The sequence below is a fragment of the Xiphophorus couchianus genome, chromosome 22, assembly GCF_001444195.1.
Source record: "Xiphophorus couchianus chromosome 22, X_couchianus-1.0, whole genome shotgun sequence".
In the NCBI taxonomy this organism is placed as follows: domain Eukaryota; kingdom Metazoa; phylum Chordata; class Actinopteri; order Cyprinodontiformes; family Poeciliidae; genus Xiphophorus; species Xiphophorus couchianus.
This window is the reverse complement of record NC_040249.1, coordinates 26,421,696-26,543,696: the sequence shown is the minus strand read 5'-3', so window position 1 is coordinate 26,543,696 and position 122,001 is coordinate 26,421,696. Positions and strand designations below refer to the sequence as shown.

The window sequence follows — 122,001 nt, the reverse complement described above, 5'->3', positions numbered from 1 at the left end:
TTGTGTAGCTGAATGCATTTCTTTATATATTATTTTCTCTGTGTTTGTTTTGTTCAATTATATGCTCGGATGTTTTTTCATAAATATGTGCTTTTACTCCTTCTTGTTCTCTTTGTGTTCAACTGTTCATTATATGGCCATTTTTTAAAAACTCTATTCTTTATATTAAACCACACTTTGCAAATGATTTTGCCCTTTTCCCTTCTTGTGTTTGGGTGCTTTCTCATTTAAGTATATGACACATGTCCAATATGAATAATTTCTTTGCCTCTCATTTCTCAGGTTCAGCTGTCTCCAGTTTAAGATCTCTTTGCAATTTTATTACTAATGCTTGTTAAAAAGTAATTTAAAAAATATTATAAGGATGTGTCTAGGTTAAATCTACAGCAATATCGGATTCATTTTCAACCAATCTATTGTTATTTTCCTACTTAGCAATGTATTTTTCCTCTTTTACTATTTCACTGTAACACCAGGAACTCTATCTGTCTTTCTTTTATGCTGAAGGTGAAGCTATCCCAGCAGAGCTTCTCGTCTGTCTGCTTTCCTCTGGCTTCACGCTGATTTAGAAGAGAATCCCTCAAACACAGGAAGCCGGTTGGTTGCACACAGAGAGATTAGGGCTGGGTCTCTCCTCAGTGAGCGTGGATACAGTGATGATGACACACAATTCCTGCCTGAACTGTCCAACCGACATCAGCCCGCGCGCTGGTGTTTACACAAAGCACCTCAGTGGGCAGACAGGTGAGACGAGGGCAGACGCCAGCCTGGATCCACATGGACGTGTGCACATTGGCCTAAAATGTTCACACTGCTAAGGTGTGGCAGATGAGCAGAATCAGGAGGGATGTTGTGTCAGGACAGTTGAGACACGGAAGAGCTTTAGGAGAAAAATAAATAAGGATTTTTTGCTACAATAATTTCCAGAACTGATTACTATCTTAATAGTGAACAAGTAAAAAATCAGTACAGTTTGGCAGGTGAGTCAGTTGTACTAGAAACTGTCATTTCTGCAAACCTCACTCAGTTTGTTGATGTAGTTCAATCACGGCTCTGCGTCTTTATCTCAAGCCATTCTGCACCTGCACCAATAGTCATAAATCCTTTAAGCGCGCTACATGCTGTCATGCTCTGAATGCTTTCTAACAAAGCAAAAGCAAAAGGCAGGATGTCAGTTAATTACCGCCATAGTACAGTGAAAGGTCCAAACAGAGAAAGACAATCTGTTGCCTGAACAGACTTTACCAAGACATGCAAATAAAAGACGGAGGAACCAGTTGGGCAGGCTGCGGGAAAGCAACAAAGCTGAGGGAGAAAATGCAGAGAACTTTTCATTCAATGTATTTTATTTAGTAGACAAACACAAAGTAGTTTGTAAATGTAAAGTAAAAGAACATCTGAAAAGTGTGGCATGTATTTATATATTTATAATTAACAGCCCAAGCTTTCAACGACTTGCTGAGCATTGTCCAATCCATCATCTGAACATGGAAAGAGTATGCTACAATATACACTTTGTGTTGTGGATACCAAACACTTCACTTTAACCTTGATACCCCATTCAAGACTGAGGTGGAGGTTTCCCTTCCTTAAGGTCAGAGACCCAAAACGTTTAATCAGTGTCACAATTAATGATTTAGACACAGGGAACTGCAATTTCAGTCCTCAAAAAACACTATTCTGTTTCTTTTAGATGTTCACAGATGTTCTACGTACAGTCTGGCTGATTTTTGCACTAAAGAAATTAGCTAAAGTTTACACAATTTCCTCCTGCTTCACAATTAAGCACTTTTTGTGTTGTCTATGTCATAAAATCCAGTTCAAACACAATGTAGCTTGTGGTTGCAACATGACAAAATGGGGGAAAGTTCAATATTTATGAGATGTTAAAACGTGACTAATGCTTAGTAAATTAGTGTCAAAAAAGATACCAGAAACCAAACGCGAACATTCAGCAGATAATAAATGTAAACTCTGTTCCTTGTGTTGATGTGATTAGTGTTATCTTATGTCTGGGATGTTTGTTTTGCCCACAGAACAGGTGACATTTATTAATCCAATATTTCACCGCAACAGCCTCGAGTGGAGGCAGTTAGATCAGGGGTTCATCGGAGTTCAAAGCTGGTATCAACGTTAATTCAAGTATTTACCGCCACCTCGTGGATGTTTGGTATCATTGCATCCACTGCATTAATGATTTAGACACTGAATGTTTTGATATTTTTTTAAAGATTGGGTCATTCTGAGTAATATCTAAGAAGATGTTAGTTTGTAATATTTATTAGGTAGAAATTGCATCTTCAAGTTGTCCACTTTGCTTTTTTTTGTGAATTGTTGCAGCAGGTTGTTGGGATAACAGAAAGAAAACAAAGACGTCACTGTTTCTTTGAAACCACACTGCTGAAATGTCAAAAGTGAATCCAAAACAGATACACAAGGTTTGTCGTATGACCCTTTAAATTGTTTGCACAAAATTCAAAAACACAGCAAAGAAAAAAAACACAACAAATGAAAAGCACCACAAAGGTATTTTACACCTTTATTTTAAACCCAGTCTCTCAAACACAACTACCCACAGGGAGCCAATAATGCTTTAAAACTTGCAGCCACTCGTCACCAAAGTCCTAATATAAATATCAACATTTAATAAAAATGTCTAATTGCAAGTCATGTTAAGAACATTTAAGTGTTACACTTCTTGTAGAAAAAAAGTAGCTTTCAAAATCCAGTGTCGGCACAAAGGGAGTCAGTTTTTCAGTTCATTATTACACCCATATTAACCTTATGCAGGTCCCCCCCCCCCCCCCTTTGACAAGACATTTGTTTGCCTCGGTTGAAGCAAACTTCATTATTATAAAAATGTAAAAAAGTTAACACTGCTCAATAAGTCATAAAAACCTTAATGAAAAACCACAAGTGCTCAGTTTGTTCTTCAGAGGACCTTCAATTGTAACAGAACAGGATCTGCAGCTGCACAGCATCTGAAAACATCCCCAACGAGTTTAAATAGTTTATCAAAAATTACTACATTTGTTTAATTCATCTACATAGTTGGTTCAACTGAAATACTGAAATAAACTTTTAAAGGGGCAGTTTTGTGGGGCTTTTTTGTGAGATTGAAGGGTTTCTCAAACATGCATTAAATAATCAAGGCAACACTCCTGGTATGTTTTTGATGAGAGAATAACATTATAACACAATGTAAAGCTAAAAAAAAAAAAAAAGTAAATTTCAATGGTATTCTAATTTACTGAGATGCACCTGCAGCATCATCCATAACAAATCCCTGAATCAGGAGATCCAAACAGTGCAATAATATAGCTACATTTACAGGACTATATGCCTGTATAACAAATGATAAAAAGTCAGACATGATTATTAAATATAAAACCGTTAAATGTGTTCTTCGTTTGATTTACACCTCTCATTAATTATTATAGCGACTACTTTCCTTCAGTAAAATGATAATTCAGCAGAATTCTCAACACAGCTCACCCCAATTATTCCAACAAGACCATTGGAATAAAAGTAGGCAACACATTTTAAAGTCTGCTCTTCCTATGGCAGCAAGGATGCTAAAACCCAGCACCCTAGTTAAGTTTTTCCATTCAGTTAAGTAAAAACGCTGGCGTCGGGTAACCAAACAGCTGGAAGTCGCCGTGGTATCGTGCATAAAGACGCCTGATGTCCCGCTTGCTGATCCCTGAGAAGTAGTGCTCCACCTTGGTCTTGTTGTAGCGTGTGATGCCCGGAGGAATGGCCGGGTACGACACCAGCTGGTGGATGCCGGCCGCTCTCAGGATGAACGCCGCGTCGTGCTCCAGGGTCTCGTGGTGCCCGACCACGCTGTAGTTTATCTCGCACGGTGCGCACAGCTCCGCGTACGTCACCCAGTGGATGATGTGCTCCCCGAACTGCCGGTCCATCCGCCGGCGGCCCTCGGCATCTCCCAGATAACGGACAAAGTCCTCAAAGTGCAGGCCAGAGGCGGCCAAGTCGCTCTCGCGGTGGTTCCTGCGGTATTTGCGTATGATGGCCGGCGCGATGTCGTGCTTGTACCAGGGCTCGAAGCGGGGGTTCTTCACAAACTTGTCCTTGAACGCAGAAATGAGGCGTTCGAAGGGATCTCTCACGATGAAGAACTTAAAGTAAGAGTTTAATCTGGTGAAGTACACAGCAAGGATTAACAAGCTAATTTGAAAAAGTCCCACGAGAAATAAAGTGTGCACATAACCGAAACTTAAAATGCAGGAAAACATTCAGAGGACAATGCAGGTTTAGTCACTATTGTGTCATAGTTGGAGAATTCCAACTATTTATGACCGTCTTCACCTGCCTTGCGTGGATTTTATATATATCCTTCTCCTGTCTGATACATTTGTGAAATTAAATCCTCTTGATTCTTTATAATCTCTCCACAAACTATGACTTTCACAGAAAGATGCAAATGTGAGTATTCCAGGTAGGAATAATCAATTGATTAATCAGATTAATTGATTCTTGACATAATCATCAACTAATTCAGTAATCAATCAATCGATGACTGCAAAATATAGACTAAAAGAGAAAGGTCATTTGCTGAAAAAACCCCCAACATTATCAGAGCAATAATTAGACCCAAACTATACAAAATATATAAACATTTTGGATTTAAGATAAAATCACCTTCATTTGTAAAGATTTTACCCAAAACATTTACATAGTTTTAGCTTCACCCAGTTCACATTCACTGAAGTCATTGCATTGTAGGTAAGAAAATGTCTGTATTTTTTATTTAAAAAGTGAATTTAATCATCTTTTTTATTTTAATGCATTTCTAATATTATATAAAAAGGCGTAAGCAGTTCATTGAAAAATCTATAAAATGTGAGAATTTATTAAAACAATCAATTGTTTTAATAAACAATCGTTAGTTGCAGCCCTAATTTCAAACAATTTAACAGAGGCATGTAAGATTTCCTGAAATTTTATCCATTGCACTTGCAGGGAAGAAAATTGTCTGCTGTACGCAATTTACACACAATAAACAAAACCAACCTTTGCGTTATTTCCTGCGGGGAGAATGACGATAGGCGGGGCAGGCCGTTTTTGTCGTGGTCGTGAACGAGGTTTTCTGGGATTTCTTCCACGCTGGGAAAACCTCCTGCAGCAGCAAGACAAAGCAGAAACGTTCTAAGCTTGAAGCTGCTTTAAAGTACAGCTTTATCCTTGTAAATTCCCACTGTAACTCCAGTGAATGTGCATCAGTCCATCCCGTACTCACCATTGAGCACAATGAGCACCTTCTTCCACTGTGTGTTCCCCACTTTAGGCGTCTGACAGAACAAGATTTGGCGCTTGTCGCAGACAAAGATGCGGTCGAGGACGAACTTGCTGATCGAGACGTGAGTTAAATTGCTCAGGCTGCTGTTCTTACACACGGCTGAAAGATGCTCGATTCGGCTCTCAGAGATCGCCTGCCAATCTGACACGGTGGCCGCAACTGAGGGCTGAGACAATCACACAAGAACTGCCATGGCTGATGGACTGAATTTCACAACAACTTTTCTTGTGAATAGAAAAGAGGTTTAAAAAAATAAAATAAATAAATAAGTTATATCTGAAATAAATTGCTCACCTGATGTGATGGCGTTTGATTTTGCTCTAATGCGCTCAGCACAGATGCCAGTTTCACCACCTTTGTATCTCCCACAGTCCAACTTTGAGCAGGTCGCTTCTTATAACCTCGGAGAGCACAAACAAATGTTAATCTGACTTCTAAACATGCAGAATAAAATGAAATAAATCCTCTCTTTATCGTCCTGAAATATTTCTAACACCAAAGTGTGCCATCATAATCAAAAAACAGCCCAAACATCAGTATTGAAAGAAAATATATATTGGAGTCTTATCACTACAGTTTTGTATTTTAACACAAAAAGTAGCTGAAAGAAAGAGGCAAATAGATTCAAAAATGTTCATATATTGAAAGAAAGGTGGATTAAGATACAAGTAGCCTTAAAATTTATAAAGTAGCACAGAGAAGATTAAAAAGTACAATAAGAACAACAATATATATCCAAAAGTTTTAAGAGTTTAAAAAATTTGCTTGAAAAACAAAGGTAGAATGAACAAAATGTTTTACATCTAATATTTCCTTTAACAATCTTCAGGTTTAATTACAGTAACAATTCTCTGTGACCTATAAGCTTCTGCAATGTCTCCTGATAGTTTTCCATCCAGTGTTTTGTGATTTTTTTCCCACCAAGATATAGTATCGATGACCGGTCTCTTACCTTCAATAGTTTTAAAGCTGATGAATTTACTGACAAACATGAGGACGAGCAGGACCCAGCCACAAGCCCCGAGGAGCAGCCACTGGTGCCGCATGATGTGTACATCAGCCCACGGCCATGGAAAGCAGAAGTTCGCACCTGGACAGGTTTACAACAGAATGAGACGCCTAAAACATGACGCCATCATGTGAAAGGCGATTCAAGGAAGTGTCGATGCGAAAATCACTGAGAAGTACAAATTTCTATAAAATATTAGCATTTGTAGCTCCAGTAGTTTATATAAAAATGCTTTAATTGGCTAGCTAAGTATCTTGCCAGTTAGCAAGCCACGCCTGCTCGTCTCTGATAATCCCGCAGATCTTAGTTTATCTCTGCGAGGTTCATAAAAGGTGACAAAGTAGATAGTGAGCCAGTAAAGCATTTCCTCTTACCTTTATGTTGACTTACAGAGAGCGGACAGCTAAGTTAAATAAAGAGTAAACATTAGCCATTGCTATCGAAGCTAATGTGTTTTTCACGCCATCCGATCCAAGTGCGGGCAAAATGAACAGCTCCTCCCAGCGATGGGACCGCGTCACTGCACCCTAGATTTGGCGTCTGTTTTTCCTTCCAAATGCTCAAGACTTGCATGAATGTGTTCATCTGAGAAGCTGTAGACATGATGTCGATAGATGGATAAATACTCAATGAACTTAAATTAATTTTTAGAAGGCTTAGAAACATTTTCGTTTTGTAGGCTGGGGACTGACCATTGATTTCCAAACAGGATCAGTTTTTATTTCCAGCTTCTCACTTGAAAATGTAAACTTTTGATTAAAGATATAATTAAATATTTATGTATATTTATATATACACACATTTGTATTTTTCTATTTTCATATCTATATTTCAGTCTAGCTTGTATGTTTTCTCTACACCTTACTATAATTCTTTTTCATTTGTTACTCTTGTTCTGTCCACTTTCTGTCATGACGGCATAAATTTCCCACTTGTGGAACAAAAAGGATCATTCTGTCTTTAAAAGTCAGAATGCCGCCTTTTCTCTCAGAATTATTTGATTAAAATCCAAATTCTGACTTTTTGTCTTCCAAATTTAATCAAAAATCTCAGTAACGTTTGGTTAAAACATAAACAAAATAAATGCCTGTTTTAGCTTTTTTTTTCACTGAACTGTGATGAAATTTGCCCAATAGTTGCCCATCATGCTCTCATTTGTATTGGCCTGACAAAACTCTGGTAAAATACATTTAAAATGTAACATGAGATTTGAGAAAGTTCAGTCAATAAACTTTCAGGTCATTTTTATAAAGAAATGCATCCGGACTTTTCACCATGTTCCTTATTATGGGAACAAATAAGTGACAAGAATGAGCTCAACAAAAAGACAAAGACAAGCTTCTTTGTATTTTTCATTTATTCCACAAATTTAATTTTCATCAACGTTGACAGTCTGCAGACCTGTTGAGAAATGAAGAAGAAACAAATCATTATTAAACCATCTGTGTTGCTTGTACGGACACTTCAGAGTCAGCGGCCTGAGGATTTTACCTTTGCATGTGGTGACAGGAACGTATGTGACCAGGGTGTAGAGTTTGTTGGCAGAGTCCTCATCCTCGTTACGTTTCCTGGAAAGCCGTACGCGCATCCTGTACGGCACGTTCCTGCTCAACACATCAGGAGAAGGCGACTCAACAGCTGCTTCAAGTGCCAAACAAGTTAGAATAAAACCTCACAGGTGTCGGTTGTTTGCACCTCTACGTCCCAAGTTCAGTTTTGTTGACAAATTGATTTTTCATCAAAACCAGCAGCCCAATTAAAATCAATCCCAAAAAATAAATATATAAAAAAAGAATAGAAACATTTCTACAGAACAATGTATAAATTCCAGAAAGCACAAAAACAATATTTGGAGATATAAAGGTAGTGGATTCAGATCAGTATTTATGTGGTATATATCATACCTACAACTGTCACCAACTTGAGTTAAAATTCATCCAATATTTTCCAATGATCCAACCACAAAAATAAATATGTACAGTCTTTAAGCAGATTACACACATTAGTGGAGAGAGAGCAGCCAAATTGAAATTATGATTTAGGTGTGATTTTATATTACATAAGGCGAGAGCCTCCTACAATAGTGAGATGCATTAAATGCACCATCATGTGTTTCAACAAAAAAAAAAAAAGTGGGAAATTCGAATAATGTTTTTCTTGATGTTAAGCATATTAATTTCCTTTTTGTTTATTAGTGGAACTCAAGACAGACTGACTGACCTGATCCCCTTGCTCCACACTGCCTTGTTGAGGCGAGTGTCGATGCGGACATCAGGAGTTCCCATCTCCTTCATGGCGAACTTGCGGATCTCGTTGATGGCACGGGGAGCCCTCTTCTTGAAACCCCTACATGAGACATTTCAGTCACGTTAACAGCAGAAAGGAGGACGAAATGAAATTCACACAGTCGGATTGTTTACACAACCATTTACAGTTTATCAGCAATCATTAAATATAACTTTTTGTTCTCTATGCACAATCAAGAATATTAAACAGTGATGAACCTCTGCATAAACACAGACAGAATAACACGTTTGATTTTCATTGAATTTCTAATCTCTAACAACAAAAATACTTAGAAGGAGTCAATACATTGAAGTATTTTTGACCTGTCCTAATGTTAAAAAACATACCAAATATGAACTTTAATTTACCTGGCTTGATAATAAAGATTTCACAAATGGCAAACTGCGCTTAAAACATTGTTTTTCTGCAATACTCACACTCCATGAATGCGCTTGTGGATATTGATGGTGTACTCTCTGGTCACCACCTCGTTGATGGCTGAACGCCCCTTCTTTTTCTCTCCTTTCTTGGTTGGGGCCATCTGGAGAACATTAATAATATATTACAGTACCGATTTAGTTGATTTTGGAACAAATGCTAAAACTACAAGGCGGCTTCAACCTCAACTAGCATCAATCTTACACAGAAAACTGCCGCGTTAGCATTAATTTGGCAAACCATAACATTATTAAAAATAATATATAAATTACAGTTTATATAAACTGAAGACGTAATAAAAAAATTATTTGATAAAGGACCAATTCTGTTTCTAAAACGGAGTAACCGTACTTAGATTAGCCACGCTAGCTGAAGCCACATCTCCCGATCCCCTGCTACATCTCATCGTTTTAACTACCAAATCATACGTTCAACTATCTAAAACACAATGTGGCATTTTATATTGTCCTTATATACATACTTATAACGCGAAAGAGTATTTATTTTGCTTTTAAAACACAGGATGGCGATGGATTGTAGATGGTTTTGATCCCGATAAACGTACTCACCTCGGCTCGTAGCTGAGGCGGAAGTCGGAAGGACGGACCAAAATGAGAGCGGAGTAGTTGAAGGAAATGGGTCCGTTGGAAATAAAATACACTAGAAACAGGTAGATGAATAGTGGTTCCCAATGCTTTAGCGTCAACTAGAAACATTTTTGGCAAATAATGACATTGATAAATACATATAAAAACATTTGAAACAACTACTTAAAGTTAATCAATTATAATTTACAAATTTAATAACTCGAAAACGAACAAGGACTTTTGCTGCTGGAACTTACCCGTTTCCCCGTGAAAGGATGAACGAGGCACTTATTTTTTCCAGAACCTTTATATTTCTGAGAAAAAATGTTCTGCTCTCCAGACAGACTTATATCATAACTATTTAGAATAACTTTAATGAAGCCCCCTGGAGTGGGTTTTCCCGAATTTTCTATTATATTATGGGTAGACCACTGCCAAACCTGTTTGAAAATCCTAACCCTAATCCATCACAAGGCTTTTATTGTTAATATAATAAAGGCAGAAAATCCAATAAAAATAATTATTTTTGTTTTCGTTGATTTAATCACAAGCAGTAAATCCTTGTAATCAAACATATTCAACTAAACAGAAAAAAAACAGTAATTATTAATCATTTTATTGAATCATACGGCAGGAAACAGTATTTTAACATTATTAAATAATTACATGATAAATTAACCAATCAGATACACCCATTTTTCAAAATTATATGGGGTCTGTTTTTCTTTTAAAAAAAAAAAAAAGAAAGAAAGCACCCCTGCCCTGATATAAAAACTGTCCAGGTTTTGGTTTTTAAATTGTTTTGTGAAAGAGTAATTAATAAATGTGTAGTAATGTGAAGATCAGCAGTTGTAATAATCTACGTGAGTGTAGCAAATTAATGTACAGACAAATTCAGGTTTAATTTGATAAATTCAGATAAAAAACAGGCTAATTGGTTCGCTCCAGAATCAAGATTAGGGTTTATTTAGTCTGAACAAACACATCCTGTTAATACAAAAATATTTATAGCTAGTCTTTCAGTCAAAAGAAACAAGTTAAAATGTTATTCAGACAGTAAATAAAGCAAATTGTTATATTTAATTTATAATGCTGCTAGATGTGCTTGTATGTTATCATTTGTCAAACCACAATTCCTGTTTCCGGTGTTTTATTTTGAAGGAACTCGCAGGAAGGAAGCGTATTTTTAAATTCACCAGCTTTATTATTAGCTGTAATTACCACTTGCAGCCACTAGAGAGGATAGACCCGCCGCTCAAAATGCGGTTCAAAATAAAACCAAAACCGTCTCAAGCCCATAAGCTGGACATTTTTTATATCAGGGCAGGAGAGCTTTTTATTCCGACCCTATTTATTATTTATTTTAATATTTTTACTGTGCATCTTTGTATTAACATGATGTTTCTGGACACAGAGGGTAAGTACATCTGTAATTAAGCAGTCATAAATATTTAAAACATTTTTATAGTGTAGAGAACAGAAATCATAACATGTAAATAACTGCCTTGTATTGACTTTAAAAAATGATAAAAACAATAAGCAGTACATTGTTCTTAAAGCCGAGCAGAGCACATGCTGCCATCTGGTGGACATAGAAGGTAACTACAAATGTAACTGACTGCTGTAGTAATCCTCATTTTAGTGAGCTAGCTGCTGACACGACCAACTTCTTAAATAACCTGAATGAAATTCCCAATCTCTCAAATTGACTGAAACATTTTCAAAGGCTTCAGGGCTTAAATTAAATTTAAACAAATGTGAAATGTTGCCTCTAAAAGACTGTCTTACAACTACCGCTTTTCATATTCCTATAAAATCCAATGTCAAATATCTTCCGAGAAAACCAAAGCTGTATACATTGTACGTTACTGATATTTTCATTAAAAATTCTTTTAGTTTTTTTTAAGTTATCAGAATGGGAGGAGGAGGTAGGAGAGGTGAGCAGAAAATAATGATTGGTTAAATGAAAGACTCACAAGGAAAAAGGAAGGAAGGGCTGAGGCCATGACCCAGAAGAACACAAGAAAAGGTGAGAAGGAAAGGAAGCATGGGAAGATTCCCAATAATATTGCAAGCGGTGAAAACATACCTATATAATTCCTGCTGTGCCAAACCACCATCACCATGAGTGAAATACAAACCAAGAAATAATCATCAGAATATAAAGAAATGGCTCCTACATATGGCAAGAGAAAATTTGGAAGGTTGGACTCGAGGAGTGAAGAAAAGTACAAAAGGGAGAAATCTAGTCAGGCACATATTTTAGCTCTTCAGACTTGTCCCAATTTAACCACAGCATAAGGATATTATTCTATATTTATTTTACAATAGAAAACAAGTCAGCACCACACCAAATATCATTACTTGTACACTTTGAAATTACACAGAAAAACCGCTTTCTGGCGTTCACGTGCGCAGTCCCAACACTACTACCAGATCTGTCCTCGTCTTCATGATGTCTGGTGTAACGCAATCCTGAAACAAAGGTGGTGCAAGGGTGAAGTCGCACTGAATCCAAGGCCTTCTGTGCCGATCCACTGTGCCAAGAGAGCCAGAGCACCGTTCACATCCTCACTGATTATTCGCTAAGCATCAGGCTTTTTCCTATAGGGAATTTCCTTTTCTGTGGGTAGACAAGGGAACTCAACATGGCAGTGTTTGCCTGTTAGTGCTTTGCACACTCTTCAGTTCGAGTCACTGCCAAGCCATTCATTTCAGCTATATTAAGCACATTATACTGTTTATACAGACTAACAGAATAGTTTGGCAGTGCTTTTTAGTAAGTTCATTCAAGTCTCTGCAGGATGTGGATTTTTACCCTCACCAAATCTGCTCATTTGTTATGAACATGAAATGTTCCATATTTTCACAACTGGACGGTCAGTTTTGTACAAAGCAAAGAAGCCGGAAGAAGAAAAAATCCCGAAGATCTAAACATTTTAATGCACATTTATAGCAACCAATGCAGAACATACAAAAAGAAATGAGTAACTTAAGCGTGTTAGTCGGGGGAAGATCTGTAAATTCAAAATCACTTTTAAAACAGCACAAAAACATGAATTAAACATGTTTAATACAGAGTACACTTCTTTGGGCTCATCAGCAGGGGGTCCTAGAGTATGTTCACATGGTCACGCCCTATTATTACTAAACAAGGTTCTTAAGTAAAGAAAAGTGATGGGGAGTACAGTTCAGATGAAGCCTTTTAATGTGTTTTACTCTCAGGACACGCAAACCTCTGGTTGAGCTGTGCTCAGCTTGCTGCTGCCCGTTTCAGCAGCCTCACCTGCCGGAACCGCCCCGCTCTCTGACCTCTCCGGGGCAGAGGTCTGACCCGCCATGGTCCTTCTGAAGAGACGGATGCTCATCTGGAGCAGCTCGTTGTCCACCACAGGTGTAGTGGGGTACTGCTTCGTTTGACCCTATTGAAAGGAAGATTTTTTTATTTTTTTTAAATTTTTTTTTACAAGCGCATTACATTTTATTACTTATGAGTTAAGGAGCATTTAGTTACCTTTTCGTTTTTCAACAACTGCCGGCGAATGGCAAAGTCCCTGCGAGCGCATAGCGCCTTACAGCAGGGTCCCAGGTTGCTCAGCAAACCGGCCCTCTCCACCCGTCTGTTCACGGCAGCCATGTTCAGCGCTCCCAGGTCATGCTCAAAGAGCTTGTCAGTGTCTGATATGAGAGAAACAAGAGCGCAATCGATTACAAAATCATTTAAAATCAGGAGCAAATCAATAAAATCGTTTGAAAGAATAAAATAAAAGGAATAGAATAAAAACATCTCTTTGCCCGGCTTTCTAAGCACAAGGCCAAATAGAGACTTAAAGAGGAGCAACAAAAGCAAATGAGGTGGATTAGCAGTGCTTGCTAACAACTGATGGCGTAATTCTAGACGGATTACTGCGGAGCATCTTCTCTGCTGCCCCGGAAACAGAATCAGGAGACTGTCTTCAGTCAGAGGCCTCCTGAGATTTGCTGCAAGACTGACAGCTTCTGGAGATCCTTCCTGCCCAAAGTATTACCATTCACAACCACGTTTTAAAGATACTTGGAAGATAAGTAACATCTTTTTAATAAAGTATTTTTGAATTTACTGAAAGCTTTCGTCTTTTTCCCCCCACTTTCTTTTCCCAATTCTAAGTTTATTTAGCTAAATAACGATCATATTTATAAAATGTTTACTTTATTCACCAATATACTTCATATGGAAAAATTTATGTTTGAGTTTATGCCATTATGGTGCAACGAGGAGGAGTCACGCTGCCTTGCTTTTAAACAGTTTGTAGTATTGCTTTTTTACTTCACAATTAATATTTACCTCATTTATGAGCTTTTTTCCCCAATATCACATAAATCTTAGAACTAGTATTTCTGAATTCAAAGCTTCAAAACTTAAAAGTGAATAAACATTTTCCAAAATCTGTAAGAACTATGAAATTGGATGCATATAGAAAAAAGCAAAACAGCAGCGTCATCAATCAATCATTTTCAGAAAATCAAAACACACCTTTGGGATCATCCAGCTCCGACTTGCACACTTCTTTGACTTGTTCTAAGAGTTCTGGGCCTGCGAGGCGCTTGGAAATGCCCGCCCTCAGCAGGACGGCGCCTGGCGTGAAGCGGAGCAGAGCAGCACCCGCCGCCCGCGGCTCCTGCTTCTGTTTGGGCATTAAGCTGGACCAGTCCACATCGATCACATCCAGGGGACCTGTGGACATGTGCGAGGTTAAATAGTTTTGCGAGATTACTTCAAAGAATGACTGCAGAAGGTAGAGAAAGTATTTCTGCCATACCTGTGATTTTCTCCTCCTCCTGCTGATCCTCCTTTTTCTGGCTGTCGGCCAGAATTTCGTCCAGCTCATCGTCGCTGATGGGTTCATACTCCTCTCCAACAGAAGCGATGGACTGCTCATCTTCTTTACCATCATCCTCTCCTAGGAAAAGTTAAAATTTAAATTCACATGAAGAAATGCAGGAGATGAGGAGACGTGGGGGTTTTTGTCTCGTCTTCTCACCGTCGATGCTTTCTGTCTTCTCCGGCTCACGCTGATCTCCAGCTGGATGGTGACTGTTGCTGGATTTCTCTGGCTCTGGAGAACTGAAGGCTTCTCTTGGGAGCAGAGGCTCGAAGTCGCTCCTCATAATGTCACCTCTCGCGTCTCCTCGCGCTGCAGCTCTCAGGTCGCCGTGCGGCGGCAGGTCCATCATCACCCTCTCCCGTTCTCGATCTGCACCTCGATCGCCCCGGACGTCTCGGTCACGCTCCCTCTCGCGCTCTCGCTCGTGCTGCTGGACGAGGCCCTCCGGGAGCAGCCGCTCGCGCTCCCGGATGTCCCTCTCGCCCCTCTCACCCCTTGGCAGCGGTTCCCAGCCGGGACGCATCAGCATGGGGTCGCGACCCCTGCTCGGCCAGTCCCTGGGTTCTGGCTCCCAGTCTCTCTGGGGCTGGACGGGCTGCTGGAGGTGCAGCGGCGGCGGCTGCTGCTGGTTCTGCTGGGGCCGGAAGTCCTTACGATCTCGCTCTCGCTCGAAAGGCTCCCGTTCTCGACTGTCATAGGAGCCAGCTCGCGACCTTGACCTGCCCTGCCTCTCAGAGTCCGGAGAGCTGCGTCTGGAGCTGTGGCTGCGGGAATCCTGACGGTCTGCAAAACAAGTCAGACTGTAAAAATTTAGGGCTGTTATGTCTTAATTACTGCTGTTCTTTCAGCAAATGGCCTATTTTTTGAGTCTGTATAGTCCAGCTAACAATTAACTCTTTACTAAATTAGTTGCTGATATTTCAACAATTGATTTATCACGATTAAAATGATTAATGGCTTCAAACAGGTTATGAATCCTGACCTGAAGAGGTGCTGCGGCTGGGCTCCCCTCTCCGCAGCTGATCGATTCTAGATTTCCTCTCGGCCCCAGGAGGATCGCCCACCATCGGCCGCTCTCTCTCTCTCTCCCGCTCTCTGTCCCGGTCTCTGGAGTTGGAGCCCTGCAGCCGGCCGCGGCACAAGCGGGGCCCCTGAGGGTCGTCCAGGTGGGCGGACTCGCTGGAAGGCGAGCGCGGGCGGCGGGACGACGCCCGGCTCTGGTTGCTGCCCATGCTGCTGCTGCGCACCGGCTCCGGCGGAGGTTTTCGCAGCAACGGCTGGGACATGAGCGGCTGCAGCGTCAGAGTCTGCAGCAGCATGGGGGGGTCCGGGGAGAGCAGCGGAGCGATGGGTGGCGCGCCACCCCGGTCCCGGTCTCGGCCCATCCTGTGTCCGGCAACCCTCCTCAGCGGTTCGGCAGGAGTCCTCTCAGCGGGAGGGGGTGGAGCTTGTGTGTCCGCCACTCCTCCTCTGTCTGACTCCTCCTCATCGGACCAATCGCTGAAATTGTTTGTTTTGGAAAGTGGGGAGCGCTCGGTGTTTGTGGTGGCGGCTCCGTGACGATCTGGCCTCATGGACGGCGGTGGCGTCCGGGGGCCTCTCTTCCTCTTGCTGGGCGCCGCCTGGACGGCCGTCTCCTCCTCTGACGCGTCAGACTCCCCGCCTGGCGACCGCTTCCTCTTCCTCTCATGTCCCTTCTTCTTGGCTCCTTTTCTCGGCGAATGTAAAGGCGGAGGAACGTCTGCAGACACGCTAGCTGGAGGTTCTGTGGGAGCAGGAGCGGCCCCTACAGGAATATCCTCTTCCTTACGCCCTTTTTTCACACCCTTCCTCTGCATTTTCGTCTTCTTTTTGCCTTCCTCGTGGGACTGGACGGTGGCGTCTTCGCTGCCGACGGGAGTCGCTGCAAGTGGAGGCGGTGGAGTTGACTCTCTTTGGTCTCGGCCTCGGCCGCGTGAGTCCGCCGTAGCATCAGGGAGGTACTCCCCCCGCCTCTCGCCTCCTCGGCCTCGATCTGCGCGCGTCTCCAGCTCGTCGTGGCAGCCGCGTGCGTCCCGCTTGTCCCTGGCTCCCCGGCGGTCCTCGTCTTTCCAGTAAGTGGCCTTTTCACTCGACGCAGCGCTTCGTGGCGGCGACCGGGACAAGCGGTCCTGAGGCCTCACCACCTGGCTCAGCAGACGGTGCTTATCCCCGCCTGCGCATAAAACACGTAGACGGGGGAAAATGCCAGAAAAAAACACCCTATTTTAGGGATGTAAACTACATATTTACAGACGGGTAGAAATGCTTTGGCATCCCTGATGAAGACATTTAAAAAGCCTGTAAATAAATACTTTTTTTTTTTAATGCAGCAACAAAAACTGACTCAAACATTTACAGCATCTCAATGTCACCCGGTCTCCATAGCAACCAACCAATGCCTCTCCACTGACGAGTTTTATGGAAGCAAAGCCTAAAATAAAACATAAATAAATAAATGTATTCTGTTTCTTAAGTTCTGCTGGGATTTCAGAGAAACGATAATGCCTATTTCTAGTGCTGAATTCGAGCTGGAAAGGAGAGACTGCTGGAAAAAAATGTGCACAGGTAACAGGGATGACCATAGTTATGTGTATCCATGGCAACATACTGGGAGTTTTTTTTTTTGTTTGTTTGTTTTTTTTACAGCTGGAAGCATCTTCAAAGGCTCACATAAAACTTGAATTACGACCCATTTAAAGAGAAGCAGCAAAAGCAAATGTAGAAAATAATCTCCAATAATTATGGCTCCTCTTAATATGTTGCTTTTGTACATGCTTTTTCTCCTTAACTGAATAAATTAACGATTACATTTTTCTGAGCGGGTTCATACCACTGCAGTAAAAGCTGCATTTATTTCAAGGCTTTTCATGCATTTCTACCAAGAACGCCAGCAAATGGTTGCGTCTGATTGGCCGATAAACAGAAATACACAAGCAAATCAAACAGGAGTGTGTCCTTTTCAAAAAAAAGATTTTCCCTACTGTCAGATGGAGGCAGACACACGGGGCTGGGGAGGAGGGGCTGTGGGTGGAGCTTGGCCGGCCCGCGGCCGGTCGGGCGCTCACTTTTGTCCTCGCCGCTATTGTAGCCGTCGCTGTCCGCCGGGCTGAAGTCCCGCGCCGCTCGCTTGGGCAAAGGCTGGGGGCTGGGGCTGCTCTCCACCCGGAGCCTTTTACGACTGCAGAGAGGCGACGAGAAAGAAAACAATCATGAGCCACAGCAGGCAAAAGGGACGCAACTTATTAAATATCAAAATTAGAAATGCATGAAAAAAAGCAGTACAATTTAATTAGGATTTATTTTTTAAACCATAATTATTTAAATGTATAATTCATCTGTATTATATTATTATTTAAAAGAACAAACAAACCGAATCCAAATATTTTTCATTCAGTCAAAGCTGAAATAATTATTTTTGGAATTTTTATTTTAGAAAATAATTTTATAGTCCCATGCTGCAGCATAACAAATGCTGAAGCCAAGAAAATATAATTTTTATCTTTTATAGTGTACTTTGTTAATGTAAAATTACAAAATTTTAATTTCCAAATGATATTATTTTTTAGGTATTTATCCCATTTTGCTTTTTAAATCACACGTCATATTCAAAATTAATATTCTTCTACTATGTAGAGGTATGCAACGCAAAAACACAAAATCTTACCGCGTATGTTTGATCTAATTTTACATGCAAATATCTTAGTAGACTTGAAAGAGGAAAAAAACTTGTTTTAATTTGAAAAAGTACCAGTTCCACTGGCAAATTATTTCACTTTTAACAAGACATTTTTTCCAGGTTTCAAGTAAAACAATCTGCCAGTGGAACAAACACTTTTGATTAATTTTAAGATTTTATTTATTTCAAACAAGATGTTGCTCAAAAGTTACTTGTAAGTAAGTTTTGTCATATTCCAAGTGTAGATAAAAATACTTGGCAAGATTTTGTGTTTTTAGACCATTAAACCCTCCTGCAGCATCATTCATTAAAATGTAATTATATTTATTAAAAATGAATGAATGGTTCTGTAGCTCGATGCTTTATTGTATTCATCAGTTTAAGCAGATTAAAGAGGAGACTGAGATGAAGACGTGCCTCATCTTCCGCTCGTCCCTGCTGTCCTCTCTCCTCTCCCGCCTCTCCTCCCTCCCTCTCTCTCGTTCCTCCCACTCTCGCTGCCTCTCCCGCTCCCTCTGTTCTCGCTCTCTTTCCCTCTCTTTCCTTTCCCTCTCTCTCTCCCGCTCCTCCCTCTCTCTCTCTCGTTCCTCCCTCTCCCTTTCCCGCTCCCTCTCTCGTTCCTCCCTCTCCCTTTCCCGCTCCCTCTCTCGCACTCTCTCCCTGGCCCGCTCCCTCTCTGCCTCTCTTTCTTTCTCCCTCTCCTTTTCTCTCTCCCTCTCTCGCTCCTTCTCTTTCTCCCTCTCTCGCTCCCTCTCGCGGGCCCTGTCATCCCGTCTGTCCTCCGCTCGGTCCGTCCTCCGCTCGTCCCTCTCTGACTCCTCAGATCTCCTCTGATATCTGTTTGGAGAACCTAAAATAAAAAGAGGGAGAAATCTAAATTTTCTAATCTAAATTTGTGCAAAAGGTCATGAAGAAAAAGAAGGTAAAAGGAAAGAATAAGATAAACGTAACACATTGAAATGTTATTACAGATAGGAAAAAAATATCTAATCAAAAGAGAAATTAAGAAATAACCACTTGAAATACATCAGATTTATTAATGAAATAGATAAAGTTCCCCATTATATTCTGATCTTTTATTAAATTCCTATATATAATAAGTGTAGGCTGAGTATGAATAGCAGATAATTGTTTCCAGACATTGTTCATATTTTCAAAGTTTCTCTCCAAAGCTGATGTTCCCCGCAGCTTTCACAGCGACACCCACCTCTGTCTCGGTTGTCCCGGTGATCCCTCTCTCCATGCCCCCCCCTCCGGTCGTAGGACGAGTCTCTAGCGTGGTCTCTGCGGTCGCTCTCGTAGCGGTCCCGATCCGAAGTCCTGTCCGAGCCTCTCTCGTTGCCGCTCCGCTCCGCGCTCCGGTCTCGGACCGTGCTGCTCCGCGACTCCCAGTTGTCATAGCCGCTGTCCAGTTGGGAGCTGCGGGAGTTTCTGTTGGAGCCTGGTGGAAGAAAAAAAAAAACGTAATTCAGTGTTTCTGGAGGTCCATTCATATCAGTCGATGTCAATAATTATTAATTACTTGCTTTAAATATCTGAAATAGTTCCAAAGTCAGCTTTTTAATATGAGTTTAAGATACTTTAAGGCATAAGAGGCATAATTTTGTATACATGAATTTAAGGATGTGTGGACATCCTGTAAATCCTGTGTGCGTTGAGGTGTAGGACCTTTATCAGAGGCTTCGTTGGCACGCCCCCTTCCTCTGCCGTTCCTCTCAGTTCTGTCCATCTTGCTCTCTGTCCTCCCTCCGTCGTCCCGTCCGTGACCTCGTCCATAAGCCCTGTCGTCCGGAGGCGGCTCCTCCTTCCTGTAGGCGTCACTCCGCTCCTTTTCCCTCCCACGCTCCTTCTCTCGTTCGCGGTCGCGGCGTTCCAGCGACTCCCGGCTGGAGCGAGTCTCCGCCTTAATCTCTCTGGAGTCCTTCAAATCCCTGCCGTCTCGGTTGTCACGGGAATCTCGGGTTGTTTCTCTCGCTCGCTCACGAGCGTCACGTCGCTCGCGGGCCTCTCTGGTCTCCCGATCATCTCGAACTTCGGAGTCGTAGTCGCGATCGTCGCGATCCTTCTCCCGTTTGCTGCGGCTCTCTGTTTATAGACGAGACACAGAAGTTTAAGAGCATTCAAGAGGAAATTCTAACTACAGCTGAATTCATCAGTGGAGTCTTGAGACATGCCACAAAAAGCAAAAGATACCGTCTCTGTGGTCGTGTCTGCGCTCCTGGATGGGCGGGGTCCGTTCTCGGTCGCCGCGACTTCGCTCTCTGCCCCTGGAGTGGTGGCGGGCGGGGCTGGACCTGTTGGACCGCCGGTGTGGGGAGGAGGCGTCGTGAGAGGCAGGAGGCGATCGGGAGCGACGAGAGTGGAGAGGCGAAGAAGCGGTGACCTGCACTGCGGAGCTCCGATGGTAGGAGGGGGAGGAGGAGCGGCGCCGGCGAGGGGAGGGGGAGAGACGATGGGCGGAGGAGCCTGACTGGGATGAGGAGGAGTGGTGGCGGGGGGAAGTGGGGCTGCGTTGGTGGCGCAGCGGGGAAGGAGACCTGCGGCGACAAAACCAATCCCTCATCACTCCTGTGTTTCACTAGTAGATCGGGTAAAGTAGGAAGAACACTATCCTATGGTAAAATTTAGCACTTTTCAAACATTTTTAATGTACAATTTCAAACTTCTCTATCACCACTTTGGAGATAAAAAAAATTTAAAGGAGCTAAATCACATATAATTTATTACTATTAATAATGATAGTATTTTATACGGATGCTCCGATCAGGTTTTTTGCTGCCGATTCTGATACTGATCATCCATGAGGCCGATCTCCGCCGATCAGTGATCTTTGCCGATCGCCTGGAATGGCTCATTTTTCGGTTTAGGTAAAAATAATGATAAAAATTAACCTGACTGGTCTGAGAAAGTTGCATAAAAATCTCCAAAAAAAAAATGTTCCTGCCAAATTATCTGGCATTTACCAAGTAGAAAAACTTTTGGTGATTCTAGTTGACCTAAAACAAGAGAAGTTTGGTCTGATTTACCTACAGAAAGTGACAAAAAATGTAGGTGTCTTTTAATTATCTTTAAATATCTGGTTTCAGCTGTACATAACGCTTTCCAAATTTAGACTTTTATTCAAACGATAGACTAAACTTCATAACAAAACAGTTTTAAGGTCTTCATACACATAATTCAAGTATTTTCAAGGATTTCCAGCAATCCTAAGGGACACTAAAAAGAGAACCTGGACAAACCTTTGAGGGGGGAAGGCTAGAGACGAGGCTTTATGGGACGCTTTGGGAGAAGCTGATTTCTTCCTAGCTGGAGGCGAAGAGTCTCTGGAGGGAGACGACACGCTGCCCGAATGCTCCTCTGACGTCAGCGCACGCTTGGCCTTGTGGGAACTCTCTGAACGATCCCTAGAAAAACGAAAGAAAGCAAAGTAATTACGGCAAAAATGACAATAAAAGAAATTTTGTTTAACAAATCTGGTAAATTGTGTGAATTTAAATGTGGGTTTACAAACATGTGAACCAGCTTTTTTGCATCAACTTGGATTGCACGGCATGTTAAAAACAAAAAATTGGGGTTGTTCTGGAAAATTAGAACAAAATCAAACAGCTTGGTCAATGTACAAAGCATTCGGTGGAGGCAGCATCATGTTTAGAAAGTTTAGAAGAAAAAACTTTAACAAAGTGTCATTTTTCTTCCATGTCATCTTTCTGCACCAATTTATGTTGGTATTTGACATAAAACAAGAAAATTAATATATGTTTTCATAAATTATAGACAAAGGAGAGAATAAGAAAACTTTGGTTGCAACAGCTGACCTGCGTTTCTCCTTCTTCTCTTTGTGTTTTTCCGTATCTCTGCCCCGATCTTTCCCTTCCTTCTGCTTCTCCTCGGTCTTCTCCTTGTTTTTGTGTTTGCCTTTATGCTTCTTCCCGACCACAGGAATGTCCAGCGGGACAGGGGGAGGAGGACTCGGCGTGCGGGGGCCTTTTTTCTTGCTGTGGCTCGCTTTTGTTGGTCTAACAAGACATAAAATACAAATTTATATAAAAACCATCGCTTTCTGCGACTTCAACTGAAGTTTAGTCACTGCAAGGAGGTCAAAACCATCTTCTCAAAAAGATTCCTCCACACCTGGTTGTTTCTGACACAGCTAATGCCAGTGCTAGCTTCTTCTCCTTCTTCCCAGACCCCACCCCTTTGACTCCACTCTTGTGTTTCGGGGAGCCGCTGGACTTTCTGGACACGGGCGACTCTTTGGAGCTCAGCAGCTCATCAGAGACCTGTTGGATGGAAAGGATCAAATCGAGAACCACAGTAACAGCCAAGCTGCGTCTGAATCTTTGAGCAATCTGGCGCCTCTTACCTTCGGCAAACCCGTGCTTCTGGTTTTGGCGGGGGCCTCGTCTTTCTTGATGACTATATCTTCTCTCTTGTCCAGGTTCTCCTGCTCCAGCTGCATCAGTTCTCGCTGAATTTTCTGCCGCTTCATCTCGAGGGATAACTCGTAGTCGTAGTCGCCGATATCAGAATCTGAACAACAAATGGGAGGAGATAAATGTTCAGTGCAAAGAAACACACCAGGCATAGCATTTTATGAGACATAAGAACATTCTGTATTATTATTATTATTGTTCTAATGCACCTTCACGATTAGTTTCCCACTCTGCAGGCTCTTCTTCACTGGCCGGGGTACGCTCCTTTGTGATCTTTATGTCCTCCTTCTCTCTGTGTCGCCCTCTAGAGGGATCTCTCTGCTATTAAAAGCAAAACTTACAAATCACTCAAAGTGTACGTCTATAAACCGTTCTATTTATTGTTTTTGATTAATCTGGGCTTAAAACAACATCTTAAGGGTTCCAATCTTGAGAGAAAGAGTCATTACTACTAGAAAAACACTCCGCAGCAGAACTTACTCTCACTGTGGGGGATGTGGGCTCGTCTAGGTCTCGCTTTAGGTTTTCCGGGTCAACATCTTGTCTTTTATTCTTCATCCTCTCCCGCAGGTCACCTGTGGGCCTCTCGGTTGTCCTGCTTGCACAAACAGATACGCTCAGCGTTTGGTTCGATGCGGGCAGAAAGAGGCACGAATCTGATCTGCATGCAGGTCTTACCGGCTGAAGGTGAATCCTTTGCTTCGTGGCTGAGTTCCATGTGTGTAGCGGCAAGTGTTGCCGTAACTGCAGGTACCTGTCTTCAGCCAATTTCTGCAGTGACTCTGAAAAGAGACGCACGGGTTAACCTGAGGACTTTCATGTCTTAAAATCCACATTTTTCCAGACTAAAATGAGAAAAGGTCCCATTCAAAGGCATACATACCATTTTTCCTTTTGTGTTTATAGCAGAAATTTCTATCCAGGTGATACGTTAAATATAAAACCACTAAAAACAACATATGGATAACCAGATTTATGGATGTAGGTGAAGCGAAAAAGTGAATGACACATACATCAGCAGCATTACTCCCCGTGCTGGGACCGAGTCTCTCAAACACGCTGGGCCGGCGAGAGGGGGCGGCGGGGTTGGTGGTGCTGCTGGTTGTGGCGCTGCTGCTGCTCCCGCTGTCCGAAATGGTTTTTGAATTCTCCACTGTCACCTTCCGCCTGATCTTGGACATTCTGCAGGACTGGGAAAGATTGCAGTATGGATAGATTGTTGGTTTGAGCCAATTTATATGTTGGACTCACATTTTTAGTCTCAATAAACGAATCAACTGTCAACATAATGCTCTTTGCAAAAAAATATCAGGTATAGATTAGGGATAAGATGCTTTGATGAATTACCAAAAACTCAGCAGTACATGCTCTACATCAGTCAAGATGGAAATCTATTCTATTTATGACCTTTATAGATATAAACTGTTGTATTAGTCTTGTGTTTTCACAAACAAGCAAAGAAAACAAAGAAAAACTGTCTCTGTACTATGTCACATTCATATCATATCATGTCTTCTTTGCTCCTGTGCCTAACCTGTCGCCATAATGGTCGCCAAGCTTTTACATACTTGATTAATACTTGAAAATAAGACAGACCTTTATATTTTTTAATAAATACATCTTATCGTCACTTTTATCGTTTTCATAGTAGTACCACAAAATATTGTGATAAAACCTTAGGGTCCGTATCGCCCACCCCAATGCATGACCATTTATTTAATTGTGGTACATATCATCACATTATTATTATTATTATTATTATTAGTACTGACCAAAGAAGTCGTAATTATGCATCCAACATAACGCAGCAACAAATCAAACAAAATACAATCATATGGCAAAAAAAGCAAGGTAATGTTTAAATCTTTCCTTGATTTACCTTCTGTAATCTAACGATTTGCGTAAATTTCTAATTTTTCTGACCGGTGGCTGAGTTTTTGTCTTAAGGCCGTTGATTTTATAACACTGCAAAAGACATTCCAGCAAATCTGGTTTTAAAATTTGCATAAGTCATGCCGATAAGAGTTAGTGAGGAAAACAGCAATGAATGAGCAACAAACGCATCAACACTGCTCTGCGGCTCAAACAAGTTAGAATTAATGCTGCAAAGCTCAAGGTTTTCTAGTCAGTTTTTATCTAAATATTTAGTCATAACACTGCACCATATTCTCATTTAATCTGTATGAGAATTCATTTTAAATACTAAGCGGTATCGAAGCTATAGCTTTTGACTACTTCATACGCAAATTGAGGCTAATGCTAACATTAGCATGGGCCCTGGAGCAATTTGCAGCAGAATACAGGCTAATAATGCGGATGAATAAACTAGGTCTCACCCAGGATATAGTTTTGGTGTCGCATCTACTTTAGACTAGTTAGCGGAATGAGCGCTTGTTAAAATAACAAGGCTTATTCTTTCAAATCAAAGGCGAAGGCTGCCCTGAGAGGCGACATGTTGGCGGAGAGTCGCTCACCGTTCTTCTTCTATGGTATTGTTAGGGGAACTTTGTAGGTAGCTGACTCAATACCGCCACTGGCGACTTCCTAACACGTTCACTCCTCTACGGAAGAGGATTGGAGCCTTTGGGGGGAAAACAGACTTAATCTAAGAATTCAGAGAAAAAAGAAAAGAGTAATTTCTAAGATTTAAGTCTGAACTCTTAGGAAAAAAATAGAAATTCTGACTTTAATCTAAAAATCCTGACTTTAATCTCAGAGTGACTGAAGCTATCCCTATAATTTGTGCACCTTTTTCAACAACCATTTTACCTTCCACTCAACTTACCATTTTTGTTTTGATGCAGCACTTCAGTTTTCTCTAAAGCAAATGAGTGTTGAACAACTGACAAGGCAGAAAACAAAACATGTTAATTAAAAATCCCTCAGAAAATTTCTCAAAATTTCTGAGAAATTCAATTTTACTCTATACAATAAATAAATGTAATTTATTGTTAAAAAATGTACAAATTATTTTTCTTAAAACTTTTCACGAAAAACAAGCTGCTGATCATCAGTGGCACCACTGAAGGGGGATCGGCAGACCCAACCCCCATAGGGTCATGTATGCATATAAAAGATAACACAATTACATTAAAAAGAGGAGAAGACAAACTTCAATGAGTTTCATTTATTTATTTACTTGCGACTGTGTCATATTTTTTATCCATTATTGTGAAATAGGTTTGAATTCGTCACGCCTGGCGACACTTCTTCCTATAGATATAAACATTTTCCAACGCTCTTGTATATTTTGGCTAATGTTGTGATGCTTCAGCGTAATCAGTGTCAGAAGGTGTAATTCAAAAACTGCTGAAAACATTTAAATTCACAACTCAAGCTGCAGGTCCAGCTTGACGGGAACCCGTTGCAGCTTGGGGTTTCTCCATGACCTTCAGAGCAATGGTCTTCACCGCGAGCAGAGCTTCATTGCAAGCGCCCTGAATGTCGGATGGCGGCAGCAGGAAGCCATATTTGCCACGGTCCTGGAGCTCAAACGTGAAGGAGTATTTAATGCCGAGATTATACGCCCAGTCATCAGAGCCACCGGGAGCCAGGTCTGCAGACAGAAAAGGTAAAGGTAATATGTGCCTTTAATAAGTCAAAGGTCAACAAATAAATATTCTTTACAAATGATCTGTGCTCCTGCTCCATATGTGTAGATGTTCTTGTAATATCTCTTGATGTTATCTGCAGCAGTTTTGACCATCTCGTACTATAAAAAAAAAGGAAAGAAAATCCATATGGTTTCAGGATTTTGGGAACTTTATGTTTCAGCCGAAATAAATCAATCAGACCAGTTCACTGTGATTCTCGGCTTCATCCTCGGTGCAGGAATATGGGATGATGAGCATCTGAGAGTAGGAGTGGATGCTCAGATAGATCTGAATAGATTCCTTGTGGCTGCGCAGGAAGTTGGCGACAGCCTGAGACTCTGGCTCCGATTCAGGGAAGGGGCCGCAGTAGATTTCAGTGCAAGGATCAGGAGAGGCTCCTGTCGCTAAGTGAAACAGATGATCACACTGAATAAATAATGCGTTCTTTTTTTTCTTTTACATTTGTAAAACATGAGAGGGATTTTAATTTTTCTGAACTTACTGCACCAGTTGGCGTCAAAGTTTCTGTTCAGGTCAACTCCGATGCAGGACGTACCCTTTTGGGGGGAACGGTTCTTCCTCCACATTCTGTTCTGAAGCAAAGAGAAAAAAAAACTATTTTTCGCACAAATTCTCAGGCATTCTCAAGTACAAAATTACCCCAGAGACACATGATGCAACTAAATCTTAAATCACAATAAATAAAGTGGAAAATTTAAGAAAGCAGAATGGCTATTTAGTAGAATGGTTCAAGGTAAAAGAAAACCTTGAACCATAAAAATGAATAAAGTTACAACAAAAACACTAAAAAAATGTTTATCAAAGGTTCAAAAAGAGGGCTAAATGGACATAGAATACAATTAAAAAAGGGTAAAGCAATAATGAAGAGACTATTAAAAATCAAAAAACATTGCTAAAGAGATCTAATTTGCTGTAACAAAAGACTCAAATGTACAAACTAAGAGCATGAGTTGTAAAACTCTGGAGGGGCTACAATGACCCAGTGCTCAGGTGGGTGAATCTGTTACACTAAAAATCTGAGCTTTATTGAAGTGTGGCAAGAATAAAAACTAAAAAAAACAAACAAGCCGTGTAGGAAACTAATCAAACAGTGCGTTTTCCAGATGTCCTTACTTTTGTCCAGGTGTATTTGTATCCGTCTGGGTTCATGACGGGCAGGACGTAGAAGTCCATGTTGTCCAGGATCTGAGTCATTTCAGCGTTCACGTTGTAAAATGACAGAGACTGTGAAGGAAAAGAGCAGCTGGCTTTTAGATCTCTGGAACAAAAACACTCGGGCAGGTTTTCGGGGGCGGGGGAATCCTAAATAAAGCGTGCTCACGTAGTGGACGAAAAACAAGCAGAAAGCAGGAGAGATCCACTCTCTGGCATGGATCCCACAGTCGATCCACATGGCTTTCTTGTTTGGTCTGTTGTTTAGAGACAGCTGAAACGCAGAAGTGCAACATTGGTTCCAGACGTCTCATACTCACTTCAAATTACAGAAATGGAACCGTCTGGCTCTTAAATGCACCCCTTTGTAAAGATGTGTTAAGAATTTTTTTAAAAAAAGGTTTAACTTCTATGGCAGTAGCATCATCTCACAATGAATTTTTTATTTAACTGTTAAATTGAGCACATTTAATAAGTAGCTTTTAACTAAATCTCCATGGGAACAGTTACTTCCACCCCTAAAACTCTCTCTGCATGAGAGACACACAAAATATAAAAGAAGAAGACTTAGTAAACTGAAAAAAAACAATGTGTTTTTAGTGGTTTGGTCATGTTTTTAACACAAGTACAGGTTTACCTTTAGAGCGTACAGTGGTCTTTTCTCATATGAAGAGCCAACAAGAATAGCTTTAACTTTGTCTGGATAGTCATGGGCTGTTCTGTTAATCCAGTCATAGATCTGCGACAAAACAGAATCTTTAAATTTTTCTATTAAAAGAAAAATAAAAACATTTGAGTTAGGATCTCCCGCAGAGTCTCACATCCTCTAAAGTGTGGTATCTGTAGTAAAACGTGGAGCCACTTCTTGGGTCACCGGAGTCGTTCCTCATCTGCATTTTAATGATCTCATCAGCATTGGGCAGCATCACTCTACAAAGAAGATTTCAACACGGTTAAATGTGGCACAAACAAGCAGCTCTAATTTACAATAGGAGCGACATACTCATGTGTAATATCGTGTCTCTGCAGCAGGTTCCTGACCGTCTTGGAGCTGTTCCCAGGAACGTAGAGGTGGACTTTTGTTAGCTCTTTGATATTGTGAGGTGAAACGGGCTGCCACAAACCTGTCTGAGAGAAAATGTGCAGCGTTATCGTCTACTGAAAGAAAATAACCTAAAGAGGCAAGTAAACGGTAGTAAAGATGAGAGCAGTCCTACCTGGTACTGGGTGGACACATTCTTCAAAATCTCCACTTGTTCTTGAGTGTTAGGGGTGATTGATAAAACTTGGCCACTGAAATAAATGTAAAAAACGCCATCAACTTAAAAAAAATGGATTTCACATTTACTCAAGTTATAGTTGTCTGATAATAACATTTGTTTGATGGTTTAAGACATTTAAGTGTGACAAAAATGCAAAAGCAGAATTAAATTGTAATACTTTGACAGGAATCTATATAACTCACCGTTGCTCTTTATGTTTACATAAGTACGTACCTGTCTGACAAAGTGTTATTTTCTATAGCTTATAGAAATGAAATGCATACATTTTCAAAACTGAGATCAACTAAAGCCATTTACCTTGTTTTTGTGCATTGTCCTGTCTGTAGAAGCAGGTCAAAATTTAAAAAAATAAACAACACCCAAAGAGTCGTCATGATGAATGTCCAAGCTCTGTCCAAACTGTGGGGGTAGGTACAAAATTATTGATTGAAGCTGTGTTTGTTCAAGTAAACTTTACCTTTGAGAAAACAACGAGCAGGGCAGAGATCAGTAGAAACAGTATTATTTAATGAGTTATTAACCAGTGTCATATAAAGCTGTGTAATTTGAATATATGGAAAATTATTCACACAGTTTTGAGTTTTCAACTCGGTTCACAATGAAGCGCTGACGCAGTGATACCCCCTCTCCTGTTGGTGGCGCCAGACAGTTAACTCAATGAGGGGAGCAGAGCAGAAGAGGCTGTGACGCACCGACCGGGCTGACGCAAAGATGTCGGCTCACGATCAGCTGGTGTTGTATTTGTGTGAAATAACGAGGTGAGATGCAAAGAAATAGCTAAAACCAGCGGATAAAAATAATTAGGAACATAAATATAAATTATACTGGTTCCTGCTTCACTTTGTGCAAAAAATGTAATGGGAAAAACAGTAAAATATTGATATTGTCTGTGTTTCTGCGCATCATTAAGTCTATTTAATTCATTCCAATTGTAAAAATATGCAAGCTTTTGTTAATTGTTTTGTTAATGCATTTATGAAATCTATCCTTTAAAATTGTAGTTTTATATCGGGAGTATCCCTCTTGTAAAGTTATGCCCAAAAACTCTGACAGTGTTACTGTGTTTTTTTAAATGGTGAAAGAATAGCCTTAAAAGATGAATACATTTTGAACTGAATTGAACAGAATCGTGTTGCCACCAGCGCAGAGCTTGCTCAATATTAGCTGCAGATGAGTGTACAGTCTTCAGTCTGATAAAAACATAAAACATTACAACATACAGCTGCGAAACATATTTCTATTTTTTATTTATGAAACTTTGGAGCGGATGGATATTTTCAGACCTTTTTGCGCCGATTTTGCGGATTTCTCTCTTCCTGTAAACCACTCTGCATCCAATGCAGTACAAACAAAGATGAGCCAAACACAAAGTGCATGTCTTTGTTTCAGGTTGCTGTGGAAGTTGATGCTCCCGCTGCTGCTTCTGTGCATGCTGCTGGTCGCTGTCCTGGTCCTACTGGTGCTGGCCGTCCGTCACTGGCTGCAGAGCACCAGGAATGCTCGCCGGGCGCGGGAAGGTCGTCCCACAGTGGCATTTTTCCACCCTTACTGCAACGCTGGTGGTGGGGGAGAGAGGGTGCTCTGGTGTGCTATCAGGGCTCTACAAAACAGGTAGCATTAACATTTTAAAGAAATAGTTGTTCAGTGGGATAAAATGTAAAGAAAATAGTGCTGAATTCTGTATTTTTATTTCATGAAAGTTGCCCTTAGCATTTAATGCAACCAGGCCGTTTGCAGGTACGTGGACATCAACTTTGTGGTGTACACTGGGGACCTGGGCGTGACCGGCCAGCAGATCCTGGAAGGAGCCCGTCAGCGCTTCAACATCGTGCTGCCGCGGCCGGTCCGGTTCGTCTTCCTGCAGCACCGGGTCCTGGTGGAGCCCGGTCTGTTTCCACAATTCACCCTGCTGGGACAGAGCGTGGGGTCCGTCTTTTTGGGATGGGAGGCCCTGACTGAACTGGTCCCAGACCTTTACATCGACTCCATGGGTTACGCCTTCACCCTGCCGCTGTTTCGCTACCTGGGAGGCTGCAGCGTTGGGAGCTACGTTCACTATCCCACCATCAGCACTGACATGTTGTCTGTGGTGAGGGAGAGGAACCCAAGGTAATGCCTATCTGCTTTTACCAAACTGATGCTGCTTGCTATGCACTAAGCTAACAAAGTGCGATTGTCTCAGGTTCAACAACCCAGACTTCATCTCAAACAGTCTATTCCTGAGCGCCTTTAAGTTGGTCTATTACTGCCTCTTCGCCGTTCTCTACGGGATGGCCGGCTCCTGCAGCGACGTCATCATGGTCAACTCCTCCTGGACCCTCGATCACATCTTGTCTCTGTGGCGCTCCCCAAACCGCACCAGCGTGGTGTACCCGCCCTGCGACGTCAGCGCCTTCCTGGACATCCCGCTGGAGGAGGACGGGGACAGGAAGTGCCACTCCATCATTTCCATCGGCCAGTTCAGGCCAGAGAAGGATCACCGGCTGCAGATCAGGGCCTTCAAGAAGGTTTTGGATAGAAGGAGGGAGGGGTTGAAGCTCGTTTTGATAGGCGGATGCAGGAACCAGGAAGATGAAGACAGAGTTCTCATGCTTCGGGGACTTTGCCAGGAGCTGGGCGTCGCAGACAGGGTGGAATTTAAACTAAACGTATCTTTTGAGGAGCTGAAGAGGCAGATGAGCGAAGCCACCATTGGGCTGCACACCATGTGGAACGAACACTTCGGAATAGGTAAAAAGAAAAATGTGATTACCGTCTTCAAAGTGATCATGCAAAATGTCAGCACGTCCTTAAAAGGCCTCAAATTTGTGTATCTAAAATGAATGCCTTAAAAGTGTTAAATTCATTTAAAATAATAATTTGGCTGTACGTCTGTTAATCACAAGTCTTATATTTTGTTGTGCCAGGACTCTTTAATCTTTACTGTTATGCCAAAATGTGAGTTGCACACATATCTTCACTGCATTTGAGGCAGTGGAGATTTGAGGCAGTTGTAACTACTGGTAACTAACTGCTAAAATATAGCTGGGTTTGTGCTGACTAGCACAAAGCTAGCTCGCTTTTTTATGTCCATTACTTGTAAGTGCAAATTCCTTGCCAGTTTTCTGGACGATGTTCGTTTTAGCCACTGTTGCCAAAATTTATTTACCTGCAATTTTTTTAATACATTTCTGTTGTGATACATATCTCAAATTCTGTTCGTGTTGTTAAAAAATTCTTAAATTTGAGTGGGTGCAACCTGCAGGAACCCTCTTGTAAACGTGCGCTTACCGTTTTCTCTTCTAGGTGTTGTGGAGTGCATGGCAGCAGGAAAGGTCATCGTGGCTCACAAGTCAGGGGGTCCGAAGCTGGACATTGTCAGACCTTTCGACGGAGGTCAAACCGGATTCCTGGCAGAAGATGAGGACAGTTACGCAGGAGCCATAGAGAAGATCCTGGCTCTGCCGCCTGACAGCCGCCTGCAGATCAGACACAACGCACGCCAGTCGGTGGCACGCTTCTCGGATCAGGAGTTTGAAGCCTGCTTCCTGGAAGCCATGGAGCCTCTGATGGGAACACTGGAGCGATGACCAGCTTTCGGGTTTTTTAAAATGTCCCAACTGAGGCATCTTCACCTTAATGCACTCGTGGCTTCATGCAGGACTGGTGTCAAACACGGTTAAATCACTTGTCTCATGTAGAAAACACGTCTTGAATTGAAACCATTTTGTTACAGTGAGGTATTTAGGTGCATAAGGAGCTGCAGTTTGATATTGGATGTTTTAGTCTGTAGTGTACATTTTGTAAAATTCTCAGCGGGAACAAATTACCCTTGATTTAAAACCTGGAAATAGAGGGTTCAAGTAACTGTTTACAAAAAATATTTCTGTCTATTTTAAATGTGAATAAAACAAAGATACCACGTGCATTAGGATTTTATATTCATGTATCAGTTTAAAAGGAGATGTTGAAGTGTAATAAATGCACTGGAATTAGCTTTAGTATGTTTAGTTTTCTTTTTGTGCCCTGTTTATTTTAAATTGAGTACATCGTAGAAAAAAAAAATCCAAGGTTTCTGTAAAACAATAAAGCAATTTACAGTTTTGTTGATTATAAAGTCTCTCTCTGAATGGTTTGTTCTTTCTGGAAAGAGGTTAATCTTTCACAAGATTATATACTTTTTACATTCTCCAGCCTTTGTTGGGACTCTGAACTTTCTTTCTAATCATATAACCCAGACACAGACTTAAAGAGGAACGGCAAAAGCAATTGAGGTGGATAAGCATTGCTTGGTGACACTGATGGTGTCATCCAGGACGTTACTAGGATATATTGTCTCGGCTTCCCGATTTGAACCATTAGCATGTCATCCAGCAACAGTCTTCAGTCGGAGGCCTCTACAGATTTGTTGCAAGATTGACTGTTACTGGAGATCTTTCCTGCCTACTGTCTTACCATCAGCAATTCTGGACATTTGGATAATATAACGTTTAATTTTGCTTTGGAAAAAATAAAGTATCCTGCAGAAACAACTGTTTTTTAAGGGTGCTTTCATATTTATTTTACAGAAATTAATATAATTACTACTGCGACAGACTGGCGACCAGTCCAGGGCGTACCCCGCCTCTCGCCCGGAACGTTAGCTGGAGATAGACACCGGCACCTCCCAACCCCACTAGGGACAACAGTGTACAGAAAATGGATGGATGGATAATATAATTACTAAACATAAATATGATAATCCTGCAAGTTAATTTAGATTCATTTGTAGACTATTTGAATTATCCCTATGCGGCAATAAGACAGAATCTAATAGTTCAAAACAGATATATAGCAGAAAACATTCCAAGTGTTGTTGAGCCAGAATTAATTAAAACTAATATTCATGACATTTATACTGAAGGAAAGAGAGTACTACAATTAGCTCCTCTGTTACTGCAAAAAATGAATAAAATTGATATTTTCTACCACATTTTTATTGTTGCTGAACTCCACACATCATGCAACTTTATCACATCATATTAAATTCAACTTTCAGGACTGTTTAGCTGGACTACAATAATAAGCCACCTCATCCACAGGTTGTAGAGTAAAATGTGACCACTAGAGGGCGGAGTAGGCCTGTATTTCCAGCCAACACCAAACTGCAAGAGATGCGAACAAATAAGGACTCTGAGACGGGGTTGAGGTCAGGTTTGAACATGTATATTGGGATTTTCAGTTTATATGCAAGAGGAAACATTGACTTCAACCTTCTTTGCATTTACTTCACACTTTACCACATTAATAGCTTACAAACTGCACTCTAGCAAACGTCCCCTCAAGGTGGTTTAAGATATGCCGACTCAGACAAATGAGAAGCATGTTGAAGAAGTCCTTCAGCGGAGGCAACCATCAAGGAAGCCGACACAAACTCCCTCTGCTTTAAATACCAGTTAAATTATGTGTCAATATTACTGATATGTCATCATGGCACAAAAGGACACGTGGGGAATGGGATACTTCATGGATAGCACAAGAACCCGGAAAATAAAAGTACTGCTGCAAGGCAAGGAAACCCCTTCATGCTCCGCTTTCTAGGCACTGCTGTCCTTGTGCGCTGTCGGCTTAAGCAGCAATGGCACCATGAACAAACAAGACGGGATTCAAAGCACATTCGGTCTAATGCAAGTCTGATGGTGGGTTATTAAATACACGGTGTAATGCTCTGTACATTAACCAGGCGAATCCTTCAGTGTGTACTAAGATGAGATTCCAGTTTGTATTCCTGATTTCAAAAGGCGCTGGGAACCAGTGGTGATGTGGGATGAGGTCCAAAAATCAAGCCAACACACAAGGAACTCACACAGATAAACAAACACAGGCCTCCACCTCCATTTAAACAGTCCCTCCCAATTTTGCATTAAATAATAATAATAAAAAGTGTTTTTTCCCCCAAGGTGTTTGTAATGAGGCTTCCTTTACATTTGCATTTTTGTAAAAAGATCAATGAATTTTGAACTGAGAAGGTTCTGCAGATACTACAGGTGCATCTCAGTGCATTAAAATAACATCCAAAAGCTTACTTCAGTAAGTTCAGAAAGTGAAATTACACAAAAAAATATATCAATTTTTGTTCATTTTGCTTATGGCTTAAAACCCAAAATATAGGTTGCAGAAATGTCAGATAAAAGCAATAAAAAGATTTTTAATTCAGAAATGTTAGCGTACCGCTAAGTAAGACTTCAATCTGTGATTGGGGGGCCCTTTTGCATGAGTCAAGGAAGTTAAGATTGATTTGATAATGACCACTAACTCATCTGCATTGTTGTCTCTGCTGTCTCATCTTCCTCTTGATAGAACTCCACAGAATCTCCACTGGGTTTTACGTCAAGTGAGTTCAGGTGGTGCCAAGTCCTATTTGAAATTAAAACCAACTTAGAGACGCATGAAGTACCCTAATCTCTCCTGGTAAACCACTGTGCTGATTTTGGATTTGATAAAACATAGCAGAACTCAACTTTCCTTTAAAAGTCTTTGGATAGAGCCAGCTCCTTTAGCATTTGTGGATTACCCGTGTGGAGATCCTCAGCATGTAGCATAATATTTCTGTATTAAAATCCTTCTCTTATTTGTCTTATGTAACATTCAAAACTGAATTTTTTCCAATTTTTTTTTTAGATTCATTAGTGTAGCAGAATCCCTTTCTTCCTGTGTATATTTGCCTCAATCCTACATGCCAATGTGACCAAACCTTTATCCGGTTCAGACAAAATTTGTTGGCCAGAATTAAAAAAACAAAAACAAAACAATGTTAAATTCATCAGTCTTTAAATTATTTCATACAAAAGAAAACATGGCAGCATTCCTTAATGATCAACTACTACACCAATATATGTAATCATGCATGCAGACAATGCATGTTTCCCTCTCATTCATACACACACACAGAGACAGACACTCAACCCAGGTCAACTCCAGCCTGTTATCACATGTGGTTCATGCAGTGATCAAAGCAGAAACATGTGGTCCCGATCCGTTTCTTTGTTTGTATCCAGTACGTGGCATAGCTTTATGGGAATAAAAAAAAAGGAAAGCAAACACATGATTTGGCTCAGACCTGGATCCTTCATACCTACCTGGTCCAGTCTTAACAGTCTTGGTACTGTTTTACAAAATGCACTGTTTGGATTCGGTGGTCGGATTTGGCTTTTTGTATATACAAGATCACCAATTCATCAGTGATCACAAGAGAATTTAAGAAGTTCAGGATTTCATATCAATTTAGCTAATAACGTCTGTTCAGCCAGCTGCGTTGTGTCCTGGTCTCAGAGTTCAACGTTATCCGGTAAGTTTGGTTGCATCCCCGCGTTTGGGCGGTGCGGGTGGTGGTCCTCTTCGCAGTGTTGCATAGCCTGAGATGTTTCCGGACATATAGCCGTCGTTTCCTCCATTGCTCTGCTTCCCCTGGTCCAGTAGCAGCTCCGGGGGCGGCGGAGGCAGCGCCATGTCATCCATGGTCCCCGCTGGGTCCAGTTTGCCGGGGAGGCCTGGACCCTGGCGACCCACCGACTTGCGTTTCAAAGTCTGGCTGAGATCCGCCAGGAAGTTGGGCTGACCTGAGCTACCCTTTGGAGATGTGGGTGGAGGTGGAGATATGCCAGGCGGTTCCGGGGTAGTGTTGCTTCGCCGCCCTAGGGTGGGCGGAGGAGTCTTTTTTAGGGAGTTCTTTGCCCATATTGAGTTGCTAACAAGGGAGACAGGCGGCGGAGGAGGGGGAGCTTGGGGTTGAGGGTTTACCACGGCTACCCTCGGGACATCATTGCCTGGAGGCGGTGGAGGAGGGAAAAGCTCAGAGACAGGGGGAGGAGGTGGAAAGTAGGCGCACTCGGGTGGAGGAGATGGAAAGTCACCACCTGCCTGTTTGGCCTGGCTTACTTTAGCTTGAAGCGCCAAAGGTAGGTTAGACAGGTTGAGCTTTCCTGGTTTAGGAGGTGCAGGAGGCCCATTTGAAGGGTCCTTTGAAGGAGATCCAATGGAGGAAGAAATGGGACATGGGGAAGATGGGGTGCTATTGCCCTGGGGAGCAAACTTGCTGAGCAAATTCCTCCTGGATTCCTCGTAAGAGGCTGATGAATTGGCCTTAATGCTGGAGTTCCTCTGAGGGGCTGGAGGGGGCTTCTTACCACCGAAACTGGAGGAGCCAGAGGGCGATCTCCTCAGTGGAGAGCCCATGTTTCCAGAGGGAAGTGGCGGGGGCGGTGGTGTTGGGCCAGTGATGGGTGCTGGAGGAGGAGGTGGCGGTGGCGGTGGTGGAGGTGGTGCAGGGAAACTGTTGTTGCTCTCTGCTGGAGGAGGGGGGAACTCTGGAGACAGCAGCTGTTGGTTACCGCCAGGCTGCCATTTTGGTTTCGTTTTCACAGCAGGAGGGGAGAGTGGGGCTTTAGGGTACTCAGCATGGTTGACTTGGGATGAAGCTCCTGGAAACTGACTTGCCAACTGCTTCACCAAAGACATGGTAGGTGCAGCTCCCGCGGAAACGCTCACTGTCTTAGTCAGGCTGTGCTGCTTGGGGAGGGTAGGCGGAGGATGGTTGTGACCCTGCTGGAGGCTGGGCTGTTTCTTTAGGTGAGAAGGTGCAGGAGGGGGAGGGGGTGGTGGGGCTGGAGGCGGTGGAGTTGGAGTTGGAGCAGGAGGGAATGGTGATACTGGGGACATGGGTTTGGGTGCAGTGTGAGGCATAAAACCAGGAGTGAAGGTTTTGGGTGGAGCTTGGGGGGGTCCAGGAGGAAGCGGAAACTGTGCTGGTATTGAGCACTGCTGGGGTGGTGGAGGAGGAGGTGGGGGCGGCGGTGGAGGCGGCGGAGGTGGTGGTGGTGGTGCTGGAGCAGGCGGTGGGGAGTCCTCAAGATCCTCGTTATGAGACAGCAGTTCCCGTGGCGGACTGGGAAACCGCTCCTTTAGCGCCTGCTTCAGCCCGTTGGCGTGAACAGTCTGTCTCATGGGGGTTGGTGCAACAGGTGGAGGCAGAGGCGGAGGAGGAGGAAACATCATATCGCTGGCATGAAGCGCAGGAGGTGGTGGGATAAAGGAAGGAGGAGCAGCCGGGTTAAAAGGGCCAAATCGCAAAACCGCCATCGCGGACCCCGGGGTTGGCATTGACGGCGGAGGTGGAGGCGGAGGAGGAGGTGGGACGTTGGTCCTTGCAGCAATGTGATTTACGTTGGGCTTGATGACCTGTGCAGGTGGTGTCGGAGGTGGAGGCAGGACTTGCTTAGCCGTCGCCGGTAGCTTGTGAGAAGTCTTCTGGTTCTGCAGCCGGGTGATGGTGCTGTACTTGTACATGGTGGGGGCCGGCGAGTGGTGCGACACCATTTGCAGTGGAGGTAGTGGAGGAGGTGGCGGCGGGAGTGGTGGTGGAGGGGGTGGAGGTGGACTGGGAGCAGCAGCTGGTTCCTGCTGATCGTAACTAATGCTGGGCTGCGGCTCTGGAGACTTGGGTGGCGGATGTGGAGGTTGTACCGTCTCTGGGGGTGGTGGTGGTAGCATCTGGGGAGGTGATGGAGGCCGATGTGGTTGGATCACTGTCGGTTGTTGCATTAAAGATGGCTGAGGTGGATGCTGCTGCTGCTGCTGCTGCTGCTGCTGCGGAGGGGGAGTGAGGATGGGGTGGTCAACTGAATGCTGGCTGTGATGCCGGTGGCTGTGGGAGGAATGCGTTGATCCACGCGACGCCTCCATCCTAATCTGCTGAGCAAATATAAGCAATAAATAAATCACAATATCTTATTTAACATACATTTTAATGTCTGTGGACAGAAAATCATACTTTAGAATTCTCCTCCATCTGGGTTCCTCTCTTCCAGGCTTCAGAGAAAATGGAGCTCACCACACTCTGGGACCGGCCATGAGAGGAGGCTGTGTCTACTCCACTGTCTGAATGACCTGAATGATTGGACTGGGACTCTGACAGGATGCAAACACAAGGACCTTCTTTTTAACTTCATGCTGCATTATCAGTGGAGTCTGTGATTGGAAAATAAACTCACCAGGTATACTGGCAGAACTGGAGCCTGACCGAATGCTGGAGGTAGACAGAGATGACCAATCATAGGCTGCCTCTGTCCTCTTCATTGCTTCCTGGTAGTTCACATATAACTGCTTGCCATACTATAGATAAGTACAAACTTCAAGTCATTTATGAAAATACATATAAAAACATTGCTGACTGGCCAAAGTGAACTGATTTGGACTCACCTTGGCGATGCGGATGCCATTGACCCACTGGTGTAGGGTCCTAACATCGTCACAGCAAAGGTATTTGATGTACTGAGACTTCTTCTGGATTTGGGGGTGCTGATAAAGCAAATAAAAGTAAATAAACAGCCCCATCTAGTGGCTACAGCTTGCATAAGACATAACAACAGGACAAAATATTTCCCATTAATAATCAGAATTTTGCTCAGTAAAAATCAAAAGGAATCAGGATTTGATATACTGCTGAAAGACCCAATCTCTCTCTGGTCATATGGTTAGAAAATAAAGTTTCTTAAAAAATGTTTTCCTTACTAAGCTACATGACTACATTTTCACGCCTCTTCATCTTCTTTAATTGATTTGTTTATTTCTCTCAATCCTTTAGCTTCTCCATAATAATAATGTAATTTTCTAGTTTGAACATTTCCAATGTGTCTCTCTAGTAGTTTTTAATTAATTTGTTGGGTTTTTTCTTAAACATCTGTAAAGACTTTTTTACAATTATAAAGTTTGATTTACTTATACACCAAACTTTAACTCTTAACCGGAGCGTTTGATGGTAAAAAAGCTTTATGTTAGTTTCATCTCACCAATGCTCGCAGTTCCAGTTTACGTTTGGGTAGCAATAATTGATTCTCTTTCATCTTTGAAAATTTGTAAAGGTGTGCACATATATTTTTGATCTCTAACAAAGCCGACTTGCACTATCACAAATAAAGCACAGATTTTTTTGTAGTTTGTAACTGCCACTTGCTTAGCATGTCAACAAACAAAAGTGACTTTTTCCTTTACCAATTGTTTTGCAGCCATCATCAGAATAATAGATAGAAAAACAAAAGTGTTGATTATTAAGAGCTTTTTCTATACCTGTTAACTATCTACAAAGGTGTTGGTCAGTGATTTCCTTACCTTCAGGGCCAGGCAGTAATCAGTAGGAGCCTTGTATTTGCTGCGGTAGTCCTGTCCATAATACACATTAACATGATCCAACTGCAGGAAGCACACAAGATCTCTGGACGCCTTCAGAGACACAAGATACAACATTATTATGCATCCATCCATCCATCCATCCATCCATCTTCTTCCGCTTATCCGAGGTCGGGTCGCGGGGGTAGCAGCTTCAGAAGGGAGGCCCAGACTTCCTTCTCCCCAGCCACTTCTTCTAGCTCTTCCGGGGGAATCCCGAGGCGTTCCCAGGCCAGCCGAGAGACATAGTCCCTCCAGCGTGTCCTGGGTCTTCCCCGGGGCCTCCTCCCGGATATGCATATTTCACTAATTATGACAACAACAAAAAACTTTTAAGTGATGAATTAGTAAATTAATTCCTACTCCTATCACTTTGACAAATACAAATTTGAACATTACAACATTGTAATCTAGATTACAACTAATTGAGAAAGAATTCCACAAAATACTAATTAAATGATGATTATATGGGGGCTTTTGAACATGGAGCATGTTTCTAAATTTTCAGATGTTAAGTAGATCGTTTTTGATGGAGAAAAAGGTTAGAAAAGGAAGATAATTTAGGGAATTATGCACGTTGCACACATGCTTACAAAAATAAGAGCACATGTGCACTTCAGATCTAGTACCATACATGATAAATGGCCTGCGTTGTTTGCTTCAACTGTTCTTCAAAGTGATTCAGCACACAACAGGAAATACCGCAGAGCAGACTGTGGATCTGGTTCTCATGATCCCAACTCGCATTTCTGTTTAACCCTTAAAAGTCTGGCATATAAAATGCTGATTTTTATAAGTGTACCTGCTCAAAATTAGAAACATTGCTTGACTTTTTTTAACTGATACATAAGGATTTTGCAATTATCATGAAACAGAAAATTTCCTCCCATTAATTTTTCTTTTTTATACAGAATGTCCAAAAATACTTAGCAACATTTTCACTGAGTACAGCAGGTTTCTGGAGAATGTAACAAGGTGTTAAAGAAGTAGTGGTCTCAGTACTTTCTGAAATCTCACTTTAACAAAGTTTTGAGGGCAGAGAGTTTTTTGTGCATCTCCAAATTTGCTAAAGTATGCATGAACTAACCCTGGGCCTTTAAAAGAAGTCGAGCCATTACAGCAACTTAACATAACACCAAAACTGTGTCGTTAGCACCTAATTCCCATTGTGTTACTTTTAATACAGCTATTTCTAAATCTTCCACCTCTTTAGTAACAGGTATTTGATGTAAAAATTACACAATACTGACACAAATGATGCAAAAACAATACATGTACATGTTATAGAGCATGATATCTCAGAAGGGCTTGTATCAAAAACAATACATTTTATAAAAGTTAATTTTTAAAAATATATATATCTCTAACATTTTACAAAAATATGTAGTGTTCTTATCTTTATAAAACTACATATACGCATGACAACCACGGTTATTATCAAATTATACAAAAATGATACAAACACTTGCATCAAAAATGATCTGTAGTTTTATAAGAGTTATATTTAAATGTCACTTTTGATAGTCGTAAAAGTGCTAACTTTATTAGAAAGGCAGAGGTCTCAATAGGATTATTCATAAACACAAGTCTAAGCTGACCTTTGCTTTGCCTTTTGGGACATAATAGATCCCTGAAGCCCTGAGGAGAAAGTAACGCTTTTTCCACGACTTTTTTCCATCCTCTTTGAGCCACAGAATCCCCTCAATCTCTGGCACCGACACCGATCCGCCGCAGAAGCATTCCTGAAAGGCAAAAATGACAAAGAACAAAATAAAATAGTGTGATTCTCTGTTTTCATTTCCTTCTACCAGCAGTAGAAACAAAACCAAAGGTCGTTTTGCACGTCTTTACCTCTAGTAGAGCTTCTTTATTCCGGTCAGCCATCTCTGATGTCTCCTTCCGCCCCAACAAGTAGTTCTGAAAGGGATTGAAGGGAACAGGACAGTGAGTCGATGACAAAGAGGAGGGGGAGTGAAGCTGGAAACACACCTCGTCTTACGGTAAATAAATTATTCACCTCAACTCGCTTTAGAGTTTTGACCTACTTTCAAGTTCCCTCCCTGACTGGCAGCTGTGTAAGCACTCAGCATGCATAAACTATGTGTTTGCGTGCGCGGCACGAGCAGATTAACGGGCGCTCACCTGGGGGTTCTTGAAGAGAGCGTACTTCTCGATGCGCTCGATGAACATGAGCTTGTTGTGGCTGTCCCGGGTCCAGTTTAACAGGTTCTCCACCAAGTTCTCATGGTCCTCAAATATACGTTCTGGAAAAGATTATGGCGCAATTAAAAACCTGTCGTCAACATCATTAAGCGTGCTTAGTTGAGTCAGGATGGACGGCTGGCTTACCCATCTGCAGCTCCGTAATGGTTTCCACCAGAGACCAGTCTGGACTGTAGCCACAGTGAGACTTATCCAGCAGGCTGTCCAGCACCTGTCTGACCGACTGCCGCTCATCCACCATCATGGTCTTGGAGCTCTCGTCCGACATATGGACCCGAATCACCAGCTGAGAAAGAACAGGAGCGTTAGAAACAATTAGTAAAGGTATTTATTGCTTTTTGTGACCAATAAAATACAGACGTCTGTATTTACCAGGTATATTCAACTAAATGCATCAGAATATTAACAAAATGTTGATGTATAAGCCCAATAAGCAGAAACGTTATGTTACAACCTAAATAATCATGATGAAAATGCTGACTTAACAGACATTTTCACAGGTAATTTGTTCACTTATTTAAGTTATTTGTTTTCCTTTGTCTTTAAATATCCATATATCGTATGTAATACGCATTTTTATGGGGCTTTTGTTATTTGTTTATGAGATAAGAAACTGAAATGAACTGGTAATTGGTGTTTGTGGGGTTTTTTTAAACATAAGGAGTAGAATTAAATAAGCATATGCTTTTCCCCTTTTTATTCATTTATGTATGTTTGTTTGTGTTGTTTTTCCCATGTCTGAAACCAATGCTAAAAATGCTAACTGATAAAAAAAATGTTCACTGACAGCTTACACTTAGATGGTAAGCTCCAAATTCCAACGCTGTAAAATACGGCTGTTCCGAGGACATTGATGAAAAGTTTAGTGGAGGGAAAATATGGTAAACGAGCAACAAAAAACATTTGTACTTGAGTTTGAACTGTTTGTTTGGTAGCTGTTTTGGCTCTAATCTCTTTCAAAGGCCAGGCATTATTATATTTGTATATTTTACAGTTACTTTGATGAAAAAACCCCTCTTTTTCCAAAAATTACCATTTTATCCTCATGTCTGACCGACCAGTTTGTTGTTACACACAGATAAACAGATACGCACCGAAAGGTCAGCATATGACAGAACTTGGATTATATTCAGTTTGATCAACCTTGATTTACAAAGTTTCCGTTTGTAAACTCAGTCAGTTCATTCAGGCTGCATGAAAGCGAAAAAGAGCTTTCCACAGACAACAGGAACATTAAACAGCTTTCAGTAACCGTCTGTTCACAAACATGCTGAATTTGAAAATGTTGATACCCGTTTAAAAAGCTAGTGGTTGCAATGCTAATTGCTAATTTTAAAAGCTAAAGACACCTTAAAACATTAACTTATTTTGTCTTTGTTAAAATATTTGATTCTGTTTTGTAGCTTGATGGCACTTACACCTCTACTCCTGAAAAAAAAAAGCTATTAAAACAAGACTTTAGGAGTGCCTGAAAAACATACTTTGAAACCTAATGAGGTTAAAACTTTACAATAGCTGGAGGCAAGTTTTAATTCCTATCGCTGAATCCAAACCGATAAAGCCAATAACTGCTTCCCAACACCTCCAATTTTTGTTTTGCCGACCCTTTGACCCGGATGATTGAGCTGAAACCCAAACCAGTGAAGGCACTACAACGGAGCCTCAGACATGGGGAGCCTGACCTACATTTCTCAGAATACAAACCGACTCACCCCCTTCTGAATCTCTACTGCATAAAAGTTGATGAGAAATGTTGAATTTTTAATTAAAATACAACAAAGCTGATGGAATTGCATGCATTCAGCGAATCACTGATTCTCATGTTGCAGCTGTACCAAGCTTCCCTTTATCTGGTCATGTCAAAGAAGAGCCCTGTTGGTTGGAACACTGCTGGGTTTCACCCATTAATCACACATTTAAAAAAAGGAACACCATTCTGCAAAATGCATTTGTCCTCATTTACACAGTCGGTTCATTCATGTGGAGTCCAGTATCGATACATAAATGGAGACAGAGGCTGCAGTCGTCCAGTCAAACATCAGAGCAGGTTACGGTGGAAGTGGAAAAGCAAAAAAGAAAAATAGCTGCATTGTCTTTCAATGCACAGACTGACTTCTTGCTTCCACAATCAAACGCTGCATTGACCTATTTTCCCTGCGCTTTGTTGCCTTGCCATGGATGAAGTTCAAAAGCGTATCTGACAAGATGATGAGTGCTTCTTAAGATCGCAGGAGTTTCATGAAGACAGATTGAGTCTGAAAGTGTTCAGAAAAAAAACAAAAACGCATTTACCTTTTTGACCTGCGCCTCCTTGATTTTCTCCAGAGCGACACGGATCTTCTCTGCCTTGATCTTGGCGGCTTGTTCCTCCTGGATGGACACACAGGAACATGTTTAATCCATCATGGCACACACACAGCTTCTTCCAATTTAAGCTTTTTTAAAAGTTGAAATGCCGCAAACTACATAAGGATTTTTCTCTCCATTTTCGTAGCTTACCTGCCCTCTCCAGCAAGATGCCATCATCTCCATTCTACAGGTTAGCAATGCTTACACTTGTGTAATTAATATGTTATATAACTGATGTGAATCGTTGCGGTTGCAGCTATGACATTCTCTCAAACGTGGCACTCCATCATTCTGGATTCAAAGGAAGCTGCTGCAGCTTCCTTTGATCCTCTTAAACAATGCTAGAAGATTCCTAAAGGACGCGAGGCTACAGATTGATGCACCGACCCTTCAAAGAGCATCTATGAATCCCCAAAAAATATAAAATCCTCGGAAGAAGTGGGAAACATTGTAAAGTTGTTCCACAATGATCGTCGGCGGGGATGAAACTGGGTAAAAGTCTGCGGCGGCGTGGGGGTTCACTGACATTCACATGTGCACCCAATGTGCACAATTTGACAAACCAAAAAAAAAAAAAAAACCCGAGATAGTAGGAAGGAAGACGCCCCTCCCCCTTGCCTCTTCCCTTCCTCTCTTCAGAACAGCAGCCAGGCTTTGGGAGCGTGCCCAATCGATGGAGCATAATCCCCACAGATATAGTAGGAGCCGAAGGGGTCAGCCAACCAGAGAGCTGCTTTCTCAGGACCCTCCAGCCAATCGGCGAGAGACGATGGCAGCCTCCGGTCCTGAGGCTAAGCCACAGTGGCAGGGATGTGCGGCGGTGGAATTTGGGTGAATGAGGTGCTGAATATTTGACGACGTCTACAGATGTGTTCGCAGAAAGAGGGTGAGGGGTATAAACAAGAACTACCCCCTCCTCCCTTTGACCCAGACTGTCTTTTTCACATGAGTAGCTTCAAAGCAAGCAAACATTAATGGAGTCGGTGTGGCCGAGTCGGAGCGGCCGGCGTTCAGAGTAAGGGGGTCAGGGTGGGTTTAACCTCAGATTTAACCCTCTGACACCAGCACAACTCCTGTTTCTGGTCCTACTCTACTGACACGTTCACACCCAGCCAGTTTTCAAGAGCTCTTCTACATAGTTGGGGCATTTCTTTTTTATTTTTGCTTTGGCATCCTCACACTTTAATGTCTTTCCACTCTTTCCCCGCCTTGCTCGCTCTCAGATATCAGTATTCCACATTCGCGAGTTCATTCTCGCGGCTTGTGCATTGCAGGATTTCCCTTCTAGGGGTGAGCATTTATCATATAATTGATCATTTATCGCGATGATAAGAAATTGGATTTATCACTGTCGAGTTAAATTTAAGTTATTGACAGTAAATAAAAGAACAACAATGTAATTCCATTTTCTTCACAGGTCATTCCATGAGAGCATCAATAAATATCGGGAAAGTAAATGCAGTTACTGTGTGCAGTTTAGTGATATTAGTGGTATTCTGAGGAAGTCAATTTCAAAATGGGAATGGTGTTTTTCCAAGAACAGCATTTGCTGTGGCAGCCACACAGTTACCTAAAAATAAGATATAAGTTTTTTTATTATCATAATTTTTATTGTTATCACAATATGCCACACAAAAAAAGAGATAAAGCTTTAAGTCCATATCACCCACTTCTCTCCAAATTTCAGTTCATGATTAAATGACTGCTCAAAAAAATTAAAATAAAAAAATCAAGATTTAAAACTTGACGACTATTCCCGGGGATTTCAAAATGCCCCAAAATGAAACTTTTCTACTGTCACCACATGCTTTCTGAGGAGGAAAAAAGGCTTAATCAAATCATTTTGTGTTAATTACATTTAGGATTAGACTGGCCTGTATATCACAGAAACCGATCTGTTTTATGTGACAGGACTGCACAAGCTGATTTATGATAAATTTCTATATAATTGTAAAAACTTCTGAGATAGAGACTTTGTAAATCTAGCCCCAGTTTCAACTTAAATAATGGAAAAGTACTGCATAACATTGACAGATACAAGAAACATTAAACCTCAAAAAGGTTGATACATTAGCTTGGCAAGATTATTTCCTCATAAAACAGAAAGTAAATCAACAGTAAGCTGCATGTAGAAAAAACACGGAAAGGAGAACCAACACAGATCCAAAGATAAAAGCCCTCATCTGAATAATGTTTAATAAAGACCAACTCATGGTGAAGTTAATAAGGAAAAATTAATTCGATACTATCCATCCTAAAAACTGCAATCAAAGCCTACATACAGATAACTGAATATGGCGATCTTGGTTTTCCCCAATAATAAAGACCAGGGTTCCCACACATTGTTATGGTAAACTACCAAACTTTTACTGATACAACTTTCCAGAGCCTATGCCCCCATCGCTATCCAGATGTCAAAAACACTAAAATCTAATTCCAAAATTTTCCAGACTGTGTCAGAACCCTGAAAGATGGATTTTTTCCCCCCCAGCAGGCATGCAGAGACTCCACAGGCACCCAGACCGATCATGGAGTGTAAAAGGAAGTCACCTTGGTCAGGAGGTGAGAAGGCTTCCCAGCTATGCTTTTCAGAATGAGTGAGGTTTCTCGGTCCAGATAGGAATGCTTGGGTGAGGAACAGGAGATAAAAAAAGAAAGAGCAGAGGAAGAGACAAAATACAGGGAAGTCAGTGCCAGATGATTATCTGAGGCTTATTAATTGCAGGTGTTGTGATTCTTTAAAAAAAAAAAAAAAGAATAAAGCAGCGTGGAAAAGAGAGAAGACTCTAAATAAAGCACTCAGCGGTTGTGGTTGTCATTAGCTGCAGCTGTGGGAGCTGAATGAAAGACTGTGTGAAGTGTGAGGCAAATTCAGATGTAGTTTCACTTACAGTTCAGCTGCCTTCACACATCTTTTTACAGCAGTTTTTACATCTCATTGTTTTATGAACAAAAGTGAAATATTATGATCATAGCGCTGCAGAAAGGGTTTCTAAAAATGAACTAAAAATCTGAAAACCACATCCATACACAAATAACCATTAGATTTTTTTTTTTATAAGAACTGCTAAATGTTTTTTTTTTTAAAACAGGTGTAAAACATTCCCAAAACCCCAATTTGAACTCACAACAATGTTCTGCATTTTCAATACCATAAAAGCTACTTTCCACAATAACAGTTGACTGTACTCCTCACATGCAAACTTACAGTGGCCTGGTCCACTTCACCCTCGCGGGAGGTGAAGTCAAGCTGGCGTCTGGCCGGCCTACTGCAGGCCCGTCGCAGTGTGACATGCTGGAAAAGTCGGAAGGTGCAGGCAGGCAGACGAGCGGGTGTGTGTGTGTTTGTGGAAAGAGGCCAACGATAAATCAAAGGATGCAAACAGAAACAAAGTGAACACATGCAGGAGAGAGAGAGGGAGACATGCAGGATAACATGGTTTTTGTTTTTCTTCTTTTTTTGGACGCCTGTTTTTCTTCAAGCTTCTACAGGCTAGAAATAAAGCTGAGATTTGCTTTGCCTAAAAGCAGATTAAATGCGTCTTACCAACACTTTAGAGCAGTGTTTCTCAAGCCTTTTCAGGCTGAGGATTAAACACTCACGGACCACCTAACTTTAAATGATCACCGCAATAACACAACATGAAAAAAGGATATTTTTTTTCATTCCAAGTGTTGTGTTAATTATATTTTAGAACTATTTGTAATTTAGAAGCAGGATAAAAGAAAAATAAAATTGAGTTGCTTGGTAGAAACGAACATTTTCTTTCAGCCCGAGGAAAGCCCGACATAATCTATTATTTTATTTTAGGTGTTTAGATGCAGGTAGTCAACGTGGGGCGCAGCGCTGCTCACCACCTCGCACTCAGCACGCTACGTATTGTAACAGTGTCTTAAAACAGTTTTGTAAACTCACCCCGAGAAACTGAAAACTACCGTACTCATGCTGACATGAATTTCTCTGACTACATAAGTAGTCCTGGTGTTTTCTTTCCACTGGTATCGTCGGCTTCTCTTTTGAGTGACCTTGTCATAAGCCACTTATCCATTATTATTTTTAAACACAATCCTTTGGTAAGCTAACTGTACATGTCGCACTTTGAGCTCACATCACAGCAAATAAACGGTTATTTGCATGCAGTACCTTGATGACCGCAGTTTGAGAAAGACTGCTTTAGAGGTTCATCTGGTTTAGTCAGAAAGCCGGTGGTGAGTTCCAGGAGCCCAGAAAAAGTTGTTAACATTGCAATCCAAAACTTTGTAGATTGCAGTGGGTTTCATTACACAAGAGAATGCACAACACACACCAAAAACATGCAACTCAAACTATCCCCCTTATTTTGCTGTGTGCTCTGTTTTTGGTTTCCGTGCAAATATCATACCTCTGTGCTGGTCTGGTTCTGCCCTTGCGAGCTCGGACTGCCCTGCTCATCTGCCTCTCCTCCCGTCATCCCTTTATCCACATCCAGGGAGTCCATGCTGGAAGCCGAGGCGCACGCCGAATTAATGCTGGAGCGCTGCGACTGAGCCTCCTGCTCACAGGCTGTGCCCACCGAACCGGTTCTGCGGTGCTGCCTGCCACCGGACGATCCGGAGGAGGGGCGCCGCAAAGCTGTGGAGGACACTGAAGACGAGGAAGACGAAGTAGAAGAAGAAGAGGAAGTCTGACGCGCTGCTTCATCCATGCTGAGGGAGGCCTTCTCCAGCTGGGAGGTGATGTCGTCCAGGGAGATGTTGGAAGCCGCGGATCGAGAGCTGGCGCTGCCGCCCCGAACCGTGCTGGCCGGCGACGCTCTGGCACTGCTGCTCGTGCTTCCTGAAGGAAATGTTTAAGGAAAAAAAAACACTGAGAACACAGAAGTGATCTACCACAAAAAACAGTGAACTTCGACACGTTCAGAAATCCCTTTCTTTGGATCTTTTACAAGTGGAAAACGTTCTTTATACTTTTTAGACTCTCAGGAGTTCTTAGAGTCTATGCTTGCCCATTTCAAGTATAAAACACAAAACTTAAACACATTTATGGCCGATATATCTACAGATGTCAGGATGGACAGATGAAATTAATGGACAAAAAATAGATGGATGGATGAAAACAGCCTTCTCTCATAGTTAATCTCTACAAATAAAAAACTGGATCACATCTTCTTTATCAACTTAATCACTTCATCCTTAATGAAGCCAATGTGGATGTGGAAGTATATTTTTTAAATTTCAAATTGAAAAACAATTTTTAATATTCTTCAAAAAACACAAAACCTAGTGAAAGAGCAAGAAATCCTTTCATAAAAACCCTTTTGTGTATTTTTCTGTGACTGGACAGAGTTTGACTGACTCCTGCTTCCTGTGAGCCGCTGCTCATTTGGTCAGCCTTTTCTAATCTGAACCAGCAGAGAACAAAGCCGGCGCTCATTCTCCCCTCACAGCGACTCATTTAAAAGCACCTATTTATCCCGAGAGAGTCAAACTCAAGTCTTTGTAATTCTGCTGACCTTTGATTTGCACACAAAGCAGGGGAGTAACTCATGACACAATCTCCTTAAAATGCTGCACGCTGTAAAGAGACTGAACTACCTCCGCTGTTTCCCCCTCCACTGGTGCCAGGGTGCTTGGTGCTGGCACTGCGGCCCCCGGGGCCCCTCTGTTGTCCCTTGTTCTGGCTGCGAGACGCTGAGTTTGGTTTGGAGATGGTGCTGAGCTCTTGCTCGATGGAGCAAAGGTCGGCCATGAGGGCATCCAGGTCGACGGTGTCTCCCTGATTCAGAGCCTCTGTGAAAAGATTTCACAGGGGATGGAGGAGGAAATAGGTTCATTATGGAGGGAACTCAATTTATTAGGAAATTATTTTTGTTGTGCTGCCTTTTGACACCCGAGTCTCACCATTTATGTTGTACATAGAGAAGCGGTAGGAGAAGTTGGCTATGTTCGTCTCCTGCCTGAGAGGCGGCTTCTGCAGTGCTTTTTGTGGCCGACCATCATCCAGACTCTATGATGAATGAAAAAAACAACAACAAACAAACAAAAAAAAATCAGCAAACACCGAAACACAACCAAGGCAGGGGATCATAACAACCACGTCTGACTGCAATGCTCCTCAGTGTCTCACACACAGCGCTGCATATCTGCACAATGTAAAGTGAAGGGGAGAGTTGCTAGGAAACAGAGACAGGATTAGCAGTGTTACGGTTGCCATGGATACAGCCTCTTCCTTATTTCCTCCTGCCTGTCTGCCTACCTGTGTGAGCTTGTCCAGCTCACCCAGCCAGGCCCCAAACATCTTGTCCAGGTCCTGGTCCTCCTTGTCGCTGTCCTCCTCCGCCCCATGGTCCAGCTCGTCGTCCGACACCTGATCCATCTGCACACACAAAAATTAGAAATTACTATATTATAGATTATAGGGATGGGATGAGAAGACACCAGTTTAACATTACCTGGTGACATCAGCCAGTGAAAGTGATGCAGGACAAATTAAAGGCCACACACAACATTTAAGATCATAATAAGGACTGAAATGTGTTAAACTGAGGGACTTCACAGATGTTTTTAGTGATACAGCACCCCCAAGTGGACAGAAAGAGTAGCTCAGCTGAATATAAATGAAGTCATTTCATTGTAAAGCAAAAAGTCAAATCAAGAGGAGGCACTGTTTCAACTGATGGCATAAATAAAAGGTAAAACTTAAAGAATAGGCACATTCTCTTAATAGGAGTTTAGATTTTTTTTATTTTATGAATAACATTTTGATTTTTAATCAAATTTTGGCAAACATAACTACATCACAAATCAAATACAAAACAAAATCCACCGCATATATGTGCCATTACACATCACTGGATATAAAGAGGTTATTAAATGAATTAGTTTGAAACCTAGGAGTTTAGAATTTCACATTGTACATAAACCTAAATTTTACAGAGAGAATACCTAAAAATCTTGAAAGCATAAATGAAAATCAACCTGTTAAGTGTCATGACAAACAGACATTTTTCTGAAGCAAAAATGCTTTTGAATCACCACCTTTAATACAGGAAATATTTCCATTTATGGATAATAACGCAGCACCTTCAAATTTAGCATATTGAACCCAATAAAGCTATAAATAACATTAACGTCTTAATACGGTGGTTGGAGCTGACAAGTAATAAGTGAATATTTTAACTAGAACATGAGGAGGAGATACTATCGATCACAATATGAAGATCTGTGGACAGTAAATGTGAGTCAATCGTTTGGTACAGTCCAGCAATCTCCCTCCAGAGCCGTCTGATGGAATATTCCCCAGTAATCCCATTGATGTTTTCAGACGGTGTCACTGCCTCCAGTTATCCAACCCATGTAGTGTCAGTCACCAAACTGGGTCTGTACCAAACCAGGATTAACTCCTCTGATGACCCTCATTCGTTTGATCCGGCAAAAGATTTTTTTTTATGCTTTTATGGGAATTCCTGAGCTTCTACAAGAAAAGCTGTTTAAAATCCATGTTGTGCTACAGGAGAGAGGTAAAAGCTTGAAGTAAATGTGGTTGGAGCTGAAAAGCAAAGCAGTACTGGGTGGCAACGCAGACTGAAACCCCACAGCAGTTGGGAGACACTTGTTACAGTGTCACATTACAGCATTGATGATGGATAGCTTTCTGCCTTGGCATTGGGACTTGGCCCATCAGCTTGAATAAGAAGGTGGGATATGCATATGCAACCTAAAAACAAACCAAGTAAATCTGGGTGCGAGCGTGTTTGAAATTACATCCATCCTCTCGCAAGCGAGTGTGTGAGGCGGAACAGGAAATGGCCTGGATGTGCAGAATTCCTCATTTCCCTTATGACCCGCTCCGTGTCAGGAAACTCCAGCTGTCCTTCTGTTTTCTGCACCACTTACTGGGAAGGGGAGATATATGAGGGTGTGGGAAGACAAGTTGAAAATGAGGTCCAGACTCCTCCACCCTTACAGCCATCAAATGGACCATTTACTGAGGATTTGTGGTTCCCCAGATTACCATTCAGTCATTATCATTTCTTGATTTGGGTACATGTGGCTCCAGCGACACTCACCGACACTTGTTTTAGGGTTACTATACATTTAACGACACAATATTTACATTTACATATTTACAAAGACTTACATTTCTAGACTTCTAAATAAAAAATATAAATACAGTATTTTAGTCTAAATTCATGGGAGATATTTCTGCCCAGATCCAGCTTTAATTACTCATCCTTCAAATACAGAGGACAGTAAAACGGACCAAAAAGAAATTAATGGTTGGATTATTGGAGAGGACAAAAATGTATAAATTACAGACCAACAGCTGGATGAATGGATAGGTTGACAGATGAATGCAATAATAGATTGACGGTGAATGAATGAAATTAATTAATGCAACAATGGATTGATAGATGGTCAAGTGGATGACTAGTGGAGGGACGGATAAACGAATCCACAGATGGATTGATGGTAGGATAAAAGATGGACACAGGTTTTCAACAATAGGAAAAACAGTATCCATGGTTTCATTTTGCCTACATTGACCCAGAAAATATTTAGGTTCCATATCTTCAAGACCTGATTTAACTTACAGCAGATGAAGTGTCAGTCTTGATTAAATCTAGACAAAAATAAGGTAAAAAAAAAAAACAACAACAAAAAAACCCAGAGTAACAATCAGTGCATAACCTAAAACAAAGCGCTCTTCGACAATGACTCTAGTTATGTCATCCTAATGGAATCACAGCCTTAACCAGAGATCCTGCTGCAGGTTTAAGTGAATTACCACCTGCGGCCCAGCTTTTAAGCTTATGGACCATGACCTGGCCGAGATGCAGGGCTTGGAGGAAGATGCTGTGTGTCTGAGTGTGTATGTGCAGGAGCATTATCACCATTGAATGCCAGCCTTGGCCTTTTCCCTCCTGATACAGAGCTACGCTATTCTTTCTTGTCTGAGCATGACCGACATTGATCTGGATGGGTCAGGGGTCTAAACTGAATGAGCAGAGGTCAAAGGACTTCCCAGTGGAGTCTCTTTTCCTAGGTCTTTTTGTGAACGATTACTCTTGTAGCTGGTGAATCAACAAAAAAGGAATAAAGAGAAGAAAGTATAGTGTGTTTTTGTCAGAATAAAATGCACCAATCTTCCAGCCCATACCGATTATTGGTTTTCTTTGAGGTCTGGCCTGCAGAATCTGATTTTGACAGTTTCTAAAAGTTAGGAAATCGAAATATTTTGAACACATTAAATACATTTTTTTACTATTTGAATTTTATCAGCCAGTCACTGCATGGTCACAGCTGATCAAGGGGAAACCGACCAAACTTAGACCAACTAGGACGTGCTGTGGTGGCATAGGGGATAGCGTGACCCATGTTTAGAGGCCTTGAGTCCTCGATGAGGCCGTCGCGGGTTCGACTTCCGGACCAGACGATATTTGCTGCATGTCTTCCCCCTCTCCTGTCAGCCTACTTTCATATAAGGAACACTAGAGCCCACAAAAGACCCCTGGAGGGGTAAAAAACAAAAAAAACTTAGACCGACTAACTTGTAAATCGCTAATCAGAAACAGAAAGGTAGTCTTCTTACACTGAAAAACTCTTCTCATGAAACTAGAGAAAGTATAGCACTTAGCCCTGATAAGGAAAGAGGTAGGAGGAGGAAAAGCGAAGGAAAAGAACAGAGATCTATCTTTAGCCTTTCAGTTCAAAGAGTGTCAAGAAGATTAGAAGAGCACAGAGTAAAGACTGTGTAACAAAAGGAACAGATAGTGTATGTAAATTTTTAATACTGCTGAAGAAATGCTTAAAAGTGTTGGATTTTTGGTCAAACACCTCTCCCTTTGTGCACCGTGTATTTTTGTCACCAGAGAAAGTAGGTTAATAAGTGACTAACTCCCTGACTTCTAGTCACATGACTTGGAATGACTGATCCTGCCTGAGGGATAATTTCACACCAAACTTGACACACAAACCACTGGCATCATGTCAGATCAAAGGATTTGGCTGATTATGTCTTTGTCATAACAATGCTTCTTGGTAATAAGTCTCTTGCCATTACAAAGTCTTTAAATTAAATTGCACCACATCTGTATGGATTATATATTTGTGTGCGTTGTACCAGAAGAAGAACTGCATAACGGCAAACAACTTTTCTTACTTTTGTACCAAGTTTATAGTGCATTTAAAAAAACAAGAGATCTACACCAGGAGGCCCCAGATCTCCCTGCTTCTTTCCATTAGTTGGAGAAAAATGCATGAAATTACATCACAGGTTAGGCTGGGTCTTCTTGGCTGAATCCTCGCTAAATTCTGTTTGTGTAATGCCGACAGAGAATCCGTGACCATTTGGTTCCCATTAAAACGTTATTTGAGATTGACTAACAAGTTTTATGACTCAGCTTTCAGGCCAGACAAGTAGTAGTCTTAAGTCTGAGGAGTTTACAAGAACGGTAAGTTGCTGACGTCTCAGTTAGCAACAGGCATGGGTCACTGGGGGTTTTCGTAAGCATTGAACAATCACTATGAGGTGTCCTGATTTTTTGCTTGATTCATGACCAGTGTTTCCAGTTAACATTCAAATACCAAAAGCTCAATAAACGTGGGTTACAAATAAATCCTTTCATATTTCAAACAGACAGGAAATACGAGGGCTGAGATGTGGAAAATTGACATAACTAAATAAACAGTTTGGTAGCCAGATACTTCCGCTTGAGCTAATTTTTCCATCAAGTATTTCTAAACAGGCTATTTCTAGATCAAATGAAAACTGAATCAATCTTGTTCTTATATCCATTCTCCCTCTCCCCCATATTACCCTCACAATCCCACCTCCCAACTGAAAAGCCTTAACGAATTATATAATACTAGCAAAGTGAGCCAAAATTAAAGGGAAGCACTTTGGAAAATAAGAGAGTAGGGAACAAGAGGTCATTAACAGAAACTCATTAAACTCTAAGAAAGCATGAATAGCTGCTGCGGTGCTTGGCTGTAAACACAGATTGGGAATTCTTCAGAGTTTAGTGGGATACAAACACTTAAAGCTCTTAAAGTCGCTGGCAGCAGATGCAGGAGCTTCACCACTGCTAGGAGTGGCTTTAAATCTGCCAGGTCTGAGGATTACAGCTAATAGGCCAGTTAAGATGTTCCCCAGTACAAAGTCAGAGGAGAATAAATTGGGGACAAAGTGGTGCAATTAACCCTCCTGGTGGGAAAACATACACAAAACAATGCTAACGGCTAGCATTAGCTTCCAATGCTCCTAACAGGCTAAATCACATTTGAAGCCAATTAAACTAATATAAGATTAAGCTATTAATGGGTCTATTCTTAAGTTGGTGTGGAGCATAGTTTTCATTTTGCATGCAAAAAAAAAAAAACTACCATTAAAACTTGAGCGTTTCTTAATCAAGTTTATTACATTTTTGTTACCCTAGCAGCTAGTTTAAGAGGCTCCTCATTGGTTGCTGGTCATGTTGCCCTTTTGTATTATTGCAATCCTGCTGTTTTCAGACTCAACTTTTAGATTTTTTGTGGCCCGTGTCTCTGTTCATCTCTGTTCATCCCTTAAAAAGTATTTAAGGCATGACATAAAGCAGTTTTAAGAACACAGGAGATTTGAGCATGTTTCTGTTGATTATCTCTCAGTTTAATCAATTAATAAGCAACTATATATACATGCTATTTATATACAATATGGTCCAATTTGAAGGTTTCCTCAACAGGATAAATTTCATCCTCCTGCTCATGTCATCCAGTATGAAATGTGCTTCCAGACAGATTATGACTCATGATTTACACATACATGCGTCTAGTTGTCAAAATAGCCTCCATGGAATAAACTGAAGTCATAAAACAGACACTGAAATCCCAAGACATAGGATATCACAAATGACATTCGGCATCACAATGACCCTGCTTAAAAGCCTGTAAAGTCCATCTTGCGATATCGCGTGTGATGAGCCTGTCAGATCGAGGCCTTCGTCAAAGAACAGAGCCTCCCGGTCTTGAATGCTTGGTCTCATTGCCACTGAGATATAAAACAGATTCGATCTCGCTGCAAAATGCGAGAGCGTCTAATTACTTCCAGGCTTATGTTTGCAACGCAGATGATAGTTACTCACTCATATTCACTGCTATTTATCCTTTTCTTTCTTGTTCATGACTAAATCCAAACCACAATAACACAGAAAATATATAAAGCAGTACGAACCTACCCACTCAGTGCAACTGAAAAAAGCCTCTGCATATAAAAGGAGTGGCGTTTTGTTTCAACTTCAGCTTCTAACTAGCTGTGTCTGACCTAAACCTTTGACCTTTAGTGAATGTGATATTCCACTCTAAAGGTAACATAATAATGTTTGAGATAGATAAATATTGGGCTGATTCTAGTTATAACAACAAAGATGAAGCCTATATTTGGCAACTTTCTGCTTACAACTTTCTGTACATGACAATTTTGGGTAATCCCCGGGTAACTGTGGCTCATCTTGCAATAAGAAAGATGTGGGTTTGATTCCAGCTTCCTCCTGCCACATGTTGATAAGCCTCTAGGCAAGTCACCAAACCTCAATGTTTTTGCATCTGTGAGTGCAACTAGGCTAATGCGGCTCTACTGTAGAGCACTTTAAGTGGTTATAACAACAATATAAATATAAACTCGGTTCATTGTTAGCTGGTTTGTCTGCGTTCCATTAGACGAACGTAAGAAATTATGACTTGTGGTTACAAGCGGCCAAAATTTTCATGAATAAAAGTCTTTTGATAACTTCACAGTCATGGTCAAGCTACCCTGAAGGAAACCCAGACGGAGTTTACAGTAAGCAATGCTAAGCGAGCTAAATTTAAATCGCTAATACAGGAAAGTTAAAAATGCCAATTCTACCAGTAATTGTGCACAATTCAATCTAAATATAAGATGTGAGAAGAAATCTGTCTTTTGAAGCAGACATGTTGTAATAAGCAATAAATGAATTAATCGCATGACAAATTAAAACCAAAAGCTGGATGAAAAAAAGTCTTCAGTCTGATGCACTGGCCTTAACTACTCTTGTTTTTTAAAGGGGAGTTTTGTTTACACAGACTTTGCAATTAATTTAGTTTATTGTATGTTTTTTTTTTATTTTGGATATTTAAAATGTCCTCCAGTTTCAGTGTGAAAAGTTCAATAGAATTTTAAGTTTATTAATCTTTGAGAATTTGTTCTTGCCTTTGCCGTGGTATTACTAGAAAATGGTTTCAAAGCAACAATTTTATATTTATTGCAATAACTTATGAGACTATTTATTGTCCAGCAAATTTTGATGTTCTCTCAGGCCTTTTTTGAAGGACGTGCTATTCTTTTTGTATAGTTATCTTTTATTTAGATAAATTTGGAGGATTGTAATCATTTTTAGTGATGCAAAAAAAAAAGAAAAACTGTAATCAGCCACAAAATATCTGATCAGTGCTTCTTTAGCAGTCACCAACGTTTGTTTTGGCATAATTTCTGAAATGTGAAAAATACTGTAAACATCTTAGAAGCAATAACACTCTTGTTTTTCGCTGAATATTAATGTCACTGTGTTTTTATATCAGGACTGTGGTAGTAAAAAAAGCAACATAAATCACATAGAAAGGAGGGACTGTTGTGAGGAGCTGGTTAAGTGCAGCAAAGGAAGAAAGGGGTTGATGGATGGACACAATACCAGGGGAAGAGCTACCATTAGACTGCGAATAGAGTCAGGGGCTGATCGCCGAAGCAGCGGCTCCGGCGACATCAGTCAAGCACGAGCAACAGCCACCAATCAGACGCACACATACGGAGTCTGGATCAGTCGAGCGTGGCATGACACAGCGGTCCCGGACGGTTTATACAGCCAATTAAGAAGGAGGGGTGCATAAAGAGCTGACGGGGGCCGGAGAGAGGAGAGGCAGACAGATGGAGAGCAAGAGCTGCACAAACCCAACCTGGAGAGGAGGGGGATAGTGGAAGTGCACGGTCACACTGGTGGGCGGGAAGTGTGAGGACACAGCAAGCTCACCAGTATCACGGCGAGGCGAAATTCAGCAGCAATTGTCATGGCAACACACACGTGCACACGCACAGATCTCTGCCACACGAGCCTCATCACTCGCTACGCTACGCTAGTTCCTTTCACCACAAACAGAACAACCATGTGCTGCGTTCCATTGTCTGTCTGCATGGAAACATCAGCAATAAAATAAACAAGAAACACAAAGGTGATCTGTGCTAGGTGAGAGCTCTCAGAACGTCAACTCTGTTCGCTCATGAACAAACATTACAGAGGATGCGTCAGCTTCACTGTAGGGCATGAGCCCAAATGTGAAATCAATATTCCTGTCTTTTCCCTAAAGAGATCAGGTTCCATCCAGACGCATACACCCCATATACACACACACAAACACACACACAGAGGGGCTCAGGTGGTCTGCTGTAATATGTTCACACCCCGACACCAACACCAACTTTTAAGCATGATGCAGCACTGCTGCTGCAGCAGCAGAGGCTGGGAACACAGAGATTATCCAGCATTTGGTCAGCGGAGGGTTTAAATAAACCAGACTGCACCTGCAGTGTGAATTAATCAGCATCAATGCTGCTTCAAATCAATGGTTTCTGCAAACAGGTATTAAGATGTGGCAAATCTGACAATGTTATATGCTGGAAAGCTTTTAGAGAATGTGACAGTTATTTAACGACACTTCATATTTCTGTCAGCGTTTCCCCGCAAAGGCAGTCAGTTTGATTAAGTGGACAAACATTTATTGATGAAGCAATTACATTAATCACAGTAAGCATGGTTATTTTTGCTGGCATTGTGAGCTTCTTAGAAGGATTAACAACATTTGAGTTGCATTATTTAGTTGGTGTCATTATGTTTTCAGTTTAGGGCTGCAACTAACAATTATTTTAGTAATCGATTGTTATATTGAGTATTCTGATGATTAATTGGATAAAATGTTCAAATTCTGCAAATATTTCATTTAACCACATAGGTCTTTTTTACACAATATTAGAAATACAATAAAAGATGCAAATAATGAAGTCATTTTTTTAAGTAGGAAAACTAATTTCATTTTGAAAAATGACATATCTATAGGCAATCCTTGAGTTTACGTTTGATCAATTGTAGCAATTAAAAAGTACTGTCTGCTATTGTGTCCATATCCCTCCTGCAGCTGCTGTTTGTTTTTATCCGTCTCATCGGGCAGACCCGAAAAATTTGCCGGACTCGTTTCCAGCCATACCTCCTCCAGTATTCCTCGCTGTGCCAGGAACACACAATCGCATACCGCATCCCCCCCAAACGCCTTCATGGCTGCATCTCAGAACCAGCAGGAGAGTTCGGCTCAAGGGTGGCGTTTTAGAAGCGCCTGCGCCTGAAGAAAACAGTTGCCATGATAACTGTGATCAGCTGTGCGTGATGTGCACGGCTGTGCCGATGGGCGTGCCGAGCGATATGGACAGCTGAGTGGAGGTGTTAGTGGGAGTCTGTGAGTGACACTGAAGCAGTATGAATCGCCAGCAAGCAGCCACAAGCTCGGTCTGGTCGATTATTTGTATTCGTTTTGTTTAGCTTCTCCTATCAAAAGGTCTTGTGCTCCGTGAGTCGTCGGCTCATCACAGTCACACAACATTAAGTCAGCAGTCTAAACACAGATTCATCTGTCTGAACGACGAAGAAAAGCAGCAGCTTTATCTTTTTCTCTGGCTGAATGAAGCCTACAGTATCGCAGCTGGCTTAAAGAAGGCTTCTACAATTTACTTTGACTTTTGGGGCAATTCTGTATCAAAAATAGAACAAAAATGCAGTTTGAAAAGGATATTTTTTTAACTGCTGCACATGACATGGGACACTAAAAACCAACTTTTATACAGTTTTTATTCTCAAATATGGGTACAATCTTATTCAAAAAATGTCTAAACGTCAAAACTGACTGTTTTCAAGTGGTTATGTTGTTGTATAATCTTTTTATCCAGGCATTGACAATGCCTTCTAATTCTACTTTATTCCTTTAAAAAAAATCTAACCAAATCGCCAATCAGTTCTATACTTTACCAATTTTTTAAAAATGAGTTTACTTCTGATGGAAGTACAAAAAGTATCATGTTTTATTTATTTCCCTTGACTGAAGCGTTTTGGATCATGACTTTAAACACCGAATACATACCAAACTGTGATTGTTGTGTACCTTTACAACCCTAGTAAAAAAGTACAGTGCATATTCATTGGTTTTTTCTATGGAACATAACTCCAATTTATTGGTGAAAACTCTGAATGACGTCCTGTGTTAACCAACAGACCTCCATGTTATGCTGTGAGAATCTCTTGTCTCTTTAGTAAAGAAATAAGTTCAGTTTGACAACCAAAGACATAGAGGAAAGAGGAAACTTCTAAATGCTATAAAGCAGAACATCTTTCTGCAAACCACCGCTACGATTCAACCCCACATGCTTCCACTTAAGTCAAGAATTATCTCCTTCGGTGAGGAAGACTCTCCCCTTCCCTCTCATTTAGCTCTGATTTACACAACCTTCTGGAGGCCTTTTGGGGCGTAAACTGTATGCTCCTCAAACTCTGAACTCACAACAACAAGCAAACAACACAGATCTCTATTGTCAACAGGGAATGCCACTTAGTTAAAAATGTATTTTAGTCAGATGACTGATGGTGCTGGTTTGAGAGCGTAGAGCCCCAGACACGCATGTTGGAGAGACTGCATTATAGCTAGGACATTAGGCCACCAGAAACAGAGCTTCACAGGAAGCTGTCTTTTTTCTTGGATTCCTACACATTCATCTAGTAAAATACTCCATAATTTCTGTTTATTTACAATAGTAGAAACCAAAGTTCACTTATAAATTATTGAAGATATTTCTACAGAGGGCAGCAACATGGGGAAAAAAAACTAAAAATGAATGGAAAGAATAAAGAAAATACAACAAGAAAGGAGGATAGCAGGAAGGGATGACAAAAAAGGTAAGGAATAAAGGAGAGAAAGTCAAGTAAGCAAGGAAGGACTCAAGACAGCAATGAAGTAAAAGAAAGAAAAAAAGTAAAGGAAAGAGGAAAACAAAAAAAGGGAGGAAGAAGGACAAAATATGATGGTGAGGACATCAGGAAGGAAAAGGGGGAGGTAAAAGAGATGAAAGTAAGAAAGTATGACATGGGGGAGGAAAGAGGAATGAAAAGGAGGCAAGACCCGTGAAAGGAAGGAGATGGAAGGAAGGACAAAAGGAAAGTAGAAGGAAGAAAAAGGGCACAAGGAAGGAAAGAAGGATGGGACACAAAAAGAGTGGAACAATGGAAGGAGGACACAAGATTGGGTGGTAGGGGCACCAACAAGGAAAGAAGGAGGCATAAGCAATTAGAGATGTTCACAAAGGAGGAAGGAAGGACTCCAAAAAGTAATCAGTACTGAATACGGAAGGAAGACACAAGAAAAAAATAAAGCACAAAGAAGAAAGGAAAGAAAGAAACAAGGACATGAATGAAGGGCACAACATAGCCTAAATGTTGTGCCCATTGCCACACTTTCCAAGGTGTGGAAGTATTTTTTTCCTCACTCCTATTTTCTCTATTCATACTCACTCAGAGCTGGAAAAGACCTGGATCCCATTCCATACTTTAAAAAACTGTATAGGAACTCTGGGCTTGATGCTTTCCAGAAACCTGCCCTTTCTTTCACCACAAGGAAAAACAGCAATGCCAGCATTTACCAACTATAATTTACAGGAACTCTTACCTCTGATGTGGCTTTTCCTTTCGTCCTACTGAGGGTAAAGGTCAGACCACCACTCCACTCTGCGGCTGGGCTTTTATCCCCTGGAAAAAAAACAAAACGGAAACCATGATCAGACATGAGCAAGTTTCTGACTGAGCCTGATGTCAACTCGCTGAAGCTGACATCTTTAGTCAAATGCTACAGACGGACTTTTGTGTTTCTATTTGCGCTGCAGAAGAACAGAGATACTCGACAGCTGGAACGGATCGCAGCAAGTTCTCCGTCACAAGAATGCCGAGGATTAACTGGGAAGGGTGCTTGAGCGAGAGACTTAACTGTGCTCAGACAAAATGACTCGCACAGTCAGAGAAATGTTCTCTGTGAAGTTCTTAAAGCAATCAGCCAGTGTTCCTGCTAACAATTTTAAATTAAAACAATTCAACTTATAGGGAGGAAAACTACCCTGATAAATCTGCACAGCTGGATGAAAACGGTACCATGCCTTACCCAGTAATTTCTAACATGAGTCAAAGCAAAAGCCTTGCTCAAACTATTAGGTATGTGTGTCAATGTGACTCATGAGTCTGCAAGTTTTAACACTTCAGTGGGTCATTAACTCACTACAGTGCTGAGTCATACATTAGTAGGTTGTTGTAGATAAAAAAAAACCCTACATGTTCAGGGTAAGTAAGCATTTTAAACAACTACAAGATGTCTACACACTACGGCAGTTTTGAGGTCATTTTGAGCAGAAACAAGCCCACAGCATCACAGATTCTCAACCATATTTAAAAGTGGGGAAGAGGAACCCCAAGTATCATAGATCCTCTATTGTATTTAACAAAGGGAATGACGTGCATTTGTGCTCCTTTTTGTGCGAAATCCATTTACAAAGCACTGCTAAAAAACTCATTCTTACTCATACTGGACCAACATGCTCAATCAATACTGTAACTGTGATTTAGTTGTGGAGTGTGTGAGAGGTAGGCAGCTGATGTTGTGGCTAACTACAGCGAAGCTGTTCCCGCTGGCCTCAGCTGTTTCTTTTGCTTTCCTGCACGGCAACTGTTGTTTGGACGCAGCATGTGGCCTTACAGGCAAAAGAAAACCGAGCGTGTGTTTTCACAGCAAACAGACTCCCTGTAACAACGCAGAGAGAGTGCTGTAAAGAGATAGTATGACGACTTGAGTCATCCATCCACACGTGCCATAAAAAAAAAAAATAGAAAAAACATAATTGCCCCGTTAGATTATAGGTCAGGCCGCTCTTGTAATTTGCAGACGGTCGACGCGTGATATCACTCAGTCAACACAAGGCTATTGAACAGGTGTGGCAGTGACACATGGGTCTGCGCAGCTGCAGGGAACAACAGTAGCCTCAGTCACAACAGAGAAGGGGCCGCTTCGCAGCTGCTCCGCTGCTGAAAACAAAGGCAGGTCTGCGGCACACGCGCAGACAAACAAGATCGACTTGCCGTCAAGACGCAGGAGTGCTAGAAAAAAAGCAGCTCAAGCTTGCTTGTATATTCAGGAGGTAAAGTGTATTTAAATTAAAGTGAAGGCAACCCACTCTAAAAAATACACACCTACCCTGTGTCATCAGTTAACGTCACACACAGGGTTCAGTGTGGTGGACACAGGTGTGTCCTTGTCTCCCCGGTCTAAAAGTTCTGCTCATTTCCTGTCTGGAGCAGGAAGTGGGAAGAAGGGAAGGGCTCTGAGCGAGCAGGGGCAGTTATGATGTCACTGCAGGAAATAAAGGCAGGATTGTGTACGGGGGGAAGTACAGAAAACAGACGATGGCAGAGAAGGAGCACTACAGAGGTTTACAAGCATGTCCAAGATGGTGAAGTTCACACAGCAGCACTCAAATCATCTGCACAAATCAAACACGATCCTCAATTCTCCAAAGTTTTGCTTTAAGGGGGCAGTTTTTAGTAAAATCAACTTTTTTATGGCTTTTTTTTTATCATGTTATAGTGTTATGCCCTCCTCAAAAACATACATGGAGGGTCGCCTTTATTTCTTAGATGCATGTTTGAGAAATCCTTTAATCGCTCTGGGCAACCAGCTTTGCAAAACGCCTGGGTGGACCCAGCTCCGCCTTCAACATGCAGCTCCACCTCAGAGCAGCAGCTTCCAAACTTCTGAGCTCCCCTGCAACACCCCACTCAGCTCCTTCAGACTAACCAGCAGCAATTAGTTGGAACTGTGCATCTGCTTAGCTCATATTTACTTCTCAGTGCATCACTGGTAAAAATGTTGTTAAAGCTTTAATAGAGGAGCTCAGTTGAGATGACTTCCTGAAGGCAGAGTGTCAGAAAGATCAGGAGAATCAAATTTACCAAGTCTTATTTTAAGTTTTTTAAGTCATATTTGACATGTAACTTAAAAAGTAAAAGCTACTTAATCAAAAGCATATAATACTGCCCCTTTAAAATGTTTTAACCAGGCAGAGCTAATAACTGGACCACAGTCTGTGTTCTGAAAAAGATGAAGCTCAGCAGTGACCCTCAGCCTTCCTGTAAAGTGTGCAGTAGCCGACCATCAGCCAGCCGTTTGATGATGTGCCACAAAGTCGACCTGCGATGGGAAGGCATTAGTATTGATCAGTGGATTGCTGTTGTTTCAGGTCAAGTGCAATCGACCTCTTCACTGGGTGTATACAAAAGAAAATTTAAAAAATAAAAAAAATCACTGCTAAGGTTGTTTGATCATCAGTGCCTTTGAATCGATATATGTAGAAGGAGCGCTCCACGGTGGCCTGGAAGGTGCTAGGTTTGAATCCCATGTTTGGGTCTTGAAGTTTGCATGTCCTACCTGTACATGCATACGTTCTCTCCCAATACTCCGGCTTCCTCCCACAGTCCAAAGTCATTAAGAAACATCTCTAAATTCCCCTTAGATATCTCGTGTCATATCGCACCATAAGCTGGCACTGAAACACACCAACCTGCACCGAACCGCTCAGCGTAAATGAGGCATTTTAGCAAAACTTACTTCACTTTGACTAGAACTATTGAAGCACTTAAATATCACGTCACATCCCTACTAAAAGCATCATGTTCCTCCCCTCTGATTGGCTAATTTGTTGTGTAAACAGGCAGCTATCTAATAAACTATCTGGTTAAAGTAAAATTTAATTAAATATGTTTTATGTTACACTGTTTTAATTAGATTTTATATTATTTCCAGTAATTGTTCTGATCCTAGTTTGTGCCACACTACTCTTAGACTATGCCCTCTGATCAACCTCCAGCAGAAAATATTTATAGGAGCTTTATTTTTTGAAGTCCCACAGCCACATTTAATTATTAAATGATGGTTGTTGTGAATTGTGCTGTGGATAACTTACGCAGCACCTCTAGAAACTTTGTTTATTTTTCAGATTTCTTCACTGTTGTTTGCTATTTTTTAACTAAAGGTGCAAAATATAATAATTTAAACAATATTTTTCAAAAAGAATCCACATAATTTTGTTACGTGTATATCTGAACCAGAAACAATGAAAAGGTGAGCTTCTTTTTTAAGATCAGAGCTTAGATCCAGTAGTGAAGAAGTTATTGAGACAAGCTCTACTATTATTTACCTTCAGCTGTTTCCCCTCATTCAATATGCAGTCTGGTTCTGATTACAGTGAGCCCATCTCCACTCCTCAGTGGGGTTCTCCATGCTCTTAGTGAGCACTCGCCCCTTGAAAAACCACACATGGTGGGAATTATGGAATAATGCTGTGTCAGGAATGTTCCCACGATGGCCAGTGGGATCTAATGGAGGTCCCACTGGTTGGTTGGCAGCCGGTTGGGTTTAGCAATAACACGCATGAAACGTTGCACAGTGAAATTCTTCTTGTATTAGCCCACATTTTGGACCTGCTGCTTTCGTGCTGGATCAGAGGCGCTGCTTTGTGGAGATTTATTTGCGCCTGGGTTTTGCGTAACGACAAAGGAATATTGTGTACTCTATAACCTCACCACCGGCATGGCTCTACAGTAGAGCAGCTGATATTATTAAAGATACACATCTCTACTCATTTACACTGTCTTGCAAAACTGTTCACACCCTTCCAACTTTTCCACATTCAGTCAACGTAAAAGTGAAAAAGTTCAAGGTTCATGACTAAGGTTTCTGCAGGTTTCAACAACTCAAATTTAAGACCTAATTAAGACCATTATGAATGAAATTTAAGACCTGCATCACATACAAAGAAAACTGAGTATTGTATATAACAGCAGAAGTGAGATATGGGCAAAGATGAATGTTGTCCAGCAGACAGTGGACAAATTTACACTTACCTATGATAGACACAAAAAAGCTAGATAGCTATCTAGCAAGGGTATGCTAGCAGCTAGTTAGCGGTAGCCTCAATCACCATGAGTCACAGATCCTGACAGAAATGTTCCACAAGAAAAATAAACTTCCTAGAATATATGAGATTAAATAGTCCCACTACCACATATTTAAGGCTAACTTATATTTTTTCTAATATATTTAAGAAATTTTAAAGCCTTTATTTTAGATACATAAATTTCGGACATTTTAAGGATGTGTGGACATCTTGGTGACTGCTTTTACAAATCCCAGCTATCACCACCAGCTATCGTGGGGGTCAAGACACAACAGCGACCTTTCCCTTGAGCTCCAAAAGCAGATAAATGGGCAAACAAAGGGGCAGGTTACGCTTTACTCACCAAGAGGAGTTGGCTGTGAGGCACGTGGACCAAAATAATCAGAAATCACTGGAGAGTGAGGATCAGCCAAACAAAAAGAGATTACAAACTGTACTCAGCCACCAACTTAACCCAGAAACTCGGTCAATACAACCTTGTAGTCACTTTCAAAGCTGCTGGGGTATTAGTCCGACAGATTTGGATACAAACAGTCACACATACACACACCGCTTTATGAGATTAAACTTGTAAGTTTGAGTTACTGTCGAGGGATTTTGCTTCAAAATCTGCGCCAATCCACTTCTGCTACTGCAAGCACGGCCCCGCAGCCTTTATTGGCCGAATTCTTTCTGCATTGTAGGTTACTGCAGTGAAACTCTAGATTCCTTCGCTGTCCTCAATAAACCCTGACGTGAAAAAAATAAATAAATAAAATAACAGAGCAGCCTCCCAGTGTTAGCTCTTACAGTAAATTCAGAGCACTACAGAGAGGCGTGTGAGCAAAAGAGAGGCTTCCAGATTTTGGCAGTCGACGCGAGGAAAAAGACGGATGATCTCACCGCTTCCAAGTTGTTGTCTTTCGGATGAAACCTCTTCCACCCAAAGTGTTTCACATTTTCCTAACAGGTGCGCCTTTGCTTCCTCCGGCCTTTCTGATGGGGGTCACTGCTAACATCGAGTTCCCACCAATGAGCAGGGCAATCAGCCAGCTTTCCCACCCTTCCTTGAGGTTTCACTGCCCACTTAAGTGCTGCCTGTCGAGGACATGAGCGGGGTAACTTTCCTGCATGTGGTAAGAAGATGCAAGAAGTGCATATTTAAAGAGTGTTCAGCCCTAGTTTTTGGATCAGAGCTGGTTTGCAGCTTGAACTAAGCACAGAAACACTTGAAACAGTTGGAAGATTTCAATAATGTATGGCTGCACCCGAGTAAGCGTGTCAAGCTGCAGAACAGCTTCTGTGGCTGCAGTTAAAGAAGAGGATAACTAGAAGAATCTGTTACAGTTTTATAATTTATGGATGGGCTTAAGGGGGGGTTATGTTTAAATAAATTCAACTTTTTAGATGTGTTTTGGTTTAACTGAGCAGTTAAGTTTAGCCACAAAACAGCCACTAGATGTGTTGGATAATGATAATGTAAATATGCCATTTGTAGCCACTCAGCAGGGGAGTCTTACATAAGGTGGGGTTCCTCAAATTCTTTCCTTGTTATATGCCAGTTGTAGTTTTTGAAAAATGTTCACATAGATATTAGCATGTTTGATTGATTTGTTGTTTTCTTGTAGCCATTTCCTGATTTATGAGGCTCAGAACCCATCACTCTCATATGAATGGCATGTTTTCTTGTCTTTCCCATTTGAAAAGTGGCTAAGATTCAGTTCAAACCTGGCAGTAAAAGGGATCCTGAGTTTCACACAGATGTGAACACACGTAAAACAACCGGAGAACAGTTTTCTTCTTCTTCGCGTGATTCAATGTATCCGATGTTACTGAGACGTCAATAGAAAATATCTAGATGTACTACAGGAATACAACGTCATGGATTAAAAATTAGAAGGTGAAAAACATTCTTATTAGTTATATTCATGTTTTTAGGGTTGCTAATAAGTGTTGCACCTGTAATTTGTTTATTTACGATTATTCTATAACAAAGAAGACGTGAATATGTTTGGAGGGCATTGTACCTCAAATCCAACACAATAAACTGATTTGAGAATAGTAATACCACCAGATTAAACTACATCTGATAGCCTCATAATGATGCCACTATTACATTTTCCCCAAATAACAAATAGAGCTGAATCCTCTGTGGATTTCACTGGAATTCAACCCCGAGGTCAAAAGTTCACGCAGCAACAATACGCGCCGCTCAAAGCGGAGGTCACTCACCTCAGCGTTTCAGGCCGAAAGGTGGGCATTTTGCAGTGGCGTGGGAGGAAACAGCAGTTTAATTTGCTTACATCTGTGTGTGGTTCCTCCATCACCCCAAAAACAAAAACAGAAGCAGCTTGCGCAAGTCGACACGGTGGAGTGACAAAAAGCTGTTGTGGTTTGGTGAGAAGAACGTGAACTCTGCTCGGGTTCTGCTTCTGTTTATCTCGATAAGAAGAGTAATCGCTATTTCATCTAATTCACTATAGGATGTAAAGCAATCTAGTGAGTAGGGTATAAATCCTGCTTCTCCATCTGCAGCTCATGAATCACCTGGTCTATAACTATGGGCCAGACAGCACAAACGTATCTCCTCTGAGTTAGCACTTTGCACACTCTCAGTAGTGCTCCAGCTTGCCTTAAGCATTCCGTGTCATCTCCGATCCAAAGAGCCATTATCCTGAATCCGACTCCACAGACATCCCATGCCATACATCATCCCACCTCCCTACTGTTGTGGTGGAGCATAATCTAGACCCGTGAAGAAAGAAACCAAAAGCCATAAATCACATCTTCTGTGTTCTCTGCACCGATATTGGATACAGCCGCTGAAATTTCAGACGATAAGTCCCACAGGGAGTGGATTTGTGTTTTATTAATCTTGGATGTAGAGATGAGATTTGGGGCAATTGCTCAACTTCATTTGTCAGTGGGTGCACAAAGCCAACCCTCTGGCGTTTACTGTCTCAGGCGTCCATCATACTGACTGCATGGTGGGAAATTTAACAACACACGAGGTGAGGTGCAACCAGAAACTTGAAAATATGGTTTGTCATAATTAAAACAACATCAGAATCCAAGCATATCATGTGTCAGAATGGACTAGTCAAAGTCCAGACCTAAATCCAATTAATAATTAGTAAAAAGATTAGAAAACATTCAATCTGACAAACACTGAGCTATTTATAAAAAAAAGAGAACATTTCCTATGTTTATTAGTGAGAAAATGTTGAAACTATGAATCATTTTGCTTCTTTTTCAAACGTAGGCACTAGTTTGTATTGATTTGTCACAAATATGAAGTCTAGTTTTTCATGTTTTCTCTCAGGTGGATACATTTAGCCAACTGACAATCAGCCAGGAATGAAATTGGGCCATCTGCAGTACAGTACAGGATAAAGGAAAAGGGTGAGGAGGGGGACGGAGGGTGTCACCCACCACAGAGCAGAGAGAATCGGCCACCTGCCTCTAGCTGGAGAAACTGTCGTTATTAGCTGCCTGAGCTGCTTAGACAAACTAAAGGAAAAAGTTCAAAAATGAAGAAAACAGAAAAATAGTAATAAAAAAAGAACAACATCTTTAGGAGAGAATATTCGCTCAAGCTTTCAGATTACTGCTGAAAACACAGAGCAGAGCGAGATGATGGCCTCGTTCTGCCTGCTCTAATCAGCAGAGAACTAGCTGCAGTGTTCATCAATTCTCCCCTCAGCGCAGGCAGGTCATCTGACACACCTCGCTTCCTGATGAGGCATTAGGATCCTAAACTGTGCTGTTTTTTTTGTTGTTCTTTTTTAAGGCATAATGCCTTATTGTAAGTAAATGCCTTGGAAAAGGATAGGCAACAGTGCAAACAAAAGCATAAAAGGGGTGTGACTGCACCTCAAAGTGTTTATTTCCATCAACAGAAGTGGGAATGAGCTAATCTTTGAGTGTTTGTATATGAGTATGAAAAGCCAACAGGAAGAGCAACCTGCTATCTGCAGCAGCAGACGTTTTGCAGGCTACGGGCAGCCCTGGTTAGACATTTGTCTTTGTTTGCAGACATTAGGGGCAGCTGCCACCAAAGGTCAGTGAAATGTTGGCAGAGCGAGGCCCTGCAGAGGCTGGAGCCACGTGCCCTGGGAAAAGCTGAGGACACGCCCACTTTTCAGCCTGTTTTTACCCAAATCTCACTTGAACAGCCATGTTTTGCTAGGTCTGCAGTTATGGGATCCCATTTTCATCTCCAAAGCTTTATCCTTTCACTCCTTGGTCTTTATGTTCTCTAATTTTATCAAGCAAAACGCCAAGACCTTCGCAGAACATCTGGATTTAAACTAAGATTAAATCACACAAAGTTATTTGACCGCTACTGAAAGCAGATTGCATTTTTAGTTATTGGTGTCGGAGTAAATGTGGCTGAAAGCAAACGCATAGCACACTTTTCAGGTTTGTAAAAACATATTTCTAATTCTACTTCACAATTGTGCACTATCTATCAAATAAAACCCCAATGAAATACATTGATGTTTTTGGTTGACAACATGTGAAAAACCTCAAGGGGTCTGCATAGTTTCACAAGGCCCAGTATCAGGTTCTGGTCCCCTCCTGCACCCTCTACCACAGTTCCCAGTGGAGCTGCGTTTGAAGTGCCATCCCCCTTATAGCTGCACCTCTGGCTGTAACACAAGCCGGGTAAACTTACACCGACCACCATCGGCACCTCCAGCCTCATCTTTTGAGCTTTTGTGAGATGTGGTCTAGAGGGACTGACACACAAAAAAAACATGAGCAGCTTTTTGGATAACCCATCCTGTGGCTCAGAATCATTCTTGAAGCTTAAAACTTACATAACAGGGGTCGTTCTTATCTTATCAACAACATTCCAAGGAATCAAAGAATGCTAAAAACAAGGAAAAAATATTTTTGTAGCTTCAGAAAGGAAATCAGACTGAAATTGATTTCACTATGCTTTTAAGCAGCTTTTATCTTATTATAACACCCTAACTGGACTTTTATTGCAATATACTTGCATGCATTTCCTCATCTCCGATAACCCAGTCGAGGTGAAACTCACAGGCCTGAATAAGACAAAAAAAGTTGTCTCCAACAACAAAAAACACAGCAAACATCCCACAGACCTTTCCATTTACACAACCAATCGTAATTAATGTCTTCGGGAGCACTTCTGGACTGGGATGGAGCGCAGGAAACAGACGCCGCTAACAGCGCCCGAAGGAATACATCAGCGAGTTTTCCAGATGTGTTTCGGGGCATCTTTTACGTCACAACTCTGACAAGACAAAGAGGGAAATCTGATCCCGACGTGCTGCTACTTTCCTCTCGCTACTTACTACTTGAAGAGGGAGCATGCAGAGGGCTAGTGGTTATTTTCAGCCCATTAACTGCACTGTAAAAGAATGGATGGTCTACATTGTTGCAGCACTGTCTCCATGCCCAGAATAATGTGCTTCTAGTCTACTGCTTTCTTGATGCAAATCAAGCCTGCTATAAGGCCACAGACCATCTATTATAATGTGGGGAATAAAGGCCGGGCCAAGTGGCTCTTTAGTGGCTTTTTCTTGTGTTGTTCGGCTAGAAATTAAGTCATAGATTGTGGAAAACAAATGTCAGCAGAGAAGGGAATAAACTAGTCAGGCCAGCTTTAGTCACACACAGAAATGCAAGTGTTTAACAAGCCAAATAAGAGGCAAAACATATGTAAATGAAGTGAGGTGGCTACCAAATGAAACAAAACGCTGAATGCTGGGTAATATAGAAAAGGAGGAAGGATAAAGCAACAAGAAATGAATGCAAAATTGCCACAAACAATCATTCAAAAAGAAGGGGGAAAAAACCTAAATGAAATTAGAAAAGGGTGGAGTTCTTGACTGGAAAATGATCGATTTCTCCGTCCAATTTCCGGGACAAAAAAATACTCTTGAAGTGTCTGTGTGTTTTCTGAAAGGATTGAAGAAAAAAGAACCGTACTGCAACCATACCTCAGTAGCAAAATCATCTTCATGCATGACAATGCACCATCTCATGCTGCAAGGAATACCACTGTGTCATTGGCTGCTGTGGGCATGAAAGGGGAGAAACTCATGGTGTGGTCACCATCCTCCTCTGACCTCTGACCTCAACCCTATTGAGAACCTTTGGAGTTTCCTCAAGCAGAAGATCTGAGGGTGGAATGCAGTTCATATCAAAACAGCAGCTCTAGGAAGATATTCTGACATCCTGCAGAGAAATTCAAGCAGAAACTTTCCACAAACTCACAAGTTCAATGGATGCAAGAATTGTGCTGTGATATCAAAGAATGTTAACATTTAACTTGCTCTGTTAAGATGTTTTTGATTGAAATAGCTTTTGATTTTAGTACATGTGACCACTTAATGCTGCACATTCAAAGAATGACCGTTTGTAGTTCTTTATAATCCATAAAATGTTTAGAAAATCTGCTGTGCATAATAATTTGGAACAGTGCTTTTTGAGTTTTTTTATTTTTGAAAAAAATACTGTTCTCATGGGGAGCTTTGATCAGTAAAATTTGATTTATACTGTAATAGTTCATGACTTGAAAATTATACTGACCATCATTTGCATTGACCATTTAGGAAAATCTGAGAAAATATCACTTGTATAATAATTTGGAACACGGTGTGTTAAGGGTGCCAACTGATGCGCCATGACATTCCTGTAGCTGTCAGTTTTGCAATGAATCTGAAGATGCTTCTGGCTGAATACTAAAGCTTAAAATTATGTTTGTAAGAGGTACTACAAACAATGACTTCAGGCGTCGCCATGTTGAAATTTTGACTTCTTAACGTCAAAGCCATGACTTCAGAGGTAACTGAAATGCCGCATAAATCCCACATTGAAGTGTTTTGTGAAACAAACTTTTCCTCTGCCTTATGGCGCCCCTTATGCCATGGCACCCTGAGTGGAAAGTCATATCACCCATGACAACTCCTGCAGCCAGCTAGAAATATGGCTCACTAAGGTCAACCCAGGGTCACCATCTTCTTGTTGTTCAAAACACTTCAAAGACTTTAATGGAAAACAGTGGAAAACAATTTTCAAGTCATAAATAATCATTTTATGGACACTCCAGGCTCCAATGAGAGCTGAGCACATAATAAGGAGAACCATTGGTCAAACTGGCTGAATGTTATCCAATCTGCTGCGGCCAGCGTCACCCAACAAAGAGGATTAAACCGGTGGTGATGAGCTGCAAAGGAGAGATTTTCTAATCACCGGCTGAACATAACCATAACACCCACAACCCGGTTATTTTACAGCATTTCTATCATGCTATATTCCTCAAATTCAGCAGCGAAAGCCCAAACATTGGCTCGACATTCTCCCCGGCCATTACCAGAGGCTGAGCCAGCCTCCTCCCGGTGACAGGGTGGAGGCTACATCTTTTTTGTTTAGCTGGATGATGCAGGCAAGGGGAGAAACCAAATTCACCCTGGATATACTCCCGGGCAGCGTCAAAGCTGGGCTTTGCCAACAAAAACTGACAAATCGCTCCCAAACAATGAGCTCATGTTGAATTGTCCCTCCTAGGAGAGCGGCGGCTCTTTTCCCAGTCGACCCAAACGCTGCACAGCCCTTCTCCCTGAGAAAGGGATTGTTCAATGGCCGCAAATGAGGCACAGACTCTCCTCATTCAAACATCCTAACGCAGAAAACAGCCAACACACAGACACATACACACGCTGGTATGGAAGGATATGTTTTTTTTGTTTGTGTCTACTTCTTGTTTTCTTTTCCCCGAGGTCACCGTTTGGGATGGGCTAACAATGTGGATATCCAACATTAAGGCGACATTAATGGGATTTTATCGATATAAATAGCTTTAATAAAACAGAATAAAAGCGATTAAAGTCCCCGACGTGGCAGAATTGAGAATTAAATCTACTTACTGTGAAATGGGATTCACAAAGAGGCTTCCCGTTTTCCCCTCAGTGCTGTCCAAGATAATAAATAAATATCCTTGTCCTCAACGGGAGAAAATATCGGGACAAACTCCTGTTACGATGTGGATAATTAACGATTTTAAAATTATGAGTCTATTTCAAACTGTCCTCATGTTTCCACGCGCTCCCTCGCCTGCAATCCACAAATCTGTTCCCATTCCCATTCTTCTCTCCCGCAGCTGCTGTGGAGACACGCTGCGCGTCTCCGTCGTTTCCTGTCCAGCCCAGGAACGGACATGGACGCTGCCTTCAGGGGCCGTCGGAAATTACGTTAGGACAGGGGTATGGGGAGATGTAGCGTCTTGCAAAAAGTTAACACACATCTAAATATTTTTATCAAATCTGGTGACGTTAAAACTATAAACCTTAAAGTATTTTTGGGGGGGATTGAGAGAGGGGATTCTGCATGAATCATTTTTTACCGAAAAAAAAAAATCCGAAAATATTTTTGACGTTAATACAGGGACCCAACATAATAGTTTCAATCCCTGGTTCTCAAACTGCGGTACATGTACCACTGGCGGTACTTGGGTTGCTTTTAGTGGTACTGCGGTGAAATTTCCATATTAGTTATTTGAACACTAAGTACAAATTAACTACTAAAAGATTAGTTAACCAGCCCAGTCAAAGTCTAGAAATAAATCCGAGAATCAGAGACGAGTCATGAAAATTCATGTTCATAGACTCTCTATCTAATCTTGAGCTAATTTGCAAAAAAAAAAAGCTGCAGAAAAGAGAGGTAAACATTGTATAATTTTCCATACACTACATAAAATCCCAATGAAATACACTGGATTTCATTGGGATTGTGTGAAGACGCATCCTCAGGTCTGAGGTGGGTGTTGCAGATTAAAAGATTATTGTCATCCATATCGATCTCTGTCCTTTCCTGATTTGAATGCTTCACAATCCTACAAACAAAATAGATATTTTCTTCCTAGTTAAGGTTTCTAACACCTATTAATGTAAGTAAACTGATGCAAATGGAAACGTGAACAGTAATTTTTTTTTAATTTTTAAGTCAAGACAGGCTATTAAAAGGAGGTAAAGCTTGTCGGGTACCAATAATGAAGCCTCCAGGATGAGAGAAAACCACCAGCAGAATGATTATAAAGTGCATTGTTGCCATCTAGTGGATCTACGTGAATATTTCTGATCACTCCTTTTCTCTTTTTTTTTTTTAACCAAGACGTTTATGCTGACACGTTTCAGACAAGTCATCTCCTACACCTGGTCTGAACATGCTTTTCTTGTACATGCTCCTTAGATAATGACTCATAATACTTTGTGTTTCTTAATCACTTCTCATAAATGTGTCTTTCTCTGTCTGTCAGCGTTTCCTGAAATCACACAATGTCAGGCACGTAAATGTCAGCGGAGCGTTTGCTGCTGTCAACCAGAGGGTTCAGTAAACACTCCACCTGGTTCACAGATCGGGTCATTGCCCTTTTTCGTTTAGTTGTGCAATCACAGAAAGGTACTTCAGACGGTCGAGCCCAAAGTGGAGATGTTTGGATGTGTTTCACAATGCTACATTAGGAGAAAAACAAACTAAAAAGGGAGAAGCGGATGTTGGAGGGTCATAATTTGAACTTTTAGAACTTCAGCCGTACTCACGAAAAACTTGCCAGTCTTTCTCTGCCACTGCCAAACAAATTTTGGTAGAGGGAGTGTTTTGGTGTTGATCTCGGCCATAAATGGAGGCAATCTCGAAGCAACGAGATATTAAAACTAGATTCTACAGCAACTGGTAATCCCTTATTTCCACTCTTGGGAACTTAAACTGTTGGCTGAAGAAGATGATGCCATCCCACAGCAGTGTATAACCAAACTGCTGACCAGCATGACATGGCGGTGTCAGGCTAACTTCAAACATCCAAATTCACTAAACACCCAACAAGAGTCAGTAGCAGGCTAATCTGCAAGTTTCCTTACAAATGTTGCACCATTTACAGGAAACTAGAGATGCTATCCAACATCTGCGCTGCAAAAGGAAACGTTTTGACAAACAAAAACAACTTCAGGACTTTGCAATAATTTTTTTTTTAGATGCGTGCTTTCAATCAACTAACACATAAAACCTCACATCATTTTATACTTAAATTCTTTACATACCCATTTGTGCCGCATGTTATTTTTGTGTTAATTTTAAAGGAATCACACTTATACGACCTTATAGTTTCGTTTTCCAGCAAATATGTTCTATTTCTAACAAGTAAGGGTGATCTGGGGCACATAGAGCAAATAAAAACAACACGTACCAGAGTGTTTTGTGTGACCTGTGTGGCTTTCATTTCTCCAATACGTACTTTCTGACAAAATAAAATCTCAGAAGTTAAGCAGCACACACAAAAGAAAGCAGGGGGGGGGGAAGCAAATATCTGTTGATTTCTTTGTTTAATTCATGATTCATGAACACAAGCTGTAAGTCACAGGAGGTCATAAACCCCAGGAGAGAGCGGAAACTTCATAAGACGAGGCGTTTTCTGCCACAGGATGTTTTCTCTCGAGAGGGCGCATGAGCTTCAGTCACTGCAGCTCTGTGGGTGAGCTTCGTTCGGGGAGTAAAGTGAGGATATGATGTATTAACATGACAAGAACACGTGCGTGGAAGCGGGTTTGACTGTATGAGGGCGACAGATCAGATTCCTCTGCAAGCACACGGCTTCATGCAGCTCGTCGCAGGAGCTTAGAGTTGGTCGGTGATGAGGGGAGATCCTTCTGCTAGAAGCAAGTCGTCGCTGTCTGTGCAGAAGTCGGGACCATGATGGGAGTTTACTGGTTGTTAATAATCCTGCTGAGCTGCACGTCACCTAGCAGATGCAGCGGTAAGTTAAAAACACAATATAAGAGTTTACAAGTTACGGTAGAGGTTAGAATGACAATAGGAACGGTTATCAACTTTAGTTAGGCAATTCCAAAGAACACAATAATGTGTGGTACAAGTACAACTCTGGTTTCATGTCTTGGATTATTGTTATTTAATCTATTTCTATGTAGAGTTCAACAAAGTAGAAAATTCAAGAAAAGCAGCAAAATATCATTCAGCAACAAAGTTAAAGCAGTCTCTGCAAACACAGTTATGTTGGAGAAAACTGAACTTGACACACAACTTTGCGATAGCACAGACGCAGCAACACTGGGTGACTCAACTGTGCCACTCGCTTGACAAACTTGTATTTTCATCATCCCTATGAGAGGTAAAAGTGCCTAAAACGGCTGATATCAAGCAGATTCCACTGTGGGCGTGCAGTTGCTGTGAAACAACCATTTCCATGGTTAGACAAAATTAAAGCAAAAAATATCAAGAGGGATGGATTTCTGAAGCTCTTTTTTTTTATAAAGCTCTTTTGATTTGTTTAAAGGGTGTTTTGAAAATATTAATTCAGAACATACATTTAGCAATCAAGTATGAATGAAATGTACGATCACTGCTAAAAACTGAATTAACGCTCAATCTCTTTCACATTTTTCTCTTCAGAGCAACAGTGGGACGTGCAATGCACAACAACAAAAAGCCCCAAATATGTGTTTGTGCCTTGCCCAAACATGACTGCCGGACACGCCAAAGCCAAAGACAAAGACACTGAGGTGACATATAAGCTCTTCAAGAACCAAAAGATGATTCAAGTGTACCCCAATACTCAAAAACCGCACAACCGAACCGATCTAGACATCTACCCAGAAAAAGACAAGAACGGGACACTTACTGGTTTCAGACTTACGAGAAAAGCAAACACAAAGCAAGCGATCTACATGTGTGAGGGTACAGTTACTTACCCTCCTCCTGTCATCAGCAGCAACAGTACAGTCCTGATCCTTGAGGAAGGTGAATATGTCAGAGATGACATCAAAACTCATTTCAATATTAAGTGTGCATATTATAAGATAAACTAAAAAGAAAAAAACAAACTTTTAACATATGGTTCTTCCAGGACAAGGGTGCCCGCGCAAAACAGAAGAATGTAAAACAAACAAACCAGAAGAGCAAAAAGCAGGCACACCTGTATGGATCTGGATAGTGGTTGTTGCACTTCTAAGCACCTACAGCCTAGCAGCTACTATTACTGCCTTGATTATCTGGGTAAGTAATTCCTGAATGTCACCCATCCCAAGAAGAAAACTCAATCATTGATTGATTTTTTTTGTCAGTGCAAAGTCAAAATATTTCTTTCTTTCCTTTCTCTATAGAACAAAGTAAAAAAAAAGTTTCTCCACAGCTAACAATCGATTACAAATCTTTTGAACAGCTTAAATAGGCATTATAACCATGTAACTAAACATTTAGGAATTTCTGATGGTAGCAAAAACACCAAATACAGAAGCTGGATAATAAAATGTCCATCAACAACCTTTGCAACACTTTAGAAGCTACCAAGAAGTAAACAAACATTAGACATCTAAATGATTGTTATTAAATGGTAACTATACATTAATTATTACCTAATCCATAGTAAATGTTAATTGGGTATTAATGTTAGACAACCTTATTGTAATTCAGTATTATGTAACTAACATTATCAAGTGTTTCTAAAGCGAATATGAACAAGGAATTTAGAAACGTTAAGCATAAAAATGAAGCATTTTTAAATGTAAGTTAAGCATGCTGGTTGCAGTGTACTGATTGTAATAACGAAAAACTGAACACTGGCAGAATCAAGAGAATGTTTGATTTTCTGGCAGCGTGTAAAACATTCAACTTTCTCTTCAGTTCTTTTACAAGATTTAAAAAGTTGCTGAAGTGAATAATTACAGCTGGAAATGTTTGGGCCAAGCTGGAGGTTTGTGAATGTAACTTTCAGCCAGTCTCCAAATTTGAACATCCCACTGAATGACATTTTCGCATCCAGACGGCGGCATGCTAAACGACACGTTTTTGCTTGGGCAGTTGGGTTTTCTTTTACATCAGTCACCCAAAATTTATGCTGTCAAGCATAAAAGTGTTTCTTCTTTGGTTTTTGCACATGTGGAAGCTGTGCAAGCCCAGAGTTCAGGCAAAATAACTTCTTCAATATCTGACGTCAACATCTGCCTTCTTTGCAGAACATGAGGCTGGCAGCGGCTTTTGTGTGACTGAACCAAATGATGAGCAGCATGTCACATCTATACTGCATGGATCTATATAGGCTATGCACAAAGACGGTAGAAAATAAGTGATGAAACAACTTAATACACTATAAACATAATCCTATTCAGAAACAGACGACTAAAAATAAGTAATTGCAACTTTAAATTATTTGTCATTTTTAAAAACCATGTTATAGAAATATTTAGTTCCTCAAGACATATGCCACTAGTTAGTTATTTAATTAATTATCTGATTGGTGGTACAGTTGTAGAACCTGACATTAAAAGCTTCAGCAAGTATTTATTTAACTTAGAGGAACAGAAATCCTTGATATTTATGTGCTTATGAGTATTTTATTATAAAACAACATTTTTGATGCTAGAAAAAATACAGATAAAGGGCTTTATCATGTAGTATTATCATATTTGAAAGTGAAGATGCTCAGCTCTAAAGCTGTAACCACCAACAGTGTCAACAACACAAAAGGTTTATGAAACAAGGATCTCAGATATCTGTCAAATTGCCAGATATTTGTGATATAAAAATGTGAAAGCAGAAGCAGTTTTCGTCAAAGAAAGCCTTCAGGCCTGGCTGGAATAATCTAAAAGCAAAGGGGGAGAGTTTATTTTTGGCTTGATGAAAACAAATTTAAAGCTAAAATTAAAAAAAATATGTCTAAATATGACTACAAGACATTAAGGAAAGATGGAATAATATGTGTGAAAGTTGCAAGAGCGATATGATTTCCTATAAATAGACAAATGTAGACGTCTTTTTGCTTTGCACTCATGGCAAACATAGACTCAGAGTGAAACATGTGACAGCAGCAATGCTATAAGGGTTATATTTTACTCAGATAAAACTGGGTCAAGTTAAATAAAACTGTGAATTGTTCCAGATATCAGTCAGTTCCAAAAAAAAAAAGAAAAAAAGAATGGCTTCACCTGAAAAAATCTTTCCCCTAATTAGGTCTTGTATGCTTCTCGATTGATTTGCACAGGACGTATGTCACATTGACAATAAGAGTTTGAAAATGTTTGTTCGTGGTCTCCTGCGTTTCAGAAGTCCGCCAACCAAAATGGATTAAAACTGTATTATAAGCATTTTTATTTTACATATTCTTCCAACTCGTAAGCAAACCGCAAACACCACAACTTGACTTCAAACTTTGATTATACCTGCTACTTCTCTATGTGTAGATTTACAACTTCCAGTCACTGATTCAGTCGCTTTAAATGTCTTGCAGTATAAGATGAAGGATGCAGATTCCCAGAGCGACTACATAAACACCAAACCCAGACCTCCTGCGAAACGCAGGAAGAAAAGAGGACTCCAGCATCCTATACCAAAACACTTCTGATGATTCGGACATCGCTGGATCATTGTCCTTCCCACTCCTTAACGCACTTATTATCTATAGGACTTACGATGAATATAACATAACTGTAATCAGTTTCTTTTTTTTTGTGTGTATTCATCTCTAGCAAAAGCAGCACTTCCTTTATGTGGGCGTCTGAAACAATGATGCGTATATTAAAGACAGTGTCAGGTTTTGCTCACTTCCTGTTTCGCTCACTGTAAAAGAAAGATGCGTCCTTGGGAACCCCTATCTTTGTGGTCGAAACAGAAGGTGGTGCCTCAATGAGGGGACTTAACCACATTTAAAGAGTTCTCTTGAGTTTGTAAATCAGTGCAACACCTTGTGGATCGACACTGACCACAACTTAAATAAATACAGTTTAAAAAGCTGCAACACCTCTCCTGCAAACATGTGCTCTCATTCATTTTCTGAGAATCAACACAGAGACCGAACTGAGGTTGATGACTAGCATAAACACAAGGAGCTGCAAGCAGACTGAAAATAACAAGCTGCACCATTTCCTGTCTCCCTACATTTGTGTTTTTTTTTTTTTTTTTTCTTTCTCTTCGGTTGTTGGTACTTTCAGCAGAGGTCGGAGCTTCAAAGGCGCGCCACCTTTACCGTGCTCACCTTGCAGTTTCTGTGCAAGCGCTCACGCTGGTTTTATTGGTTTCATTTAGTAGCAAGTTTCTTTTCACAGCCACCACAAGCACTGACGGAATTAGCATAATGTTTCTGTGAAGCCTTTAAACTGATTTGGGAGTTAAGCAAATGACTAAAAACGCGTATAGATTATTTGTCATTTGCCAGTTATTGCCCAGGTTTTTTTCCACAATGACTGAATAAGCAACTCTCAGAAGAAAAGATCATCTCAGGTATTTGCTGTAATGCCATTGTAAAGCTGTTTGAAATCTTAAAAATAGAAAATGTTTTTATTATAACAAAAAATGCATTTCAAAGGAACAGCTCAGTTCTTTCGTGCCGACAAAAACGGAAAATACATTCAGAGCCCTTCATTTTTAAACACTTTATTAATATTACTATATAAATGTTTTCACTTTTGACAAACAATTAATTTGCACAATAAAATCTGAGCCATGTAGAGAGTTCTGTTTCATGTGTCTAGGATTCCACATCTCCCACTTGTGGTTGTGCGTCTGATGCGTGTTCTGGAAAAACGAGTCCTCGCATCTTATCTGTCATCTCCTCCTCAGATGAAGATTGTAGAAGTTGCTCTGTTGCCTTCAGATGAAGAATACAAATTTAAGGTTTGCTTCATCTGATAACAGCCGATATTTCAACTTACACAACTACATCAGCCTGCTCGCATTTTATCAACGTCACATTCCAGGAAGACGTTAACAGGTATTGCCTATAGATTTTTAAACCGTATGAATTCATATCACACTTAAAGCAATGTTCATGCAGTACATCTAATAAACTGTTAAAGTACGGCTGCGTATTAAGAAATGAAGTAACCAAACTGTTACTAAGAGACAGCAGGGAAGATTTATGGGTACAATAAGACAAAAGTCTCACCAAGACAGGAGTGTATCCCAGAATCTTCAGATGACGGATCTGGAGAGCGAGGGGCCCACGGGGGTGTGACGTACCAAAGCAAAAACTAGAGTTTGGTGTATAAATAACAGCAATTCTAGAACATGAAACAAACAAACAACAAAAAAAGACGTGTCAGCTTGAACAAAAACAAAATAATTGGATTTGGATACAGAGGTTTGGCTATGTATTTGAGGGAGAAAACAAAAAATAAAGATAAACTTCTTCAGTATGATTACTTACATTTTTCAAGATCTTTATGCAACAATTCTTGGGTGTTTTAAAACCCTTTCTGAATAGTTTCCCTAGATTAATCCTGTTAGCGTGTTTACTTTGATTATTCCCTTTTTCTTTTATTTTGAGTTATGTCTAGTTTTGTTCAGCATCATTTCATTGTTCACTAAGAAACTAATCATAAGGAACTATAGTTCCTTATGATTAGTTTCTTAGTGCTACGCTTCTTCTATATTTGTCCTCATATTCTGAGGTTCCTGTCAGGCCTGTTTCTCCTTTTAGTTCCAGTTGCTATTTGGTCGTACTTCAGCTTTTATGTCTTTGCAGCTAAGGCCCTTGTACCCACCTTTGCTACCCCATCTCAGTTACGCCCCGGCTATTTAAAGTTTTTCTTTGTCCAACTCTGCTCTGTTCAGCTCAGCTTTTTTATTTTTAAGCTGCTGAAGTTTTTGCTTTTTAATAAATCAGAAAACATTTCAGCAGTCATCTGAAGACCTTTCCCGACACTTTATTGTTGATTTTGTTAATGTTTGTGTTCTTATTAAATGTTTACTATGCTCTAAATTAAAAAATATGGCTTGAAATAAACTCATGTTCAAAAGTACTAATAAAGTGTTATGACACATATATTAGTACCAATATTACTCCAATTAAAACTGCCTGTTACGCTGCTGATATGAAACATCCTCAAAAACAACTTGAGTCTCCAAAAGACGTCTCATTAGAAAGACTGTACTAGTCTTTTGAGTTATTAATAGTCTTTTTTTAAAGCTACATGAGGAGAAACTTATTATGGATGCAATAAAACTGATGTCAACTATTAATCAATAGAGGAAACAACACAACCCTACAAAAAACTACATCTGTAGGACTGTCTTCTATTGTATTTACCCAAGTCTTTATGGAAATATGCAACATCTTGCCATTAAATGGAAATCTATCTGGACATTTAATTGTCTAAGACATCTAACTTCACATGTTTGGACTTTGTTGCCGTAAACCGTTGTGAGAACAGCAGCAGATGCACGTGAGAAATCACAGCGGACATCATTACCTGGAAACATCCTCATTACCTGCCTTCATAGCAAACTTTACCAAATATGACATAAGCATTTACCAAAAAAAGAAAAACCTACCACAGACTGCAGATTTGCAAAAAAGCTGGACTTAATAGTAAGATCAACCAGTCTACTGCTGCCATTTCCTTACCTTTGACTGCACTCTGCTGGGGAAATGCTACTTGTTTCCGTCACACATGGCTGGTTTGGAAGAGGTCTGGTTACAACACCATCTGAGAGCGCGAACATAAAAACACGTGTTTTGAACCAGTTCGTGCACAACAACGTCTTTCCTCCAAGACCAAGATCTTTACCTATGACGTAGAAGTTCTCTACCACCAACATTTCCTGCAGAGTTGCATTCGCCTGATCTGCCACCACACTCTGCAGGCTCTTTGAGAGGCGCGGATTAACCAACGGGTTGGGAGTGGGGTTCCCCAGGACGGACAGGGGGACAGTCAAGGGCTGAGGAAGAAGAGGGCGGTCCAGACGGAGACATATGTCCACTCTCTGAAACATTCTCTCCTTGCTCTTTGTGAAACTTGTAGCTTAGAAGAAAGTAGATTAATTTAGAAATGCAAAATCAAACATACAAATGAAATACAGCCTAACTTATCAGACAGTGCATGTTTATGGGTTGATTGTCCTTACATGCTAGCTGCTCCAGCGTACTACTAGTCAGGAGCTGCTCCAGCAGTGCAGATGGGAAGTGATTCATCCCACACAGGTAGTAGGCAGCCTTTAGCAACTCCAAGCCAGACATTTTGGGCAGATAGGAGATGAGAGCATGGCTGAGACTATCAAGAAACCTAAAGATAAGAAAAAGAACAAGGAAAAAAAAATCTATCTTCATATACAACAGCAGTAGTTAAGCACTTAATATACAGTTCCTAGATGTTTGAAATATTAGCCTCAATGTTTCTACAAGCAGAAGTTGGTCAAAGCCAAAGCCTGATCCATAGAATGCTGCTCTAACAATTTAAAAGAAAACAGAAAAAGCAACCCATACCAGGAGGCTGTTTTTTTGTCCAATACCATCTTCATTTTATGAAAAACTAAGCAGAACAAAGTAGGAAATTTATGCTTATTGAATGTGATTGTTTTGCCAGAGCAGCTTGAACTGGGTGCAGCTCATCCTGGGATTATTGAACTGTGCTCTATATGTGCAATTTAATAAAATATTAGTTATTATTTTGGAGAAAATCCTAATTACAATATGCGGACACATATAGCATTTTCCCTCAATGGATGGAAAAGAAGCCTGTAAAGCCATTTCTAGATAAAGAGGAGTCTTTAATTGATGCTAGCACTGGGATACTAGACTGTTTCCATGGAAACCTGCGGCAGCAAAGGCGCAGTGACCATTTTATGATGTCATTTGTCACCCATATACTCATATTGTGGAATTAGATTGAGTTTAATTACCTAAATATGTAAATAAAACAGGTTTTGTTTGCTCGTTTTAAATAATATGCAGGTCATGTATATTTTAATATCAAGCAGGTGACACGTAAACAGGCAATACGTTACTAATTCTCAATGTTAGTTAGTAACACTCTTGGTGACTGCTGAGTGTGTACATTACATTTATACACACTTTAACTTCAAGGGCTTCCTTGTTTTGACAATATGAACTGAAGTTAATGTCCAAAACAATAAATTAAATTATACTCACGCTAGCGCTGTTTAAAACCCTGGTTTTGTTGCCAGAGCAACTGTAGTGGCCAGGTAGTGATCCAGGTACGACAAGACTCCAGAGGAACAAATCTGCACCTTCTCCTAATTCATCATATCTAGCACTTCTCTCTGAACATTAAACTGGTAAATAGTCTATACCTGAACTTAAACTTAGGGGTCTTTAATTTATCTGATAATTTTGTTAGCTGATATATATTTAAAGGTAAAAGTAAAAAACATCTTTAGTCAGACAATTCTGATTGCTAAGGAACGGTTGGTGACTTACGCCTGTCTTTGATGCCGCAGATCGTAGTTTAGCGAGGAGTAAACCGCTAAGACAGACAGGAGGTCCTTAAGGGTGAGTGCATCAGGGTTGGCAATCACTTTTTCAGTGAAAGGCTCCATTAAGGAGGTAGGACAGAAGAGACGGTCCTTAAATGCAGACAGGAAGAAGACCAGCTGAAAAAAAAGGGTATATTATTATGCAACTGAATATGGTTGGCAATTTCTTTTCTTACAAATGTCGACAAATAAAGATTAGAAGATAAATGTCTCTTCCAGCACCTGTTTATTGGTCCATATGTCAAATGTGGAGGCAACATGATCTGAAATGCTAGTAAGCAGGTCTATGTCTCTGTAGAGAAGCTCCTTATAGGACTGCAGTATATTGTACAGTATGTTAAAAGGAATGTCATGAAGGTTGTCTACCAGAAAACACAGAAATAGGAAGAAAATACACATTAAGTACCAGTGAATATATCTCCTACATATCTTTTAAGTTTGTCAACAGTTCAAGTGATTCACAAGTCTTTCCCTGCGGTTAAGGTGTTACCTTTGATTTTATCACTACAAAACTTCAGCAGCGGTTTGGAGTGGAACCCTATAGTGGCCATGGTGAAGATCATGTGTTGGGCATTGGGGAGGCTGAACTGGTCAGTCATTGATAAAGCCTTCCTCTGAAACACACAGGGTACATAAAATCTGATGGGGCAGATTTGGTCCAGCAGAAAATAACATACAGTGCTTCACAAAAACACAGTCGGTTTTGAAATTCTTCAGCGTTTTCACTGGAAAACGATAGATGGGAGAATGAATAGATAAATTAAAGCTGCAAACATATTCAATTAATATCAATATTGCAAATTCAGTATGTGTAAATCACTAATGAATGACCTAAATGAATATACTGGAATTTGTGGCTGTAAAGTGGGTAAATGTAAAAACAAAATTTCAACAAGAACGAATAGATTTGCAATGTGCTGTACATTTATTTATTTATAAATTCAGATAATTAAGAGAAAAATCATAAACCCTAAAGTGGTGAAGACTCAAACTTACCTCTAGTTTCTGTTTGAGCTCTCTTGGAGCATCTCTTCCCAGGAGTCGCATCATGGTCTGGAGAGCCAAAACATTTTGAATCTCAGGAAGACGGGCCTCAACCACCAGCCTGAAGCATAAGAAAACTCTGTAAAATAAGCTTAAAAATCAACTGACACTACTTCATACTTGAATTAAAATATCAAGTGATACCTCATGCCTTCCTTTAAAGCATCCACATTCTGACTAGCCTTCATACGCTCCAGAGCAGAGGCCAAGATGGACAGCGCTTTCTCGTCAAAGTCATTCAGTCTCTCCTGTTTGTGAATAAAACAAATTAGGGTCAACATGAAAACAATAGAGTGTCTTTAAATTGAAGAAGACAATCTCTGACTGCTCACCTGGCAAGTTCGAAGGAAGGTCTGGATCACGCGGCTGCGCTGAGCCAGCCCCAGGTTGACCACACTCAAAAGGGAGTAGGCAACGTCCTCGTTACGCATGTACTGGATAGACCTCGTCGCCTTTTGCAGAAGATTTTCAAATTCAGGATGCTCAAACATCAGCTGCAACTCGTAGCGCCGCTGTTCATCCGATAGCTTCTTTGTGGAGAACCATATGCGGCTGAGGCACTGGCTGACCTGTCGATTTGTGGGCGTGTACTTGGATGCGAGGTCCAACACGTCTGATGGGGAGTTGCAGCGATGCAGGAGTTCTAGGAACGGGGAAGTCCTCTGTCTCTGCTCTGAGGAGGTCTTGTTGAGTTCACCAGTAGAAAGTGAATTCTCTGTAGTGAGACTGTTGCTGTCTTTTAGATCTTCATTGTCCTTCTCACCACAGGAATAGAACCTTGTGGTACTAAGAGTCCCAGAAGGGCAGCTTTGGTTCAGCCTCCCGCCCCAGAAGCCTGTAAAGCCATTTCTAGATAAAGAGGAGCCTTTAATTGATGCTAGCACTGGGATACTAGACCGTTTCCATGGAAACCTGCGGCAGCAAAGGCGCAGAGACCATTTTATGATGTCATTTGTCACCCACATAGTCATATTGTGGAATTAGATTGAGTTTAATTACCTAAATATGTAAATAAAACAGGTTTTGTTTGCTCGTTTTAAATAATATGCAGGTCATGTATATTTTAATATCAAGCAGGTGACACGTAAACAGGCAATACGTTACTAATTCTCAATGTTAGTTAGTAACACTCTTAAATAGAAGCCAGGCACAAGAAATGATCTGTTAGTAGGAAAAACTAACGTATTCGGCTAACAAGGTCAAAATGCTTCCCTCCAGTAATGAAATGACAAGCTAGCTCTCGTTAGCTGCCCCCTATTTCAACGGAACACAAACACATACAAAACAAACGCTGTTCTGTAGACTTTGCACTTGCCACTCCATAAAGAGTCGAAAAGAAATTGTTGTTTAGTGATGGTGAATAAAGCTAAAAAATAAGATAAATATTGCCTAACTCATGTTAGCGTTCATTCCCATGTGCAGGTTAAAGTCGCGGTGCGCTGCAGTATTGTGTCCCCACAGCAACGTCGACCTCTCTTCTTCTTCTTGTCAAGTATTTTTTTAAAAACGAAAAATCTTCTCTGTACGTCAAGCTCACGCTGTTGGTCAAAGTATTTCAAATAATAATTCCTAAAAATAATATATGCTTATATTAGAAACTATGTCTACGTTGGTTTTTCTCACATGTTGAAATCTGAAAAAATGTACAAATATATTTTAAGGATTTATGAAAAATGTTTCTACACGGATTCAAACCCACGCAACAACTCACCTCGGTTGCCAAGCAACAGACGCCTTCTTGTTTTCAATGGTTAAGATGTGACAGTATGTTGTAAAATGGCCAAATTTGTGCTCGCTGGTAATCCTTTATCTTGTTTTATTTTATGTTTTAGAATATATTACTAATGATAATAATAGTTACATGAAAGGACGTATCAAAAATTTCCACATCTGTAGGTAAGGCGGACTGTCCTCTGTATGCCGAAGCGGAGCGGTTAGCAGACACTCTGCAGCGAACCCTTCCGAGCTTCAGGGTCCATAAGATCCCCGTCCTGCCATCTGAGTGGGAGGTTGTTATGCCTCTTCCATTTTACAAGGTTTTAATGTGATTTGTAGCACCTTTGTTGCAATAAACGAAAAGAGAGAAATATGAAGTTAATATGATGGACGTTAAGAAATGCAAAAATATCATGCCATCCATTACGGAAGCCGAGAAGGGACGTTTTCTGGAGCAGACTTTTTTGGGTTTCTTCCCCCAAAAAACTCAAAAACATTCCCTACTGTTATTTGTACTGTTTTTTCCATTTCTTAGAAATAGTCTTCTGTTGTTTTTTTATGGATGAATATACATTCATATTCTGTCAAATGTTTTTAATAATAATTTTTAATCTATCCTTCTCTCAGTTATGTTTTTATGCTTTTAATCTCGGTGTAAATCTGCTTCGATTTGACTGTCACTTTGCCGCTGGTAATTTCCAGAGACAATAATGTTATTTCTATTCTATTCTAATGCTGTTATTTCACCATAATACACCATTCTTATGTTTCATTTACTCTTGTTTGTCCTTCCCTATTTGTCTCTACACTTCTGCTCACTCTTCTTACAGAGATGGCTTGAATCCACATGCAATAAAAATGGCTGGAAACACGAGGAAAGTCCCTTAATTTGGAGGGAGCTGGTCGAACAAGGGGGCAAAGGGATGTTCTTGGGTGGTTACAATGACTTTGTGGACCATTGCCAGGTAGAACCTGACATGTTCTCTGGTTAAACATACAAATCACCTATTGACTTTTCTGCTACTGCTACTATTATATTAACTGCTATTGTTCAAGTCGGCCCAAAACCTCCTTTCTAGACTTTTAATTCTACTTCAAATACCTTTTTATTTTTGAAGTTAGTTTGTGTTTTTTTTCCCCTGTGATCTCACTTCGTTGTCATGCTTAGAAAATGTAGTTTTCAGTAGTTCTAGTTTCTCTGTAGATGTTATTACTCTTTATTCAAACCATCTTGTGAACTTATCTTTTTTTTAAAACTGGAAGGACTCACTGATGTAATGTGGAGTCTAGAGGGCCACATAAAAAGCTACGGCGGGCCAGATTTGACTCCCCGGGCCTCGAGTTTGACACCTGTGTTTTAAAGGGTAGTTTCAAACTCCATGGATATGTTAAGAATTCATCTTCAGATTAAATTAATTGTTGATTATTGTTGCTCAGGTCTACTACGGCGTCACATCGAAAATACCCGAAGATGAGGTGGAGACAATTGTAGCAGAGAATCTTGAAACGCAACTTAGCCTCGTTGCTGAAGAACAGCATCGCCTGAGTCTAATTCATCCCTGTAACGTTTGGATCACAGGGTAAGTCAGGATGAATGTTTCAAATGGAAATACCCCTTCAATCCATTTGCCTTGATATTTCTTCTGTTTTTTTTGGGTTTTTTTCTTGCAGCGCTCTCTGCTTAACTTCCCAAATCTTGATCCCAAACCTGCTGTCTGATGAGGTGTTCCCTGACGTTCAAACGGTTGCTCTCCACCTGCTGCACCTGAGCGGCGATGAGGAAGAAATGCAGATGCTCAAGTTGGACACTGAGGATTCGGCGCTCAGTCTGCTCCATCGGGTACATCGCCTTGGCGTAACTGAAGTCGTGCAGATTTTAAAAATGTAATCCAACACGGTGAATTCACAGGTGACGGTTCACACAGATCTGGAACAGGCTTTCCATGAAGCCCACGTCATCATTCTGCTGGACGATTTCGACGCCGATTCAGAGAATGAGAGCGACGAGGCCAGGAAGCAGAGAGTTAAAGACTTATCTGAGCGCTACAGAGAGTATGGGCGCCTCATTGATGGACGCGCCGACAAAGAGGTGAAGGTGATGGTGTCCGGGGTGTCTTTCGTCAACACGAGATGCTCGCTGCTTGTGGAGAGCGCTCCTTCCATCAGCAGCCACCAGTTTGTTGCCATAGCAAGCCAGCTGGTGAATGAAGTCAGAGCTGTGCTCGCAAAGAAGTTGTGCGTGATGCCATCAGGTGTCTACTCTACTTCTTCCGTATCAAAAAAAAAAAGAAAGAAATGTAATAACAAGAAACAAGTTATCCTAATTTGATCTTCCTCTGCTTCAGATGTCGCGGATGTCATTGTGTGGGGGAACATCAGCGGCAGTTTCGTCGTTGACCTGCGGTGGGCGAAAGTGTTCAACTATCCAGGGGCGGTCAGGGTACCGTCTTTCTATTCCCAGCCGGTCCTCAGGGTTTTATACGACAGGTGTGTTTGACAAGATTCCAGCTAGTTTTACAACAATCCTTTTTTTCTTTTTAATGTAGGATCATTAAACACACAGTGAAATATTCAAGTGCTCCTGTTGCAATTACACAAAATGCTGTGTGTAATTGTGTAAAAGAAAAGTTGAGTGGAAGGGAAAAAAAAAATGCAGTAGCTGCTTTACTGACCTTGATTGGCCATCAAATGTGCCTGACTTAAATCCCATAGGGAAAAAAGTGAATAAGGCTTGTATGAGCTGTACGAAATAATTATCTAAATTATTAGAAATAAATAAACATTTCAGTTTAATTCCACCCCGTTAGTAGAGTTCACATCTGTCAGCTAGCAGCTAAAAATCAGCCTGTGCAAACAATGCCAGCACAATGCACCTGACTTACAATCTGCCCTAAATGATCGCATGCATGATGTGCAATGAAGCAGAACAATAGGTAAAAGCCTCCTTTTGTTCCAGAAAATGGATAGAAACAGAATTTAAACCACTGGTCCGTCAGCATCGTGAGGCCTTGCTTTCAACCACCGGCCGGGGAGCCGCAATATCAGCCACTAACGGGATCGTGCAAGTGCTGAAGGGTTGGCACGGAGCCTTTGGTCCAGATGAGGTTTTTTCAATCGGTATAGCTTGCACAGGTTAGGACCCGGGCGCGCGGATTTACGCAGCAGGGAATCGAAACGTGCGTTGATATGAATACTGTTGCAACTTTCTGTATTTAGACTTGTTCAGTCTCCCACACGGCATCATCTCAGCTCCGGTTACATGTACGGAGGGCAAATGGTCTCTTGTGGAAAATGTGAATGTTGAAGGAAAGATGTTGGACGAACTCGAGCTTTGTGCAGAAGAACTGCAGCAGGTTTGGCACAACACACACAAAAAAAATACCTACTGTTGACTAAATATTGTTTAAAACTGTGTTCAGCTTATCTTTTATGCCGTTTGTTGATTTTTTTGACGATCTGAAACATGTTTTTACATCCAGTCCCAACTTAATAGAGCGTTTTCTTTCCGTTTTCCAGGAAAAGGAAATCCAATTTCAAGATCCTGTTTGAAAGGCGGGAAAACAAATAAAATGTTTGGTCAACTCCTTCTCATTTGGTTTCAGTTCGTCCTTTTATTCTTCTACCTTCACAAAAGTGAAGGTTCAAGTTTTCATTTTGCCACGTTCAACGTCAAATCGGTTCTGCTTCGCGAAGATTATCCGTAACAGATTTGTTCATTTAGACACAAAAGATTAAATAGAGAACTTTGTGGATAAAGGAAAGATTAAAAAATATATTCCTTTTTTCCTTATAATTATTAAACGTCACTTTTTATAGCCGCTAAACATCAAATTATTTTGTTAGCATCACACGTTACCAACATATCGCCATGTATAGAAATCTTTAAACATTAAACTTTTATTTCCATCATTAGTAACAAAATATCAAACTGAACCTCTTTTCACCTGAAGCATTCAACGGTTTGTTGTTTTGTTTTTCTTTTCCATCACAAGTTGTGCAGGACTTTGTCTGAAGACAAGGAGAACTTGAACAGAGTGCTGTTTTTACATGCAGAAAATACACTTCCCATCTTTTTTTTTTTTCTTTTCTGCATTTCTACACTATTAGCAACTGGGAGAAAACATATCAGAGATTAGTAGAAATACGATGCACTACTACTGGTCAGGAAACGGAGACACATTCCGCTGTGTTACGATCGCTTTTGTACAACCTGAGTCGGATGCCGAGTCGTTTATGAAAGCAGAGAAGGCCCCTCCGTACGGACTTGATCATTTCTGAGCAAATTGTGGTAGCAATTCCCAAGCCGTTACAAGAAAGGGAGAAAGAAAAAAAAAAAATTTGCCGAAGTCCCTGAAAACAAAATTTTCCTACATGCGTGATACACCGCATGCATGAACAGTAATAGGGACAGCTATACACATGTAGGGCCTATGTAACATTTTTTTCAGTCACAAATGGACGAATTATGTACAGATGGCAGAAAAAAAATAAATCGCATCCTTCTTCTGTTTCGCCACGCATGAAAGTCACTTGTGTGCCATTTCTATATTCATAACATCCAATAATGTCAAAGCTGCAATTTTCAGGCAACAACTCACTAAGACAATTGCTTCTTTTTTTTTTTTTAACGAAAATGCAGAGGTTCAGTAAGGGATTCATGTAATTTTCCTACAATTTACATCTGGATGTACACTGTGCCATTAAAACACCTATATACAATCAATATGGTAGCCAAAGGGATAAAAATAAACTTTCAGTCTTTCTATACTAGCTGGCTGTTAATTTAAATAATTTATAGCATATATTAATAGTTACAAATCTAAATCCATCATTTTTACCGTCTCACAAACTTATGCTCGGACGGATTCAGCTAGTGAGCTGCTGTAATCAGGAGCCAGATTCTGGTTGCCAGGCAAACACAACCCGTAACCGATAATCCTTCATTCAAGTTCTGCCTCCTCAAACATTCAGGAGGAAACCGACACAAACCTCTACTGCACCGTCTGAACCAGGGGATACATTTGTGGTTCAGATACACTCATCATGGGAAGCAGTTTCATTAAACTCCATAGCTCCATAGGTCAATCACGGTGGTGGTGGCAGCATCATGGTGTGTTTTCACTGCCACTGGAACTGGTGTGTGGACAAAAAGAACGAAGACAGGACTACTGAAAAGTAACAAACATCCAGTTGTGTCCACGTAACGGGAATCAACTACAGGGCAAATTTAAATACGTTTCTGAACAAAGCAATGCGTATGTTTATGTAACAACATGGATATTGGCGTATTAGTGTCTCATTTATTGCAGCAGTTGAGAAACGGGCTACGCAGAAGCAATTTTTTGATTTTTTTCCCCTCCATGACAATCACTTTAAAAAAAAATATAAACGTGGATTAGAAAAAAATCTACAAAAAAATTCAAGCTTCTAACTGTTCTCTTTAAGAAAAAGAGAACAGTAGTGTTATTCTAACTCAACAAAAAGAACAAGACTGACAAAACTCTTTCCCATGATGAGTAAAACCTCTGACTAGCACTGAATATCAAGGGGAACATTTAGGGATTTTACCTGAACATGTTATAACTTTAAACTTTTCTACAAAGTGCTGGCTGCTTCCCACTTGTAAGACTGGAACAATTTTCCAACTTGAGCTAATTTAATGCCAGACTTTGCATCAATTACGGGTTAATCAGAACCAGCTTTTAATTTTTAAATTAAAGGATATTGGGAGTAGCAACGAGAATGGAAGAAGTTCGACTGTAAACACACTAGAATGGGTAATTCTTAAATAAGATATCCCATTATATGTCCCCTTTAAAAGGTACAGTAGAGTTTTGTTTTACTGAATGGAATCTCACTAGTAAACTGCAGGACTAATGCATTTATATATATATAGATATAGATAGATATACATATCTATCTATATCTATATATATATAGATATAGATAGATAGCGAGAGAGAGAGAGAGAGAGAGAGACATATATATTTGGGTTTTTTATGGATATGATGTACAAATAAAAACAAAAGCAGATGGAAAGGGGACCAGTGGGGCTATGACTGTGGTTGCTGAGGTGCGTCTGGATCTGCCCCTGCCCCCATCACCTCTGTGTCCAGACTCTCGTCCTCCTGCTCCAGTTCGCTTTGGTCCAAAAGCTCAAAGTCCTCTTCCTCAGTTGCTACTAGAGTGTCATCCGGGTACTCTTCGCCAGCTGCGCTTTCCGTTGTCGTAGCCCCGTCCTCCGGGTCTCTGTCCGGATCTGGGACTCCCACTGTAGTGTCGGCGGACTGGCTGGGTGACTCCAGAGCGCCCGGTAGGGTTTCAGTCGGGAGGAAGTCGGCCAGGGAGGGGTCCTCGCCGGAGCGCAGCAGCGCCGACAGTGTGTTCTGCACCACGGTGGAGATGGCCGTGCTCACTATCTCCTCGCTCAGAGCCTCCAAGGAGCGCTGCGTGCCCTGACTCACCGCCGCCTTCGCCTCCGCCTCCGCCTCCGCCTCTTCCCTTACCCCCGCTGCCGGCAGGGCACTCTCCTCGCCCCCCGGTGGCCGTCCGTGTCCGTTGAAATGCGTGTTCACAAAGTGCAGAGGCGACGCTAGATGCTGGATGAGGAGCGTGGCGGGGCTGAGCGGTTCCTTCTCCGACTGGCCGCCATCGCCCTGAGCTCGTGGGGGGAAGTGAAGCAGACTGTGCTCTATGGAAGGGAACTCCTCAACGGAGGGGAACTCAGGAAGATCCCGCAGGTAGGCCTCCTCCGGGTCACTGTGGAAACTCTGCTGGTCCAGGTCTGGATCAGAGAAGTGACACAAATCTCTCACTACTTAATAGAATTCTACCAACCTGATTTTTAGTTCCTCCTTAGAAGCAAACATGTCTTTCTTTGTCAGAGTAATTGATGTATTAATTAATTACTAAAATAATTGCAGAACTGACTGAAGGAGTCAGACTTACCTTCAGAGAAATCAGTTAGTTGAGGCGTGGTGGCTCTAGAGACCGGGAAGCCTCCGCTCTCCAATATTGACGCTTCTTCATCTGACAGTTCAGAGTCTGTGATGGCCATTGCCAGAGCTGTCGTTTTCACATCCACCTTGCAATAACACGAGCAAAAAAAAAAAGAAAAAGAAAAAAAGTTAGTTGAAGTTTAAATGTGAATCTCGTCTTCGACTTAAACTTTTGACGGAGAAAAAGAAAATACTTCTTCTGTGGTGACGCCGGGTTGCAACATCAGTCAGACTTAAAGTAAATGAATCCAGGAGCTCAAACAACTGCTAAGCACTCTGAATCTGATCTAGGAAGAATCCTGAAACTAATTACAGCACATGACACCTTCACACACCTTCCAGGTGCAGGAATGTAGTAGTACTTGAAACACTCGAAATGAAGACACTCACTATACCCCTAAATTTCACAATTGAGTTGATTTCAGCATAAAATACATCAAAGTTCCACTTTTCCTTTCTTCCTTTAACAATCATCTATATATATATAAATATATAGCTTCTGTGTAGTATGAGTCCATACCGTTGGAGCAAAACAGGACAATTCTTCCTCCTCTTCCTCGCTCTCACTTTCTGTTTCTGCTCTGGGCTCACCCCCCTCCTCCAGCTCCTTTTTTACCTCTGTGGAAAAAGTATTTACACACATAAATGCAATAAATAATATATGATACTCTATCAGAAAAGAGTAAGAAAAAAGAAAAGAAAAAAAAGTTAACCGTTATATTGTAACAAACACTCACTCCTCTTGTCGTGCTTCCGGTGCTCGGTGTCGCCCTTCATGCTGTAGTCCAGTTTCATCAGGATCGGCTCCAAGCCGGTGTACATCCTCTGGATCAGCTCATGATACACCACCAGGGGCCACAGCAGCACGCTTAGGGCTGAGAATAGGCACACATGAAGAAAAAACATTGATTGATTTATTTTTAAAATGGCTTTCTGTACACAATGAATAAAGCAAGATGCTGCAGAGAAGGGAGGGAAATGCCAACAGCGCCTCCTGAATTTATAACAACCCCTGATAAAGCCAAGTAAGCAGCTTCTTATTGATTTACTGTGCAATTAAGGCAAGTGACTATTTTCACAAAGCTTATGAAAACTGACACGTTTTAGTTTGAAGGCATGTTTGCTTGTTTTTCCATTTAGAGGAGAAGATACGAAATACGACCTCTGTCATATATATGACTAAAGTTCCTAAACACTCTCACAGTGGCTTTCTAACACATCTTTACCAGGGGTGAAAATAAAAGTTGACAGACATGTATAATAAGTGATCTATAAGGAAATCAGCAGTTTAAAAGCTGCATTGTACACATAATGTTTTTTTTCTATTAACAGGATTGTTATCAACACTGCATTTACTCATTATCCTGCAGGCGGTTCGTCATGACAACCAGACAGCTCAACTGTGTTTCTGCATGACAATTAGACACAAAATGACTCACCTATGATATATGAAATCATGATTCCTGGCACATAATGTCCAACCAGAGAGAGTACAAAGCAGCCGCTGCACATCATCACACAGAACTGGGAAGCAGAAAAATGATTTTATAACCAACGTTTTTATAATTATTTACAGAAATTCCCTTGGTTAAAATGGACTGAGTGTCTGTGCGCACCCTTCCATGGTTTCTGCGTTTGTACTGCAGCGTCTCCTGCAGATACAAGCAGCAGGTCAGGTAGCTCTCGGCGAGGTGGTGGCTGAGCTCCGGGACGCTGAGCAGATGATGCTCCGAACTCAAAGTTGGGCTTTAATTGAAAAAAAAAGAAGGCGTGCAAAGAAAGAGGAAATGAACACCTGTGCAGAAAATAAATCTGCCTTAACCTGCAGCCTGAAATATGAACGAACTAAGCCATCATCTTCATGCACTGACAGAAGCGGAGGACAAAAACGAAAAATTGTTTTCTAAAAGGAAAAACTGAAAACACACAGAAAACGTGATTTTAAGCAGACCTTTGTGCAGGTTCAGCCTCAGCATGTTGGACTGTAGGGATAAAGAAGAAACATGTCTTAATTTTACAGATAGGTGCATTCAAAGTCAGTTTTATCCAGATTTCTTATTTTCAAATCAGAAATCAAGAATCATTCCTTTATCTTAGTACAATGCTGCCTTAATCTGGTGCATTTAATATGATTCATTGTTAGATAAATAATTTATTTTTAACAAACACACTTCTTAAATACAATTACACTAAAGTGTGCAGGACAAAAGTCACAGTGGTGGACTCACAATGCTCTTCAAAGGACTCTTAAATCCAGTCGTAGGGTGTCGGTTTAAGACTCTAAGCTTTCACACTTATCCCCCCCCCCACCCTCAACTTCTTCCTGATCACAATTATCGAGACTTTATGAACTCAAATTAAAGCTGGAGATTTCAAAATCAGGATTTTATTTTTTGTCTTGCATGCTTTTACTACATGTTTCTCTCTTTTAGATATGGGAATTACGTAACTACAGTGGATTGCAAGCATTAACGACAGGAAAGGAAAAACTTCAAAAATGATGACAAGTCCCAGTTAATTAGTTTGCGCAATGATCCCATCAAGTCTTTGCGCTTGCATTTTTTTTAAACTTTCGAACACTTCTGAGGTGCAACCATGGCAAGGAAATATTGTCTTTACAGCTGATTAGCCACTCCAAAGTTTAAAAAAAAACAAACTTTTTAAAAACTTGACCCATGACCTTAACGTCCAGAGGAGTTGAAAAGGATGTTTCATGCATTGATCAGAATGAGCAAGGATCATATCTCTAACGTCTCTCTTCCACAATACATGAGACTCTCATACAGATCCTTCCAACCCACAGCATCACCTTCCATAACTCTTGAAGACATGTGGATGATATGAGTTTCGACAACATTTAATTGAGATGATACAAATTCTATCACCACAAATTTTCCTCAATGTGAAAAATCTGGACCCCTGACATCCGCCTGAGGTTCCAAGCCATTACCCAGATAAATTATTGCCTTGTGGAGTATGAACACAGTGAAACAGCCTAGAACCAGGTCCAAATGACCGCCAGTAGTAACAGTAGTTACACCTGAGCTCACCTGTAATGACGGGTAACTTGGGCTTCCATCTCTCCAGCAGCATCAGGCCCAGCAGGGACACACTCAGTAGGAACAGGGGCCGCAGGGAAGTGGAGGATAGGAGCCTGTGGAGCCAAAAACAGATCCTTATAACTTGCTGATGCATTAACGATGTCGGTGCCCAGCGAGTCTGACACTGACAGCTGGTCCACAGCTCCGACACGCAGCAGGACAAGAAATGTCTGTTTGAGCAGCAGCAGGTGTTTCATTAGGAAACAACTTATTTATTTACACAACAGACACGGCTAAAGCTTTCCGTGCTAACTGTATTTAAATTACAAGCTAAGTTAGCATTAGGCTAAAGACGTGGGATTAGCTAACTTCACTTGACATTTATTCGTGCTACCTACGCTGACACCAGCTTAAAATGCGATTAAAAGATGTTTTATTGCTAAAACGTGGATAAACAGAGACTCATTCGTTACCAGAATAAAGTGTTAAGAGTCAGGGCGGCTGAGAGGCTATACAGCGGCCTCTCCCAGACCAGCAGCCTCTGCACCCACAGCAGCAGGGGCTCGTACGGCGATAGCCAAGCTTGGAGACATTCCCGCAAGCGGTCGAGCTCCGGGTTCCCGTCCCCGCACGCCTGCTCCGAGGTCCCGGCAGGGAACAGGTCCTCCAGGCCGACCGAAGAGGAGGTTAACAAGGGGCGTTTTGTGGCCTCCTCTCCGCTCGCCATGTTTTTCCCCCACTTTTGTTATGTTGTTTTGGAGATCACGGGGTATATGGAACGGTCGCTGTCAAGACAACACGCTAAATGAAAAATTACAGCTTCCGAATGACTCCTTCAAAATAAAAGACACTAAAGCTAAACTTAAGAAAAGGTTCTTATGCTGGCAAGATGCTTTAAACGTATACAAATTCAAAAGTAAATCTACGGAAGAGTACGGAAGATACGGAAGAGGATTAGGGCCACTGAAAAAAAAAATTATGGCCCAGAAAAAAAAAAAAAAAATCTCTGAATTCTCATGTAAAAAAATAAAAAATAAAAACAATTCAGTGTCCCGAAAAAAAAATAATAAAAAAATTCAGTGTCCGGAAGAAAAAAAAAATCAGTGTCCCAGAAAAAAAAAAAAATTCAGTGTCCCGAAAAAAAAAATAAAAAAAAATAAAAATTCAGTGTCCCGAAAAAAAAAATAAAAATTCAGTGTCCCGAAAAAAAATATATAAAAATTCAGTGTCCCATACGGAAGAGGATTAGGGACAACGAAAAAAATTATTCCGACTTTCTTCCATTAATAAAATTATGGAAGCAAAACAGCATTTATTTACTTACAAATTTTAAAACAGATATGTTTTTTTTCTTCATAAATTCCAAAACAAAAGGTTTATTGGTAAAATAAATATGCGTTACAAATTTTCTTGCTGATATAGATACCATGTATTTAATTGAAATTATATTAAATAATCACAAAAACTATTATTATTATTATTATTATTATTATTATTCCTTATTTTTCTGTGGCAGCAGTACATGTGGATCTAAAACATGTTTCTTATAATTAGCAGAAATATATTGAAAATTATTTGGACAACAAAAGCAAGATGAATATTTTACATATCACAATTTATTAATTAATAATTTGGCAGTTTGAACCCAGGTAACAAATTTAATTCGACTTTTTTTGTACTACAAAGCAACAACGACACCAGAAGGTTATTAATTAATTAATTTGTTTTTTATTAAATTTCCATCTGGGATTAATTGTTAAATTGACAGAAAAAAATAAAATAAAATAAACACTCAAATATATCACGATGTAATATTCTTTCAAGCAAATGGATCGTTGACATTGTATTTGAGTCCCATTTGCTCAGAAACACCTACTTCCGCTGTAGCTTCTTATCATTTCAACTTGACGTCCTTACGGTGGGAGCACAGATGGGCGGCGGCATCATCAGTGTCATCACAGATAAGGGGAAAAAAGGTCACGTGCTTCTTGTTTACCGTGTAAAGTGGGGAAGAGAGTGGTGGGTTAAAGAAAGCAAGAGTGAGGCACCTTGCGGTCAGGGTTCCTGCTGGCTGCTTATGACAAAGCAATAAGTCAGCGTGAACATGTCACAAACCCCGATTCAATAAAATAAAATAAAATTTAAAAAAAACACACGCACACAGCTAGATCTGTTCACATGTATTTAATACAAACACAGGATTACGGCGAGTAAACATATTGATCACGTTGTGCAAACTGAGTCAGTGTGGGGAGCCTCATGAGAAATGGGATTGGAGACACTCATCATCTTACTGTAAACGGCACAGCCTGGTAATCTCCTCTCCTTTCATTCATCCTCTAAAAGACACAAATCAACATTGCAAACTACATCTGGTGCATCCCAAACATATTCATACCCTTTGAACGTTTCTATATTTTTCACCTTAGAAATGTAAACATCATCTTAGATCACTTCTGAAGGGGATTGAATAAAAACCATACACCATAGTTATGGTAACTAAGTAAGATGGTGGACGGTTGTTGCTAAGAGTGGAAGGGAGTGGAACGACGTCAGAGCGTACCTGCACTGGCACATTGCCAGACGTCAAGCCTGCAAAGGCACAAAAGCAGAAAAGAGGAACTTCTTTTATTTCCTCCTAGGGTTGAAGAGCATCGATTCCTGCAGGTGTAAGGACCAAAGCCTGCAGGAGGTCAGACAGAGAGATAATGCCCTTCACAACGTCCAACCTGTCCACCAGAACCAGCCGGTGCACCTGGAAGAAGAAGTTTTGTTTTTTTTTAACACCTGATCGACAGACCTGATGGCAAAACACAAGCCTAAACAACACGAACCTCTGCTTTAACTATCCGATCTATGACTGTTTCTAAAGATTCATCTGGATAGCACTTCATCACACCCTCAACGCAACACGTGCGTCCGCGAATGGCTTCCTCCATCGTCATGTCCAGGTTGTTATAGGTCTTCTGGGCTGCCAGATTCTGTTATGGAAAAAAAAAAGAAGTCGGCAAACAGTGGTCCAGAAAGGCCGAAACCAGAGCCTTAGATCAAATCTTTTATGCTGTACTCACGATGACATCAAATCTGGAGTAGAGCGCCACAACTTTGCCTGTGAAAACAAGCAGCTGAATGCTGATACAGTCTAAAGAGCCGATAATATCAAGGAGATGTAAAATGTTGGCTTTAAAAGGCATACTTTGCCCATCCACCACAGGGAGCGCTGACACTCGCCGCTCCACAAATATGGACAGGGCTTCATAAAGCGATGATGTTTGGTGGACAGTAGCAATGTTCCTGAATGTCCCTATGCCCAGCTCCTGGACCGGCCTCTTTAGAAATGCAAGCTTGGGCAAATTTCTTTCCTGAAAATACATCCAGAAACTATAAAGCAGTACAGTGCTGTGAAAAAAACGTTTTTGTCTCCATCCAGAGTCCTTCTGGTTTTGTTGTTTTATTTCAGAAAATAACAGAAATAACGCAGAGAGAGCTGACTCACAAATATGTGCAGGAACTTGAGGATCCGCTTGTGAGTCAGGATGTGGAGAACGTTTCCTGACTCCGGGTCGATGACAGGCAGTCTGTGGATCTTGTATCTGAGTAAGGAATAGATGGCATCGAAGAGGCTGGACAGGGAAAGGGAACGCAAGAGAGGAATTTGATGCTCTGCGGAAAAGTCCGTGAGAATTTGCTCTAAGAAGAGTTTTTGTTTTCACCTGGCCTGCGGAGAAATACTGATAAGGAACTGAGTTGGAGACTTTAAGTACACATCTAGATTAAAAAACAGGGAGAGCTCAATTTGATATTCATATTTTAGCTTCAAGATAATGTTATTGTTAGTGGTTGTTATTTACTTTGAAGGGAATCACCTCTCCACGTTTCAATCTTATGGCTCTCCAGTCCATACATTTGGACCTTTGGGAGGAAACAAGAGCAAATAAGTAATGCTAACTCTGTCTCCCGCTCTTCCCTTTATGCAACTTTGTTTTACTCTTTGCACCCGTCTTTACAATCCCAGAGTTGAGATGCAATGATGTAAAATTACAATCATCAATTTAAAAAGTAAAAATTACGATCCAAGAACAGAAAACATAAGTTTAAAACAAACACTAAGCAGTTAAATATCAAGTCCTAATTTGTAGATAATGTTTGTGTAAAACAGTGACAAACAACAAAACCTCCACCAATGTTGAGCTACTAAAGTTGTCGTATATTCATGCTCACCATTGGTGACTTGTAATAACAATGGAGTATGTTGATGAAATCAGTAATAGTCAGCATACCTGTGGAAGAAACGGAGTTACACCCCTGTTCTTACACAAACCAACATTAAGCAACACCGTAGACGGGGAAACACAGGCCTTACCCACAAATCTCTGCAACTTGCTGTCCCAGAGCGGCGCAGCCCTCAAGCCATTTGCCACCAGGGCAAAAAAGGCCTTTTTCACCTTTGGAGAGAACAGAACCAAAGTCAACAGCACGTTTGAAAGAGGTGGCATAGAGTGTGAAGCCAGATACCAGCATCACAGTTTAGCTTGAGCAAATGAAATACTTTTATTCCTCAGATCTTAATCTTAATGTGCTGCTTCGGCTGTCAGAACAGGAAAGAAGAATGCGGTCCAACCTCCCTGGGCTGGAATACCTGTTCACGGATGCTAAGCGTTGATGAACGTGAAGCAGCGAAATAACTGGATTTTAACTCAGCAGTTTACTGGAAAGCTAAATAGTCAAGCACTTTTTAGTTAAAATGGTACCTGAATGTTAGAGTTTGTATAGAAACAGGGATAACAGGTTTCTTTAATAGCATAATATTATGATATTGATAAAGAATTGATAAACGTCTCCTGTTTTGGTTTGGAATAAAATGTTCAGTGTTCCCAGCTCATTTGCTAATATGGAAATGACAATCAGTTATTACTATTATTATTATTATTATCATTATTGTATATGGAGTAGCTCTTTTTCTAGACTTTTGTTTACATTTTGTTGTCGATTATTCCCTCTGATTTTGGATGCTGTGCAGCTGGAAGGATTTTTCCTCTTTTTTTTAAACTTTCAGACAGTTGCTATGATATATAACCATGGCAACAATGGTGGCAGACAGAGATTTAAAAGGGAGCAGCAAAAGCAAATGAGGTGGATTAGAAGTGCTTGTCAACAACTGATGCTGTCATCCAGGACATTTTACTGCAACCTGAACACTGAGCAACAAGATTGTTACACAGCAACAGACTTCAGTCAGAGGCCTCTTAGGTGTAGCTGCAATACTGACTGCTACTGGAAATCCTTCCTGCCCACAGCATCCTCATCCACAACGTTTTGAAGATACTTGGATAATATGAGTTTCAAGAACATTTAATCTTCCTTTGGAATGAATAAAGGATTTTTCATTGAATTCTAAGGATTTTGAGCTTTATGCAGTTCTTAAGCACCCTGATATCAACAAAATCTAACTTTATACGTTATATACGCTTCAGATTGAGAAGCCCTTGCGTCCCCGTTTCTATTGGAAAAGTCTACGCTTACCTGTAATGTTGTATCAAATATGACCAGTTTGCAGCTGATTGGAATGGCGTCATAGCAAGTGTGACTTTTCATGAAGTTCAGGTAGACCGTGGTATCAGCCTCTAGAACCCACAGCAGTTCATCAGCATGGAGACAGACGCGTGCATACAATATGTGACGCACTACACATACCCCGAAATATACAAATGCCTGCATGTGCACAACTGCAATAGAGCAGTCCTTGTAAACGTACCTCGTTTCTTCACCTTCGGCTCCTCAGGTGAACACGACACCTACAACACAACGCAAGTACTTTCTAAAGACCTTAAAATCCAACCTCTGTAAATGATCCTTTTCATCGGCAGCTCAGTAACAAACAAACCTGTGAAAGAGGCTCCATTATCCTGCTTGTCCATGGAAAAGAAAGCAGGTCTCGAATGACAGGGACTGTTTGGTTTGTTACCCCTTCCTACAAACCAGTTGGGTCTATATTAGGAGCTGCAGAGTGGTATGTGTTTGGCTGGTGGCGGCGGAGGAAAGGGGGGAGGGGAGGAGAAAAGGAAGCTGGCATGGGTTCAAGAGGAGGGACTGTCTGGTTTATCCCAAATCTAGACATCTGCTTTCTTGTCCTTCAGGACATTGTGTCCTTCTGCTCCCATTGTCTCTCCTGGATGACCTGCATAATTTGAGAACATTTATTGAGCAGGGTGTGTTTATTACATGAAATCATGTAAACCACCACTGAGATTGCACCGTTTAACTTTCAACTCTTCTGACACTGTAACAAGGTTCCCAGGAAGAGAATCAAGCCCACAGGATCACACATCACAGCTCCTTCACCTTACTGCACCAGTAGGACTCAGGTTACTCACGTCATCTCATCAGCTCTGATGATGACTTTAAGTCGCTACAAATACACTGCTTTATATAATAAACGCTGGAATATTAAGAGGTCAACTTCAAATAAATGCAAAGAAGAAAAAAACAAACACTTTTTATAAAAGCATTTATTAATTATGGGTTCATCTTTTTTTTAAATTTTTACACCATTTACAAAATTAAATGTTTTTCTGCTCCAAAATTTATCAAATCCAAACCTTGAATGTATTTTTCCCCCATTCCTTGCTTAATTGCACATAAAAATATGTTTTTCTTTTTCCATGGTGTTTAAATGGAAACAAAGCAGCAATAAAATAAGAAAAACAAGTGGTGTGTTTCAGCAAAATGTGCAAATTCCAGGTTGCATAAAAAAACAACAACACTTCAGTTAGCCTTCTAACATGTTGGACACAGAGGCAATAAACCTGCTACAAAACCCATAGAGGCCAAATCTTCCAACTCTGACCTTCAACAGGGATTATTACCAACATGAAATATGGTGCTTAAGAGAAGGAAACGCTAAATATTGTAGAGGAAACAGCATGTCTTTAATCTCAATGAAACAAGTGACAGGTGCATTTGGATATGCAGATAAAGCTTCCACTCAGTAGTCTACTTCCACTTTTTGACACTTTCCTCTGCAGGTACTGAACCCCCACTACTTACCCTGAACAAAAAAAATCAGTGCTTGCAGCAAATTTGACCAAAATCTGACCCAAACTGATACAGGAACAAACAAATGGTAACACAGAGTACGCATGAGCAAAGTGAAAACTTAGGAAACAGCCCATGCTGGTTAAATTTGTCCTCCTTGTAAAGCTAGTAAAATAAGCGCTCGCTGGAAAGCTTTCTTGTAGATATGCTTAGCAACCTTTAAACAAATACGCTAACCTCTCCGATCAGACACCATCTTTTGTTTTGTTTTTTTTACCATGTATTAGTCAAGACATTCAGAAGAAATCTTGTTCATCCCAATATGGAAAAGCAGATTTGTCACCCTTAAGAGCGCCTCAGTAAAAATAAAAGTGCCACTTTGCGTCTGCATTCGTAACAAGATGACAGCGGTGAGTCATGAAAACAAAAGCTTTTACGGTTTCCAGGGATGTTCCCAGCATGACAACGGGTGACGCCTCTCTAGCCGGGAACAAGCAGAGCCTCAGGTCGGCACGGCAACAGATCTACAGTTGGAAACGCCCCAAAGTGTGAGTCCAGACTTGATCCTGCGGCTCCCATCAGGCCGGAGGAAAGCCACGGCGACTGAGAATGGGGTTTGACAGGACCGTGGCGAGGGAGTGCCGAGGTGTTTCGAAGCACACATTGAAGATGAGGAAGGTTTGGAAGACAGCCGGAACAGTCGAAGGAGGAAGACGGCCAGGCTCGGGGAGATTCCACGTCTGGATTTTTGACAGGAGGCACGCGGCTCACAGAGGCCAGCAGAGAACCCCAGACACACAAAACAGAGTTTTTTGCAGACCCTATCGGGGAATCGTTCGGTCTGTGTTGCTGGCTGATTTCAAGCAAAGTGGTTTGACCGTTCAGTGACTTATTGGTCAGAACACAACATGGCGGGCGGTGGGCCGGCGTGGCTGCTTCTGAGCTGAGACTGGGGGTGTGGAGGAGGCCGATTTCGTTTGGCGAAGGAGGCGCGGATTGGTCGCCTCTGCACAGACTGAGCTGGTGCACAACAGCACTGCTAGCAATAAGAGCGGCTACACCAGTCAGATACACCAGGCTGAGCATACAGGACACCTAAAAACACACATGGGAAATATAAATTTACTCTCTTTGCATTAAAAGCCTCTCCTGTTTTGACTCCACTGTTCCCTTCTAAACAGGTTTCTAACCTTTAGAAAGTGCTGACAGATGGAAGCGAGGGCGTGACTCCATGCGGAGTGATCCAGCAGCACACACAGGTCAGTGTAGGTGAACCAGCCACGTCTCATTCCTTGCTTCTCCGCAATGCTGCAAACAGTCACCCCCAAAAACTGTAATGAGTTCATGCTTCTGCAATCTTTACTTATGGCTCAACAAGAAGTAAAACATTCAAAAATGTCACAATAAATTATAACCTAAACTGATATTAACTTTACTTACTGAGAATGACACATTTTGTTTTACATTTTAAGATTAAAATGTACACACCTTGTTTCCAGGTGGCGGAGTATATCAAAGACGTCCTTTGGCTCTGTGAAGAGGCTCCACTCCTGGGGAATAAAAACACAAATCAAGATAAATCATACATACAGAAAAACAGGAACACACACAGATACACACACACCATGTCTCACTTACAATGGCATTCAAGAAACTCATTTCCAGGTTGTTGATCGTTTGGACATCCAGTTTCCCAGCTGCTCCCCACTCATCATTAAAAACCTCCTCTTCCTCACCTTCGTCATAGAGGTATTTGCTGGCAACCATCTGGAAAACAATCAGAGAGAACATTTAAAATTGCCTGAAAATTCACACACGCTATTAATAATGCTACTTCGTATTTATAACGACACATGACCCCCCCCAGCCTTCGACGTGCATACCATCGAGATCAGGAAAAGGTCAGATGAGGAGATCTTTTGCAGGTACTCGGGGTTTCTGTGTCGGAGTCTTTCTATGTAAACCAAAGCCAGCATCATGGCACACGGAGAGATGCAAGCCTCCCTAAGCCAAGAGAGAAATATGTTTTAGTACAAAACGACAACAGGCTGTAATACTTGGAAACAAGTGATATTATGGAAAGAACTAACCTTGCAACATGAGCAGCATACTTCTTCTGGAGCTTTCGGATTGGGCTCGGGGCAGACTTTTGGAAGATTTCAACAGCAATATCTGGAAGCACAAAATCAATATGATGGCCACTAATAACATAAACCAACGTGCAATTGCAAAATAGCACTATACAATACACCTAACGTTATAATAATGTTAGAAAATAATGAGTTTTGAGATGAGTCGTTTTTGGTATTAGTTTAGACTAATCTAGATGTAGTTTGAAGAGTCCAGGTATTCCGGGGAAGACTAAAAACTCATGGTAGGTAAATATATGGAATTTCCCTTTTGCAAGCCTCGTGTAAGTATGCCTGATGCTAAGCCTTAACACTCACCTGTAACAGGACAAGAAAGGGCATCTAGTGAAACATCTTTGTCCAGGCCATAATACAGTCTTTTTCTCACTCGCTCGCTCAGTTTTTGGTGTCCAGGAAGAAACTGCAATAAGAGCATGAGCTATAATGTTTTATTCAATGCAAAATGACAAAAATCATCACTTAAAAAGCACAAAAACAGCTTAAAGTCGACATTAGCTGATAAAGCTAATGATTTAAAAAAATATCTGTTCACTTTACACCGCAGCAGTGTAGAGGAAGCTGTAACAATTAACCACAACCCAGAGTCTGTCGCTAGTTAGCGTGCTAGGCTAACAGCTAATAAACACCCATTACCCGCCACAAAATACCAGTTACAAGATTATGGCATGTTGTTTTTAATTTTATAGCAATAATTAGTGTTAAATTTGAGTCCAAACTTGTTGAATAGCAGTTTCGCAATTTTATCTCCTGCCATAAGGCAATCCGCGTTATATGTCACTCACATCGGCAAGCTAACGAGCTTAGCATCTGCTAGCATGACTCTAGCTCATCGACATACCGTGAACTCCTGGAAGTCCGAAAACTGAAACGTGTTTTCATTAAATAACGCGTCGAAATCCATAGTTACTGTAAATTACACATCTGTATGTTGAATTTGGAGGAGAAATAAAGTCTGCTCGGCCTGGTGCCTCCTCCCTCCCAAGCTTAACTTGGCTTGAAAACACGCCCTGACAGAAAACAGCCAGTGACGACTAAACCGCCTGGTGTTGTGTTTGCTTTCGTTTCAGGCAAATTGAGGAGTATCGACGGCAGGGGGCGCTGCGTACACATGAGTACGGAACCCAGAACGTACCGAAATACTTCTTCTTCTTCGTATCTATAATGGCGGATCGCAAGCAACTGTAAGGTGCATACCGCCACCTACTGTGGCTACATGAGTGTGTAGCAACATTACTTTACATCTATTAAATTCTATTTTTTAACTTTGTATTCTGAAGATAAATAATGATTTCCTTATTTTTTATTGTACTTTTTATTCTTTTATTGTCTTTGCTTTCCTTTGTATGTAATCTGGACTCTGAGTCTGTAATAAAATCTATCTATCTATCTTAATCTGTAAACATCCACTATGTTTCCTTCATTTCCTAATATTCCTTTAAGACTCCATTCCTGTCATGTCCTTCCAACCATTCTTCTCAATTTCTCCCTTTCAGGTTCATGTTTTGCAATACATCAATACATGTTCTATTTCTTTTTTCCCACATCCTTCACATTTATTATTTTTTCTCCCTATTAGACATAAAATATCATTTAAATAGGCATGACCTGCTTTTACCAAAATACTTTCTGACCTCTGTGCTTATGTATTTTAATATTAAAGTTAGGTTTTTACAAATTTGAGTTTATTATATGAAGAGATATTCAGAAACTAGTTTTTATTTCAACGGCCGACACCCACAACAAACTTCGAAGCGCATCACATTTTTTTTTTCTTAAAGCTTAAAATCCTTATCCTCCAGTAATTATTTAAGGTAATACATTCTCATTAAAATCTAATGGAAATTTATGTTTTTCATTTAGAGCCCAGAGATTGTGAAAAATATTTTTATTGTTTATAATACCAAGGCAAACCCTTCTATAATTTCCACAGAACCAAGTATACATTTTCAGATCCTCAAGTCAGAAATTGGAGAAAAAAATACAAAAAAAAAAAAAAAAAAAAAGTTAAAATAACACAGATCAGCACAAAGTGTATGTTTACATTTCACATACTGAGAACTAATAGTTGTGTTGGTGTGTATTCTGACGGTGTGCAACGGTTGGTACAGCAGTAGTCATGCATGACTTTTTCTGTAAACCATTATGAGAATAAAGCAATTATTATATCCCACTATGCTAAACTGATTGAATTGTACACTTAAAAAGTTTTACCTTAACATTGTATATGCAGACAAATAAAAGAAAATTCCTGACAGCGTGTACTTCACCCCATTCATAACAGTCGCACTGAGTTATTCATTTCTTGATTAAGGTGAATGGATTTTTAATTTATTCCCTTTCCATGCCCCATCGACATGCCATGTTGATAGGGCGTACCGTAAGCACATGTACGCTCTACATGAGCTTACGGTAGAGCTCATGTAGAGCTTTAACATGAGTGTGTATTTCTATACATTTGATAGTAGTGTCATATCCTCAGTTCTTTAAAGGCACCTTCCCTTTTCTACCTGACATTGCATGGACATTTCCTAAAATAAATAACATCACCACATCATTCAGTGTTCTCAGTATAACTTTTAAATAAAGCATCAACTCTGACAAGTAGAGTACAAAAACACACTTTGTTGTCTCAAGCAATAAATACATTCAATGTCCCTGATGGGCTGAAGAGGTGGACGGTGGCTGTAGTTTCTCAGACTTGTGATCTTTTGCTTCAGTATCTGAGGAGGAATCTGAGTCGTGGGCCTGCTGTTGCTTCAGCCACATGTCTGCATATAGACCTCCTTTGGACAGCAACTCGTCATGCCTTGGAACGAGAAAGGGTTGGCATTTAATCCCGATTCAGGGAAATTTGCTCCACATTGGCGACAGGATCAGGGGAGAAACCTACCCTCCTCGTTCAGCGATCCGACCCTCACTGATCACCAGGATCTGATCCGCTCCAATGATGGTGGACAACCTGTATATTTTGTTTAAAGCAAGGGAGTGCATTAGTGCCAAAAATAAAATTAGATTGTTTGAAAAATGGGTGGATGAATGGAACTTTTAGACAAATAAAGCCAGGGCAATACTTTTTTGTTTCCCTATCTGTATCCAGACATGAAACATACACAAGTCAAACTCTGATTTCTGTGTTTTCCTCTTACCTGTGCGCTACGACGACGGTTGTGCGATTGGTGCAGACTTTGGCCAGAGAGGCCTGGATGTTGCGCTCTGTCTGCGTGTCCAGAGCAGATGTTGCCTAAAGAGAAACTCGGTTATAAAACTACAGACTTCTTCTGGTATTTTATTCAAGGTGATTTTTGTATAACTTTGCTCTGATACCTCATCCAACAGGATGATCTGAGGTGCCTTCAGGATTGTTCTGGCAATAGCAACCCTCTGCTTCTCACCTCCACTCAGCTTCAGACCTCTCTCACCCACTTGCGTGTCATAGCCTGCAAATACCACAACATGGTGAAAACAAAAAAAAAAAAAAAAACATATTTTTTCAAATTACTCATAAAGCAAAGAAGGAAATAAGGGGAGGAATTGTAACCTGCAAGCTCAACGGGTTACCTTCAGGGAAAGTCATGATTTTATCATGTATGTCTGCAGCTATGGCTGCCTCCTCCACCTCGTGGTCAGATGCAGTGATGCGACCGTAGCGAATGTTTTCCCTGATTGTGTCATTGAAAAGCACCGTATCCTGAGGAACCACACCGATGTGCGCCCGGAGAGATGTTTGCTTCACCTGAGGAAACAGAAGGCAATGACAACTGAAGTGTGTAGTCATAAACTACAGTTAAATTAAAGCACAGACTCTGTGTCAGGCCACAAATTCAAATGAATTCAGATTCAAGCTGGTGGGTTTGCTCACACTTATGTCAAGATTTGACATTGTGGAATATTTTAATGCCCAGGTTTTGCCTTACATACGTAACTTTGGTCGACTTTCGGCAGTGCTCCTCGCTCAAACTTTCTGCATATTTTTTGAGTTTTACTCGTGCAAATATATGAATTTTCCATGAGTAAATTTACATTTTATTCATGCAAAAGCTGAGATGAAAAGCTGTGAAATTTATTATATTTGCCCTTAAAAATAGGAAAACATTTTGAAGAATTCTGGTGTCAATCTAGACTCTTACTTTTGAGATATCCTGGCCATCTATGCGAATGCAGCCTCCCTGAACATTATAAAAGCGGAAAAGCAGGCGAATGATGGTACTTTTCCCAGATCCTGATGGTCCAACCTTAAAAGGAGAGCAAAAACAAGAAATCATAAGAGAGCACATGAAATATATTAATAATGAGAAATTCCCTATTTAAATTCACCGTACCAGTGCAACAGTCTGTCCTGGAAGAACAGTGAAGGACACATTCCTGAGAATTTCCTTTCTGTAAAAATTATCAAAATCCTTTAGTATTTTTAGACTTTGTACTCAACTTTACACTAAAATGAAAGCAAATGTGAACAAACCCATTGGTGTAGCTGAAGTGGACACTGTCAAACTCCACTCTTCCCAGTTTGAACTGCAAACTTCCAGCATTAACTTCGTCTTTCACCTGCAGAAAACATGCAGAACATTTAGAAGAAACGCTACACCACCGATCCAAATGCTCTGCAGTTTCAAACATACCTCCTCTTCTTCCTCAAACAGCTTGAACATGCTTTCCATGTCGATGAAGGAATTTTGGATCATTCTGCAGGAAAAAATGGCAAAAAAGTATTTTACAACAGTTTCAGAATGACATATCTAAGCCCAGTAGAGCCTCATTTTTACCTGTAGTAGGTTCCAAACCAGTTGAGAGGGGTGTAAAGCTGGATGATGTATGTACCGAAGAGAACAAAATCTCCCACCTAGAATCAGAAGGCTGCCATTGTCACAATAAGAAGAGAAATACATCAGAATATGGCAGGAATAAACCGATTCAGCACCTGAAATTTCCCCTCTGTAACAAAATAGGCACAGAGTAAAGAGCCGGCCAGCAGTCCAGATCCGATGATGACGTTCTGGGTTTGATTGAGTAAGGCAAGGGACGCCTGAGTCTTCCACTCTGAAGCCTAAAACAGGAGCAGATATGACATGATTAATATAGTCGATGTTATGAGAACGCATAATCATTCTCCTGAATCCCAGGTGGATACCTTGTCTAAGTTAGCGTGCAATTCTAAAAACACGGCAGCTTCAAATACCAAGCTTTTGTTTCTAGTGTAACTATTAAACCAAAACCCTTTGGTCCCATTACAACCGCAACCTTTATTGTGTTTTATTGTGATTAATAAACACAAAGCAGAAAATAAATGTCACTGTCTAGACTTCATCCAATAGAGAATCTGCCCTCTTTCATTTCCTAGACAATTAAAGCTGCTTCAGGTAACTCACAAAATATGGAGACAATAAAACGACTTGTGACAACACTGGGTAGCTAAATCAAAATGGACAGCAAACTTTTCAGATATAGGTCTGTAAAAAATGTACAAAAATCCTGGATAATTTTCCATTTACCCATAAACAAACCCGACTTTGTGTCCATCACATAAAATCCCAATAAAACACTAAAGTTTGCATGCACAGGCTGTGAAGATTAGCATTGATAGCGATCTTGACAGAAGAAAAACATTCCGTCCGACAGGACTGAACAAAACTATTTTGACTCCCGTCAAAGAAAAACAAAACTTTTCAAAGAAACTATTTTCATCACACTGCTTTGAAAAAGCAGTCACTACCTCAGACATACCTGATACTTCAAGATGGCGTCTTCAAACCGGCCGACCTCGTAGTTCTCTGCATTGTAGTATTTTACCTATTAAGAAGACAAAAGGAGAACAAACTTGAATCAGGGGATTTTAAGGCATACAAATATTTGTTTCATTTTGTTTTGTATCCTAATCATAACAAAATCTGCATTCATTTGATTATACCGTTTCAAAGTTCAACAATGAGTCCACGGCTTTGGACTTGGCAGCGTTGTCCTGCAGATTCATGTCCCGTCTGTACTTGGTTCTCCACTCAGTGATGATGATGGTCAGAGCTACAAGACATAAATAATTAAAGTCGTCCTAAGCATTCTTTAAGATTGTTTTGGAGATGCAGAGCTGTAAAAAAGTATTTGTTCCCCATGCAGATTTCAAGTTTATGTTTTTCTGCCTCACTATAAAGATTTCAGATCGTCAGACCAGATTTTTAATCAAACATAATCTGAGTAAATATACAAAAAAAACCAACAAAAAACAAATTAAATAGAATCCGTCTGGCAAAAAGATCTCAAAAACAACACAACATGCTCTGATCTAAAAATAAAATTCCAATGTGGCTGAATTAAAACAATTCTGCTATGAAGAGTGAGCTAAAACTGGCAGGAGCAGTTATTAAATTCAAGGGGCAAATGCTTTTTCATAGTAGTTTAATTTCAGGCTCTGTAGGCACATTTCATTGTCATGGTTACGCTTCAACATGCAGCACTTACTGAGGTATAAGGTCATGCAAATGAAGACGATCAGGCCGAACCAGGCGTTAAAGTTAGTGACGAAGTAGATGATGGAAATCACAATATCAGCGATGGTTGGAAAGATGCTAAACACAATGTAGCTGTGAAAAAAACAAAAAGATTTATTTTAGTTGGGTTTTTTTTTTTTTGTTGGTTTTGGTTTATTTCACGGCGTGAACAAACACAGACCTGAGCAGGCTGTTGATTGACGACGTGCCGCGGTCGATGCTCCTCAGCACATCGCCGGTTTTGCGGCCCAGATGCCAGCGCAGCGAGAGCGAGTGCAGGTGAGCGAACAGGCGGACCTGCACCACCCGATTGGTGAACTGCTGCACCCGGATCCAGAGGAACGAGCGCAAGTTGCTGACGAACCCGGAGGCACCTGAAGAAAAGGACAGGCAGGAAACAGAAAAATGCATAACAGAATCAGGAAATCTCTGAGATTTTAAACATTTACAAATGTAGAGGTAGCACTCACCTGCTCCCCCACCCTGCAGGAACTTGAGTCCAACATACACACCCACTGTGGACGCCACAGTGTGCCAGCTGCTGCCATCAGTTAACCCATTAACTGTAAAAGAGGGTCACAAAGAAACATTTTCATCCAGCTCAAATCTCACACACCTAAAACACGTGGCTTCACTCACCGATATTTTTATAGTAGATGGGTACAAAGACATTAATAGCTCTCTCCACTCCCAGCAGGCCCAAGCAGAAGAGGACCAGCACCTGGAGGACAATGTTGCCTCGGGGCCACATGTAGGGAACCAGCAGACGGACCTTCTTCCTGAACCCTTGCCAGGTTGACTGGTTCTCCTCTGGTCTTCCTAACAGGCTCTAAAAATCAGGAAAAAACCCCCCAAAAAACCCAAAACATGACATACAGGGCCATGCAAAAGTTCTGACACATTGAACTTGGGCAAGTTTTGCAAAACTAATAGTAGAAAAAGTGTCCATCCTTATCCTAAAAGACTGATGTGGACTCATGGGGAAGGAACAGAAATGCAGATGTTTTTTCTTTTCTTCTTTAAAAAGGTTGAATATCCTTTCTTTTTTTGCTGCTCATACTCTCCTACCTGTGTGCTGTTTTCCACGTCCCGCTCGTCTTCATTTATAAGGAGAATGTAGGGTTTTCGGGGCAAGCCGGGGGCTTTCAGACCAACGAAGAAGAGCAGCCCGGTGCAGACGTACCGGATCACCCAGAGAGCAAACTCCACCTGAAAGATTCAACAACATCTTAAACTACATGGATGATGTAGATGTTTCCTTATCATCTGAACGAGCTTCAAATTAGGGCTGAAAGGATTAACGGAATTAATCGTGATTAGCTGATTGTTGAAATAATCTAAATTAGTAAGCAATTAATCGTTAACTGGAGTATACAGACTCAAAATAGGCCATTGGCTGAAAGAACATCATCCTCAGAGCGGTAATTAAAAAATACATTTAAAAAGATTAAAACAGGGGTGCTGTGGTGGCGCAGGGGCAAAGCATGACCCACGTTGAGGCCTTAGTCCTTGTAGCGGTGGTCGTAGGTTCGATTCCCGGCCTGGCGACGTTTGCCGCATGTCTTCCCCCTCTCTGATTACCCTGTTTCCTGTCAAACTACTTTCAAATAAAGGCCACTAGAGCCAACAAAACCTTAAAAAAAAAAAAAAAAAAAAGATTAAAACAAAATAACCTTCTTTGTCGGTTAATATGTTCCAATCAGAACATGAAGGAATACAATAGAATAAAAAAAGAATATATCTTACTGATCCCCCAGGGGAAATGACAAGCTACCCCGATCTTAGGTGTTAAATATTAATAATAGTAATAGTAATTCAACATGACTGAATGTAAATAAAAAAAAAAAGGAATACCGTTATTGCAATTCAAGTAAGTAAATGTTTCCCCCCTCTTATTTAAAAGATTAACTGAATTATATGTTTATTTTAATGTTTAAATGTGTTTCTAATATTGTCTAAAATAAGCTTAAGCGGTTAAATGAAAAATTTGATCATTTATTTGATTAATCATCGGAATAATCAATAGAATAATCAATTATCAGCAGCTCTTTTTTAATTATAAAGAGATTCAATAAAAACAAGTGTTCACATAGACAGATAAGCAGGCAACAAATTAGAGAAGCAGCTTTGGTTATGAGCTGACTAACTCTGACTCAGCATGGCAGGAGCCGAGTCATAGTTCTCTTTTTTCTTTATAAAAAATGGGGGGACAAAAAGGCAGTTGATAAGAGTAGAGATGAGAATCTGAAGGCATGACTCAGCAGAAAAGAGAAACATCTTTTGTCATGTGACTCAGCAGAAAAGAGAAACATCTTTCGTCATGTGCCGTTTGTTTTTAATGCTTTGCATGTTAAGCAGGTTTTGTACCTTGAAAAGGAGTGGCGCACAAAGCAAATACATATCCAGCCTTTGGCCTTTTAGACTGACAATGAAAGGAGATTTATCATAATGACCAGATTAAGTGTGACAAATGGATATTACACAAGATTTCAGGTTGTGGACATGCAAAAAAGTAATAAATAAATAAAGTCTTTTCTTCTAGGTTTTGCCTCACCTCTTGCTGACTGGTCTCCAGCGCCCACCACCACTGTGAACTGTACCAGGAGACGAAGGCCAGGTTCTCAGCAGAGAAAGCAAAGGCCCAGAACACCAGCAGGGCGGTGCTGTGACCCCTCGTCCGGTCCATCAGGGGGACCCTACGCCTCTCCACCCAGAGCACGCCCAACGCCCAGGACCATCCCAGCATCGAGAAGGAGCCGTACAGCACCACGTAACCCGGGAGCTCTCCGCCGTCGGCCGCTCGCCACACCAGCCCAGCCAGGAATTGGAGCAAGAGGAGAATGGTGAGGACCAGCTGGAGGCCGTAGAGGTGGGAGCGAGGGATGAATTTGGGCTCCATGCGGGTGCCATACTTCTGGTAGCAGATGCAGTGGACGGTGCCGAGGAAGAAGCAGATGGAGAGCAGGATAGTGGAGATGAGGGTGAAGTGGAAGCAGGGGGAGATACCTAAATCCACCCAGGTGTGGGAGATGGAGATGTTTCCCTCACAGTAGCTCTGGATGTACACCATGACTGCAGCCGTGGAGCAGATGTAAGAGAAAAACAATAGGAGACAGGTAGTTGATTATTTCAGTCGTTCAATTAAAAAGTGGAACACAAGCAAGATGAAGATCCAATGCAGCTCCAGTGTTTTAACCTACTTATGTTTATTTTTAAATCCCTGTCATGCTGCATTCAAATTCTAACACATAATGTTTGGGTTTTGCCATAAAAATTACAGATATAAATGCTGACATTTATAGCATCCTGCGTGGAGGGAAATGTTATATTATATAAGTTTCCTTTCGAAACAAAGAAAAGAGACACAGAGTAAAGTACGCAGCATTTCTTCACGAGAGCCGCTTCTATGATAACATGCATAGAAATATGGAAACAGTTCACATTTAAACTGCGGTATACTGAGAAAAATGAGTAGCAACCGTGCATTTACAGCTCTGCAAATACATTTGACGTTTAGTTTCGCTGTTGTTGATGTATGAACCTTACCTTGCTCGCCCAAATTCAGATAATATAGAGTAGATACCGCACTTATCGCCAACAGAGATTAGCCTCTGGAGGAGGGAGGCTAACCGGTTTGTTGTGGCTAACACCCGGTTTTAAAACTAAACAGCCGTATCAAACTGAAGCTTCAGCTTCTTCTACGCGGTGTTTCTGTCATTGTTGCTCTCAGCCGAGTGGATAAAAGCTCCAACACATTTCGTCCTTGTAGCGTCAGGTGTTGAACAACAGCTCTCCATGACTCCGCAATTGACGTTTACGCAACGACGTCAGACTGCACGGCAGCTACAGCGCCCCCCAGTGGACGAAAACTAAAACGACCCTTTTGAAAAATTTGAATATTATTAAAAGATTTATTTATTTCAGTAAATTAATCCACTAAATCAAACACATTATATAGATTCATTACACTGAATATGTTTTCAAACCTTTACGTTTGTTTATTATCATAATTTTCTGCTTTAAGCGAATGAAAACACAACATTTAAGATTAAAAGATAAGCCCAGAGGTGGATAAAGTACCCAAAAGTACCACTAATTTAGCACATTATTATTCAAAAAAAAAAAACCAACAACCTAGCTGTCAAAGATGCAGGAGTAAAAAAGTAAAAAGGCTTTTGGTGTACTGAGTGATCTGATTTAATATTCTAACATGATTTCATCAGACAGACAAAAAATAATCTGCAAATTCTGCTATTTTAACAACTCAAATGAAGGTCAATACAAACAAATAACATAAGTACAAAATAACAAATTCAAGAAGAACAAACAATATGTGGAATTAATTGTATCTTCTTGATCCCTAAATGACACCACAGGCTTAGCAGACAGGAAATAGCTCTTGTCACTTTATATAAAAGTTATGTGTCTGATGCATTTTTGGTTGAAACGTTTGTTCTTCTTTCAGTGATTGTTAGTTCAGCAACTTCAGGATACAGAAGTTACTCAAGTGTGCAAAGATACTGCAGTAAAAATACTCCTAAAACTAGCTTCGCTTTCAAAAAGTTATAAATGTAAGTAGTTACCTACCTCTGGATAGGGCCATGTATACATCCATCATTTCACAGACTGCTGACTTATCCAAAGTGGAACCAGCTTCTCAACCAAATGATAGACCTCAAACCCCCTAAACTGTGCAATAACAAACCGGTTCAACTGGATAGATGGATATGTTTTTTTTTGAATGCTTTTTGTCTTTACTTGTGTTGCATTTTTTGATTATCTGAAACAGTTAAATGTGACATGACAACAACAACAACAACAACAACAACACCACCACAGAAACCAAAACCCTTATGGGAAAAGTGAGGGGAATACTTTTTCACAGCCCTGCACTATTTATTCAACAAATAGTTTGTTTTCTATTAATAAAGTTGCTCAATTACAATTAGCACGCCTCGCTTCACACTTGTTCATCTGCTTTAACACTAGCACATTAATAAGCAGATCTATAGAATCAGAAGTTGTTTCTGCTTATTGTGTTAAAATGGTAGGTTTTCTATGTTGGTTTTAAAAAAAAAAAAAAAGATCTTAAAAATAATAAAGATTAAAAAAATAATTTCTTCAAGACTAAACTTATTAAATTTCCATAAAAAAGTGAGATTTAAACTTCAGATTAAAGTAAATCAGATTCAAACTGAGGGTTAGCTACAAAAGGAAAGTGTTAAAGAAGTCGGCAGAATACAGTATTCAAGTATATTACTGAAAAGTTGAGTGGAAGGAAAAACGTTTATTTAGACAACATGGACTACAGCTGGAGTCAGAACTTCAAAAGCCATCATCACACACAAACATATTCAGGTTATAAGCCACAACAGTAACAGTCCTTGTGCTAAATTACTTCTGAACCAGAGACGACATCAGAAGTGGCTTACATGTGAAAAAGAAATTGGTTTTGAACCTCTGAGTTTTCTGACGTCCACTTTAACACCATTTTATCCCCTGTAGTGCTGGGAGGCGAACAGTAGATGGCACTAGATGCAAAGGTTTGAAAACCGTGACACAGATGAGACCTGTGAGTACAAGCTTTTCACTAAATCTTCACACCCGTTCATGCAAATTGGAGGAGGAACTGCCTCTAGAAGTCACATCACAACACATGAGATGTTATTAACATCAGCGCATCATGTGACAGCCAAATAAAAGCCCCCGACTGACTGACTGATGATATTGCCAGCAGCGACAGGGTTTGTCTTTCACTTAAAGGGGTAATTTCCAGCTCAGGGAGCGCACAGAAATGCATCATCCTGCAGTGATGAGAGGCTTTAAGCCGAGTGCCTCGCCATTCAAACTGTAAATTTGGGGGTTAGCAAAAAGAAAGGAAAGTGACTCAAACACCAGCTGTTGTAGCTGTGCTTTCTCTGGAGGAATAAATTATTTCTCAGAAAAAGTTAGCGTATGAAAGAGGGGGTGAAGGCAAAGGAGTGGTGTGGAGTGGATAAGGAAAAAGAAATAAGAGAGCTTGTGATGTCTTGTGTGAATTTACCCCCTCTAATACACACACACACACACACAAGAGGAAAGGATACGAAAAAAAAGAGGCTAAATCTTATCATTTAGAGCCTTCACAAAGGGAATAAAGAGCTACTAATCTGCTTCATCTCCCCGGTTCTTTTGTATGAGTGGAAATGGACCTTCTGTCCACTGGCTGCTCATCACCCTGCTCCTTTGTCCCCCCCTGTAGATGTGATGGCCTGCCCATCACAAACCTCATCTCTCTCCTTCTTTTGTAAGGAACCCCCGCATACAAGCATCAGCTGGAGCCCTATAAGTCCTTTAGGTGTATCTGTTCTACTCCCCAGAGCTGCTTTTTCCACTCGCCCGCCTCTCTTTGTTTGCCGCCTGACACATATAGGCGGTAAGAGGTGGGGACAAGATGGATGCATATGCCAATTTTATCTCTTGATTTAGTGGGAAAGGAATACTGGTGGCATTAGGAGTGCTACGTCCAATCTTATTAGCACCGAGGGCGATCAATAAAGCTTTCGATTGTGCTGAACAGAAGTCACTGGGAGACTCGGCTTTTCGAGCTTGTTTCTTATTAAAGCGCCCCGGTGAATCGCCTTTGCTGCCTTTAATATACGCCAGTCGCTCTTGATATTGTTCATGTTTAATCAGTTCAAATACAGCATTTTCAGTGTCATAACCCTCAGATCATTTTTGTCTCATGCGTTGTGTGATTCTAGCCACTCTCTTTGCAATTTCTTGAATTTCATAGTAAGCAAGAGCAAATCTACCCAAAGACTTTTACTCAAAAGCGTTCTTGAGGCACCCAAGAACGCTTTTAGCGTAATGTCTTAAACTTGGCTATAAATAACAAATTTGACACAAAATGTGACCCCCAATCCTGTTCTTATTGTTGAGAATTAACTTTTTCTTTTTAGTCAAGACCTAAAACAATTACAAATTGAATCCCTTCATCTTAACAAATCAGATAAAAAAACAACAGTTCATATAATATTTTCTTGTAATTTTAGTTAGTTTAGTGATTTTTTCTTTGGACTCACAAATACTTTCAATTGAGGATTTTTGGTCCACTAGACAAGCGGTTTGGACAACACTGACCTCTGGTTCAACATGGTGGTGGCAGCATAAAGCAGGTCAGAAATGGTGGGAAGATGAACAGAGCTAAAAACCAGAAGAAAACATATTAACCTGGACTATTCTGGAATAGTTAAAAGTAAAGCGTAATGATGCACTAGTCCACTATCATTTGAATCTCTGACGCTCGCAGACACTCTTCATCCAATCCTGAGAAGATTTGAGTTATTTTCCAAAAATTTCAAATATTCAATGTGCAGTACCCATGACTCCTGTTTCACACTTTAGATAAATGCCGAATGCTTTCTAAGAATCTAAAGGTGTATCTGTCCAGGCCTCCATGGTGAAAGACTTCCAGCTGGACCTCACTTTCCTACCGAGGTCAAGTTTGCACTGCCCAACCCTGCCAACCTACAGCGAGAGTAACTCATCCACCTTTTCTTTGCCGCAAAGAGAACAGCTCAGGGGACAAGATCTGCTGTCAACTTGCTCTTGACAAACACAAAGAGGGTCCTCTGCACTGAGATTGAACTGAAGCTGAGCTTCAGTCCAAGAGAGACAGAGAGTAGGGGGGCTAAGAATTGATTAAGAAGTAGCTGAGATAAAAAAAAAAAAAGATGAGATTGAACCTCTGTGGTATCAGCGTTTGTTGATTTGGAGATATAGATAGGCTGAAGTGGAGGAGTGTAGTTAGAGAACCTCGCAACCAG

The 122,001-nt window shown here is 40.8% G+C and overlaps 13 protein-coding genes and 1 long non-coding RNA gene across 23 annotated transcripts; 4 read left to right on the top strand and 10 right to left on the bottom strand.

The window, feature by feature from the left end:
• Positions 1 to 2,526: 2,526 nt before the first annotated feature.
• chst10 (carbohydrate sulfotransferase 10) lies at positions 2,527 to 6,397 on the bottom strand. The gene is made up of 5 exons (XM_028006179.1): positions 6,276 to 6,397; positions 5,618 to 5,724; positions 5,264 to 5,489; positions 5,038 to 5,143; positions 2,527 to 4,161 (listed from the first exon to the last, which is right to left on the bottom strand). The coding sequence occupies exons 1-5, from the start codon at positions 6,367 to 6,369 to the stop codon at positions 3,609 to 3,611; spliced, it is 1,086 nt and encodes a 361-aa protein (XP_027861980.1). The 5' UTR covers positions 6,370 to 6,397; the 3' UTR covers positions 2,527 to 3,608.
• On the top strand, positions 6,383 to 8,678 carry LOC114137534 (uncharacterized). Its single transcript, XR_003594008.1, has 2 exons — positions 6,383 to 6,507; positions 8,528 to 8,678. It is a non-coding gene; the product is annotated as an uncharacterized LOC114137534 (long non-coding RNA).
• On the bottom strand, positions 7,672 to 9,725 carry rpl31 (ribosomal protein L31). The gene is made up of 5 exons (XM_028006180.1): positions 9,626 to 9,725; positions 9,056 to 9,159; positions 8,553 to 8,678; positions 7,824 to 7,936; positions 7,672 to 7,733 (listed from the first exon to the last, which is right to left on the bottom strand). Exons 2-5 carry the CDS (start codon positions 9,157 to 9,159, stop codon positions 7,702 to 7,704), a joined length of 375 nt encoding a protein of 124 aa, XP_027861981.1. The 5' UTR covers positions 9,626 to 9,725; the 3' UTR covers positions 7,672 to 7,701.
• Positions 9,726 to 11,941: 2,216 nt separating this feature from the next.
• Positions 11,942 to 25,125, bottom strand: zc3h13 (zinc finger CCCH-type containing 13). The gene is made up of 20 exons (XM_028007336.1): positions 24,975 to 25,125; positions 23,652 to 23,828; positions 23,317 to 23,420; positions 23,119 to 23,233; positions 22,848 to 22,959; positions 22,569 to 22,735; positions 22,337 to 22,485; positions 22,021 to 22,221; positions 21,445 to 21,609; positions 20,399 to 20,742; positions 19,874 to 20,290; positions 19,413 to 19,646; positions 18,623 to 19,055; positions 17,511 to 17,707; positions 15,491 to 16,702; positions 14,665 to 15,291; positions 14,443 to 14,583; positions 14,157 to 14,357; positions 13,158 to 13,321; positions 11,942 to 13,065 (listed from the first exon to the last, which is right to left on the bottom strand). Exons 2-20 carry the CDS (start codon positions 23,817 to 23,819, stop codon positions 12,865 to 12,867), a joined length of 5,352 nt encoding a protein of 1,783 aa, XP_027863137.1. The 5' UTR covers positions 23,820 to 23,828; positions 24,975 to 25,125; the 3' UTR covers positions 11,942 to 12,864.
• Positions 25,126 to 25,755: 630 nt separating this feature from the next.
• cpb2 (carboxypeptidase B2 (plasma)) lies at positions 25,756 to 29,130 on the bottom strand. Its single transcript, XM_028007344.1, has 11 exons — positions 28,985 to 29,130; positions 28,622 to 28,697; positions 28,408 to 28,532; positions 28,226 to 28,334; positions 28,042 to 28,143; positions 27,574 to 27,678; positions 27,366 to 27,476; positions 26,734 to 26,824; positions 26,433 to 26,635; positions 26,266 to 26,350; positions 25,756 to 26,194 (listed from the first exon to the last, which is right to left on the bottom strand). Exons 1-11 carry the CDS (start codon positions 29,059 to 29,061, stop codon positions 25,971 to 25,973), a joined length of 1,308 nt encoding a protein of 435 aa, XP_027863145.1. The 5' UTR covers positions 29,062 to 29,130; the 3' UTR covers positions 25,756 to 25,970.
• A 205-nt stretch (positions 29,131 to 29,335) lies between these two features.
• Positions 29,336 to 32,779, top strand: alg11 (ALG11 alpha-1,2-mannosyltransferase). Its single transcript, XM_028007343.1, has 5 exons — positions 29,336 to 29,445; positions 30,077 to 30,298; positions 30,425 to 30,796; positions 30,870 to 31,417; positions 31,973 to 32,779. Exons 1-5 carry the CDS (start codon positions 29,399 to 29,401, stop codon positions 32,254 to 32,256), a joined length of 1,473 nt encoding a protein of 490 aa, XP_027863144.1. The 5' UTR covers positions 29,336 to 29,398; the 3' UTR covers positions 32,257 to 32,779.
• A 1,070-nt stretch (positions 32,780 to 33,849) lies between these two features.
• Positions 33,850 to 74,671, bottom strand: raph1b (Ras association (RalGDS/AF-6) and pleckstrin homology domains 1b). Of its 6 annotated transcripts, none has more exons than XM_028007339.1 (18): positions 74,381 to 74,671; positions 62,171 to 62,250; positions 50,676 to 50,795; positions 50,321 to 50,426; positions 50,015 to 50,209; positions 48,823 to 49,256; positions 47,649 to 47,735; positions 46,991 to 47,065; positions 44,384 to 44,461; positions 42,218 to 42,377; positions 42,011 to 42,132; positions 41,720 to 41,785; positions 41,467 to 41,610; positions 39,812 to 39,922; positions 38,903 to 39,001; positions 38,695 to 38,815; positions 38,475 to 38,611; positions 35,987 to 38,392 (listed from the first exon to the last, which is right to left on the bottom strand). In XM_028007339.1, the coding sequence occupies exons 3-18, from the start codon at positions 50,793 to 50,795 to the stop codon at positions 35,987 to 35,989; spliced, it is 4,461 nt and encodes a 1,486-aa protein (XP_027863140.1). In that variant the 5' UTR covers positions 62,171 to 62,250; positions 74,381 to 74,671. The 6 variants fall into 6 exon arrangements, with proteins under 6 accessions (XP_027863138.1, XP_027863139.1, XP_027863143.1 ...); XM_028007341.1 differs by lacking the exon at positions 74,381 to 74,671 and adding an exon at positions 67,380 to 67,398; XM_028007340.1 differs by lacking the exon at positions 74,381 to 74,671 and adding an exon at positions 62,360 to 62,450.
• A 2,178-nt stretch (positions 74,672 to 76,849) lies between these two features.
• On the top strand, positions 76,850 to 81,352 carry LOC114137772 (uncharacterized). Its single transcript, XM_028006582.1, has 4 exons — positions 76,850 to 77,262; positions 77,916 to 78,263; positions 78,370 to 78,518; positions 80,749 to 81,352. Exons 1-4 carry the CDS (start codon positions 77,199 to 77,201, stop codon positions 80,860 to 80,862), a joined length of 675 nt encoding a protein of 224 aa, XP_027862383.1. The 5' UTR covers positions 76,850 to 77,198; the 3' UTR covers positions 80,863 to 81,352.
• Positions 81,353 to 81,870: 518 nt separating this feature from the next.
• fastkd2 (FAST kinase domains 2) lies at positions 81,871 to 88,243 on the bottom strand. The gene is made up of 11 exons (XM_028006578.1): positions 87,107 to 88,243; positions 86,919 to 87,022; positions 86,727 to 86,835; positions 86,221 to 86,344; positions 85,953 to 86,092; positions 85,675 to 85,847; positions 84,363 to 84,520; positions 84,026 to 84,259; positions 83,863 to 83,944; positions 82,402 to 82,516; positions 81,871 to 82,104 (listed from the first exon to the last, which is right to left on the bottom strand). The coding sequence occupies exons 1-11, from the start codon at positions 87,743 to 87,745 to the stop codon at positions 81,985 to 81,987; spliced, it is 1,998 nt and encodes a 665-aa protein (XP_027862379.1). The 5' UTR covers positions 87,746 to 88,243; the 3' UTR covers positions 81,871 to 81,984.
• A 196-nt stretch (positions 88,244 to 88,439) lies between these two features.
• On the top strand, positions 88,440 to 92,819 carry mdh1b (malate dehydrogenase 1B, NAD (soluble)). Of its 2 annotated transcripts, XM_028006580.1 has the most exons (10): positions 88,440 to 88,572; positions 88,671 to 88,783; positions 89,321 to 89,455; positions 89,928 to 90,070; positions 90,162 to 90,330; positions 90,400 to 90,742; positions 90,836 to 90,977; positions 91,447 to 91,622; positions 91,707 to 91,843; positions 92,007 to 92,819. In XM_028006580.1, the coding sequence occupies exons 1-10, from the start codon at positions 88,551 to 88,553 to the stop codon at positions 92,037 to 92,039; spliced, it is 1,413 nt and encodes a 470-aa protein (XP_027862381.1). In that variant the 5' UTR covers positions 88,440 to 88,550; the 3' UTR covers positions 92,040 to 92,819. The 2 variants fall into 2 exon arrangements, with proteins under 2 accessions (XP_027862381.1, XP_027862382.1); XM_028006581.1 differs by lacking the exon at positions 89,321 to 89,455.
• Positions 92,552 to 99,256, bottom strand: retreg2 (reticulophagy regulator family member 2). The gene is made up of 9 exons (XM_028006579.1): positions 99,003 to 99,256; positions 98,539 to 98,642; positions 97,440 to 97,470; positions 97,105 to 97,234; positions 96,928 to 97,012; positions 96,226 to 96,363; positions 96,009 to 96,106; positions 95,439 to 95,574; positions 92,552 to 95,274 (listed from the first exon to the last, which is right to left on the bottom strand). Exons 1-9 carry the CDS (start codon positions 99,254 to 99,256, stop codon positions 94,544 to 94,546), a joined length of 1,707 nt encoding a protein of 568 aa, XP_027862380.1. The 3' UTR covers positions 92,552 to 94,543.
• A 1,441-nt stretch (positions 99,257 to 100,697) lies between these two features.
• prkag3a (protein kinase, AMP-activated, gamma 3a non-catalytic subunit) lies at positions 100,698 to 104,578 on the bottom strand. Of its 3 annotated transcripts, XR_003594124.1 has the most exons (13): positions 104,414 to 104,577; positions 104,285 to 104,324; positions 104,053 to 104,153; positions 102,893 to 102,974; positions 102,751 to 102,809; positions 102,381 to 102,441; positions 102,243 to 102,297; positions 102,026 to 102,152; positions 101,726 to 101,891; positions 101,601 to 101,638; positions 101,364 to 101,510; positions 101,093 to 101,284; positions 100,698 to 100,868 (listed from the first exon to the last, which is right to left on the bottom strand). XR_003594124.1 is itself a non-coding variant. In XM_028006725.1 (12 exons), the coding sequence occupies exons 1-12, from the start codon at positions 104,429 to 104,431 to the stop codon at positions 101,168 to 101,170; spliced, it is 996 nt and encodes a 331-aa protein (XP_027862526.1). In that variant the 5' UTR covers positions 104,432 to 104,578; the 3' UTR covers positions 100,698 to 101,167. The 3 variants fall into 3 exon arrangements, 2 of the variants coding, with proteins under 2 accessions (XP_027862526.1, XP_027862525.1); XM_028006725.1 differs by having other exon boundaries at positions 100,698 to 101,284; positions 102,396 to 102,441; positions 104,414 to 104,578; XM_028006724.1 differs by having other exon boundaries at positions 100,698 to 101,284.
• Positions 104,579 to 105,069: 491 nt separating this feature from the next.
• On the bottom strand, positions 105,070 to 108,766 carry cnppd1 (cyclin Pas1/PHO80 domain containing 1). Its single transcript, XM_028006723.1, has 8 exons — positions 108,553 to 108,766; positions 108,012 to 108,114; positions 107,655 to 107,736; positions 107,448 to 107,568; positions 107,203 to 107,331; positions 107,053 to 107,114; positions 106,755 to 106,872; positions 105,070 to 106,659 (listed from the first exon to the last, which is right to left on the bottom strand). The coding sequence occupies exons 1-8, from the start codon at positions 108,613 to 108,615 to the stop codon at positions 106,045 to 106,047; spliced, it is 1,293 nt and encodes a 430-aa protein (XP_027862524.1). The 5' UTR covers positions 108,616 to 108,766; the 3' UTR covers positions 105,070 to 106,044.
• An 816-nt stretch (positions 108,767 to 109,582) lies between these two features.
• On the bottom strand, positions 109,583 to 118,925 carry abcb6a (ATP binding cassette subfamily B member 6 (LAN blood group) a). 2 transcript variants are annotated; one of them, XM_028006721.1, is made up of 20 exons: positions 118,781 to 118,925; positions 116,748 to 117,265; positions 115,262 to 115,402; positions 114,833 to 115,022; positions 114,664 to 114,756; positions 114,375 to 114,567; positions 114,165 to 114,286; positions 113,620 to 113,729; positions 113,436 to 113,501; positions 112,633 to 112,758; positions 112,478 to 112,554; positions 112,334 to 112,397; positions 112,174 to 112,259; positions 112,034 to 112,091; positions 111,842 to 111,946; positions 111,273 to 111,447; positions 111,039 to 111,151; positions 110,861 to 110,955; positions 110,605 to 110,673; positions 109,583 to 110,520 (listed from the first exon to the last, which is right to left on the bottom strand). In XM_028006721.1, exons 1-20 carry the CDS (start codon positions 118,809 to 118,811, stop codon positions 110,361 to 110,363), a joined length of 2,592 nt encoding a protein of 863 aa, XP_027862522.1. In that variant the 5' UTR covers positions 118,812 to 118,925; the 3' UTR covers positions 109,583 to 110,360. The 2 variants fall into 2 exon arrangements, with proteins under 2 accessions (XP_027862522.1, XP_027862523.1); XM_028006722.1 differs by lacking the exon at positions 118,781 to 118,925 and adding an exon at positions 117,740 to 118,019.
• Between the last annotated feature and the right edge of the window lie 3,076 nt (positions 118,926 to 122,001).

What these genes read in the sequence shown, in the direction of transcription:
- mdh1b (XM_028006580.1), top strand. Translation starts at nt 88,551, where the DNA reads ATGGCCAAATTTGTGCTCGCTG. An exon ending in CGCTCAGTCTGCTCCATCGG is followed by an intron (nt 90,331 to 90,399) that starts GTACATCGCCTT and finishes GTGAATTCACAG; the next exon opens with GTGACGGTTCACACAGATCT. An exon ending in GTTGTGCGTGATGCCATCAG is followed by an intron (nt 90,743 to 90,835) that starts GTGTCTACTCTA and finishes CCTCTGCTTCAG; the next exon opens with ATGTCGCGGATGTCATTGTG.
- rpl31 (XM_028006180.1), bottom strand. Translation starts at nt 9,159, where the DNA reads ATGGCCCCAACCAAGAAAGGAGAGAAAAAGAAGGGGCGTTCAGCCATC. An exon ending in CACAAGCGCATTCATGGAGT is followed by an intron (nt 8,679 to 9,055) that starts GTGAGTATTGCA and finishes TGTCTCATGTAG; the next exon opens with GGGTTTCAAGAAGAGGGCTC. An exon ending in TCCTGTCACCACATGCAAAG is followed by an intron (nt 7,734 to 7,823) that starts GTAAAATCCTCA and finishes ATTTCTCAACAG; the next exon opens with GTCTGCAGACTGTCAACGTT.
- chst10 (XM_028006179.1), bottom strand. Translation starts at nt 6,369, where the DNA reads ATGCGGCACCAGTGGCTGCTCCTCGGGGCTTGTGGCTGGGTCCTGCTC. An exon ending in ATCAAACGCCATCACATCAG is followed by an intron (nt 5,490 to 5,617) that starts GTGAGCAATTTA and finishes TGATTGTCTCAG; the next exon opens with CCCTCAGTTGCGGCCACCGT. An exon ending in CCGCAGGAAATAACGCAAAG is followed by an intron (nt 4,162 to 5,037) that starts GTTGGTTTTGTT and finishes GTACTTCACCAG; the next exon opens with ATTAAACTCTTACTTTAAGT.
- fastkd2 (XM_028006578.1), bottom strand. Translation starts at nt 87,745, where the DNA reads ATGACTATGTGGGTGACAAATGACATCATAAAATGGTCTCTGCGCCTT. An exon ending in CCTTCCTTCGAACTTGCCAG is followed by an intron (nt 87,023 to 87,106) that starts GTGAGCAGTCAG and finishes ATTCACAAACAG; the next exon opens with GAGAGACTGAATGACTTTGA. An exon ending in TTGTAGTGATAAAATCAAAG is followed by an intron (nt 86,093 to 86,220) that starts GTAACACCTTAA and finishes GTTTTCTGGTAG; the next exon opens with ACAACCTTCATGACATTCCT.
- abcb6a (XM_028006721.1), bottom strand. Translation starts at nt 118,811, where the DNA reads ATGATGGATGTATACATGGCCCTATCCAGAG. An exon ending in ATACATGGCCCTATCCAGAG is followed by an intron (nt 117,266 to 118,780) that starts GTAGGTAACTAC and finishes CCACGGCTGCAG; the next exon opens with TCATGGTGTACATCCAGAGC. An exon ending in ACGCCATCTTGAAGTATCAG is followed by an intron (nt 112,759 to 113,435) that starts GTATGTCTGAGG and finishes CTCCTGTTTTAG; the next exon opens with GCTTCAGAGTGGAAGACTCA.
- alg11 (XM_028007343.1), top strand. Translation starts at nt 29,399, where the DNA reads ATGTCGGCTCACGATCAGCTGGTGTTGTATTTGTGTGAAATAACGAG. An exon ending in ATCAGGGCTCTACAAAACAG is followed by an intron (nt 30,299 to 30,424) that starts GTAGCATTAACA and finishes GGCCGTTTGCAG; the next exon opens with GTACGTGGACATCAACTTTG. An exon ending in GTGAGGGAGAGGAACCCAAG is followed by an intron (nt 30,797 to 30,869) that starts GTAATGCCTATC and finishes CGATTGTCTCAG; the next exon opens with GTTCAACAACCCAGACTTCA.
- raph1b (XM_028007337.1), bottom strand. Translation starts at nt 62,287, where the DNA reads ATGTCTGATCATGGTTTCCGTTTTGTTTTTTTTCCAGGGGATAAAAGC. An exon ending in CTTCTCACCTCCTGACCAAG is followed by an intron (nt 44,462 to 46,990) that starts GTGACTTCCTTT and finishes GTGTCCATCCAG; the next exon opens with GAGGAACAAGCCGCCAAGAT. An exon ending in CAGTTCTGCCAGTATACCTG is followed by an intron (nt 38,612 to 38,694) that starts GTGAGTTTATTT and finishes GCATCCTGTCAG; the next exon opens with AGTCCCAGTCCAATCATTCA.
- cnppd1 (XM_028006723.1), bottom strand. Translation starts at nt 108,615, where the DNA reads ATGGATTTCGACGCGTTATTTAATGAAAACACGTTTCAGTTTTCGGAC. An exon ending in CGGACTTCCAGGAGTTCACG is followed by an intron (nt 108,115 to 108,552) that starts GTATGTCGATGA and finishes CTCTTATTGCAG; the next exon opens with TTTCTTCCTGGACACCAAAA. An exon ending in ACCTTTTCCTGATCTCGATG is followed by an intron (nt 107,332 to 107,447) that starts GTATGCACGTCG and finishes ATTGTTTTCCAG; the next exon opens with ATGGTTGCCAGCAAATACCT.
- LOC114137772 (XM_028006582.1), top strand. Translation starts at nt 77,199, where the DNA reads ATGATGGGAGTTTACTGGTTGTTAATAATCCTGCTGAGCTGCACGTCA. An exon ending in AGTCCTGATCCTTGAGGAAG is followed by an intron (nt 78,264 to 78,369) that starts GTGAATATGTCA and finishes TGGTTCTTCCAG; the next exon opens with GACAAGGGTGCCCGCGCAAA. An exon ending in TTACTGCCTTGATTATCTGG is followed by an intron (nt 78,519 to 80,748) that starts GTAAGTAATTCC and finishes AATGTCTTGCAG; the next exon opens with TATAAGATGAAGGATGCAGA.
- cpb2 (XM_028007344.1), bottom strand. Translation starts at nt 29,061, where the DNA reads ATGACGACTCTTTGGGTGTTGTTTATTTTTTTAAATTTTGACCTGCTT. An exon ending in GGACAATGCACAAAAACAAG is followed by an intron (nt 28,698 to 28,984) that starts GTAAATGGCTTT and finishes CATTTATTTCAG; the next exon opens with TGGCCAAGTTTTATCAATCA. An exon ending in GATACCACACTTTAGAGGAT is followed by an intron (nt 28,144 to 28,225) that starts GTGAGACTCTGC and finishes GTTTTGTCGCAG; the next exon opens with ATCTATGACTGGATTAACAG.
- prkag3a (XM_028006724.1), bottom strand. An exon ending in TATTTGATACAACATTACAG is followed by an intron (nt 102,975 to 104,052) that starts GTAAGCGTAGAC and finishes TTCTCTCCAAAG; the next exon opens with GTGAAAAAGGCCTTTTTTGC. An exon ending in CAAGTTGCAGAGATTTGTGG is followed by an intron (nt 102,810 to 102,892) that starts GTAAGGCCTGTG and finishes TTTCTTCCACAG; the next exon opens with GTATGCTGACTATTACTGAT.
- zc3h13 (XM_028007336.1), bottom strand. Translation starts at nt 23,819, where the DNA reads ATGTCCAAGATCAGGCGGAAGGTGACAGTGGAGAATTCAAAAACCATT. An exon ending in GAAGCACGGGTTTGCCGAAG is followed by an intron (nt 22,486 to 22,568) that starts GTAAGAGGCGCC and finishes TCCATCCAACAG; the next exon opens with GTCTCTGATGAGCTGCTGAG. An exon ending in CAACGAAGCCTCTGATAAAG is followed by an intron (nt 19,647 to 19,873) that starts GTCCTACACCTC and finishes TTCTTCCACCAG; the next exon opens with GCTCCAACAGAAACTCCCGC.
- retreg2 (XM_028006579.1), bottom strand. Translation starts at nt 99,256, where the DNA reads ATGGCGAGCGGAGAGGAGGCCACAAAACGCCCCTTGTTAACCTCCTCT. An exon ending in CAAGTTACCCGTCATTACAG is followed by an intron (nt 97,471 to 98,538) that starts GTGAGCTCAGGT and finishes TTATCCCTACAG; the next exon opens with TCCAACATGCTGAGGCTGAA. An exon ending in ACTAACTGATTTCTCTGAAG is followed by an intron (nt 95,275 to 95,438) that starts GTAAGTCTGACT and finishes TCTCTGATCCAG; the next exon opens with ACCTGGACCAGCAGAGTTTC.